Source organism: Diadema antillarum, unplaced genomic scaffold (genome assembly GCF_040938485.1).
Source record: "Diadema antillarum isolate AM-2024a unplaced genomic scaffold, OU_Dant_1.0 seq00000971_RagTag, whole genome shotgun sequence".
Classification (NCBI taxonomy): Eukaryota; Metazoa; Echinodermata; class Echinoidea; order Diadematoida; family Diadematidae; genus Diadema; species Diadema antillarum.
This window is the reverse complement of record NW_027271814.1, coordinates 10,024-154,202: the sequence shown is the minus strand read 5'-3', so window position 1 is coordinate 154,202 and position 144,179 is coordinate 10,024. Positions and strand designations below refer to the sequence as shown.

Here is a 144,179-nt window from a genome sequence, read left to right as displayed (position 1 = left end):
GTCATAGATAGAGATATCCTTCCCTTTTCCCCAAGACCTACTCTCGTAACCTTTGCATAGTTTATGCAACAATCATAGTACATTTCCAACGAGACATTTTCTAAAGTCCAGAAGCAGTTTCCAGGCATCTTCTAGACAAATGGATCATAGAAAACAAAGCAGACTACAAAACTTTCCATGAATTTTAAGTAGACCTAGCATTAAAACTACCAATACAAATATGGATCGACTTATGTTTGACTCTATCTTCATACTGGATATACAGTATGCATACGTATCATTTTGTCTAAGGTTGACAAAAAAAACTGCTTCAACTGCTTGTGACTGCTGGCTACCTTGCCAAAATCTCATCTCCTGAGAGATATTGTGGATATATACAACTTCTAATACCATCGAGTTGTAGAAACAAATCATCACATCCTTTGTGTGTGCAAATTCTTTGCATGCGTGTGTGTGTGTGTGTGCAGTTTTTCAAGCTCTATAGGGACTCTAGAGCATCGTTAAAATTTAATTCACTGAGTATCTTGGGTTCAGTGTACTACTGAGATCCCTCTGTATGCTTCATGACTGCTCACACCACTTGTTACAGAGTTATCAAAATGAAGCGCAGAAGTGACACTGGCACAGTGCTGTCCCACGACAGGATTTCACTGCTCAATATCTTCAGAGTTGACAATTCTACACCACACATCATCTTCTTGCAATCCTCTCGCACATCTACTTGCAATAACTATTCTGAAGTAGGAAAAACTTGAATTGTTCCACTCTAAGACAAGCCACTGGCTATAAGATCTAGTCAAGCACAGATGGCCAAGTGACAGAACAGTTTCAGTGCTGTATTCTGATGTGTCCCAAAGGATGCCAATTTGAGGATTTACATCCAAACTGTTGAAATGAATGGGGAGCTTTGTTCTTTCCCATTTTCAAAACCAAGGTATGTCTGCCCTTTCTGGACAGAAAATTATGGCAAGATTTTATCAGGCTTGCTACAAGGACAAATTTTGGTGACCTCATTTTCAGTATCATCCATCAGTAGTAATCATAAACATTTGAAATTATTTGGGGTTATGAATGGTGAATAACAATAATTGGAATAGATATTGCATTGCAGTTCACCTTAAAGGTATAGATCTAATCATTGATGTCACTTCGAAACTTTACCTGGGGTCTTTACAAAAGAATATTCAAGATACAAGAGTATTTTTTTTCTGTGTATGTACATGGTATCGGTTTCTACTCCCTTACCCTACGACCCTAGCCAGTGACCCTGCTGAGAGCCTAAACAGCAAAGGTGATACCTTTCTCCAGAGGTGAATGACCTCAATCTCAAAGGTTACTCACATAGGTTAGCCTTGCTTCAAGGTCAGAACAGAATGTTCGCTGTTTCCTCTGAAGTAAAAGTGGAAATGTTCGCACATTTCACGCAACCTGAATCTTATAGCACAAAAATAATAGCATGCAAATATTTTTGCTGTCTGTATGTTCTAGTAGTTGATGTCTTGTTTCCCCGGAATTAAAAACACGCGAAACTCTTCTGGTTCAGCCAAGTGCGAAAAAATTAGTCTCACGAAAATATCCACTTTTACAGCTTCTGATACGAGTCTTTAGAAAATGGGTACTGAAGAGAAAGTATGATTTGTCATGACTGAGATAATGGCTTATGATAGGAGGACCAAGACAAAAATATTAATAGACTTAAATCTACCATCCATGCTTATGTTAGCTTTGCTTTCCAAAATCTGATGGATAATGCCATCATAGATATCAAAGAGATCTCTGTAAGCCATCTAATACCCATGCGAATGCTCCTTATGGATAAACTTAACTATAAACCTCACAACTTATTTCCTTCGCAGCAAGCAAGAACCTTGTAGCAAAGAGGTATAGCTAGGTCTTGCTAACAAGAGTTTTCTCTTTAATGTTGAGAAGGGGAGGGGGGGGGGAATGCAGAGACTCCAACCCAAAGTACCTTCTGATCTGGAGATTCTCCCGCCTGAAACCCTTAGCAAACGGGAGACTCAAAGTTGATGTGTGCGAAGCGTGAAATTCCCAGGGTTCTAGATGCTCTCTCTTGCTATACAAGGCTTATTTTTTCAACATACAATAGAAATATGTAAGAAATCCTTTCCAACGGGAGACAAAGAGCCAGGGCGGGAGATATTAAATCTCAAACGGGAGAACGGGAGATTTTGCAAAAATGGTTTTCGGCGGGAGATCTCCCGTCGAAAACGGGAGAGTTGGAGTCTCTGGGAATGTAACAAGAGCTGTGAAACATTTATTTCACATTTACAAGAAAAGACATTCCATCCTTTGTCTGGTTCAAAGTATAGCACCAGACAGCCCCAACCTATGGCACAGTGAACCCACATGGGAGTAAATCACACCATGAGTGTGCGCCCCCAATGATACTCTGACTGAAACCAAAAAATGGGGCCCTTTCACATCTAAAACTTAACATGCCTCGTGAGCTTGGTGGTAAATCTCTGCCAGAATGCTCCATGTAGCAATCATCACATGTAAGGGCAGGTTCAGACTCCACAGGTTATTCATATCTGAAGACCAAGATATTCACAGTAAACTTTTCTGGCTATTGTAAAACCAACAATTTTCATGTGCACAAAATTTCTGCCAATGTCACAAGGAGCCAAGATTCGCAAAATTAAAATGCATGCAATAGTTCTTGTCTACTCTGCTGCATTGAATGCCAGTGAAAATTTGCAAAAAATTAATGCAGCTAAAAAGGTCATCGAGTCCAGTTCACGAAAATTTCATGCTGTGAATATTTCTGGTTTTACAGTATGCAGAAACATGATTTTGAAACTGTGTTTTGTGGTTTAAATTTAAATATAAATTATGGTAGTCGTGATTACAAATGAGGTTCTGAAACATGGTTTTGAAGCACACTGTGTAGGAGCAAATCAAAACCATGTTTTACTACAGTCTTATAAATGCAACCGCAATCTCAAATATGTTTTTGTTTTTGTTTTTATATCACAGTTACATGCATCCTGTTTGACCCAATTGCTCATGGACAAGCTGGACATAATGAGATGCACAATGGCACAGTCCCAGCGAGCCTAGCAAGAAACACACTGGCGAGAAACTCCATTGAATGCTTCTCTGTCAAGCCACGTTTCAAAACCACGTTTCAAAAGCCATGATTCAAAACCATGTCCCAAATCTGTCTCTTTTTTTTTCTGGTAAACAAAATTTTGCAGCTTGATGCTGGTCACACCTGGATGCATTTGATGTAGCAAAATGTTTTTTTCCTCCTCCCTTTCTTCTTTTATCTCTCCCTTCTCGCACCCCTCCCCTCTTCGCCCCATCTCTCACAATTTCTCTCAGGGTAATATCCCAATATATCCTGGTGCTATAAATCATAAAATACATCTCTCACTATCCACAATCATTTCCAGGTACTCCAATCTGTTCATGTCATTCTGCATCAGTAAACGGCTACATAAAATCAGAATTGAATTAAATATCACATTATATATCACACGACTTATTTTGAAACCACCTACAGGTAGAATTTATGAGCATATTCAGTTTCAATATGTCATTACAGTAATGTCTCCACTACCAAAATGCATTCAGCCATATTTTTTTCTTTGTTTTGCAGTTCGTACTCACAGCTCTTGCATATCTAATTTTTCATCAACCATAAATATGGTATGAAATAAGATTTATAGTATCTGTTTAAAATAACAGAAGTTAACTGTCATTTTTGCAAAATTACCTTCATACCAAAATATTGCTTTCTGAAACCATGAACAATATGCAATACCTAAATTTGTATATAATCACCAAAGTTGGAAAAAAAGCTAACTTTCCTTCTTAAAGAGAAATAAGTCCGCCTCATTACTCCGTCATCGTCTCTTATTCAACAACTTCCAGGAAACTGAATCCGTCATTTTTGCAAAATTACCTTCATACCAAAATATTGCTTTCTGAAACCATGAACAATATGCAATACCTAAATTTGTATATAATCACCAAAGTTGGAAAAAAAGCTAACTTTCCTTCTTAAAGAGAGATAAGTCCGCCTCATTACTCCGTCATCGTCTCTTACTCAACAACTTCCAGGAAACTGCCTGACAAGACCCAATTCCCGAAACGTTAGGCTCACAAAGTATGTGAGAAGTCATATCGAAAAAATACACACTTTAGTTTTCTGGGGTAGATTTTACTTCATACTAGCACATGGCAATCGCTGTGTCTATGGAGCTTATCTTCTATTTTCTGCATCCGCGAAGAAAACTGGCCTGAGATACAGTCATGGATAAGAGAAGAAAAAAACTTGTACAATTCTGTCAAAGCTATTAATTTCAAGTGGATGCAAACCACTGCTAACCCGGGTAAAATTATCACAAATGACTATCTGGGGAAGTGCCTGGAGCAAGGACATTCACAACTGTTACCACAGGACTTATACAGGACGGACAGTGTCAATTTAGACAACAAAAAGATTTCTTTTCGATTTAGAGTTAGGAGACCTCTCCAGCAAGCCCATTAGTTTTCCTTTCACATTTGGTCCATTTAAAATAATATCTATCTATTTGTATTGCTTGCAGTACTAGTGGTCAGTTGCAAGAATAGAATGAGTTACAGTTAAGTGGCTCCATGGCAATACACTCCTTTGACTTCCTACCACACATACACACAAAAAGAAAGACAAACTCATGCTCAATCATACACATAAAAGAAATCCTTGACTTAACCTTTTGAGGATGGACTGATTTTGCTTCAACCTGTATTTCCCATAGACACCTGCCCGAATATACTCGGGACTCGTCCTCAATGGGTTAAGCAGGACAAAGTCCTAAATTGACAAATTGAACCATTTTGCATATATAGCATTCATGTGGACATTGAATTTGTTGCTGCATGTATTTTTCTATGACGAAACCCTCAGAGCAGTATTTCTTCATTAATGATGACTCTCACAGCATAATTACAGAGTTCCAATTTTTGGACAAAACTTATTTCATTTATCTCAATGGTACACTATCTCAATGGTACACTTGAAGAACTGTGAGAAGTGATATATTGACCAATACCATTATTCAGTGAAACAACAGAAACTCATCCCACTTCTGACTTCCACTTGAAAAAAAAAAGAATCTCACGTAAAGAATTTCTTCTGGAAAAAAGATCAAAATACAAACAGCAAAGATAATGAATATCTAGTAGTAAGGAGGTTTGAAATACCCACTCTACCAATGAAGCCTGTAGTTTTCAAATACTGTAAAAAAATATTTCCAGCTATAAAGACTTTAAAAGCAACTGAATCACTCAGAATGAAATTGGACTCACTTTAGGGCTTTTTACACTTGTAAATTTTTGCTTAGCCCCGGACCAACGGTGGGGCTAAGGGGGGGCCTTAGCCCCACCGTTGGTACGGGACTATCCTTAGCCCACTTTCTGTTTACACTCGTTTTTGCCAAAGTGGGCTAGCCCCACCGATAGTATGGTACTATCTGGCCCTGCAAAATACCAGGGGTTAGCACCGCAATTGCGGTGCCAAGCAAGTGAGTGTAAACAGAACGAAAAAATAATCCTGGGCTAAGCGACGGAGACGAAGTCCGACCCTCACTGACCAATCAGAAACGAGGTAATCAAGTGCTGCCGGTGCGTGCGTGTACGTGCACAGTACACAGCATAATTATGAATATTCATGTGGTTTGGAAAATCCGGGGCTAAGAAATACGAGTGTAAAAAGGTCAGTTTTCTCCTTAGCCCCGGACAAGAGATAGTACGGGACTAATTGGCGAGTGTAAAAAGCTGAAAAAATTGGTACGGGACTAACGATAGTCCTGGGTCAGAGAAAGTCCGGGGTTAAGAAACACAAGTGTAAAAAGCCCTTTTGCAACTCTTGACATACATTCTTATGTCAAAACTTTTAAAAGTAGTCTTGGGGCATTAATAAAAGTTTGGAGGGTTATTCATAAAAACTATCTAATAAAAAAACTAGCAAAAAAAGGTTTGCAAAGTACAGTGGAGTGCATTCTTCCAAGTATGGGTAAGACAAATGTGCATATCATATTTCTTTCCCAATCCTGCTGAATAAAGGGGGTCAAGTTCAGTTAATACAGGTGGATCATTTCTGAGAAAGCAGTGGGCGGCAGGTGGCAAAAAGGGAAGCCAAGTGGGGATCAAGCGTTTTCGCGTGGATGGGTGGGTGATCCTATGAATAGGGTATGACTAGGCACACGCCAAATTTTGTGGTAGATTAGTGGGAATTAGTGATGTCTTCCCTCAAAAAATGACATCAGATGAACTTTACTTGGACCCTTGCATCCAAGACAACCATCCCTGGACTCTCCATACATAGCCTGTCACCACAAAAGCTTGCTAAATTCAACAGTAATCAATTTTCTGATTTTGGTACCTTTCCAAATCTCTAGCCTCAGAAATTTCCAAAAATATATGATTTCAGTCCCATCCTATTTTCTTATACATGTATCTACCACAGAAAGACAATAAAATTTATTTAAAGGAAAAGGTTCCAATTCTGAAGCATTCTTAAACTTTGAAAGTCAAACTGGAGTTTAGATAACATGTGTAAAACTTTTTGGATTGAAACAAACAACAAATATCTTACTTTTCAGTGGAAGTAACTGACTTCTACGTATTCTCGGCTTTTATTGTCTGCATGGGTTATGTGGTAGAGGGACATATGACAGAAAATGACTGCTATGGATATAGGTACCAAAGCCCTGATTTGCAAACCTCTTAGATTTCCATGCATTATATCTGTCACAGATATTGAGTTACACCAAAATCACCTTAGCCAAAACTAAATACATGACTGGAAAAAATTCCTTTGTCTTGTTTTGTTTTTTGTTTTTGTTTTTTACTTTTGTATGACATCACTAGTCTTTAAAGTTGGTACAGAAGCAGAAGAAGGAGAAGAAGAAGGAGAAAAGAACATGGTGCATTTAATTCCATTCCAATTCTACGAAGAAACATCACTAACCAATTGCTACTTTTGCAGTTTAGCTAATTTCTGGCTTATTCATAAAACCTGAATCGAATAATTGGTTGAATACAATGTCCATGGTATGTTGGGGAATGGTTCAGAAAAGGTTTAATCTGGATGAGTGTTTTAATTAGGACAAAGACCATACTCATGCATTGGCTGCACAATACTCGCACAGCGAAGGCATCAGGTGGCTTCATGTGTTGACCGACACCCCAGAAGCAGTCACTGTTCAATTTCAAGGGAGATGGGTTTTATCAGGCTGGTCTCACCTCACCTCGCCAAGCTCTCATGAATTATTCAGCAGTCAGAATCCAGTAGCATCATTGCCAAATTCAAGTTACAATGTAGGTTGTTGGCATACCTTGATGAAGCATGTGTATGCAGTTCTATTCTGGCTACTATACATATAACAATTTTCCCCACCAAACAGCAATAAAGGAAATACTTACATAATAGGTACATCTAAAAGAGAACATAAAAAGTCCTAAATTATGGATATTTTCATATTCTCTTACCTACAGACATGAAGAGATACTGAAGTTTTCAGGTTCACTGCCTGCAGCAATTAAGGGACTTCACAGCTCTGCTAGCCCTATCCCCACCTTCAGCTATCCCTATACCAGCTACCCTCCCCAACTCCGAGTTAACCCCCATTCCCAGCTAACCCTCATCCTATCTAAACCCCACCCCCAGCCATATCCCTACCCTTATCTTTCTCAAAGTCACTCATTAACAATAAACTTGGCATTTGCAGAACTGAAACTGAACACAGCATCCCTACCACGGGCCCAGGAGAGGCCATTCTGCCTACCATCAGGGCAGAGCTTTATACTTCTTGATACTTTCGAGACAAGGCAATAGGGTCACACTGCTCTCAAGTCCATAGCAGGATCCTAAACTTGGTGGGTGGGAGCTTTTGTTTTTCAAACTTTTCACCATCTTAAAACCTTCGACAAACATGTTTTTGATGAAAAATGGAGAAAAAATTAAAGCAATGAGCTCTATATTCTCTCATTATATACTACAAAATGATAGATACAAGTCTCGTGAGAACCAAGGTGTGTTCAAGTAGGGTTTGGTCATGGAAACCAAATCATGACTTGGTTACCTCATACTGACAAGACAGTTGCAACAAAAAAGCGATAGCAATAATTTTCTTTATAAACCCACACATCTCCATCGATAATGGTATCTACTACCAGTCAGTTTGCAGCACTATTTCGCACATCAACATGACCAAGACAATAAAGCAGGTATTCAGGAAAAGAGACTGCTTCTCTTTGAATGACTGTGTACTGCTTTGCAGTCTCTCATACTCTCTATTGTAAAGACGCCAATTTGAAAATGATTCATTTATGAATTCAAGGAGTTTAATAATGGATAGATGCTATGATTACTATGAAGCTACAAATTTTCTCAATTCGTTTATAGATACAAGTAATTCTCTCTCCACTTTATTAGGGACAAAAATCTTCATTTTCTTACAGTACTATTTAACTACAAACAAAAAGGAAAACATTTCTACGATACCTGAAAGAACATCATCATACAATCTTTTCAACACCACATGTACACATCTCTCTATCACCCTACCCCCCCCCCCCCCACCTCCAAAAGCCCCATCCCATCCAATGTGTGCACTCTGGAGTCTAATGCTTTCTACACCAGCTGATCAACCAGATTACTTTCATACCTTGTTTGTACTGCCAGCTTGCCTCCATGGAGATCAATGTACAGGTACATATCACACCATTGGGACAATGGAAGCTGGCACAGAACAGGTTAACCCATTGAAGATGAGTCCTGACTATACTCAGGCTGGTGTCTACGGGAAATGTGTGTTGTAGCAGTATCAGCCCGTCCTTAATGGGTTAAGGTCTCGATGTGTGATTTTTCTGTACTAACAGTACTGCAGTATTCTGAGGGTTGAAAGGTATATTTTTTCAGGAAAAATCATATTTTTACCTTTCCTGCAATAGACATGTATAGTAATACACTGTGTAAAAAACAACATTTTCCATTAAAAAATATGCCTGCAATTTTTTTGAAAAAAAAAAAAAAGTCTGCCTAAATGATACTGCAAATACTGCCTCCGGCACCACTTCGTGGCGTAGGCATACAAAAAGTAACAGCATAGATCTCTGTATTTTCACAATTTTAGTGAATGCAGAAATCATCACAGTTAAAGAAACCACATTAAAGGACAAGTTCACCTTCATAGACATGTGGGTTGAGTGAATGCAGCAATATTAGTAGAACTCATCAGTGAGAGTTTGAGGAAAATCTGACAATCCGTTCAAAAGTTATGAATTTTTAAAGTTTCTGCTCAGTCATGGCTGGATGAGAAGACTACTATAGCTTGTGATGTCACATGAGTACAACGGTATAAAGAAAGTATAAAGAAAATTCACCTTATTTTCACTTTTCTCGCATAACAAAAGAACACTCGACTTCTCTCTTTCAGAAGGCAAGGGGAATGATATTATCCTTAACATACATCAGTAACAAGTCCAAGAAATGTGCACTTTATTCAAAAAGTAAAATTTTTGTGAAATTCTCTTTTTATTTTCATTATATCGTTGTACGCATGTGACATCACACACTGTAGTAGTCTTCTCATCCAGCAGTAATTGCGCAGATACTTAAAAAATTCATACCTTTTGAACGGATTGTCGGATTTTCCTCAAACTTTCACTGATGTGTTCTACTAATATTGTTGCATTCACTCAATCCACATGTACATGAAGGTGAACTTGTCCTTTAATTTAGACTTGTAAAATATATTTGAAAAGCTTGGTTGAAAAACGAGTGAACTCCGTTTGTGTTAATTTGAGATATTTGTGATTAAAGCTGCTTAAAAACAAGGGAAATAATTTTAAAAAATAAGAGATATTTTTCAATATAACTACAAGATTATTCCTTGTTATTTAACGAAAAAGGTATCACTGGAAAGGTTTCATTTTACTCTATCCAATGATGGACAATTACTTGAAAATGTTTTAAAATGGTGCTCACCCTGTTTTGCAATCAAACTTCATTTTGTTGTTTTTTGTTATGACTTCAAATATTCATCACTATCATTTTAAAAGGTAGAGTAAAAATTTCAGAGGAAATTACAACAATCTCCATTGCATCGTAATGGTTCTACAAACTTGCAGTTTGATAGACATGATGAAACCAGTTTGTGTCTGAGAATGAAGACTATCTGCACACTTGCAACTGGAGCAAAGCCCATACTGGCCCAGTTTGCACGTGATACAAATCAAACTCTACGCGAGATCGAAATTCTGGGGTTATATTGATGTGGGATTTGCGTCAAACCCATCTAACATTTGCCATCCCACTTTTGGCGGCGGTATTGAATGTCATCATGCTCTTAGCAGCTATGGATTTGAACGATGTCCTTAGGAGGGTGCTGTGAATTTTACATAGAGCCAGATGGTATTATGTCCTCTGGGATAAGAAAACAATATCATCTGGAATTTGGTAGGAATTCCAGTATTTCCACTGAAAAACGAAAAAATGAGACACACGTGATTAACCCTTTACCTCCCCCAGCCAATCTTCTGATCAATTTACTGTACCAGCTGAGGCAGCCCTTAGTATATATGAATTGATATTAGACATTTGGGAAACTCATATCATTAACCCGTTGAAGACTAGTCCTGATTATACTTTGGCAGGTGTCTATAGGAAATGAATGCCATAGCAAAATCAGCCAAATACTTAACTGGTTAATGTATTTACAGGACATAAAAATTGAATTAACACCTTTTAAATGTGGGGTATATAACTATTATAAGTAGTTTGATTTGTTTTATAAGGCCTATGATTTGTTTGTTGTGCATTGTTCCACATTTGTATAATTTTTGATTTTCACATCTTTCTAAGTGCTCTGAACCCTTCTATAGATATAACGTGCCATACAAATAACCATTATAATTACTATCATTATATGTGCGCATGTGCATGTGCATGTGTGGGGCAACATGTGTAGAAAGAGGTTAGAATGTGTGTGTGTGTGCTTGTGTGTGTGTGAGAATGTCATTCATTTGTAATTTTTGCAAAGACTCTGCAGCGGGAATATTGGGGAATGCAAATATCATTGCATATATCCTCTGAGAAAAACAAATTTAAAGGATAAACTGATTCATATCATATCACTTCTAGCTATCAAAATCATATCTTTATCCCAATATAGGGTTTTTTACACTTGTAAATTTTTGCTTAGTCCCATACCAACGGTGGGGCTAAGGGGGGGGGGGGGGGGGCCTTAGCCCCACCATTGGTACGGGACTATCCTTAGCCCACTTTCTGTTTACACTCGTTTTTGCCAAAGTGGGCTAGCCCCACCGATAGTCCGGTACTATCTGGCCCTGCAAAATAGCAGGGTTAGCACCGCAATTGCGGTACCAAGCAAGTGAGTGTAAACAGAACGAAAAAATAATCCTGGGCTAAGCGACGGAGACGAAGTCCGACCCTCACTGACCAATCAGAAACGAGGTAATCAAGTGCTGCCGGTGCGTGCGTGTACGTGTACAGTACACAGCGTAATCATGAATATTCATGTGGTTTGGAAAGTCCGGGGCTAAGAAATACGAGTGTAAAAAGGTCAGTTTTCTCCTTAGCCCCGGACAAGAGATAGTACGGGACTAATTGGCCAGTGTAAAAAGCTGAAAAAATAGGTACGGGACTAACGATAGTCCTGGGTCAGAGAAAGTCCGGGGTTAAGAAACACAAGTGTAAAAAGGGCTTATGTCTTTGCCTTTGAAGAGGTTGATGCAAGGTGATGCAGGAATGCTAACCTTGAAACAGCAGTGCAGTACTCAGAGTGGCTGAAAAGGCATATTTTCGGTAGAAAACAGTAGGGCCTATTGCTACCTTTCCCGCAATAGACATGTGTGGTGAAGTAATTGAGACAAAAATAGTATTCTCAGAGACCTGCAGCATTTTTGGCATAAAACAGCACAAATTAGGACCCTTTATCACAATCTTTAGGACAGTCAACTGACATCAAAACTGTCATCACTGACTACACAAGTGGCATTTGTTGTGAATTCTTTTCTGATTATTGCTTCTACACCGCCAACACCATTTGAAATAGCATTCTTCTTCAGATGAAAGGTTGAGAAAATGTCAGCTGAACTATTGCTCAAGGTTTGATTCACTGTTGTCTTCTCACATGCATTATCGCAACCTGTCCCCCAATAAAGTGCAGCAGCTTTCGTAACAGCTACATATCTCTTTATCATCTTCAAATAAGTCTCCATTCTACCACAATCTCTCTCTTGCCTCAAAAGAAAGAAAAACACCAGGAGATCAAAACATATTCTAATCCCTTGAGAATGAATATCAAAGGTTGCAGCAATTCAATGACACAGCATCATTAGCAGGGGTGGAATAGTACAGAAAAGTAATGGGTGTCACTAACCCGTGCCTGTCTTCTTTAGAAATCAATCACTCACTCATGTCATTTTCAATTCTTCATTTTTTTTTTCTTCAGGAACTGTAAAAAATACAAAAAAGTGAACAGCTAACCCCTTTTGCAAAGTCTCTAGGGGTACTTCTGACTGTCAACAATGATATTTTGGCTGACAATCATTAGAGGTGTTCACACTTGGGCCAACAAGTTGTGCTTGCACCAGGGGTCAAAGATCACTCTCTGCACCAGAGCAGAAACTTTACCTTCTTTCTCAGATACACTGTACATCTCAGCAGTTAAAAAAAAAAATGACAGTGAATTTTTGGTGAAATTTGGGCTAAGCAGTTAACTTGTAGGCCTAAATGATAGAATAAGAAAGCACAGCTTGAGCACCACAAAATTGTGGTATTCACACTGATACGGATTAGCAGGATATAAATCTTGAGATTTACGTACCAATCCAGGTCTTCAGATTTTTTCCAGTGTAGACATAAAAATCCATGGAAATAAATCTAATAGTGCAATCAGCATCGCGATCTAAACCCCAAGAAATCTTGTGATTATTTCAGAATCATTGCAATAGTTCGAGATATTGCTTTGTACCTCAGTGAGTGTGTGAATGCCGGAGCAAAAAATCTCAAGATTTTCTATCCTGTCATTCAAAACACACATCATGCAAGCACACGAATACAAGGGCAAGGGTTACCATTTTAGTAGATTTCGGGCATGTGCAGTTTGGTCGACAAATCATTGCGAACAGCAATTAGTGGGATATCTTGGCTTTCTAAACAGGTGCAAAGAAACCTTGGTATTTTGATCCCAATCATTACGCCGCTTTTCTGTCTGTGTGAATGCAACTAATGTTACTTATCCCATCATGCTTTACCAGAGTACAAAGAAGTTCATCAAGTGTGATCCGCTTGGTGAACATGTGTTCTTGAGACAGTGAGCAGATTTTACCTCCTTGAGAAAGGGGAAGCTGTCAGCTTTTTCAGAAAATCTGAAGAAAAAAAACGCACACATAAACAATACACCAACATTCACTACTCTATCAGATCTCAACTTTTTGTCAGGTTTTCTTACATCGAAAGAACATGTTCTCAGGTTGAGGTTTCTATCTAAATCCAAACCATGCTTTGTTCACCACATCTAAACACGACTATATTCCGAATGAATCTCTACACTTCTGAGGATTCGTGAGGCAATTTTAGTGTAAACACGTACGGTCAACACCGATGATAAACTCCTCCCACCAAACCCATCCCCACTCCTACCCTTCCTCCCCCCCCCCCTTTCCTAATACACATTCCAAAGTCCATGTCAAATCATATTGATATCTAAATACATGCATGCCGAAAACAGATATCAAAAATATCCTGTGGATGTGGTATGTGGCAATCTCTGCGAAATGCCCTGGGTCTTTTATCCTTCTCCCGCTGGGTAAAATGTAACATGTGTTTCTCATCCCCTAGGCAAAGACATGTTCACTCCTAACATTCCCTCCTATCTGCTTGACGTTTGCTTAGTGTGACCCGAGGGTCATCTCGTTGGTATTTGCCTCATTTGAAACAAAATAAACATGGAAAAGAGTGGGTCAGCGATGTATGTTTTTCTTCCATTCTAACACCCTGAGCTGGCTCAGAAGTATGAATGCTATTAGCTTACCCATGCATGGATCATACCAATCTACATCTCACAGCTTTTCAATGTCAGGTCCAATACAGAGTACCTGGATTTTTTTTTTCATGTCCCGGCTATTCCAGACTCAAAATTTTCAAACTTGCTAAAAAGGCAAGATCTTGTGATTGGTGATAACAGCTTATTTTCATGTTTTTACAAGCATGTATTTCTGAATCCAATGTAAAGTGCATTTCAACACATGTTTGGAAAAGAATATTTGTGCTTCTGATGCTCAATACATAAAAATGAACGAATACACTTTGAAAAAATATGTGACCCGCTACAACAAAAGGATCCTAAAGTCGCTGACAGGCGAGCCAATCATGGCCCAGAAAAATGCTATTTTCAGGCCTTTCCTTTGATCATTTAGCTTCGAAATTTCGGCAGATGATAGAGGATACATTAGACTACAAAATTATGTTAAAAACAGAAATCCAAACGTTTTGACAGATTTTGGTGATCTGACTTCAAACTCGATTTTCTCGGCTCACCCGTCAGCGACTTTAGGATCCTTTTGTTGTAGCGGGTGACATATGTAAGTTTTTCAAAGATGATAATGCGATGAAGGGTTAACTTGCATTTATTTTCTATCATTAAAAGTATTCTGCAATTTGCGGCCCATGAAAAAAAAAAACTTAGAGAGATTAAAACATTGTAAAGGAAAACCTTTGCCAGAGCTTACACTGACAAGATGATTTCTTAGTAAAAATATGGATCACAGCTAAAAGAAAAAAGACAATGTCAGTAAAATTGAAAAGTGGCATCAGCAATATTATCCAATGACTATGACTCACATCAATGTGAATTTTGTGAATTTAATGATTGTCTGCTGCTCACCTGATCAGCAAACCAAATAAGTTGTAACTCATAAAGTTACTAATAACTTGTATCTCAATTAGGTTTCTAATTGCACTGTGAAGATATGCAATGATAGATTTCCAATTATCCTCATTCACTTATATTCCAATTCCATTTTTATACGCTCTTTTACTGGAGACTTAAAGACACTCAGTCGTGGCGAGTGGTTTGTGCGGCACGGAGACGAACGCAACACGCTGCCTCCCCCATTCTGTATCAAATGTAGTGACCCCCGAATGAGAATAGCGCTGGCTCAATGGGTCAGCGAAAATACGGTAGGCTACAAGAGAGCTCCCTGTGCTCATCTCCTAACCCAAAATGGCTGTCCCAGCGAGCCCCGAGAGCTTCCGAATGGACGCACACTCTCAGTGCGCATGCGCATGAAGAGAGGCCAAAAGAGCCACGCGTCTCCTGGCCTCTCTCCTCCAATCACCGCAACTCGCGGTGACAATATTTGTGTATGATGCGTACACACACACGTACACACATTCACACACACACACACACACACACACACACATTTTCTGGCCTCTCTCCTCCAATCACCGCAGCTCGCGGTGACAATGTTTGTGTATGATGCGTACACACACACGCACACACATACACTAAAATTTGTCTCAGTGGTAGCATTACACAAACTTCGGTCGTTCGGAGTTTACGTACCATTAGGGATGGCGATCGGCTGCCTTTAAGTAAATCTTTTTACAGCCATGTGTGTGGTTTTTTTTTATCTCAGTCGGTGGTGGATTGCAATTACCTCGAGGTGTGGACACACGTCGTAGTTAGGGGGCAAGAGCTAAACCTCGAGGTTTCCTAACCTTGAGGTTAGGGCCTGCCGTCTGAACGTAACTAATGTGAACGGTCAGTCGTAAAAAAGATAAGATCTCTTGTGGCTGTCCCTGTGTCGCGGGGACCAATGTGAACGCGGGGTATAACACTACAGCAATAGTAACACCACAGTATTACACTACAGCAACACTATTATTGCTTCTAACATAATTGTGCCTGCTGTTGTGTATATAATATGAACGTACGGAATTTGTGGTATGTTTATAATGCAAATTTATACGATCCATTCAATAACCAATAACACTACAACTTTGCTTTCATCTTGAACTCTCAGTTTAGCATGGACAAATGACATTCGATTTGCCACCCAACTATATAATTCATCCATTCGCATTTCTCGGACAACCATCATCTGCAGAGCTACCAAGTCTCACGCATTCTGCGTGAGACTCAAGCATTTAGGGTCTGTCTCACGATCTCACGCATGGCACCCATTTTTCTCACGCATCTGGTGAAGTCTGCAATTTGGGCCAAAAATAAGGAGCATAGCTCAAAGGATTAAAGTGATAGTTGCAATTGAAGGTATATTTCCCTTTTGCCTTTCAAAATTAGTAAAAAATAGTCACTTATGTATGCACCAGATAGCATCACTAAGAGCTTATAATTAAAAAAAGCTCTCTACCATGGGAGGGGGACACCCTCTTCTTTCTTGTGCGCATGCGCGCGAGCGCCGAGACGCCGAGTCATAAAAATCTCACTCATGAAAGTTTTTTGAACTTGGCATCTCTGCATCTGTGGTCATTTCTGCCTCCCTCATCACCTCTTCACACTCACATTTAGCACAGATTGTGCTTTTATGTAACCACTCCGGTATGCATACATTACAAAGAAGAAATGACTACGCAAACTGTGAAGCTTTCCTCAACTGTGTCTCATATCCTTCACTCATTATTGGTAGCTGGGAGACGGAGACACAAAAGCCATGTTGCAGCACAGCCTTTACACTTTGGAGGCTGATCACCATAAAAATATGGCAATATCTCTGCAAAAATCTCCCTAGATAGAGACACCTTCATTAATGCCATCCTTGACAAAAAAAAAAAAAAAAAACAATCCTCCTTAACCTGTTAAGGACGGACCGATTTTGCTACAACATGCATTTCCCATAGACACCTGCCCGAGTATACTCGGGACTCGTCCTCTACTGGTTAACTTCATAAGAGGGAATCACACAAGGAAAAACAAAAACAAAAACAAAACAAGAGCATCAACATGCTCAAATAGTGCGACCTCAATATGATTCAACAATGGATTAGTGAGAGATCTGGACCAGATTCAAAAAAGAAAAAAATCAATGCATACTCTGTTTTAAAAAAAAAAAGTGTGGAAGGTTGTGATAAAAAGAGGAGGAAAAGGACCAGAATGATGAGCCACTTGTGCATTAAACCACAACAAAGGAGAAACTCACTATCTTTGAGGTTAATGTTTCAAAAAGAAATCCTTCAAAATGCACTCAGTTCAGGTATCATTCATGCTATAGTCACATCTCATTCCTCAATCCCAGGTTATATCATAGGTGTGACTTTTGTGTGTCTCTTTTCCAATAAAGGATTATCAACATTTTCAGCATTCATTGTCAATCAAGCAAAGCCCTCAAACAAAACTGTTTGAAAAAAGATGCAACATTCAACTTCCATTGGTTATCAAATCCATCCGATTAATTCAGGTCTATGGCAGATACAAGATTATAGATAAGAAATTAATTTTGGCTATATAGTCTGGCTGAGAAAATCTCTAACTCAAAATGATGTAATGATATACATAATTGTTTAGCAAAATCACCAAGAAATTTGGAAATCAGTAACCACTATAAAACTAATCCCTTCATAAGTACTTGTTTGTTTTGTTGTTGATTTTTTTTTTTTTGGGGGGGGGGATGGAGAGAACAAGTAAATTTTGGGCAGATCTTTGAAAGAGATTTGACAAAATATTAAAGCTTTGTTATAATCCTCTGAAATATCTGTGAATTCTCCCTCTATTAAATCCTTAACTGTGCATGATAAGAACAAGAACTCTGAGGAAACATTTATGGCTGATTTTCAAAGAACATAGATTGTTTCACATATATCAATGGAATTCTGGCATAGTATTTAGGTATGAAAAATCATCACCATACTATGTATTGTTTGATAATGAATAGTTTACAATAGCACTGTCTAAGGGAAATATGAAATATTGTACATCTGATCACTTGGGTATATTTCTTTTCTAACCATCTCAATTATATTTTCAGCCCATATATTTTTCATGACTTCATATCCACATAATACGAGAAACTCTGACAGTACAAATGACCATGCAGCTAAGCTTTTCCCCAATTTGAAACATTATGAAGTGTCAAGTACACTTGGATAGGTGTCTACGGGAAACCTGTGTTATAGCAAAATCAATTTATCCTCACAAGGTTAACAGAACAAACAGAATGTTGTTTTTTTTTGCAAACTCAGGCATAAACACAGACTGATTGTAGGGGGAGGGGAATACTGTATAGGCCTATGTGCTGATATTTCTTAAGGGCTTTTTACACTTGTGTTTCTTAACCCCGGACTTTCTCTGACCCAGGACTATCGTTAGTCCCGTACCAATTTTTTCAGCTTTTTACACTCGCCAATTAGTCCCGTACTATCTCTTGTCCGGGGCTAAGGAGAAAACTGACCTTTTTACACTCGTATTTCTTAGCCCCGGACTTTCCAAACCACATGAATATTCATAATTACGCTGTGTACTGTACACGTACACGCACGCACCGGCAGCACTTGATTGCCTCGTTTCTGATTGGTCAGTGAGGGTCGGACTTCGTCTCCGTCGCTTAGCCCAGGATTATTTTTTCGTTCTGTTTACACTCACTTGCTTGGCACCGCAATTGCGGTGCTAGCACCGCAATTGCGGTGCTAACCCCTGCTATTTTGCAGGGCCAGATAGTACCGTACTATCGGTGGGGCTAGCCCACTTTGGCAAAAACGAGTGTAAACAGAAAGTGGGCTAAGGATAGTCCCGTACCAACGGTGGGGCTAAGGCCCCCCCTTAGCCCCACCGATAGTCCGGGGCTAAGCAAAAATTTACAAGTGTAAAAAGCCCTTTAGAAAAGTAGAAAAGCAGAATTTTCAAGAGGCAGAAAGCCAAGGAAATAAACAGAGAAGCTGATTATCTCAGTATTTCAGGGGCAAGGGGGCAACGTTCTTTCCTTTATCCGCCCAACGAGATAAGGCATAAAGCTCAGGAAAAATTCCTCATGAACTGGAAAATGATAAGCTAGGGTTTTTGCAGATACCTATTAAAAGCCACTGAATACTTATAGAGAACTGAGATTATGAATGTTAACAGAAACTGTCTGAAACTTTGATCTGAAAAGTCAATCGCATGGGCAATAAAAATCTAAATACAGTAACAGATTTACTGACAAGGGGACACAGGGGAAAAAATGCCTCTCACAAGTACCTTTGAAGTCATGAGTCATGTGACTTCACTATGCAATTCTTGGCAAAGTAATACTCTGCTGTAGATGTGAGATGATACAGTAAATGTAATTGGTCTTTTAAATCTAGCAAACGAACGCTACACTTGTAAATGACTTCTGTGACCTCTTTAAGAACTTGTGTGGTACAATTTGGTCTCTTTATTTTATCCCCCCCAAAAAAGACAAAACTCCCAAAACAATTATATACATGTAATCCTCTGAAAAGTTTGGAATGGAATTGGACTTCAGCAAATTGCAGAGCTGTATCCTAAATTTTACTGAATTGCAGTATATCACAGTTTTAAAGGGATTTGCATATCATGTTCAGACAAATTTGTTTCAGTTTCCCACTACAATAATAACTTTCCACTAAACCATAAGAGTCTTTAACACAATAAAAGGAACAGTACATTATACTTAAATGGTATGGGAGTATGCAAACATGCATGATGTGCTACCAAACCTGCAGATTTTTTTCTTCTTCTTCATTTTTTTTTTACTCTTAATAATGTGTGAAGCACTACAACCCACACACTGGGTTGGGTATTAGCAGTATTATTAGCCAGAAAATGTCTGAGGCAGAAAATTAGAGTGGAAATGATGGGAGATGAAGAGCAGAAAAAAATGGCACGGTTGAAGACAGACCTCCCGCTGCTGGCTGGCTGGTCTAAGAAGTCACAGAACTCTTCTCATGCTGAGATTTTTTGAACTCCTAAAACCTCTTGAAAATATTTACTCAAGAAAGTAATGATCAAGAAGAGGAGAGGGCGGTTCAAAACAGATATCTTTGAACAAGCAAGCCCTTGTATACTGTTCACAGAAATAGACATTTACCGCATACTTCCGATATGCAGCGGTTTCTAAAACGGCAAGCTCTGCCAGTGGTTTCTTGTTATGAAATGAAACAAAACTACTCTAAAAACAGATCAATTGCCTTAGGTATTAGTATTCCTACTTTCACTTCATCTATAAGATACCTTCAGATATGCATTACACAATCTTAATAGAGAACTCCATGTCAGAAACGAACACACTATAAATAGAAACTGAGAGGAGTATCTGCCTAGTTAGGTAAAGTTTGCTGAATTTCGTTAGCAAAACATGCAAAAGAGGTAATCGAAAGTACTCCAAAACCAGCATATCGCAGGATACATCAAACCATGGATACATAGTTGCCATGAAACTGTTCAGGTTAAATGAAAGAATACAGACAGGAGAATTGTGTTATACTTCCTGTGATTGGCTGGTGTATACTTTGAAGCTCTCTACCTTCAAGTTTGGTAGCTATTAATGATGGCATTTTCCATGTGATATATCAAGCATAAAGAGAGAACCCCTTTAAAGTGTACCAATACCCTGAAAATCAAATTTGTGTACAGCTAGAATACACAAAACAGCCATAATTCATCTGTTATTGCCCCTGAAAATATACATATTTTGATAAATTAGATCATATCTCTGTAATAATTTGGCACTTGTGCTCTGCTCATTGAAGTTCTGCTCCATAAGCACTGGTAGTGATGTACACCTGTAGGTATAAAATGTATGCTCTTTCTAGCCATATGCATACGTTTTCACGAATAATATCAAGATTCCATGTCGATCAGTTTCTTAATAGCTGATTGTGTGGGCGAATATTGCATACTTGTATATCACACTTATTCAGGACATAGGCCTATTTGGAAAAAAATATATATTGATAGCGGGACTATTTAATTGAAAGAACCGTGTCATCAATAAGTCTATTCAAAGCCATTTCTGTTTTTGTATACTCTTTAAAGTTTACATCTAAAGCCCAATATATAACAATCAGAGTGACAAAAAATTCCAATATTTTGCAGTGGGCATGTCTCAAGAATATTCTACAAATACAGGAAAACAATACTCAGGGTATTGGTACATTGATTGATAGTTACTTGCCATTTCAGAACAACACTTACCAACCATTCCTGGCTGCTATTCCACTTGCAAATTGCCTCAGTCCTTCTGCACACAGAGGCCTTCTACTCTCAGCAATGGAATACATCCAGAAGAAAGAAGTAAATGGCCCAGTTCACAATGGGAATTGGAGATTCCGTCTTTCTGTAACCACACATCAAGGATGGCTCGTCTCCAATGAATATCCAGTCTTAGAACAGAGTGAAGGTTGCTGTCCTTTTCACGTAGTTCTGGAAGTGGAATGGCAGAGAGGGAGAAGGATCAAAATGTTACCAGAAGCTTTGCCAAGTCTGTCTCTCCCTCTGCCTGTGTTTTTCTGACTTGTGCCGGTTACAGAAAGCATAGGAACTTGGTGACACTCTACATCAGGTATTCCTTGAACTTGATAAAAGCAACAAGGACAACTGGTTGCTCAGTTATTCAAAAGTGCAACTCTTCTAAGCCCCGTTCACGATGTATCCAGCCATTCTCAGCTCTATCCTAAGTATTTTGTTGCTGTATTGCCTGTATCAGCATGAGAAGTCCAGGTTGTTTCACCTAATGAGGTTACACTGTCATACCCAGCATTCAAGCCCAAACACAAATATAGGCAAGTTATCTACATTGGAACATTGGACTCTAATCCAGCAGACACAAGAATGACAAAGTCAGAAGGCTTATGATAAGGAAGGTTGATTTTTGTGAACCCTAACAACAAGTAAAGAAGTTGCCTCTGTGATGTGCACTGTTAGTAAGCTAGCAAAAAAAATGGACGGCATAAGTTCTTCCCCCTGGCAGGGTTATGATGGGAGTTCTTACTGGGTGTAGTGAGGTTTGTGGGAGCGCAGCAGGTACACAGGGAGATCGGGAGCCTGCCAGGCCAAATTAGGTGCAATCTTATGAACTTCTGCCCCCAGAGTTTTGATGAGGTCAAGTGTGCGATCTGCTTTCATCTGGGGGTCATCAGCATACCAAAAATCATCCTCTCCAAACTTTTGCACCGGTCTCCCATCCCCATCCCCCTCCCCTTCCCCAATCTTTGCCCCATCTCTACTCCCAGTTCTACACATATGACCTTTGCATGTCTCGGGCCTACAGATATGCCCCCACTTGTTTTTGTTTCAGTACATCTCTTAGGTCTTTGATTCTTTGATAATTTTAACTTCCAAGAATAGCCGCATTTACACCTACTAACAGCACGATATTTAAAATCGCGATATTTTGGTTTTATCGTTTACACTTGGGCAAACAGCACGCGAAGTTTGAGCTTCACGAAACATCACGATTTTTTGGTCGGTAGTGCGAATGTGTAATTTACCTCTCTTCAAAACGGTAGACAATTGGAAGCGTGGGCTATTCGTCACTGCATGCAGTGCAGTCTATTTTGCTCGCAGCTATAGCTAGCTGGTTGGAACAGGGAGGTGGGAAGAGCCAGGGCTTTTTATCAGTCCAATGCACACATAATAATTTATGTTTCTCTCGAGTGTTAACTTACAGTAAAACTATAGCTTGCTATATTTGATCACATACGTAGCACTAGCAGCTGTGTAAAACTTCAGCTTAGTATTAGTAAGTATTGGAAAGTTGATGAAAGTAGCATTCAGGAGGATCATAAAATTTTGCCGATATGACGAAAGTGAGAAGTAGCACTGGTATTTCATCAGGTGACAGCAAGAATTCACCACTGTTTTACCGACACATTTCTGGGAGAACATTAATTGGTTAAGTCGTTATGGGACGAGGATACGTGGTTGGAGAATTTCAGGTTTGATACTAGTTTTCATATACAATATAGCTTCATCAGGGAGGTGAGAAACCAGCCGAGGATCGGCCATTTACCTGTATGTACAGCATGTACCCTGTACTCTGGCCAGAGACCGACGTACTCTCTACATGTTCCACAGAGGGATCGGTAGCGCGCGTAAATGCCCGGTGCAATCCGATACCGAAAGTCATGTGATGAAAACTCGCGATATTTCTGCGGCTTGGGTTTACACTCGCCAAACTTCGCCTCAAACATCGAAATGGTTCAAAAAATCGCACTCCGACTGGTGATTTTTCTGGCGATGTTTCGAGGGCGTTTGGGTGTAGTTGCTTAGCAACTTGCACCCAAATGTCACGATTTTTCCAAGCAAGTGTAAATGGGCCTATTGTTTCAAGTGAACCATGAACACACTGCATCAGCAACAGAGCTATCAACATTTGTTGTTGTTGCTGTTGTTGTTGTTGTTGTGGTGGTGGTGTTGATATCTGCATCTAGTTTTGGTTGGTGTGATTTCCGCCATTTTGAATTTCTTGATGTGTTTACTTATCATTTATAGTAACACAATATTTTCATAGCACGGACTCAATGAAAAATAGCCTTAACTGAAAGTGTACAAGTGAATGATTTCTATGAATGTATGATGGCAACATGGGCTTGAATGGGTCTGTACACTGTAGGCCTACACTGAGAGGCAGGAGGGCTGGCGTATAGGGTGCATTGCATCTCAGGAATATATGTTCTTCTGTTTTCATTTAAGAGCATTAAAAAAAAAAATAAGAATAGCGTGACAAAATGTCATTTCACCATTTACAACCACACTTCCTGTGAGCATAGTGCTAGAAAGTATTTTGAGAGAGACACTTTCAAACCAGAATGCATATCTGGGACTACCAATGACATTATCCAAGGCTGGAGTCTTCACTCCCTGCATATTATGAAATTGAAAATGTTAATTCATTTGCTACAAACACAGGTCTACTCGTTTTCTTATTCCTTCTCTCCTCATCTCTCTTTTTGTTCTCTCTCTCTCTCTCTCTTTCTATCTGATAAATACATAAGCCTGCTGTATAAGCCATACATTTAGCGAGTCTAATATTCATGACCCAGTACTTTCCCACAATTTTGGAAGTGTTTGAATTCGACATGGTGGAATACAGTATCATCACACACCTTGTTCATTTTCTGTGTACTGCATACCAGTACATGTATGCATGCACATCAGATTCATGTCAGGATCAAAGATTAAATAATTTCTCATGTTTTTAAATTTGCTAAAAGCACTTGAATTGCAAAATTGTTGAAAATAAAAACCCTGTGAAATATATGGCAATATACAGTGTACATGCGGACACACAGGCCTACAACAAGGCACCATGCAGTCTTTTGTTATGCACCGCACATAAATACACAATTAAGCGCTCACATTCACATACACTGAACATTTTCTTTCTTTCTGCCTCTCTCTGTATCTCCCTAAGGCCAGTAGAGAGGCTGTTCAACACTAGAGTGAACCTTCTTTTCAAATCGAGACAAATCCCTTGAATCCCAGAATAGCCCATCCTCAAACATTTGAGTAAGACAACCACAGATCAAAAAGGACCTAGGTCTAGGTGTACTCTCTTATGAAGTGTGAACACAAGCTGCTATAACATTCAACAGTGGCTGCGGGGAATTGGCATACATTTTTTCTGTGCCAATGAGTGAAATGGCACAACTTTCACACACAAATCTATTTATTTTACAGATGTGGTATGTAAAGGGTTAAGTGCCAGTAAAAATCATTCTCACTCTCCACAATATCTTGAAATGACCTCAAACCTTTACAACTTAGAAGTACAAAAAAGTAGTCAAACATGGAGAATGATTTTCACTTTGAAATCCTTAAAGGACAAGTTCACCTTCATAAACATAAGGATTGAGAGAATGCAACAATATTAGTAGAACACATCAGTGAAAGTTTGAGGAAAATTGGACAATCGATGCAAAAGTTATGAATTTTTAAAATTTTTGTGTTGGAACCGCTGGATGAGGAGACTACTACAGCTTGTGAGTCATATGCGTACAACAGTATAAAGAAAATGTAAAAGAAAATTCAACATATTTTCACTTTTTTCGCATAATAAAAGAGCTCTTGACTTGCCTCTTTCTAAAGGCAGGGGGAATAATATTACCCATAACATTTGTCGGTAACGAGTCAGGGGAATGCGTACTTTTTTCAAAAGATGGCATTTTGTGAAATTCTCTTTATATTTTCCTTATATTGTTGTACGCATGTGACATCTAAGTTATTCATACACTGCAGTAGTCTTCTCATCCAGCGGTTACTGCACAAAAACTTCAAAAATTCATAACTTTTGAACGGATTGTCTGATTTTCCTCAAACTTCCAATGATGTGTTCTACTAATATTGCTACATTCTCTCAATCCTTATGTTTATGAAGGTGAACTTGTCCTTTAACTTTCACTGCTGGAACACTCTCTAAAAAAGATTGAGTGAAAATGTTCACTCTTGAAAGAGTGAATTACAGAAAAGAGTGAATTTACAGTGAAATTCATTCTCACTCATTTTAAAATGACCTCATCGATCACTCGAAGATTTTGGAGTGATCCCTGAAGGCACTCCAAAATTAGTGAAAATGAACATTTTCACTCAAAATTCACTCCAATTTCACTCTAAATTCATTCTTTTCTGTTATTCACTCCTTCAAGAGTGAACATTTTCACTCGATCTTTTTTAGAGAGTATTCAACTAACTAGCAACTGAACCGCCCTAAACCACCCATCTTATTACTCCCTAAACTGCCCAAAACTGCCAGTCAATTTTTTTTTAACCCATTGAGGACGGGCTGCTTTTGCTACAACACGCATTTCCCATAGACACTTGCCTGAGTATACTCGGGACTCATCCTCAACAGGTTAATAGTTGTATGCTTTACCTTTTTTTTTTTCATATAGAATAAAATATATATAATTATGCAATTTCAAAGAGGTCAAAAGTCAACAAAAACATGTCAGAATTACTTCTGTGACATACCATTCTCTTGGTAAAGTCTTATAGTAGGCTTTCATCATAACTCATAACACACAACAATAAACATGCAAGGAGCTATTTTGAATCATTTAGACAGTTGTCAAAATGACAGCAATATCGCTGTACCTTCTAGGGAACCATAGGCCATTATGTACAGAAAATTCAGTTGCTAAAGCGAGGTAAAAGGGTTAAAAACAAACAAACAAACACACACACACACACACACACACACACAGAAAGTTAATGTCATATATTCCACATTATCACATATTTCTCAATGTTATACTGTGAAACATGATATATTTGCGGCATGAATTTTTCGCGAATTGGAGCCGACGGCCTTTTTTGCGGCATGAAATTTTCGCGAACTGGAACTGGTATTCAGTGCATATAGTGTAGACAAGAACTTTCGAGTGCATTTTAATTTCGCGAATCTTCGCGCTCGCGAAATTCGCGAAATTAAAATGCACGCGAACATTTCTCGTTTTACAGTTTTTACAATTCTTCATCCCTTTCTGATGTACTACTTTTTTTTTTTTTTTTGCATCAGACATTCATATCTTCATTGGCTTCTCTTTATGATTGCTATAAGATACACCTGTAACTGTTGACATCTTAATATCATTTGATGAATGACCTCAGTACTTCTAATTGCATAAGTTGTCCATTTCTCATCATATCTGGCTTTAAAGGGAGTCACTGTCCTTTCTTTATACTTTATAGGTGATTGCTGGTGGTATAGTACTACAGTGCATGTACAAGTGTACATGTATGATAAGACAACCACTTAGTTGCCCTATTCATACAGGATCCTCCTATCAAAGCTCACATACCTCAGTTACCGAAATGTTGAAGATAGCACTTAAAGGGAACACAAACCCAAAAAGCAATGTGGATCGAGTAAAAGCAGAAACATCAGTCGAACACATGAGTGAAAGTTTGAGGAAAATTGGACAATCGATGCAAAAGTTATGAATTTTTAAAGTTTTGGTATTGGAACTGCTGGGTAAGGAGACTACTAGTGGTTATGACGTATGAGAGGACAACAATATAAAGAAAATATAACAGGCAATTCAATAAAAATTCATTATTCATGAAAATCACACATTCCATCAACTTGATACTGACATATGTTAGGGGTAGCAATTATTCCCCTACTTTCTGAAAGCGGTTAGTCAAGTACTCTTTCATTTTGCTAGAAAAGTGAATTTTTGTGGAATTCCCTTTATATTTTCTTTATATTATTGTCCACTCATACGTCATAACCTCTAGTAGTCTCCTCATCCAGTGGTTCCAACACCAAAACTTTAAAAATTCATAACTTTTGCATCGATTGTCCGATTTTCCTCAAACTTTCACTGATATGTTCTACTAATGTTGCTGCTTTCACTCAATCCACATTGCTCTAGGGTTTATGTTCCCTTTAATCGGATATTTTAAGCCATGATTCAACCAACGTTGCCGCTGCTGGAGTGTGTTACACACTGACCACTATAGATGGTGGAGGTCGACATAAAATCTGTGACAAAATCAGTTTCCACTTTGCGAATTTGGAGGTCCGTTGTTTCCGATCAGACTCACTTGACAAGTTATCAGTAGTGTCAGGTAGGCCTACATTTTATCTGTTGTCAGTGGTCACTACATTTTTACCACAGCCTGGCATGTGATAACTTGTATCAGTCTTTTCACGACATGCAATCAAGGTACCACCTGGACAGGAAATCAAGGCAAATGCCTTTTTTCTGTTTGTTCTCTTTTCTTATTTCAAAATTCTAATTGAAAGTTAATAGATTTGCACAATATAGGACAAGAGTATGGGCAGGCCTACATTTAAAATGAATTTCAAACAGCATGTTTGACACTTTAGTTGCACTGATGTATATTGTCCTCTATGAGGAAATATCTTTGAGAAGTTGCCTATAGGGAATGTGTTGGTACATGTATGCTCCAAGTCACATGCCCTTCAAAAGCATATTATAACTGCTTGCATGCCCTATGAGACATTCATGCTAAAACCTGGTTACCAAAAATTGCATACCACTCATGGTTAGAAGACCTGCAGTGCAGACTTCCTATGAACTATTTGTCCAAGAGACTGACCAAAAGGGGAGCTAAACATCATTACTGGTCAAGGCACTATGACTGGGGCTGACTCACTTGACAAACTAAACAAAGAAACAGTGGGGAAAATAGCTCACACCAATAAAAATTGGTCACCATACCAATATAGGGCTGGTCAATTAGAAGGCCTTTTCTCAGAATTCCCCACCATTAATAATAAGCCTTTGAACACTCAGTTGAAAAATATGTGCCTATCACCAGCTGCAGATTTCATTTTCACTTACAAGCTAACTACCTGTCTAGTAATGCATTGTTATACTAATATACTACAATCATGCGGGGAAAAAAAAAAGAATATTGCAATTGCACAGGTAGCAGTTTTAATTTTAGATAAAAATTAGTGATGATGCTAACCACAGTGCTGTGCAGACTTGAACAGCACGTTTTCCTTTTTTTACTGATACACCATTTTGACAAAAACTTGCATTATTGACCATTCCCTCCTATTCACTGCGTGTACAAAAGAACTTCTTTGAAGCTGTTTTGATTTTATGATTATACTAAGAGCCCGACTTGCTATGTCACAATATCCATTGAAAGGTGAAAAGCCCATACATTGTTTCTTTCTGTTGCTGTCAGTATAACATTCAAATACATACAAAAGAATGATTTTAAGATCCCATGTATTCAAAATTTTAAATCAAATCTTTCAGACAAATTCTGTTGAAATCTTCTTAATGCTGAAACAAAATTCTATATTTTTGGTGGAATATGAAGAACATTTATATGATTTTTGCTATCCAAGAACAGATTACTTTTAATCTTAAGCATCTTTGAAGAGTGAGATATGGGTATCAATCCCAAGAGAGGTTTTCCCCAGGAGCTCGCTGAGTATTGCTGGTCAAATGGCAGACACAACATTCCATCTCAAGATACTCTGACCAATTAGTATTGTTGGCCATATAGCACCTTGAAACCTTCCTTATTCACTGACCTCTGAACAGATTATCAGATGTATTAATCCTGAAAATGTGATGGCATTACCCATTTGAAAGGTTCACCTTCCACCAACCTTCACTTTTTCTTTTTTCTTTTTTTTTTTTTTGGCTTCGAAGAGATTAGGATTATCTTGCAGCGGCACGTTATATGATACCATTTTCTGAATCGAAGAAATCAAGTGGGTTTCAGACTTACAAAGGAACTTGTTTTTAATCGCATTTCTGAAGTACCTCTAAATGAGACTAGAATAACACAGTGTCCAAATACTCTAAAGAATCTTCTAGATTTAAACCAAAAACTGTAATACAAGATTCCATCCCACATCCGCCATTCATCAAGAGTAATACAAATGCCATGTCCCAAAACATGCAGCTCTTAAATCGCTTCTATGTAAAAAATTATACATACAAATTGAACATGCAAACACTGAGGTGGTAGTATACATGGTGAAGTATTGCTCAACCCCCTCAAGCATACTTCAACTTCAACATACTTCAACAGTCACATCATACAGACTGCAGATTCAAACTAAACTCTAGTGAAATAAAACAAAGATACAAAATAGTAACCTCTGATTGACAGTAGTCCAAATGTAATTCAGGAAACATGATTGAGAGATATGTAGTCCATTACCCTTCCACTTAGGCTACCTTCAATGACCTTACAAATAACTTGATGAGCAAATAGCCTAACTAGTTTCTACTCATGTTCATAAATGAGTTCATTTACTAGTTTATGAATCCCCCTCTAAATCTGGAGTCTATAAATACTATTCGAAAAAAAATAGTGGTAATCACACACTAGGGATAATTTCATCCACACATATAGTTCCTCTTTGTGCATATCATAACATTTTCGAAGAAGATCCCTCCTCTTGAAAAAAGATTTTAAACAGATGCAGACCAAGTGAACACACACGGATGCAATGATATGACATACAGTCTGCTATAATTTCTGTTATAGAACATGCATTCTAAAAGATCCAAAGCCAAGATATCTCAGTTGCAATGCTGTTTTCAGGTCAATATGACAAGAAAATCCAACTGACAAGCACTAAATTCAATCTGAAAGAGAGAAAATAACTATTTGTCATTAAATTCTTTACACACACATAATTTTGCAATGAATCTCAAAGGAATAATGCCTATCTTTTGCATGTTTCTATTTCATGATCGTGATTTGGCAGCACATGAAATATTTGAGCTTTTGGTTTCTTTTGCAGAAACCTACACAACCCCTTCCGCACGTGTACATTCTAAAAAAAAAATTAAAAAAATAAAAAGATGAAGCAGAAAAACTGGAGGAATTTCATTTCTAATTTTGTAGCCAAGATATGATGCCATCGACGATGCTGGAATTCACTTTTCGTCAGGCAAAGAGTGCATCCAATGTCATGGGGGATTGACAAGAGGGTGTAAACTCTGGACAGCAAGGAGGAAAACCGATCGCCACTTCTGAAACAGCTCAAACCTACTCTCCGTAATTGAATTCTATGGTAGAACCACAACATAAGAGCATTTCGCACATGCCAAAAAGGAAGCCATGTAAGGTAATCAACAGGTACTCTGGGGCGGAAAAAGTATTCCCAAGAAAATCAATGCAGCCTTTCTCTCCTCCTTGTTCGAAAATGAAAATGTTTGCACAGATTTGCGGGGCAGAGGGTGTGAAATCGTCTGCTGGTGTGTCACCCGTCGATTCAGCAGAAGAAAAGAGCGTCTTAATCGGTTGCTCCGGGGTGCAAGGTATCAATCTCTATTTCATGCTGAACTGAGCTCCCATTGTGCCGGGAAATTCCTTCACAAAGGACGGTCTAATAGAAGATCAATAACTCTAGCACTCGGGTCAAACACCAAGAGTGTTACTCCAGGAGTTACGACAAGTCATTACAGTTTAGGTTTCGTTTCCAAAGGTCTTCAACAAAATCCGTACGCCTCAATCCTGCATAATGTGCTCGTAGCTACATCTATAGCGATGATTATGGTGGGCACATTCCCCCTCCCACCCTCCCCACCAAAAAAAAAGAGAAACTATAAATTGCTTCTTATTTCAATGACCAAATAAATGGTATACACTTTGAGTGTCAAAGAGATTTATTTAAAGCGGAAATCCCCTTTACCTTTTAAGGTGAGTGTGATATAAGAAAAGAAATATTAGTGCTAGCAAAATTTTCAGTAGAATCAGATACGAGGAAACTAATATTACAGTTCAAGTCACAAGAAACAGTGATTTCAGTTAAAACTCTACAATATGTGCTAATTAGATACACGCTTCAAACTGACTTCTTTAAAAAAAAAAGAAATATGGTGAAAATTACACTTGTAAATGTGAAAACCAGCACAGAAGGGTTGTAGGGCAACAATACCAATACCATTATTTAATCTACTTGACATATAATGGAAATTGCTACCATTTCTGTTCAAAAACAAACAAACCAACAACTCTGTCATTATTTGTTTTTACTAATCTAGTCAAATCAGCCTTGTCAATTTTGTTATTGTACTTAAAGAGCAGTTTCCCCTTAACCCTTTAAAGACTACCATACTAGAATGCTTTCATCACTGTGTGTAATGCATGCATTTTATTGACAAAGAGTTATCTTGCACTAACATTCTTAGTTTGACCCTCTCCTGGAAGCCTCCAATGTTCAAACAAAGATTTAACATTTGAAAGTTCTCTTCAAACCATCTTTGCCACCTGGTTTGAAAGGGAGTTCCAGAAAATAACTATTCATGTGCAGTCATTTCTCGTAACTTGCACACCACAGAGTTAAATGGCATGATGCGCAAATGTGACGAACTAACATGTCCAAGCTAAATCTCTCTTTACACTACGGCTTCTTTCTTGCCAAAGTGTAATCATGCCTTTCACCCCTGTTTTGCCTTCTTGACTGATTGCCTTTCAAATGAAGCAGATAAAACCAATGACTAACACAATAACATCCCTAATTGCCTATGGTATACCATCAGGATTCACATTTGAAGAACTTCAGATGTCTTCCCTTCAGGAAAGTGCAACCATTCTGTGTACCACTTTTTCTCTCCTTTATATTTTTTTTCCTTTTTCTTTTGTCGGAAGGACTCCAATAACGAATGAATATTCAAGGCTTTTTTGTCATCTTTGTTTTTCCTTCATTCCTGTTGCCCATGTGGCTCTCTCTACCTTAATGTTCTTGGAAATTAGGGATGTAGGAACAGCTAATTGCTCTGGCAAGAGACACATGGGTCTAGAGCTCACGTGAACAGTGCACTTCCTCTTCTTGCCACTTCATCTGACTGTTTAAAATCTTGAGATGCGGGGGGTTCCTATACAGGCCCTTTGGGCAACCTTCCTAATACAGAATACTTGGGCCCTGTCGTAAGGGCCCTCATTTGGGGCACAACAAGAATTTGGGGTCAAAAAAATGTAATTCCTTCCCCCATTGAAGAATCCTATAAGGTTTGGTCAAAACCCTGCTGTTTGTCTTCAAGAAGATCAAAATATTTAAAATTATGAAAACTTGAGATATATGGGCTCCATCCTAGGGGCCAAATAGGGCATCACCAACATTTGTAAGACTCCGAGTCTCTCCTCAATTGATGATTTCTGCCATATCTGGTCAAAACCCAGCCATCTCTTTTCAAGAAGATGAAATTGTCATAAACTGCAGTAGTCTTCTCTCTTTGGTATGTCCAATTTGTGCATCCAACCATCCTTGTTTTTCTGATATAGTCAAGCATCACTTAGTTTTTCTCACTTAAAATACCTTCCAATGCCCCTCCTCCCCCCCCCCCCCCCCACAAACACACACAGTGCACACTCAAACAAACACACTGCAACTTCTGGCCACCATACACCCACAGCATACAATACGAATGCTTTTCTGCAAAGCACATCAGCACCAATCTCGGCAATCAACATTCTTTGCTCATTTCCGAGTCCTTTGTGATGCTTCCAATCGCCACTTCAATTGCATTTGTTGGTAGCCCCCCTTTCATCTTTTAGTTCTTGTCTCTCGATCTTTGAAAGTCAGCCCTTCCAAAAGCTGCTCGTTTAGATCACACTTCACTGCACATAGCGGTCTTGCAATTGTTTTCTAGTATCATGCGGACACGGTCCAGTCTTAACTGGACACTGACCAGTGGTCGGCGCATCGAGGGTTCTTGACTCGTTTCCATCCATGCCTGTAGGCCGCTATGAAAGGCAGGACACGTCATGTTTGGGCAGTACACTAAAGGAGTTACTGTGTACTCCCTACTTCTTTGCTCAGATTGTCATTCTTGCTCCATTGAGGGGCACATCCCGAGGATAAACATGCCAGTATTATACAGAAGCAGATGCAAAGTAAAGCCATGACTGTTCAAAGCCTGTAGGAGGGACAACACTTTCATCACACATTCATCATCAATCACTGGGCACAATGAATATTCCCCACCATATTCACCACCACCGCCAGTCACGTTCATAACTGTCACTGTATTTTTGTAATCCCAATCAAATCATACTCCAACTGGACATTTCCCAGCTAAAGTTTTTACCTCAAAATGTTTTAATCCTGCATACACTACATATGACGTTTGACATTAAAGGACTTTTTTCAAAGATCTAATCAGTGTATTTATACCACATGTAGTTGTACCATCTTTGGGCCAAATATCAAAAAATCCACCATGAATTTCTTAAAATACCCCATTGAAACTGTGTGTAGGTTTCAGAGTTCCTTTCCAATACACAGCACAGGCTTTTTAATTTCTTACATAACCACAAACTTGACTGAGCATGAAAGTGTGCAAGTTGTGCGACATACATACCAACAGCTGTGTCGCGATGGCCAGTTTGTTTATTAGCTGACAATAACTTTCGGGTTGGCAAAAAAGCCACAAAAGAAAGAGACCTGTGAGAGAATCGAACATGTTTTTCAAGAGTTTTTTTTTTGGAGACCCTTTTCAGTCTCCAGCCAGTCGCAGAGACATCTCCGTGATGTCTCCACAATGTGCTCCTCGTCACTGCCAAGTCATGGAGACTAATAATTTTGTTGCAAGGTCTCCAAGACATCTCCGCAACTTTGCGGAGACCCATTGTCGACCTTGCAGAGATGTCGCGGCGACATCTCTGCGACTCCTGGAAGAATGAATTATCATCTTATTTGGAGATGTCTCTGAAGTTGCCTTGGATTCTCCTTCTTTGTGAGAGTGCACGGCATTTTTTATTTTTTTTGCTCTTGAGTCGTATGAGTCGCGGTGATGTCTTCTCCAGTGAGATAGACCTTAACCCGCTCCATACGGGAACCTGGTGGCATGCCTATTTAGTCTATGGGCATTTCAGAATTCAGCATGGAATGGGTTAAATCTTCAAAATGTGCATTCTTAAACTATGACCGGAGCATAGCCCTCATCAAGGCTTACTTCAGCAAGACAAACTAGGGGCGGAAGAAAGAAATTAATTTCAATGCTATGTGCTGTGTACGTACACTGCCGAGGGCGAATTATTGTGAGCATTCTTTAAAAGAACAAAAAGATAAGACTGACTGATTAAATTGTGAGGCAGATCAAGACAATGTTTTTCTTTTGTGCCAACTCACAAGGATAATTATCACTTGTTTGTTTCACAGTTAAAATACAAATGCTTTATGCCACTATCATCAGGTGTGTATGAACAGGCCCATAGGAAGCAGACAACCTGAAATTCCTTCAGCACCATCTGGTGTGGAGATATCTACAAACATCTGTTGACTTCTGTCACCTACATAGTTCTGAAAGTCTGAAAATTTGTCATGCTCTGTGGAGCGTATCGACTCAGACAAAAACATTTTCAATTGAAATCAGCATAGAACTTGCCTCGCATATGACTCTACAATGGGCTTATTGTGATCGACATTGACAATAGCAAACACTGGAGGTGAGGATTTATCCCAGTTTGAGTGCCAAATATCTAGCATTGGTATCCAATTTGGCTACACCTCTTTGGTGGGTGACCAGTCTAGTGCACTTGCAAAACAGGGGAAAAACTATCCCCCCCCCCCCAAAAAAAAAAAAAAAAAAAAAATCTACTAAATGTAAGAAATCAGACATTACTGTAACATATCATTACTTTATCTGTACTTACACATAGGTATATCAGCCCATGAGATATGGCAGGGGTGCACAATATCTTTAATGGTAGCATTAAAGAGCACAAGTTTATAGTGTGTATCTACAGCCTACCACCTGTGTGTATCTTGTATAAACTTATCTACATCATTCCCTACTTTGTCCATGATTGTGGTACATTATTTGTCAATAAAAGTAAATCAAGAAATAATAAAGCTATAGTCTCTTTAGTGCCATCAGAAGATGTGGGCAGGACAACAACAAAATAAAACCAGATGTTTCATTGATAAAGGCAATAACCCTGAAAAGGGAAATTTACAACCAGAAAATGGTTAATCATAGTTAATAATATGATTCATTCTAGATACACTTTATCAATTCTGATATTAGAAACTGATGGTCACTTGCCGTCCATTTTATAGAACATGCAAACTGTATCTAAGATTTGTCCAAACAATGACAATGTTACCACAAAAAGGGGAAGGAATTTCAAAAGAGATAGGATTTATAATCTCCTCTTGTCACTTACAGTCAAGAATATCAATATCTTCAAATTCATGAAATTCTTATGTCAAGATGTTTTCATTGCAACTAATTGACAAATGAAGAGTTTGTTTGCAAAAACCGATAAGTCCATTTTTGAAGATTTTGAAGTACGGTCTCTGTGATAAAGTACAAAATAATACCTTTTAGATGATATATTGGTCACTACATGTAAAGGTACATTTTTGAAGTTATAATCGAAAGAAGCAAACATTTTCTTATTATTCTCTTTATTTTTCTTGACCTTTAATCGCAAATATCTCCATATGGCAAGTATGGACTTATCGGTTTTTGCGAACAAACCCTTCAAATGGCCCTACATCGACGTAAATAAGTATCCTCTGCATGATATAAGGAGAGCCACCACTTGGTGTCAGGCGGAAGCCCGGAGGTCTAGTGGAGATGATGCCTGTCCAGAGATCAAGAGGTCGTACAATTGTAGGTCCTGCCCGAGTATGTATGCCCATGAATTTTTTATTATGGCTACTACTAAAACACTGATCAATTCAGTGCTTATTTACGTCAATGTAGGGCAATTTGTCAATCAGTTGCAATATCAATATCTGTTAATAGTTGTGCTCAAAAGTTTCACTGAGCTGTTAATTTTGTTCAACAATGTTAATAAAACACTACCTCCCCCCGTGGCTACATGTACACTTTTCTGCAATGTACACTTTTGTACACATCTACTTCTTACTACAGTAGGAACACCACATGGGTATAATTCACAGCTACCACAACAATATACCAGTACACAATCTATGTGAACCATACTACATTACCCCTGGAATGTTTACTGCAATGGTACATATGTTGGGATTTTTAGCCTGTTGAGAAACTACAGAGTGATGAAATTCATTATCATCAAGCACTCAACATATTGCATTGCGCAGCAGATCATGACAGCTATAAGACACCAAATTGTTTGGCAAATACCACAACTGTATGCCCACGCGCATAAAAGACAATACTTTTCCAATGGCAGTTTGCACTTTGGATATTATGTGTGCTAATATTGTGTGCTTTTTCACCTTCTGCCCCCCCCCCCCCCACTCACACATACACATGCACTCCCATCCCTTTACACACACGCCATATGTTGTGCCGTTTAAAGTTCACCTGTTACGTGCGGTCGAGCATGTCTTTCAAACAAACACAGCACTTGTAACAAGAAGGCATGCTATTTGCAGTCGCAATGAATGCTGATACGTCTGTATATCAATTGCCTTCTGCAAATTAGATGACACAGAATGACACATATTACCCAGGGTCCTAACATTAGAATTTTCATACAATTACTGATAATAAACTCTGAACCTCAAGTTCAAGCCTGCAAGATGCTGTCCATATGCAGTACTAAAGACTGATCAAAAAGGCTGTTATTACATTGAGCTGTTGAATCAAAATAACACAGTCATAACTGAGTGTGGTAATGATAGGAAGTCAATCTGCATACTATATGAGTACTTGCGCTATTATAAATACAGAATTTTATGTATCACGCTGGAGATAAGCACACAAGAGTTAATATCAGATAAGAGTAAATTATGGGAGTGGGTGGAGAATATAAAGTTCATAAAAATTAGTGGATACTACAACTATAGTACTACACCTCCAGCTAAAACTTAAGCTGAGATGTTTGAGTGTAATTTCACATCGTGATCAAGCTGGCTTTAATCAGAAAGGGGATCCGAGGGGCTTAATCAAAATCAGACCAAATCTTCGAGAAAGTTTTCACAAATTTTTAGATACAATGTATTACTATATATGCTACAAATCTAGCAAGTCTAATTTATCATGAAATGAGACTTCCCAGCAATTTGGTGAGTGGTTAGATTTGAGATTGTGGAATACAGAACTGAACACTTGGAGTAATGGAAAGACGGTTTACAGCAGATGCAGTAGTGTAAAGTACAAGTAGTGATGATAGTGGGAGTAGTGGAAGTATTGATATACATGTAGTAGTAGAAATGGCAGCAGTATTTAGTACTACAAACAAAAGTGCCAGTAATCAAACTAGTAGAAACAGTCAGTCAGTAAAGGGCAGTACCATGGACTCTACCACAAAAGTCCATGGTAGTACTGTACTTATAGCATGAGTAATGGCAGATACATATTCACAGCAAAAGTAGCAAAAGAGTAGTATTGACAAGAGTGAGCAGTAATAAATGTACAGAAGAAATGATAGTATTATCAGCCATAAATTGTAAAAACTTTCATGAATCAAATTTCACATTTTATGTATGCTCTTAGCAAGTGACCATCCTTCACTTGCTGGGGTGCAAACCACAGAGAGCATTGGGCCATCATCATTAGGCCTATAGCCCCTGTCTACTTGCTTCTGAAATGCAGCCATCTCTTGAGATCGAAATGTATCTTGTGCGCTGGTGTAAAATAGTTTTTGAGAATGGATGGCTCTCCTAAGTGTACATGTAGTCCGTACTACAAGAAAGGATGGAATGATAGAAGACGGACAGGGCAGGGGAAAGAGGAGAGACAGAAGAAAAGTAGGAGAGAGAGAGAGAGAGAAGGAGAGAACAGTCTAATGCTCCTCGGAGAATACTTGCAACAAGGACCCCCCCCCCCCCTGGAAATGGAAGAGACTACAGAAAAAACCCAAATCTGTCTTTCCATATGGGGGGGGGGGGGGGGAGGGGGGTAGTATACAAATTACTGGTCAGTTGTCATGGGACTTGGATATTGAGAAGAGCATGCACAGTAGAAAATCTTCCTCCTTCTATGCATCTTGAGAAAGAGAATATATGTTACATTTATACCAACAGAAAGAAAAAGAAAAGGAGCAAAATGGAAAAGCCTGCACAATGGAGTCTTGAGAAAGGAACAGGTTTCAATGGTGCAAAATTTTGCTTATTTTGTGAATCACACACAAGCTAAAGCACGGTGTAGATAAAACTAGTATTGAATCAAAATTAGAATCTCAAATCACATACAACTACATTTAACTTTTTAATTTCATGGGATTGAACTTTTGTTTATAGTATTGCCAATTTTGTCACTATACCCATCCATACAGTTATTTCAGTGATTAAGATTTTTAAAGGTGACTCACAGCCATTAGTGCTATGATCAATTGCATACAAGTATTCTTTGATTCTCTGCAGCAACAAAATCAGTCAACATTTGATTCAATTCAATTCAGTATTCAAATAATCCCAGCAATGTAGGGGGAAAAAATCAGCCTTTTCATCATAAATCTGTATACATCTAAAAACAAATCAGTATTCTATGACACATAATGACAACAAATGGAAGTGGCAAAAAATTACTTTTCCTATGAACTAATACCCTTTGCCATTTAGACTATCTTTTACTCGTCACTCTCTAAGTCACACTCATTTTTAATCATCACCTCCAGAAATGGCCAGAGAATTTCAATAGGACTGTATACAATGTTGAGTCCAGTATAGTACCTTGAACTTGCCGAGTGTACACATTCACCCCTATATCCATCTCCATGATATTGCACCGAGATCGAGGGTTATGTGCACCCTTGCCAGCCTATATCATCTATAGCAGTCTGCACAGCTCAAAACCAATTGCATTCGATCACCCACCATTCATCACCAACTGGCACTCTGCGCTCAATGAATCGGTTTCTCCAGAGGGGAAGGCGCTGGGGGGGGGGGGGGGGGGGGGGAGGGGGGTCCCAAAACGAATTGTCACAGTGAGGGCTTGGTGATTACTTTTTGACCTGGCAATAACCAAGTTTTTGCAGAAGTCCCATTCACACACCAAAAATTAACATTGTCTGAGAATTAATTTTTGCAATGCTACGTGAAAACAGTTACTTCTTTCGTAGACATACATGTACCAACAAATAAACAAGAGACCCGCGGGTCTAGCGCTCACCTGAGTATCGCAAGTTCACCTTTTCACGCAGTCAGGCCCAATTTTTCAAGATTCCTTAATTTGGGGGAATTGGGGCCCCCTGGGGCCCTCTGGGTGGGGCATGGTGCCCAGTTTGATAAATTGAGATCCTGACCACCTAGGGATGCTACCTGCCAAGTTTGACAAAAATCCATCATGAGGTTTTCAGGAAGAAGATGAAAATGTACAATTCAGGCCTCCATTTGGACCCTTCCAACCACCCCCCCCCCCTCCCCACCCCAAGAGGGGCACCCCTGGATCTCTATGAACAAACTTGAAACTACAGTCATTACTGTACTCACTCATAGTATTATCTCAGCTCTATAACTTCTGATTCTAGAGAAGATTTTTAAAGATTCCTTCATTTGGGGGTTTGGGCCCCCTGGGGGCCCCCTGGGCGGGGCATGGTGCCCATTTTAACAAATTGAGATCCTAACCCCCTAGGGATGCTACCTGCCAAGTTTGGTGAAAATGGGTCATGGGGTTCTCAAGAAGAAGATAAAAATGTACAATTTAGGCCCCATTAGGATCCCTCCTCACCCCCACCCCCCCCCCCCCCCCCCCCCCCCGGGTCCAAAGGGGGGCACCCCTGATTCTGCCATGAACAAACTTGAAACTACAGTCATCAATGTGCTAACTCATAGTATTAACCTAGCTCTATCACTTCTGGTTCTAGAGAAGAAGATTTTGCGGATTCCTTAATTTTGGGGGGTTTGGGCCCCCTGGGGGCCCCCTGGGTGGGTCATGGTGCCCATTTTAACAAATGGAGTTCCTAACCCCCTAGGGATGCTACGTGCCAAGTTTGGTGAAAATGGGTCATGGAGTTCTCAAGAAGAAGATGAAAATGTACAATTTAGGCCCCATTAGAACCCTTCCCCACCCCCCTCCCCTGGGTCCCAAGGGGGGCACCCCTGATTCTGCCATGAACAAACTTGAAACTACAGTCATCAATGTACTAACTCATATTATTAACTTAGCTCTATCACTTCTGGTTCTAGAGAAGAAGATTTTTACAGATTCCTTAATTTTGGGGGTTTGGGCCCCCCTGGGGGCCCCCTGGGTGGGGCATGGTGCCCATTTTAACAAATTGAGTTCCTAACCCCCTAGGGATGCTACCTGCCAAGTTTGATGAAAATCGGTCTTGGGGTTTTCAAGAAGAAGATGAAAATGTAAAAAGTTTACGCACGACGCACGACGGACGACGGACGACGGACGACGGACGACGCACGACGGACGCCGGACGAAGGGCGATCGCAATAGCTCACTTGAGCCTTTGGCTCAGGTGAGCTAAAAATCAACAGTCATGATACACATCACATTGCAAAAATTGGGCCATATTTCTAGGGGTTTTTTTTGGGGGGTGTATTTTTGCTTGCATACTTGTTTGTTTAATATTTGCTTCAAAGAAAAGGGCTGATGGGATAATACATCACGGATGAAATAGAGGGTGATTCAACTCTGATGTGGTTTTTGCGGGAGACTTGACAATATCATAACACATGTTATAAATGAGGGAAGGGTGGACTCTGCATTTATCATGATATAAAAAAGATCCCTCTCACCCCCACCCCCTAAAAAAAGAAGGAAATTGCATCCAACTAGTCCAGCATTAGCGACGAGAGCAGGTGTGACAACCTCAAAAAAGATACACTCCATGGCTGTTGCACTTATCACAGGAGAAGCCATCACTTTCCTGAGCAATGCAAGGAAATATCAGGCACAAATATTGGCTTGTATTTGCCTCTAGCACTGCCAGGTCTGCCAACATTTCCACATCTTATCAGGGAGATTCCACACAGCAAACAGGGAGATATCTGTTTGTTGCATGCATTTCAATGGGCAAAAATACTTCCCGAATCAGGGAAATTTTAATATTCTCTTATTTAGACATGAACAGATTTTGACATTTTCAGGCAGACTCCTGCAGAATCAGGGAGACTTGGCAGCTCTGCACTGCAACAATCATTTTGAGATTTTATGTGACTCTGGTAAAAAAAAAATGGAATTATATGAAAGTACATCCAACATGATACTGTACTTCAAAAGAGTAAAAAAAATGATAAAAAATAAAAGATTATTAAGACTTCATGGCTGATCAATTTCGACATGTATCTTCTTCCCTTTCTAACTCTACCTCAACCTCTACCTACAGTGTACAACTGTACACTTGTACCTGCCTACCTATCTTTCTCTCACCTCCATAATTATTGTTTGTTTAATTACATTAATATGAAAATATGCATCTTCTAAACTCTGTACCTGCAATACTGTAAAACCAGAAAAGCTCCTTACAAAATTTGCAAAAGTTTTTAAAATAAAAATGTCTTGTTTTACAGTATTTTCTCTCTGCCCCTCCTAATTTGTTACTCCCACTGTGCTTCTTCTACATTATGTGCATTGTACTGATTCTCTTTCTTTCTTTCTTTTTCATAGAGAGCCCTCAACACACTAGCCCTCTTGCAGGCACATGTCATACTATGCTGGCGTAATTCATGCTGATCACATGTTAGTTTGACGTATGTTGGTAGACCCATGGCTCAAGGCTTTATTTACCCCATCACAACTATCTCAACTAATCCAGGATCAATATTTGACCATCCCATGAGGGAGGAGAATACATTCCCTCTCTTCTCAATATTCTTCGGACCACAAAGTCTCAGACTGCTGTATATGCCTTTAGGTTTGGTTTTGACTCTACATACTTGTAAGTTGTAGAATATATGTCAAATGAATCTCCTTATTTTTGTCCTTATTTTACATGTCCATCAATTTGTTCATACTCAGAATTCATATGATAACATTATGCTTCCTCCTTTTGATGTTTCTTGCTCAAGCATGATGTTTGTTAAATGCTTGAATTGTCAACATTGATAGAATCATGCTCTGATTTGAAACAAATTTCACATTTTATTGCAAAGGCACCACAATTCAGGATCTTCATCGCATGCTTCTTCAATACTAGCAAGCAAATTCCATCACCACAGCTTCATAATTCATTTGTTGCCCGATATGAGCATCTGCTTGATTTCATACCAGCATATTTTTGTACAGGAGAGATAGACTAAACTTGATAATGTTAACTTTGTATTGTTTTGTTTTTGGGGGTTTTTTTTTCTGGAGGCACACACAGTCAGTTTTTAATCATTGTATTACTGAAACACATAAACTATTTTGTTTTTCTTCTTCTTCTTTTGTGACTGTAATTTTGGTTTTGCATTGTCATAATGATATTGCGTTTTCCAGTCTTTTTGTATGAATAGCACCAGTGCGCCATGAAACATCAGTATAAAGTGCCATATAAATGCAATTATTATTGTTACTAATTGTTCTTATTCAGCAATAATAACATCAGCAACAACAAAAGACCTAGATAATCTGTCAGTAGAAAGAACACACTGTTTTGCAATTTTGAAAGATGATACAGATTGTATGCAAAACCTTCCCTGGGAATCCACAGCCAAGCCCCAAGCACAGTGCCTTTGTATAGTTTGTATTATTGTTTACTTTACACAGGTAAATTAAATTCCTTGGTTAAAGTAAGCCTCTTTAATTGATTTTCCCTAACAGAAATTCCCTAAAAGATTGTGGATTCAGGTAATGTAGAAAGATTAGTGTAACATTCAATGATGTCAGTCCTGCAGAAAGCTTGAAAAATTGTTCAAATACTGTAGGTACATGTATTGAATTTTTGAAGCTTTGATTAATTCCATATGCCACCCACTCTACACCGAAACTCATGTCAATAATTTGTGATTTCATAATAGTACAAAGATACCTACAAAACATTTAAGCAGAATTAAACAAAACAATAAAAATAATTTCTTTCCAGAATGTGGAAAGAGAATCTGACTTGTATTAGTAGCTCTTCTAGAAAGCATTGAAAATATTTGCTTTGATCTCAGTAAATTGGGTGAGGAAATGTGAACTAAGTAAAATAGACAGACCACAGTAGATCCTAACATTCCTACACATTTGTACCTTGTTTAACCCTCTTTGAGGAGAAAAAAAAATCAACGATACTCTGTATTGTGAGTTTCCTCTCATGTATGCTGTACAATGCCAACGAGCAGTTGAAGCAGACGTATAAAATTCAGATTACAGGTATGGACAGTTCGTGTTTACGATTATGACTTACGGTTGGAATGAATACTTGAAAAGAGAACAGGCAAAAAAAAAAAACTATTCGAAATGGAGACGAAAAAAAGTACCATGTCTACACTTGATGTACGGAATGTGAGATTTGAAATACAGATACATGGGCTCAGCGATTTGATGGATTGATTACAACTACAACTGCCTCCAGCTATGCTGGCAAATTTTATTGTGGAGACAGGGTTTGACAAAAGGAAAAATTTCCCACTCAATTTCGTCAATTCTGCGACACAATTCTTGAGTCAGATGTCATCATCTTTAACAGCCAAGGTTGGGAGTCATGATCAAGTCAGATAAGCAAACACATGATACTTTAAAAAGAGCGCAACCGATGGTAGTTGTAAATCTCAATGGGTTTGCCTAATCTTATAGGAAAAACATGCCACTTGTAACAAGTGGAAAACAAAATAAGCAACTGCAATGTCAGTATCCCCTTCAAAGAAAAAGAAAACAAATCGAACAAGATGTAAAGTGGGGCCCAAATAAATATTTGAGCCATGTCAAGATTAATTGTACATTGTACAAGCAACTTCAATGCTTTGCTTTTCTCAACCCTGTTAATAAATCTCTTTTTGTATTTCAGTGCATACTACAGTTGTAACTCCACTGTTCTGTATTACTATCAAACAGTGGATATGTAGGCCTACTGCCTTGAAATGACAATTTGATTGGAATGCTCACTAATTGTAAGAAAATATCTATTCAAAACACAGAACATTATTTTCACAAAAATGAATCACATCTTGACAGGTATGTTAGTAAATTTATATTCTAACAGACAATTTAGGCCTACACCTTGAATGTCCCAAAACTCACACGAATGAAAGAAGAGTAGCAATAATCCAATGACATCATTATGTGATTCCTAATGAGACAGTTTAAAAAAAAAACAAAAACATATTTATAATAAATACAGATATGTAGCACATTAAACAAAGGGAATAGGGGAATAATGGGATCAAAAGGGTGCTCAGACTTAAGTATAGGCAGCAGATTGTGATAGCAATTTTGTAAACAAAATCATTTTTTTTTTTGAACTTACAATCATTTACTATCCAAAGCAGTTCAGAAATGACCATCAAAGTTATCTGAAACTATGTACAGTGGAAATCTAACTACACCATGGATAGCAAATTCCTTGAAGAAGAGACGGTTCCCCACTTCCATAGATTGTGTACCATCCCCTTAAATAACTCTCGATGGGAAAGCAAAGTTGTCAACACAATCATTCTTGAAGAGAGAGCCTCCATATTTATAAACTCAATTTTGAGTTTATAAATACATACAAATGTACGTGTACATACAGATAAATGCAGGCATATGTCCCTATTACCACCATTTAGGCATTTTCATCTAGTTTGCTGCATCTCATGTAAATATTATGTGGACTTTGGACTAATGGGAGTCTTTCGATTTTCTCCTTTCTTTGGCCAGAGCTATAATGACATTTGACTAATCCTCGGTCACCAATTATGGTGTCCTGTTAAAACACCTTGCTCTTTCTCTATGCCCACTGGACTACTGCACTTCTGGCTTAAAAAAAAATGTCAGGGAAATATATTGACTGCAATTGCTAAGTCAACATATCTTCATGTCAAGCCCTGTCAGTAGAACAAACACTAGTTTGTCCTCAAACACTGCACAGGGGAGCCAAGTGTGCAGTTCAGAGCCTCCTCTGTGAGTTGGCCAACAGAGCCTTTATGGGCGGTGAAATGGCTTCAAAAGGCTCAACTCCACGCTTTACTGAATGTCGTGAATGGAGCCAGGGGGTTATCGGACACAAACATGAATTGCTATGGTATCTGCAAATCAGAGAGAGAGAGGGAAAGGGAAGAAAATATATGAAGATGAGCATCCAGTCATAAAACTACACTTGTAGAGACCATGTCCCTTGAAATCTGGCCCATTCTGTCATTGTTACCACGGCAATGGAAGCCACCAGTTCAGAAAATGGTGGAATACTCCAATTAAACACAGCGGCACCATGTGGAGCTTTTTTTCTTTTTCTTCTTTTTTTCTGGATGATGTCCATTATGCTTGAAATAATTATCATTGTATATCCAGCTCTAACACAACTCTCACAACTCAAAGAAAGCTTCTAACTACCTTTTGTAAGAGTAGATATAATATCAGAAGTCAGAGCAAAATGCAAGAAAGCGGTCCTTTGTTCTCACCCGCACAAAAGTTGCGGTTTTTCACTGGTCATGGTAACTCTTTTGAATCAATACTTCAGCAACTTCCGACCAGTTTCTATAAATGCAGAGAATACATATTCTGCAGGGTTTCTTTTATGGAAAAAGGTTGACCCATATAATTAGAATAGCAAAATAGGTAGAAAAATATGGAAGGCTTGCACTCTGATAATGAATTTGCCCTCTAGTGCTAAAAAGTCCTCAAAATAATGCAACCACAAGATTTATGGCAGTACAATAAATCTCCATCACAAAACCTTTCGCTTACGATACTACAGTTGTAGCTTGGCAGAAATAGCCCTTTACCTGTTCGTGGTGGTATCGCACAATGATTTACTGATTTAATCTGCAGCTTGATATTGTAGCATATATTTGATACCTAAAAGCATTTTAGATGAGCTTGAAGCCCAACAGAGATACATGTATATAGCGAGCATGTTTTAGGGGGTTATTTTTGGTTTACTTTTTTTTTTTCTCAAATACTTGTAACCATCCATCTCCAATATTTCCAATAAATATCTTATATTTTGTCTTCATGTCCCCTGTTCTCTTCTTTCTATATCCACAATATGTTTCTATATCTCTCATCATGTATTCATAACAATCACTCTCTCTGCTCCCAAAAGTGGTTGTCGTTTTTTTGTTTATTTTCAATTGAAACACTCTTGCAAGTGAAATAAATCAAGGCTCAGGTAGTTTTCTGGGACTTACCACAAGTATACACATTAAAACACCAACATGTCATTAACTCTTGTCATTAATTTCTACTAAGGAACTTTTTTTTTTTTTTTTTTTTTTTTTTGGGGGGGGGGGGGGGGGGGGGTCAAGTGAAGTACGAACAACCAGTTGACAAAAGATCTTCCAGGCTGAGCTTGGTGTATAATTTGGCACATTTACATCATCTTCAAAAATATGACAGTGGAATTATGTTTCGTTGTCCTTTCATACGGCTTCTCTGTACATGTATGTATGTTGTGTGTGTGCATACGGTGTACATATGCATCTCTCTTTTTTTTCTTCTTGGTGTTGTATCTCCCCATTACTTCATTTTTATAAAAACTTTTATCATAGTTACTGCTTCATAAGAGAAAGAGTAAACGATTCTTTGATGTGAAAATAATTGTTTACCATTCCAGTTGCAGAAAGTTTCAAAAGCCTCTCAATCGCTACATTCTCTTCTGATTCACAAATTGGCAACACATTTTAGAAGAATAAAATTCCTGTTTTTCTCTGAAATTGGCAAAATTTTTGCACAGTTTTACATCTAATTTTGTGCAGATTTTTAACAAATTCAACCATTTCCATTACATCTCTTCATAAAAATATGATACACAGTAAGATCAAACTGTGGCAATTCAATAGTGCTGCTCTCAATGCCAAAAATTATAAAATTCCGGTCACAATCACGGACGTATCTTTATGTTTCGTGTTCTCGCTTTAAAAAAAAATTGAAGAATAAAATTCCTGTTTTTCTCTGATATTGGCAAAATTTTTGCACAGTTTTACATCTAATTTTGTGCAGATTTTTAACTAATTCAACCATTTCCATTTCATCTCTTCATAAAAACATGATACACAGTAAGATCAAACTGTGGCAATTCAATAGTGCTGCTCTCAATGCCAAAAATTATAAAATTCCGGTCACAATCACGGACTATCTTTATGTTTCGTGTTCTCGCTTAAAAAAAAATTGGAGCTTTTTGGGTCATGATTATAATAATGCTAAGAGTAATGAATGGTATGCTTACTAATCTACATTGTAGGTCTACATCTTAAGGCAAATTCAATACACTGCGATGCACCACAGCGTAGTAAAAATAGGGTGGAGCAACAAGCAGGATGCATTGTGTGATAAGATATTTCAAATTTTCACGGTCACCATTTTCATGGCACATCTCTGCTTCTTCTTGCACAAAAATCACAATAAATTTGGGCGTTTTGAATCACGACCCAAATCTCACAACAACAACAAAAAATGTGTCATTTTTAACTCACTATTACAATGTTCTAACATTTTGAAATCGATCAGGATCACGACCCCTCCCCAACCCCCACCCACAAAAAGCCATGTAAATTTTGAGTGCAATGAGAACGGCTCTCTTGGTGACAAAAATTATGATTTCTGTAGCAAATATTCCCCAGGGACTTGACAATGTGTTGAAGGAAGCCAGGATAATAAGCAGCTTACCTATATCCACAGCCATTCACCACCATCAATATACAACTTCCTTGTCTGCTCACCCATGTTCACAGTTAATCCCCCTGGCAGGGATTTTGAAGCTTCTGATTAATTCTTTGTAGTGCAGTTTCAAGGCTGCTGGCTGACTTTCTTCCCTTCTTGAAGAAGAATCAATACATGAAGTAACATACTTATCACTTGCTCCCGAAATGTCAGATTAATGAGAAAATGGCTTGAAATTCATATAGGTATGATACATTCAAAGAAGCAAGATACAGGTATAGTAGGATTTGCAATTGACAGATTTTGAACCAAACAAATTGTGGTACAATTTTGGTAAGAAGGAGAAATAATAGCCAGGGGTCTGAAAGCAGGCTAGCTTGTCTGGAATAAGAAAAATAGACTCAACTATGTGATACATGAACACTTACTCACTTATGGCTAAGAACAAGCAGCATAAGTGTCATTAGTCACATGGTATTGACAACTTAATGATCACAAAGTACCTTGATAGCAAAACCATCGGTAGTCTGATGGTGCAATTAAGGGGGGGAGGGGCATTACATAAAACAAATGTAATTGTGAAATGGCATCACCAGTTGCAGTGCACATACAAAGTATTCAGCAAAGGTCTTCTCAAAAGTTTGTGGACTGATTGCAAGTTTTACTAACAGTTAAGACACAATATAAATTGAAGGGAAATATATTACCATATATATAGTGACAATTCAGTGAATGTATTGCAGTAGTAGGCCCTACAGAGTCAGTGAAAATTGAGGAAATCGGACTATCCATTTGAAAAGTTATGGATTTTTACAGTTTAGGTTAAAGCCACATGCTGCCATCACTGGATGAGAAAACTATAACAACTTGTGATGTCACAATAGGTGAAGAATATAAAAAAAAAATATAAAGAGCATTCAACCTATATTCATATTTCTAGCCATAAGAATTAAAGAGTACTTCCCATATCTTTCGGAAGGCAGGGGATATATTACCCTGAACACATGCCAGTAACGAGTTTTGGAGTTGGTACTTTTCACGAGGAAAAAATGATAAAAATATTTTTAGGTTCATTCTAACATAGTAAATCACCTGGTTTCACCAATGGCCACAATGGAAAGACATTGGTCATATAGTTTCCACTCCCCATAATGTAGATTATTCCTCACTTTGCTAAGCTATACACATTAAAAAGGCAGGCCTAGATATGGAGGCATTAGTAATGTAACACTGGCATGTCTTTGATGGATGTGGTAATACAAATGTACAGGTGTACATGGCATAAAAGTAGTACCCACATAGTTATAAAATTATACATAGGCCCTAGAGCCTTCCAAAGTGCTGCATATTGAGTACCATAAGTTCATACGTTGACAGAAGCTCACTATTGTTGGTCAGACTAGAATAGAGTAATTATCTTAGATTGCATGCCTTTTATAGGACTTACTGAACAAAGAAGAAAATCAAACAAATAGGTGAGTCACTCAGTTGATGCTTAGTGTTGACGCCAAACTCTGTAAAACTCTTTGTCTAAAGTTGTGTAGCCTGATGTAGTGATGCATCAAGTGTGACATAGTGACAAAATACTATTCATGTCAAATTACAAGCAATGAGTACTCAGACATTTACAATTCAGTGTCCATTAATCCAATCCAGTTATCCAATAAACTTCTTTCTTTCTCTCTCTCTCTTTTTTTTTTGTATGTTTATTTTTTTTTGTATGTTTATTTTATGCCAGTAGAATAATTTTTACGCTGGACCAGAACTGTGCAACAACAGGGTCCTATCTGTGAATGCTTGAAAAAAACAGATTTAACTTTCAACCCTTCCTTGCAGATCCCAGTTTGTCAGCTATCAGGAACCATGTACAGTTATCCCTGTATTTTGATTGGTCTAATTGGAATAGACAAAGGTAGATGACTTTGATTAATGGAAGTTGATTTTTTAAAATAAACACAATTCTGCAATATGAAGAGATGTACAAGCAGGAAGGCATGATGTATGTGTGTATTTACACCTATTTGAACTGTATGTCACTATACTCTCTGTCTTTTATTTCCTTTCCTCTCTTCCTCCCTCCTCTTGTTTTTTGTTTCCCACCTCAGCCCTTCATTCATTTTGCAACACACTGTCCATCACTTCCACTCATCTGCATGTAATATTTCTTTTTTGAGGGGACCTTGTTTAACAAGCTGTGCTTTCTCAAAGTCCCCCACGCAACATTCCATGTAAATATCAACCTTGTTCAATTTTTTGTAATTATACTAAGCAATGTACTTGTCCCCACAAGGGGTTTGTGACACATGAGAATGGTGTGTGAAATAAATTGAATTGAATTGAATTGAATTGAATTAAATTGAATTGAATGTAGGGTACACGTTAGCTCTTTCACACAGTGAAGTTTGGGCTGGTTGCAGTAATAATGTACACGTATGATGAATATATTGTCTATTTTACTGATAGCTGAGCTAAAGGTTTGTGTATCATATGTTACTTCTGGAAGATAAATTGACAAGGGTCATTCTTCATATGAATATCTGTTGATTAAAGTAAGAATTGCAGTCTTGACATCTGTATAACAATAATAATAGTTAGGTTTATTATTTTGATATCAGAGGTGACACTTATAAATTGTTTCCTGGCATTCGATCAGCGCATCATCTAATCAATGATATGTCAGCATCACAAATCTATGCAGGCAATGAAACGATGTAATCTTTTAAATACTTCAATGTGGTACTTTTCTTCTTCTTTTTCATTTCAGCAATTGAACACTCCTTGTCCTAGGTTAAATTCACCAAGACATGTAATAATCCAGGCTTGGGGAGGGGTGGATCCAGAAATTCCTTGGGGGGGGGGGGGAGGGGCACAAACAATATTTCTGGTGCTACTTCTGGGTTTCATCTCATTTTTTCTTTTTATTTCCTTTGTTTTAACAACAAATAAAGAGGGGGCATATCATGCGCCCGGAGCACTCCCCTCTGGATCAGCAACTGTAATCTTATTCTTTTATGTGCATGCTAGTCCAAATCAACCATGGGAAAGGAAAGTTAAAGGACAAGTTCACCTTCGTAAACATAAGGATTGAGAGAATGTAGCAATATTAGTAGAACACATCATTGAAAGTTTGAGGAAAATCAGACAATCTGTTCAAAAGTTATGAATTTTTGAAGTTTTTGTGCAGTACCCGCTGGATGAGAAGACTACTGCAGTGTATGAATAACTTAGATGTCACATGCGTACAACAATATAAGGAAAATATAAAGAGAATTTCACAAAATTCCATCTTTCGAAAAAAGTACACATTCCCCTGACTTGTTACCGACAAATGTTATGGGTAATATTATTCCCCCTGCCTTTAGAAAGAGGCAAGTCAAGTGCTCTTTTATTATGCGAAAAAAGTGAAAATATGTTGAATTTTCTTTTACATTTTCTTTATAGTGTTGTACGCGTAGGACTCACAAGCTGTAGTAGTCTCCTCATCCAGCGGTTCCAACACAAAAATTTAACAAATTCACAACTTTTGCATTGATTGTCCAATTTTCCTCAAACTTTCACTGATGTGTTCTACTAATATTGTTGCATTTTCTCAATCCTTATGTTTATGAAGGTGAACTTGTCCTTTAAATTGATGGAGCTGGGGTGTTCAGTCACAGTTGACAGGCTAAAATTGCTTTGCCGTACCCATGCAATGAATGGCATCGTCATCATCATCATCAAGCAAGACATCCATACCTAGGTTATCAAGTTTAGGGTTAGGGTTAGGGTTAGAGTTAGGGTAACATTCAATATTTATATTACCCAAGGACACCGAGATCAGTGTTACCCTAATTCTACCCCTAACCCTAACCCTAATCCTAAACTGAGGTGGGGACCACGATTATGCCGGTTACGATATACCAGCTGTTGATGCCTGGGTATTATCATCAGATTTATTCTGAAGGAAGAGGAAAATAACGTTAGGTTGAATGTAATCACACTTCTGTACCCGAGATTACAACTCACCTGTTCTTCGGCGGGCTCGGTTTCACAAACGCAGTGGAACCCCTGGACAAATGTTGCAAATCACAACAGTTTTCCCTGGGCCTCTCTCCAAGAAAATTGAATGGCAGAGAAGTTATGCCTGATGATAATCCTATCCACGCAAAAAGTGGTTGTGGAATGCACGAAATGTAACTCTCAACAGGTGGCCAAGAAATCGAAAGACACAAATTTTCGACAATTTCAATTGGAGACGCCGATGGCCGACGTAGAGTCAAGAGCTAAATTAAATATCGTTCGCGAATAGTTCAGATGTACGAGTCCACTTTCTTAACACTGGTGCAGTTACTGAGTTGGTGTCCGATATATGTAATGTCCGTTGCTTCAACTTGTTGGGGGGATCGCACAAGATCTGGAGGCCAAAATCTTTGGCCAAATCTTTCACGACTGCCGTCGTACCTATGACCTTAATTAAAGTAAGTGTTCGTATCTTGCACATGAACTTTGGACCACGCTCCACTCCACTTGCAATTTTACGGTCTGCCAAATAAATCTCCTGAACTGAAATGGCCAGTCGCCGAATTCACTTTGCGTCCACTCATGGTCACTTCATCCCTTTTCTTGACTATTCCACAGCAGGGCTTAGCCAGCCAGAAGCTCACAGTTCCGTGACGAATCGGGAAAGGCGACATTCGGTAAGCACGCGTGATGTATGGGCAGAGCGAGCCGCGGTGCTAAAGTTTACCGCCGATCAACAGACGACAGCAGACCTGGGTACTCCTCCGGAGCGCTGAATGGGGATGAAATCATGATTTATCGACCGAGCGATCGTGCAGACCAACACGTGGAACCCGGGATTAAAATGTAAACAAACGAGAAGTCGACGAGCCGGGGAAAATATCAGCGTCGAGATAATGTAGGGCGCCATCTTTTGTTGATTATCTAAACAGGATTGGTTGGTCAACACTTGGACTCTAGGCAACAAAAAAGTTTTACTTCGCTTTCCTAGGCTGAAACAAACCACAGGATTTGATAGCTATTGGACGAAAAGCAAATATTTGCGAAAAAAAAATAATCTCTCCCCTGTTTTTTTTTTTAATTGACGCCAACTAAACGTTCAACTCAAGGTTAATTGTCTGAGGACTGGCACCTCTCAGTGGACAGAGGTCCGACATGTAGGCCCTACAATAGTTTTTATAAAACAATTAACTTCTAAAAACAATATTGTACTCCCTACTCGAGTGGATTTGAAGAAATAAATTCACACCAAGGACTGGCGGAAGTGAAACTAGAAATAAGCATAATAAACGTGTGAAGACACAAAAGCCAGAGAAATAAAATGCATGCTGCCGTTTGTTCGTACCAAGGACTAGTACCTCCTTGGTTCGTACCAGAGGTGAATAAAGTAACGGGATGAATAGATTTTCAAACTTGTCTATTTTAATTTTTGAAAGTCGTTCCACTAGAAAAGTTTTAAACTTACCTCTTTTGGAGACATTAAAACTATCTAAAGGCCATGTACGGTGTTTTGTACAGCATAATGTGTTTGCTTTATTTATGTTTCAATTTTAAAATTCTGAAAACAGACGCAGTATGGCTCTTACCAAGCACAGCTGTAAGAATTAAAAACTTTTTTAAAGACGAAGTAATTTTCTCCCCCCCCCCCCCCCTCCCCAAGAGGCATCGTCCGTAGCAACCGCATGCTATTGATGACTCGGAGGATATGTTACGACCTCCTATAGCTCTAAGTACTTGTCTTTTCATGAATACAACTCTGATATTCAAAATCAGGTTTGGGTCGATATAACGTGGCAAGCTCTTCTTCTTACAAACTTGTAATCATAATGTCTCATTGCTCATTAATTCTATTTACACATCGATTTGATGTAATGGTTGTTTTCCTGAATTTCATTCTGTGAACAGAAATCTCAACAAAAAGAACGCTAATTTAGTGCGAGTGAAGGTGCACAAAAGATAAATGTAAAGTTCCGCTTGGTTTGAAGCAAATTTTATCCATCTTCAAGAAAGGATGTATAGGATTTATCCTTATTCACTGTCAACTACAACTATGTACATAGTGTTTTCGAACCTAGGATCTTCAAACATACGCATAAAAGCTCCTTGCTCGAACCGACATTCCTTATCATTATGATTTCGTTTTGTTGTTGGATTTTTTTAAATCTCTCTCTCAAGTTTGTTTTCGTATATTTAATGCTGCCGACGCATGAGGGCACGAAAAGGTCCACATTGTACTTACAGTTACGAGAAATGTACCCCATCAAGTCCCACAAGATTTATTTCTGGGTTTAGGAGGTCCAGTGGTTAAGATTTATTGTTCACCGTTGGTTAACCCTCTGTATACTTTGAATGCCGATTGGTGAAGAAAAGTCCCATATTATTATACACACTGCCCGAAGTTCCTGGCTCAGAAGGGATTAAAAAATAGAGGTTAAAATCTCTTTCATTTAAGTCACATTGCTGGTATGCTTCATAATTATAATAATTGTTTGTGTTGGTTCTCGAATTTTCAGAAGCCTCTTGATTTTTAGGTTTATTACCGAGTCTTAGATTGCCAACACACATTGGGGGATTAAAGGTCCTATTTCCCTTTCAAATTAGCAACGCTTTGTAAATCTCTTCTACATTTTGTGTCAGATTCAACCATATAATTAAGGACCGCTACTTTAAAATATCGTCGATTCTGTGTACCATAGGCCTATACTTCTTACTACATTGTATTGATAACGACGGGGCTAAGGATTTTGGCGAGTTTCAATCAAATTCAGTTCAGTCTTTTTCCATATTTCAATGCATCGAATACATCAAATGTATTCGATGCATTCGAAAATCAAAAGAATAGAATTGTATTTAATATCCAGCTTAGATATACGATGTATTGAATTATTGCTAACTTGGAGTACGGTGGTCAATTTATCAAAATTTGAATCTGTGACTGAAAATGAATCTGTATATATATGTTGAAATTATGCAAATAAATTTACTAGTAGGGGGCCCTATAAGTGATTTTTCTCTAGTGCAAGATGTGCTGTGAAATTCAGAGGACTCAACTGGTTCTGTGCGCGGGACAAGATGATACTTTCTGCAGTAAAATCCCCCGGAACTTGAAGGGTTACCAAGTGTGCGACCTATAATCCCCCTGATAATGCGGAGCAATCCATGTCATATTTGTATACATTCCGGCGAAAATTTGTCACAGTTTTGGCAATGATTTACTCGAGATATGATTCTTGCATGGCAAAGTTCAATTCATGCTTCCATGTCTGTTTATATCTATGGATAATTTTTCACATGGCGGCTCATTGGAAGATATTTCAGTAGAGACTATAAGCTCTCTCTCTCTCTCTCTCTCTCTCTGCGACTGTCTTCAGCCTCACAAACATAAACATTTATTATAGATAGATATATAGGAAGAGTTTAACAGCAAATATCAAGTTTTGAGATATTTTTTATCTAATCTCCTGAATACAAAGAAAACATTGATTTTTTTAATTCTAAAATCTGTAATAATATTTTTTGTTGTACAGAGTGCAATATCAAGAAAAAGATCTAATTTTCCAGTGTTTGATGATCTTATTTTAAAAAATAAAATGAAAATAGAGTTTATCAATTTTGCATTCAAACTCACTCTCTGTCTGTCTGTCTATCTGTCTGTCTGTCTCTGTCTCTGTCTCTGTCTCTCTTTATATATATATAAATATATATAAATATATATATATATATACTCTCTAAAAAAAATCGAGTGAAAATTTTCACTCTAAAAAGAGTGAATACAAAAAGAGTGAATTTCGAGTGAAATTGGAGTGAATTTTGAGTGAAAATGCTCATTTTCACTCATTTTGGAGTGACGTCAGGGATCACTCCAAAATCTTCGAGTGATCCCTGACGTCACTCCAAAATGAGTGAAAATGAGCATTTTAGCAGAAAAAGTACACAGTACAGAAACGTAATAAGAAAATTGGTCTGCTCGGCATCTCGAATCAGTAGAAGAAGAACGCCGTAAAAAATAATAATAAATCCTAGATCTTGAAGATCTTAAAAACGGAGCATAGCTCTCAAATACTGAAAGGCAAGGTCAACTCTTCATCAGTGCCCATGGTGTGACAAAAGATCTTAATCAAACCCGTTTCTGAAACAGACATGAAAACACGTCTGATCATATATATATATATATATATATATATATATATAAGTAACAAAGCTGCAACAAAGTTCATGCTGTATTCACCAACGGTTTATTTCTTCACACAAATTTTCGGGCGTCTCGCCGCCCTTTAATTCACTCTTTTTTGTATTCACTCTTTTTAGAGTGAAAACTTTTCACTCGATTTTTTTTTAGAGAGTATATATATTCGAGCGAAAATGTTTGTGCTGAAATAAGGCATTTGACACACTCGACCATTCGATCCTCCTGTCTAAGCTCTGTCACTATGGTGTAAGGGGTGTGGCTTATCAGTGGTTTTCTAGCTATTTGTCGATGAGAAGACAGTTTACTCACTGCAACTCTGTTAATTCTGACATTCTGTATCTGAAATGTGGTGTTCCACAGGGATCCATTCTAGGCCCACTTTTATTTCTCATTTACATAAATGACATTTGTGATGTTTCAACAATCTTGACCTACACCTTATTTGCTGTGTTTTCTTAGTGTTTTCTTATCTCATCGTGATGTTCGAACCCTTGAACTCATTATTAATTCAGAATTGCCAAAGCTAACATCATGGTTCAGAAGTAACATACTATCTCTGAATGTGCAGAAGACTAATTTCATTCACTTTAAAGGGAGGAAATGCTCAGGTGCTCAACAAATTAATGTCAATCTAGATGGTACCCGCATTGAAAGGAAAACATGTACAAAGTTCCTTGGCGTATATATTAATGATAAACTTAATTGGAGTGACCATGTGAATCATATCGCTACACCGATATCCCGCAATATTGGTATATTATATAAAGTAAAAAGTTTTGTTTCTGACAAAGTGCTTTTGATGTTATATGATACTCTTATCTTACCTTATATTTCGTATTGTAATATTCTGTGGGCAACGTCAAAGAGTTTGACAGATAATATCCTTTTGTCGCAAAAGAAAGCTGTTCGCATATGTACAGGGTCTGGTTTCCTATAGAACATGCAGACCCATTGTTCTTGAAATTAAAATGTTTAAAAGTAGATGATATACATTTCCTACAGACTGCCCTCTTCATGTTTCGTTCTAAGCAAGACCTTCTGCCTGTCTCTTTTTCGACAATGTTTCAACTTAACAGTGCAGTTCACTCGTATCCCACGAGACAAGCATCAGATATACATTTAGTGAACCCTGGTACTGCACTAGCCTATAAATCAGTCAGACATAGCGGTCCTGATGTCTGGAATGCTCTACCTCAGCATGTTCGTAATTTACAAAAAATAGTTACTTTCAAAAGGTCGATCAAACATATTCTATCATCAGCTTCACGCTGAACTCCTGGATACTATTAACTATTAAACTTGCTGTGATCATATATTTCCCTGAAATCGACATTTGAATGGGATTTATGAGAAATTTAATCAATTTAATCAGTATAATTTGCTTATAATGACTTGACACTTTAATTTTTTTCTTGCTCTCTCTTGTCAATGTCCGACAGGACAAATAGGCACCGCACATGCATTTCTTCTTTCCCCCCTCATGTTCCCATCCTCTCTTTGTAAATACCACCCCCCCCCCCCAACTCCTATCAAGTATCATTAAAGTAATTAAACTATTTGCAAGCATATAGATTGTGTGCGCGGGGGTTGCAACGATTTTCAAGCTTTAAGCTTATGTTGCAATTCCTTTGCGTGTTCGTTACCTTGAATAATGTAGCTCTCTTAGTGGAGTTGTATACTATCCTGTAACTGCTTCTTATCAATGTACAGTATACTTATTGTATATATTCTGTCTTGGCTATATGAGATGTACTTGCATACATTTGTATGCATTCCTATTTTGTGAACACGCATGAAATCTTGAATAAATAAATAAATGAATAAATAAATAAACTGTTGGTGAGTACAGCGTGAACTTCGTTCCAGTTTTGTTTTTGATATATCTGGCAGATTTGCTCAAGCAGTATCAACCCTCCTCGCAACCTTCGCTCACGCACCCAAGCGCTCTTCACACACCCAGAACCAACACGTCATATTACACGGGGGCAGATCTTTTGCAGTTGCTGGACCTAATCTTTGAAACAATCTCCCACAAAACATTCGACGACGATCGACGTACACACAATTTTGCAAATTTCAAAACCAGTCTTAAAACTCACCTCTTTCGTCTTCCTTGAATAAGATAAACATTCATTACCCCTTTTGTTACATATTGTATTTATTATGTTGATTGCTATATTTGTTAGTCATTGGTTTGTATGCTGGAGATTTTTGTCTTTATTGCACAGCGCATAGAGAAGTATGTGCTTATTATGCGCTTTATAAATGTAGTATATATATATACATATATATATATATATATATATATATATAATATATATATATATATGATATATATATGTATGATATATATACATATATATATATATATATATATATATATATATATATATATATATATATATAATACACACACACATGGTTGGACATTCAATAGTTGACCACCTGTGATTGAGTATAATTACAGTTTGCAACTTCCTTTATTCATATTTTGATAAAAAGAAACATCATTGAATTTCAAGATTGTCATAGCTGTAATGATTTCGTGCGATTTCATTCAATTTGTCTGTAGCTTGATTTGATACAGGAATATTCTATCCACTCCGAGAAAAATGTATAATACATACCCCTAAAAGTTTTTGACATGAGAATACAGAATATCTTCATGATACATATTTCTTGTAAGTTGTACATCTTTGCTTCATGATAAGTGAAACAAAATCTTCTCGTATATTCTGTACATGTAATTATCACGTTTCATCCGAATCTTCTGACGCATCCCATAATTCCTCATTTTGCAATATTACATGACACTAATTGTATTCTTTTAATCAAGGCAACTGAGGAAAGTGCAACGGGATCAAGGAATAGTCTCAACAATATATCATAAGCACACACGTTAGCTTATAAAAATACACTTGATTATCCATTTGTGAGAGTTATCATATCAATCACACAAGATACAATCTACAGGAGGAATATGTTAAATACACATGAAAAGCTTGAGTTGGAACAGAACGTCTGAAAAAACAATTTAAGTTCTGAAGGATTGTGCCCGCGAATCATGATTCTTGACGATTTCTAAAATTATGATTTATATACACATAGGGACAAAGAAATTAATCATGCATATACATTATGTAAATCACACTAGGTAAAAAAAAAAAACGGTGTTTTTTTCTACATACGTACACATAATACATAAATATCATATTTTCAGTAAAGTCATAACTTATGTTGGCACGGTAATGAACCCTGGTCTCTATAAACACTACATGAAAGACACAAGTACAATCATTATTTAAAGATAGTTAATCAATATAATGCTGTTCCCTATTAATAGCGCCTTTAACTCTTTACCACGAGTCATCTGTGTGCCAGTATTCTGAAGCAACAGGTGGATTATTCTGCCTCATAGCACTTACTTGGCAACAAGATGCGAAAAGCTGGTTTGTTTGCCTGCTTGCTTGCTTGCTTGATTTCCATTTTTCTATATAATAGATCTTCTCGGACTAGATTTTACTTATGTACTATACAGTTTGAGAGTTTGTAATATGAATATGCTAAAAAAATAGGTCAAGGTAATATCGGCTTAGAATGTTGAACATAGAGTGTGAAATTCGGGCACACGTGGTCAGTGCCGTAGCGAGATGTAATTCTTGCAACCATCGACAGGTCGGATGGTGACAGCATACGCCAAGTCCCAACTCTGACCCGGAACTAGTTCGAATCTGAACATCCGGAGGATCTTGGCCATGATGATGCGCGCTTCGATCTTCAGTGAAACAAAGAAAGAAAGAAAGAAAGAAAGAAAGAATGAATGAATGAATGAATGAATGAAAGACAGAAAGAAAGAACGAAAGAAAGAAAGGGGGAGGGATAGAAGGAGAAGGGATGGGATAGAGGTAGAACAAAAAGGAAACGACTGCGTGATTATCACTAGATCTTAATAACATAATAAATCGATTGCGACCCAATTATGCCAATCAAGCAATTTCACAATTTACCAGCGATTATTGACTTAGAAACTGAAATATAAAAAGGATGAACCAATAATTATAAGGATACTAAAACGTTAGAAAAAAACAAGAAGAAATAAACAAGGCGAAGACATGTTGCTGCTTTGATGAGGATTTCACCATAAATAGAAGATTTATAAAGGACAAAAAGTTACATACCTCTCCGAGAAACCTTTGCTTTTTAAATGCAATTGCAATGTCATTTACTTATTACAACAATGTGTGCATAACGCGTACCAACCCGGAATAGCGGAAAAGATTAGAAAAAACAACAACAAACAAACAAACAAACAAACAAACAAACAAACAAACAAACAAACAAACAAACAATGAGGTCATACTTACCAGAGCAAAGTTCTGACCGATGCATGTTCTCTGACCATATCCGAACGGGAAGAAAACACAGGGCGAAGGCGTTCTACAGAAAAAGAAAATAAAAAGAGGAACAACAGATTCCAAAATCTTCTGCTTAAAGAGCCAGGGAAGTGTTGAATAAAATATAAGCATTCCACATGCTCCTGAATAGTTTACGTTAGGGGGGGGGGAATTCTTTCTTGAGGCTCAGCAATCACAACAACTGAGAAGGAAGTTATATCCGCAGCATTATCAATAACTAAATCTATGGCTAAGACGCAATTACTTGTATCTTACTAATATCTTTCTCTGGAAAATTAGCAATTATTACAAACTACCATAATATAATGGTATATCTTAAGTAGTAAGATTGACATAATACATAATATACATGCCAATTTGGCGGGTGGAAATGACCACATGATATTTGAATGGAAGAAAGACCATTCTCTAAATGTCTTTTTTCTTCCTATTCCGACTCCTGCGGACAAACATCTACTTGTAACCAGGGAGGTGGAAGAGTCTCCACCTCCCTGTTGTAACCATCTAGTTTCTCTCGAAATGCATTATCATAATGAATTGTTACAGAAAGTTTTGAAATCACACCGTTTCAGAGGAACGATTTTGTTTACAGAATGAAGAGTGTCAAACTGCCATAGTATGCAATATGCATCATACACTGTACACAAAGTTTGTTTCTTTTTTTACACTATAGTTTGAAGAGTTATATATGAAATGAGGGAAAACGTTTTTAGGAGAGCTGGTATCTCAATCTGACTTTCTGGGGACATCAATATTGTAATTGACTGAGCTGCAAGAGGTGTGAATAATTACCGATGAATTAAGGAGCGGCGACATTATTTTGTATTGAATCCATTTTCGAGTGTGAGGACATTAAATCACAGTCTCATCTTCGCTGTATATTTTACTCAAAAAGGATCATTCGAATATGGTGCTGCATATATCTGCTCAATCTGAACGAGAACTGACACAATTTTCTCGAATGAAATACCTCTGGTCAAAGCGCTCAGGACGAAATGCTTCCGGGTCATCGAAATACTGTGGCATACGCCCCATGGCAAACGGACTCAGCTGCACCAATAGCAGAAAGAAAAAGACCACATTTGATATCGACCATGATCCATGTAGTTTAGGCAGTAATAATGGTAACGGAACGATTTTGCAAGGAATAACTATACCAGGGCTACACGAAAAGTCTGAATTTTCATTATTAAGAAGTTTGCCCAGAGGACACACAAAGGCCACAGGACGGCTATACACGATGTCGTATTAAAAGTGCGATGGTCTTACGAAGGGCAAAATGGACTCCTAGATTCAATCCAAACATGAATCTTTTCACGTTCTTCGGATGATTATTTGGCATGCCAGACACTTCCCCCATCGCTCACAAAGTTGCTCTACCGGAGATTGTGGAGCTCTATTGGTGACTGTTATAGTACGATGCTGGCATAAGATGCCCTTCCGAATGGCCCGAATTTTATACGATAAGAGCCAAATTTGAACAGTGTGACACATGCATAATCAAGGACCTCACAATATAGAATACATGCATATAATAGAGAGATTGTGGTCAGCATGGCATGATACTGTCTTTCCTTGTTATCTATTCGATTGACCCATAACAAAGTGATGATTATACCTCCCGCAGTGGTCTATTCAGTTAAGTCATTTTACTCGTGTCATTATTGCCTTAGAATTCAGCTACCATGTAAATAGGGGCATTGTGGGTACAGACGTCATGTCCAGATGTCTGTCTAAGGATGTCACCACCAGGCAGGGGTTTGAATCTAGGACCTTGTGTTTTAAAGTCCCAGAGCCTCATGCTCGACACAAAATGTTCCCCGTAATGTCACGTCTAATCGTTGCATGGAGTCAAAAGGAAAAGGTGATAAGCTATTAACCCTATCTACCAGTGGCAACCTGATTGAACACGATTTCAATACCTGGTGGGTCTCAGGGGGTTAATAGGGAAGACACCCTTGTACCCCACAAACTTACATTAACTTGACTCCCTTTAGGAATGACTATGCCAGAACTTGCTCTAACGTCACATCCGGCCACGCGCGTCACTATTGAAGCAGGAGCGTATAACCTAAGAGCTTCCTTCAAAACCTGGGAACGGACGGCAAAACAAAACAAAAACAATGACGATGACCATGCAGCCTGAAAAGCAATCAGTAATCTGACCAACTGAAAAAACAACCAGAATTCCATAGTTTAAAGTCCTGGCGTTCAATGAACTCGGCAGTCCCTATTTGTGTGAGACAAAGACAAGCAAATTATAGAATCATTGCAGTGAGTGGATTTCTCTTCTCTTTAAAGATTCGAAATTCATGTCACCCAATTCAGGTATGCATATAAGCATACGAATCTATATACGCACATTTACTGAATATACGGAATGAAACGCCTCTGATTCTGAGTTCTTTTTTTTTTTTTTTACGTACAAATAATATTGTATGCACGTAAAATCTTTTAATGCATAATGTTAATTTACTAAGAGAGAAAAAAATAATAATTATAACCTTAAATCAAGACATTCTGGACCAGACCTGCGAAGAGATTAAAAAACGACATGCTCATTACAGTCTGTCAGTGAGAGATCTCGTTCACAGGAAATTGTTCTAGGTCGAGAAGACCTTTAATCATTGCTAGCATAGACTCACAAACGATTCTACACCGCGGTGAAAATACGTGCGCTATGTAATACGAGTATTTTTGTACTTTTGTTTATAATTTTCCGTAATATTATGTAGCGTGATTTCAGTTGCTATACGAAAGATCAGTATAGGAATTTTATCACGAGCAGGTAATTGTTGTCTGCGGATGATGTGATGCGTCGTGGGCCTACACAGAAAAAGCTGCAATTATAGCATGAACTATTTTTGGAGTCCGTAAACACACGCTTTTAGCATGGTTCTGCAAACGAGGACATTACATCTTAAGGAATAAACATGAAATGGCTTCAAGTTCGTATAAATGAAGCTTTACAGTATCCTTTTGTTGTTGTTGCTGTTGTTATCCTTACCATAGATAGGTAGTCCAACTTGCTCATATCCTGAAAACTGACGAACATTTGACTGCCAAGCTTCTCCTCAAGTTCCTCTTCTACCCTAGATAGAGGGCGCAATTTCATGATTTGTGCAAAGCTCAGTCAATAATGAAATGAGAGCAATTAATGGATGCTTCTCTTTAATAGTATAAACCGATGGGCCATTTTAGTCACCTGGTCTAGTATGCAAGTATATTTGTTAAAGCATGAATTCCGTAAATTGTTACGTTGGGCAACCTTATGCGTTATGTCGCTTTAACAACGAGCAAAGTGCCTAACCAACTGAGATAAAAAAGACATCAAATTATGGACGGAAGAGGCGAGTAATCCTCCCTTTTTCCTCTGTCTCTCTCGGCGGCACTTACAGGTTTATGTAATATGACATAATTATACAAACATTCAAGGAAATAATTTAAAAGTAATCTACTCAAACTTACGCTATATTCTTGTTAAAGATCGCGGTTGATATAATCTTGTCAATTGTTTAATCTACGAACGCATTTCGTTTGTATGTTTTGTATGCCTGCATGTTTTCCTGCGTTTCATTACAGGTAGTTTCAATGTTTAGGAGTAAGAATCAGGGACAAAATCGGGCGAAAATGAGAGATTGGTTTTTCTTAGCTCAGTTTTGAAACGAAAAACAATGATCTATGCGGATCATCTGCTAACTATAATGTACTCAGAGTATATACCGTCTAGTTCACTATTTTAATTCGCTGTATTCAACGAACTTTGATAAGTAAGGTCATGAAACCTTCATTGAGTTGCGATGCCGCAGAACCCCAAAGGAACATCAACAAAATGACTTCAGCGAAATTTACAACAGGACGGCACTTATCAGCAGATAGAGATAAGCTCGTCTACACTTACCTTCATATTATCAAATATAAGTGCAATGTAACTATCTATCGATCTACTTAGGAACGCATACAAGAAAATAACATAAAATTCTCCGTTCACTTATCCGCTAAAATGATAATAATATGTGTGTCACATGTTTCAGATAACAGCGTGTGAATTGATCGTGACTTGATGAATTACATAAGACGGATCAGCTATATCATTCTTTTCCTGGCATTCATACTGACTAGGCCATCAGCGACTCCCCATAAATGATAATTCTGATACTACCAGTCTCTTTAGAAATACACTTTTGTAATGGTTATTGAGTCGATGCCTTGATTATGAACATGGAAGAGTTTTTTAGCAAAGATGTCAAATTGATGAGAACTTCGACTTACTTTGCGAGAACATCCGGGTGTTTCCCGAGCATTTCTAGAGTAAACGACATCAGGTTACTCGTTGTCTCTTGCCCTAAGGAGTAACGAGAAAGAAAAGAAAAAAAAAAGAAAGGAAGAAAGGAGATATAGAAGAATATGAGTGAACAAATAAATTCAGCGCCTTAAAGGACGTAATATTATCATGAGTCATCGCCAGTAAATAGAACGAAGATTAACCGCGTTCACGGTCTAGTCACTAAACTCCGTGTGAGTCTACTAAAAAAAAATTAAAAAAAATAAAAAAAAATATGTCGGCGTATTCGTATACCGTGACAATGACACAAAACGTGAAAAGTCTAAAAGAAACTTGTTTTGGTGATTATTTGACTTTTCATTGTGTCTTTTGGTTCATTTCCAATTCCAACTCATGCACGTGTATTAATATCTGTTATAGATATAATTGTGAGTGAGCAAAGACCAAGATTGTGTCTCGTCCAAATTGAGTCGATTTGGGAAGGGGCAAAAATGTGGGAAGGCATACGCGTGACGGTGTACTGGTGATACATTGTACAGTTAAAGGCGACAAGAGTTAATTTTGCCAGTTTCATAAGCAAAATTGCATCCATTGTATAACAAATGATGATAATCAATTACAAGAGGGAGAGGGAGTTCGAAGAAATGTCATGATGTGAATTGCAAAGACAAATGTTTCACCCAAGGTTGGTTTTAATTTGAGTAAAGGTTGCTAAGTGGTTTTTTCTCTCTCTACCTCTCTCTCTCTAAAAAAAAAACAAAAAACAAAACAAAAAAACAAAAACCTACAGGTAAGGCATTGGAGTTTCTTTGAAGTATGATTGGTAGTACTGTCTGATTTGTGTTGAGAGTCGAAGTGCCGTTCTGTTGGCAAAGATTTCTTTCAGAGTTGTCGTCGGCTATTCTGTCAAAAGAAATACTTGAATATTTTTTTTGTTGTGCGTGAAGAAAATCCTCATCGATTTCATTCTCTCCTTACGAGAATGATCATAAAACGTGTACAACAGAAGCACAGCGAAATATCTTAGCACCAGCAGAAGGTCGTTTAAAAAACTCGACCACGACGAGTAGTTTGTCTTACTCCCTCTACGTTGCTCAACTAGCAGTTGTTCGTATCGACGCAATCGTGGACGCCCAATTTGCCCTGTCTGTGACGGCCACTGTAAAGTGCTGGACGGATGGAAGTCAGGTATTAGGTTAGCGACTGAAACTAGATGAGTCAAACAATCTGTGATTTTTTTCCCCCAGAAGAAGCTTGACCAAAAGAATACTATCAGTCATACTGTATACGGAATACTTGCAGGGCGCCCTCTTGCTAATAACCCTTTATGTGCCAGGTACTTTGAGCATTGTGTACGATAGTGTGGGTTTTCTGTGCCAATTGGCACTCAAAAAGAGCAAAGCATCAAACAGTTTTTCATAAGAAGTTTGAAATGTCAAGGCATAAGCATGGCGTTCAGACTGAGGTTCTTCAAGACAGCATTCTAACCACCTCCCCCTCCCCGATAAACACATTGACAAAAACCAAAAGCTTAAGATATACTGCCTCGAAACTCACCCGCGATGAAGAAGGTGACGAATTCGTCCAGTATCTGCTCCATGCCGAACTCCTTGTCCCCGGTGAGGTTCTGGGAGGCGTCCAGGATAGACGTGAGCATGTCCGTCGGGAGATGTTCCCCGCGAGCCTTGGCCTCCAGCCGGGCGAGGATGCAGTCTCGACCGGTGCGTCGCAGCAGCTCGCAAGCTTCTTTCACCTCCCGGTGTAACTGCCGATGTTTCTTTGTCAAACCGTACTGGGCGTGGTCGGATGGAAAGGGGAGAGAAAGGGGCGAGGGGTGCAGAGAGAGAGAGGGGGGGGAGGAGATGGGGAGGAAGAGAGCAGAAAAGAAAGAGAAAAAATTGGGAGAGTTAGAGCGAGAGAATGGGAGTATGATTGCAACATAAATACATAAACGACATATTATAAAAGATTATACGTGGTTAAGGAGAAGGAGAGGTATAGAGTATGTGGTTTTTTTGTGTGCGCGAGTTACAGTCGTGCAGAAAAAAAAAACAAAGAGAGAGAAAAAAAATGTAGAAGAATCGAGGAGGTGAAGCACGGAAGATCAAAGTGGAAACATACAGGGTGAAGACGCAAAGGGTTAAATGAGATTCAAAAAGTTTCATAATCAGTTTGAGTATTGCATTTCTTTCCTCATCATTGATTATATCAACTTTCTCCATTTTTTCTTTGTTAGAGACTGCTATAACCATATATTCACAAAACCACTACCAGCTCCAACTCAAGACTCGAGGAGTACTAAATAATGCATTTCAGATGCATACTGAAATAAAAAAACCCAAACAAACCAATGCTTCCAAACAAAGTTGGGCATAGCTATATAGGAGGAAATCTGTTGAACAAGAATAAATCCCATAAGAAAGGCGCGTGGCAACAGGGAGTATTTTGTACCTTCATCCATGGGTTGTTGATGGTGTCCATGACTGCGTTCAGACACGTCATAATCGCCCTGGGGAACGGGACGTCCGGATCGTCCAGTGCGTTTAGTTCCAGGTTAAAGGTCACCTTTTGATTGAGGGGAAATGATTATAAGTGAATACGTTGCAATAAAACTTGGCCTGGAGATATCTTTGTTGCAGCTTTGTTTTCCTTTTTGTTTTCAACAGATTTTGCTACGGCGTGCCGTTGCTTCTTCCTTTTTCTCACGTACGATCGTCTGTGAGTTCGTACAACACAAACGACGAATATGCCGCAGCTAGAACACATACTTCGCCTCTTATTTCTACTTCGAAGATACGATGGCTTTTTCACCACCAGTACTGTTACAGCCAAAATATGGCAATACAAATACAGTGTAGTGAGGACAAAATGGCTACGAAGACTTTGCAAAACTATCAAACCAAGATTCTTTGACCTCGTCAAATACAACGGAAATAACGGTGCTAATGATAATACAAAGAGTAGAAGAACAACTTATTTCAATGATAACAAGGTAGAAGAAATGATATCCTCGTAACATTGATCATCTTTATCATAATCAAAATGACGAGGTCATTGGTGAACTCGACGTCCAACCGACCTTGGCAATGATGTCGAGACTAATGTTGTTAAAGGCGTCGTACATGGAGACCTCCTGGAGACCGTCAGCCTTCTTCATGAGGTGGTCGACGAGGTGATCGGCGCTCTGGTTGAACACGTCGACGAGATCCATCAGGTATCTAAGGAATTACATGAACGAGTGAAAACAAACACGTTTCAACACTGTCCTTACAGGTGGGTATATTTTTGTTTGAACAAGTCATTGATTCAGCAAACTTTCAACTACGAAATAAGAATATCTTTGGCAGTGGCTTACATTGTCAAGTTCTTACTTTATCGTCACTAGGAAATTTCAATACTAGTAGGCCTACACTGAAGTAAAAGAATATATGATTCCTAAAGCATCGCGGAACCATAAGGTGACATCAGCACATTGATATAATTTACGTATACTTGGACATGATTTTCTTTTTGATGAAACCTGCCTCATAATCATGTTTACACACACGAATGTACGCAGAAATATGTGATTTATAGACATATGAATATAAGAATATATACATTATACAGTATTTATTTATACTTTTTATAGACATACAAGCCGACAGCTGAAAAGCATAGAGCAACGTTCGCCTCAAACTTTGCTTTCTTCCAATATATATATTATTATATACACATATATACCTAGTTAAACATACGTATAAAGCAACAGATATGCTTCAATCTTTGTTGACAAGGCAACACAGACTTGCCTGCGATGGAAAGCAGGATTTAGCATGGAGCGATGGACCTTCCAGCGGGAGTGGTCGGCCTCGGTGATCAGTCCGTTGCCCATGAAGCGGTGACCGAGCACCGTGCCCATGATACCATACGGCCGATGAGGCTTCCAGTGTATGCTCCGACCAAGCATCTCCTGAAAATATCGGAATTTGTGATAAACAACAATTGATTCCAATATGAATGATATCAAAATGAAACTAAAATGTACTTTACATGAAATCACAAGGGTTTTAGCACATACGGACATATTATCGCCATTTGTATGTGTGATGTATTATGTCTGTTTATATAAGTATGCCCGCCCATCAAATGTAATATTTACAGTTCATTGAATGATTTATACTTCATTGAATGAAAGGTTGGTAAGCAATGTCTATCCCCGGTGGAGTACTCTTACAATTCAACAGAATTCGTCTTCGAAATTCATCAACGCTGCTGTGTCGACACTGACTTGTCTCCTTCGTCTATATCATAATCCAGTATTTAGAGCCTTCTTCCAGTAACATGTAATGTTAAGTTCAGCATGCAGAGAAATAGTGTCTCTTTTTTAATTTTCTCCATTGTAGGCGTACTGATTTGCGTGTGTAAGGAGGCATTATGATTATGCATGTATGTATGTCTTCATAAATCCTGTCTTTCTCTGCATGACTTTTAAAGACGAGAATTTCGTTACCTTGACAACATCAGGGTCCAAACCTGCGATGATATACCGATGGAGAAGCGAGTATTTGAAGACTGTTCCGTATTCGCTCTGCCTGTGGGTAACGTTCATAAGAGAAAGTAAAATATAGAGATTGAGAAAAATATCGTGAAGAAACATGTATATTATTTCTTTAAACCCCTGTCTGTTTGCTCCATGCACAGTTAGCCACGTCTTGCTGAAAATAATCGTCGATGACATGCATAACATGATTTGGCATACAGAGGTGCATGGGACTCAGTGGATAAGGCGAGGGATTATCACCCACAATGTCCATAGTTCGAGCCCCCTGCATGGCTGCTGCCCTTTGTGCCCCGTGTTATATGCAAGGCACGTTATCCTCATTTCCTATAGTCGTTCGGAGGGATTTTATAGGTCGTAGGGCCTATATACTTTTGCAAATCCCTTTTCTTGTCACCAAATTTTGCACGGTTAAAAAGTAATGTGTCCCAACATTGTGTATGGAATCTTACGGCAATACACCTCGGAGTTTTTAAAACAGAAATGAAAAACTAACTCATGCCACTCGAGTATATGATCCGTTTTATCAGAATAAAATTCACTGGAAATCTACAGTATTGCTTTACCCCTCCGTCACGAAGAAAGTGTACAGTTTTATTATTTTGAGGAAAGGTCTAAATTTTTATACCTACATATCTGCGATACACCTGCTTATGACGAGAATCCAATTTCAGAGTTGCAAAATGAACACACGAAATTCAAAGCACTTGGTCCCGGCCTTGATTTCTTGTTCACATGCATCAAGGAGCTTCGAAGCTCCTTGCATGCATTCATTGTTTCCTCAGTGGTCACGTAAAATGCAAGCCAAATCAATATTCAGTATTTTGATAGAAAGGGACTGATTGCTTTATTCAATCGATTTATCCATTGATTGAATTAGTGGCTGATTGATGTCCGTTCAAATGTTGAGGTATGCAACAAATTGATATTGTACGTGAGGTTGTGTAAATAATGATAATAAAGATGATGATAATAATAATAATAATAATAACAACAATAATAATAATGATAATGATAATAATAATGATAATAATCATAATGGAAAATCTCAATTTTAATGTATTTTCTCGCGACAAAGAGCAAGTCCACCATACTCTAAATTCGTTGGATTAAAAAGTTATCTATAATAGTCTAATAGTAATAGACCATGAGGAGGGACAAATCCAAATAAGATTATTAATTTCAAATCTAATGGATTCAATTTCTAAATCAATTAGACTAAGAATCGTAATCTTATGTGGATTTGTCCCTCCTCATGGTCTTATTACATTACTTTTTAATCCAACAATTTTAGAGTGTAGAGAAACAAGTCAAAATTAGTATATCATCTAAAAACTCCTACATATTCATCATCAACTTATATACGACTATTACGAATCATAATCATAAACGCAAACAGAAGAAAACTGACCAGAGATGTCTAGGATTTATTAGTAGAAAAGTGAGCAAAAAGTGAGATTCTTATCGTATTTTCTTTGCTCACTTTTCCACTAATGAATCACAATTAAGTAAAGGTCCATGGATATGAGGTGAGATGTGTTTAGATGTATGCCGATTTATATTCTGTCATTTTGCTGCAAATCGGGTTATAAGAGAAAAATCTGAGAAACATAACCACACATGTAAGAATAAACGCACAACAAACATATAAAACATAAACAAAATTCTCGGAATAATACTACAGTTTTTTATACGTCACAATGAGCATGTTCACGTATAATGATACTCAGGAAAGGTACGCGATCAGCAAGAATAACAATGTCGCAAGTATCCTGTTAATTACATTATGAAAACCGAGAGCAAAGAGAATTTTCTTACCATTTCATCAACAGATCCAACTTTGTTTTACCCGCTTTCAAGAACTGACGAACCTCATGTAAGCTCCCATAGACCACGCTGCACGTGAACAACCACATACTTATCAATTAATTCATTAATATTAAGTTTAGAACGTGGTAATAAAATGTGAACTATTGTTCAAACGGCAACTTAGTATAGAACTTAAAGATTCAGTTTTTCAAGTTGTCATCAATTGCATTGTATGCCTGTGGTTGTAAAATGAAGGGTGTTGTCGTCTCACAACTTTCAAATTGATTGTTTTTGCTTTATGCAGATATATATTCAATTCCGTTCAATTCAATTCAAAATGATTTTAATATTCGTTAATTTTCTACTATTTATATGTCCCCCTTCAAATTGCATTACTCTTTAGCAATAACTACTCTGGAATTAAGAGGTTTGTATTTACTTGTTTTACAGTTCTGCGAAAACAGAAAGGTACCACAGTGCTATATAATGACAGTTTAAATAGAGATACATGTATATTGTATGGCGGTTTTGTACTACATTGTATATCTGTTTAAAATTTGAAACTTAATTCTGAACTCTAAAAACTCTATCATTACAATAATATAGCATCGATTTCTCCTCCTGCCAATAGTAATATTACAAGTTGTGCTGTTGTGTTGTGCTTTAACCAGGGTTGCTGGTTTGAATTTTCTACCATCCATAATTGGCTGTTTCATTTTACTCTTGATACAGGATATATAGCAAGACGATAAACACAATTGATAACGAAAACAGTTAAAGCATAAATTAATCTTAGTAAAGGTATCATTTTATATCAATGAATTATATATCTATCACATCGCAATAATGATGAACTCCTATTAGCATTGGACGGAATGTGAGGCATGGGGAATACAGAACTCGGCCACTTGCCTGGTACGCTTTGGACCTGGTATGTGCTTGTACTTCCGGTCCTGGACTTGGACGTAGGCAACGAAGGCTACGAACAGACTTGAAATCAGGGCCACTGTTGCTGCCAGGGCGTAGCCCAGGACGACGGAGGGGCTGACATCTAGCGATTGCAGCACCATTTTGAGATCGATGAAAAGCTCGCCACGATAGATCGAAGTCACAAAACGGACGAGGGGAGATCCGGCGCTGAGTGGAAAAGGCACGAAAACGGCGTGGTGTGGCTTGAATACATGTACAACCTACCCATGACTAAACAGAAATTCTCGCGTGGAGTATTAAACTCTACATGCATGTGGGCCAGTAGAGGAAAAGCAGTGCGGAGCTTCCTTTGTTTGAACATCCATTCAAGCGCGTCCGCCCTTGCTTTCATCCCATACTGCGGGTGACGCAATTGTGTTTGCTCTTTGCTGGCATCATCCCTATTTCGGGAATCACAGCTCTGCTCTAGCTTCCCTGTTCGTGGTTAAGTCGTCGAATGTACAGATTCAGTAGGTACCCATTTGCATAAGAAGGATGTCTAAGCACAACGAACAACAAATTTTAATCTTGTAGCTTCATCTCGACACATGATATATGTTTTTTCTCCCTCTCCCAGACACACACGTAGGAAGATTCCTGCTGCCTTTGTAACCAGAGAGAGAGGCACCAGACAAGACAAGGATTGACAATAGAATGGGAGGATCATCTCACTTGACAGACAGGTCTATGGAAAAGATGTCCACGGACACCTGTTTTTTGTTTTTTTCTTTTGGTCATGTGATGGGCTTTCAACAATTGCATCAACATGATAAACGATCGAAGAGCATCCTTTCTGTCGTTTTATACTGCATTTACTACAGCAAATATGTTTTTGTAATTTGTTCTCTACGATAAAGGTGGAGTAATGCTCAATCTGCAAAGGGAGAATCAGCATTTAGAAACGCTGATCCAAAACGCCGTTCAATTAAGGGAGCTTATGCTCAAATTTTCCGAGCTTTGTGCTTTGTTTAAAATCTATAAACCTCTTTTGCAGCAGGGAGGTGAGGTTTCACTGATTCTAATGAGCTGTTCAACATTTTTCAGGATTTTCGGTTTATGCTTCTTCAATAAACGTATGATATAGAGAGAATCGCTGGTCGTAAGCGCACCTTTCTGTGCGTTTTGAATAAGCGTTTTGAAACGGCGTTTATAATGCTATTAGGTGCATGTTAATTTTCACTTTCAGAATGTCTCTTCGTCTCCCTCTTGGAACGTACAATAAGTCCTGATTGCAAGTCTAATACAGGCATATCCTCTTCCACGATGTTCGTATAAGTTGTTCATAGTTGGATTTATTCACTTCATTTTTAATAGTTTTCTTAATTTCCTAAACAAGATTATGATCCTTTCATGAATCATTATGGTCAAGTTTGTCAATTGATTACGTAATATGTACTGTGGCGACCAAGCATTTCTTCTTCTTCTTCTTCTTCTTCTTCTTCTTTTGTATACTTATTATAACTGGTGGGATCAACAATACACAAGCTTCGCTTTTTTGTGTGTGTGGGTAGTCTTCAGCCATCCCCTTAATTGATTATCAATCAAAAAATATCTCACTTCTTAAATTCTCATCTACTAGGTGAGATGTACCGTATTTTTTAAGTACTTCTTGTGGCATCTCTTTCCATTGATTTTATTTACATTGTACATAATTATGTGCTTTTTGATTATTTTGGAGATGGAGAAAAATCGGGTTGAACTTGAATTTAAACTTAGTAGGCATATATTACGTTTGCACAAACATTCAGTGATATAAATGAAAAATATAAAATGTTCATATTTCATAAAGTTTTAGCTGCTGCTGAACGTACGGCATGTATACAGTGTACTGAATGACCCTCCCAATATTCAAACTGCAATTCGTTTTATGCATGGCATGAATGGGACCATTCTATTGGATAGTTTCATTCACCCACGTGGATTATTGTTAAGAAACACTAAATGAAACAGAGAATACGTCATCTGTTTAATCTCGTTTTGTTCCTTTTGAAAACTCATCGAACTTTCTGGTCATCTTGAATCAGAGATTTTAGTTGACCCATCTCAAAACAAATCGTCTTGCTCGATACGTTATGTTTAATAAGTAGTGAGCATGGTAGGTAATCATTCTAAATTGAAACACACACACACACACACATAGGCGCCGGAAGTGGGGGGGCAGGGGGGGCGGCCGCCCCCCCAATCCAAAAAGTGGGGGGGCAAAACGCATTTTTGCCCCCCCAAAAAGCCCCCCCCCAAAAAAAAAAAAATAATAATGATAATAAAATAATAATAATAAAAATAAATGAATAAACAAAGAAAATAAAATAAATAAATAAATATGTATATATGGGAATAAAAGGGAAAAAATATGGCTGCAAACGGCAGCTTTTGGACTGTAAAATGTCAAAATTTTCAAAAGCTCGCTCGCTTCGCTCGCTCGCATCCAGCAGTTGAGCCCGGTGCGCCTCCCCCTTAATTTCTAAAGCGAAAAACATAGCTACGACGGCAGTTGTTGGACTCTAGAATGTCAAAATTTTCAAGCTCGCTCGCTTCGCTCGCTCGCATTGAATCGTTATGCCATTCTCCTAATGTTGCTGACCGTAATTGCCAGTAGTTGCGCCCGATGCCCCTACCCCTTAATTTCCAAAGCGAAAGATAAATATAGCTACAAACGTGAGTTTGGGGACTGTAAAATGTCAAAATTTTCAAGCTCGCTCGCTTCGATCGCTCGCATTGAATCGTTATGCCACTCTCCTAACGTTGCTGCCAGTAATTGCCAGCAGTTGCGCCCGATGCCCCCCCCCTTAATTTCCAAAGCGAAAGATATAGCTACAAACGGGAGCTTTTGGACTGTAAAATGTCAAAATTCTCAAGCTCGCTCACTTTGCTCGCTCGCATTGAATCGTTATGCCATTCTCCTAATGTTGCTGCCAGTAATTGCCAGCAGTTGCGCCCGATGCGCCGCCCCATTAATTTCCAAAGTGAAAGATATAGCTACAAACCCCAGTTTTGGGACTGTAGAATGTCAAAATTTTCAAGCTTGCTCGCTTCGCTCGCTCGCATTGAATCGTTATGCCATTCTCCTAATGTTGCTGCCAATAATTGCCAGCAGTTGCGCCCGATGCGCCCCCATTTATTTCCAAAGCGAAATATATAGCTACAATTAAAACTCCAGTTTTGGAACTGCAGAATATAAAAATTTTAAAGCTCGCTCGCTTCGCTCGCTCGCATTTTATTGTTATGCCATTCACCTTATGTTGCTGACAGTATATAATTTGTCGATTGTTTCACACCGTCATTCCATAATCCATGTAAGGAAAACTTACAATGTCCCTCAATGACAATGATTGTTGAATGTATCACATTCCGTAATGTATTGTAGTCCCATTATTGCTCACGCACACACGCACAAGCATACAGACCGTCAAAATTACTTTATGGTTCCCCCATGTTTCGACCCACCGTACTCCACTTTATATATAAATATATATATATATATATATATATATATATATATATATATATATATATATTAGATGTGTGTGTGTGTGTGTGTGTGTGTGTGTGTGTGTGTGTCTATATTGTGTAACATATGCATGGTCTAATCTTGAGCCCCCTCCAATGTTTGCCCCCCCAATCCAAAACTGCTTCCGGCGCGCCTGCACACACACACACACACAATGTAAAAACACTTCAACATCGTAGTGTCCTCGAATTCACTTATATCGAACCTGTCGGATAATGATTAAAAAAAATGAGGAAAAGGAGTGCAATTACGTGGTCTTCTCAAGTTCAAAGTATAAGTGACGAATTCTATGACAGCGCCATGCCGCACCATGTAACATATGTAGTGCGTGCAAGTTTCTTGCTCAATATGAGCGAGGAGATGCACACACACACACACGCAATGCAAAAAAAAAAAAAAAAAAAACTTCAACATCGTTGTGTCCTCGAATTCACTTATATCGAACCTGTCGGATAATGATTAAAAAAAAATGAGGAAAAGGAGTGCAATTACGTGGTCTTCTCAAGTTCAAAGTATAAGTGACGAATTCTATGACAGCGCCATGCCGCACCTTGTAACATAATGTAGTGCGTACAAGTTTCTATACGTTTTATCTAATTTTGCTCAATATGAGGAGATGCGCGCACACACACACACACACACACACACTCCTTTCTACCTCCCTGCACAAACACATTCACACATAATACACACACTTGGAACATGCAATGCATTTTCATGTCATGAAAATAACCATCATAATAATGCTCTCTCAGCAGACACTGTCATTAGTCTTGTCATTGTGTGTGTGTAGACTGTGTACATACTGACATTTTCACGTTCACATTCCTTTTTATTTCTTTATTTCAGTGCCCAATATCACAAAGGTAAAGTATAAATATTTGACAACGCACTGTGATTTTTTTTTTTAATAAAGTACAAGTATCAGATGAAAGACTGTTTACAAAATAAGGAGCAGCACTGTGCTGGGGAAGTTACAGGTGTTTGCACAGAACAATGTTTGTTGATTTAATACATAGGGGCAATACAACCACATGTCATACTGGCTTCATAGAAGCAACCTCAGTAGCTATGCAGCAGTTGCAGGGGCAGCAGTTAGACTGCAGGGTCTGCTGGAAAAGGCTTGAACCTACTATATGAGGTTAATAATCATATACGAATACACCTATGATTATTCTTCTACATGTCCATTATATAACATTTTGTATGTCACTAATAATACATATTATACATGTATACATTTGTTTATTTTATAATTGTAGTAAAAAAAAAGAAGCTGCTGAAAACTGCTTATCCAATAGTGGCGAGTCAATGGAGTAAAATGGAGTATATGTGTAATTGTATAAGGCCTGTTACTGTTTTAGATGTAAAGTGCAAAATATAGATTAGCTTGTACAAAAATAAACTATCCAAATTGATTATTACAATGACAGGCCTATACATTGCGAGGTGATATGCATGATATACATTTAGTATTGTTACGTAAAACACTCATACCATGCGCGAATGATACAGGGTTGTCTGGAGCCCTTTTCACACACACACACACACACACACACACACATACAAAAGATCGTAAGATTGATCTTACGATTGATGCGATTCAAAAAAGTCACGCCCTGTCTGCTGTGAAATATGTGCTTTAAATCAAGTGCAAGTATCTTTATGAAACAGACTTAAAGGGACGCAGTCCTCACGACATTTAAAAAAATATGTTGTTGTTGGTACCTCCAATGAACTACTTTCATCAAAAACAAACTTTCAAATCACCAAATAGGCTCGTACATTTCGGTTAAAAAAGTGTGACTCTGCAAATGAGCAAGTCTTGGCGGAGAGTCATACGTCATCGATGCACAACTCTTTCCAGCGGTGTTCTGCTCGTCATCCCTAGTTATTTATATATACATGTTTACTATTTATTTTTATACTAATTGTATATATAAATAAGCTTGAAATATTTTGTTTGAAATAATAAAACCACATATTGTCACATTTCATGAAAAAATCAGATATGATCATTTTGAACACTTAAATTGGTTTTCTGAGTCACGGCTGTCAACTTGAGAGTAGGGCATCAATGACGTTGCACCTTTTGGCAGGCTCTTACACGATCGCTTGCAGGAATTATTTTTTAAAAATCGCGTACGGAGACAATTTTTGATGTCCACGCGTATAAATTGGTGAAAGGTTATATTTTTTACTCTTCTTAATTATCAGTACAGTGAAAATCTCAGGACTGCTTCCCTTTAAGATCAGGATTGATCTCACGCTCGATTCGCAGAGCTATTGTCACAAGTATAAGCTTGGAAGTTGTCAGTTATCTTATTTCCCAATTTTCTTCCATCCTTCTCCACTAAATTTAAACGGTGTCCAAATTTGTTTTATTTTTACTTCGCGAGTAAAAGAAGGCACAGGTGCGATCACTGGAACCTATTCCCTTTTAAACTATCTGCCATTGAGTCTTCAAGTTCGTCAGCGACATTGGGGACTCGTCGCAAGGACGGCGGCATTATAATCGCCAAGTTCGTCATTATTTCACCTCCGCACCGACGCAGAAATCATCGTCGTGTACCTTCATTCTCCAGCTCGCGTGTGTTAGCTGTAAGTGTAACAGGGCGGAAACCGCGAACTGTCAGGTTTTTCATTTGTGTGTCTTTGCGTGACTCCGTATGTTTGCGTGTGTGATTTCATTAGTCGAAAATTAATAATCAATTTCCACAACTGCTTTCCTATATAATTCAGAAGTTGCGGATATAGTTTTGTCATAGAGATATTGTGTATTATTTACCCTGTAATTCAGAATTTATCAAACTTTGACAGAATTACTCTAAACTTAAAGTCATTTGTCTTAGTCAGTTTGATGTGTTAACTGTCCTCAATAAGTTTTCTCCCTCTGTGATTTACTGTCGGTCCTTAACCGAACCATGACAGTTACACTCGTCGAGCGAAAGATCAATCGATCATAATGCCTCTGTCACACTTTGCCGGATAAGGCAAACGCATGAGAAACGAATGTCAATTTTTGGTATCCAATGATATCCGTAAAAAATTTGTTTCATGTCCTTTTTATCCTTTGCATGGACGTTTATCTTCCGGTGATTTCCGTCAGAGCATGCACAAAGTTGTTGTTGGTTTGTTTGTTGTGTGTTTTTTTTGCCAAAAACGCATAGCGCGATCTGACCCATGTCCAATAGTTGTACGCTTTCTCCTGTATCTGTACTGTACTTTGTCGTTTTCCACGCGTTTCCTTTCGCTAGGTCTCCTGCAAGAAATGGGACGGATTAAACGGCTATGTACAGCACAACAAACTCATACACACAATTCTCTGATGTGCGATGTACGTCTAATGCGTCACCAATTTGTTCCGCGTGCGATTCGTCACGTTGGCATTCGGTTCATATTCGTTTCTCATGCGTTTGCGCACCTTCCACTTAGTACTGGTTCCGTACACAATCGCTCCAGGTGTATTTTGGCCCCTAGACAGTGCATGTAGGCCCTAGCTACGCTTCTCTAAAACGGAAGCTTGAAACTTTGTCCACTGGATTGACGATTAGAACAACGGATGAGCAAAATATTGCCCGTTTCTTGTACGGTGGGCCTATCCGGCAAAGTGTGAAAGGGGCTACCTCTTTATGAAGCAGCATCCTGCCTTTATGCTCGATAAAAACGTGCATTCGTGGCAAAACGTTGATTGAGATGATTCTTTTTAATTCGACAAGATGGAAAGAAAATTGATCTTTATGTGAATTAACGGCGATATATAAAATTATGTAAATACAATCTTATCTATGTACTACATTTTGAAGAGATTTCTTTTTACCGTTAATGAAAAAAAAATAGTATAAAAAATAAAAATAAAGCAGTAAATGTGGACATAGAGTTTCAGTCATGTCCTTAATAATTAAAGAGACTGATTCCATCTTGGTCGGTCACATTATTAATCGATTTCCATCTATAAGTTTTTCAAGTAATAGAGACATGCAAGATTGTCAAACGACTGTAACAAAGTAAAAAGACATTTCGAATCTTCAATTGCACTGGTTATGACATATTGTGGTTCATCCGCGGATTAGATGGACTTTTCCATTTTTGTAGTGCCGAGGGGACAGTCGTTAAGCTCCATCCAGTTGTACACCCTATTCTCATCGTGGCTCTTGGCGCTCATAGCACTGCCCACCCCTCCACTGAAGAGATCGAACACACCCCCTGTAAACGAATGGAATAATCACAAACAATTGCAAATTGATGCGTACTGATATTTGAACTACCTGCATGATGGATATGCTATTGGAATTCTTTTTTTTTTATGACTCGCTAGCACACTCGTACGGTTCAATTCAGTTTAATTCATTTTTGTTTTCATTCTTAAACGGTTATATCTTGACGGATACAGCCATGCACATGCCAATTTTACTGGGTTATAAAGGAATTATTCGAGGATTGTTAACAGGTTAACGTGGTTCGTTTTGTTTTGCTTGTTTTGATGTCATAAATCTTTGACTGCCATAATTTTTACGCCTTTTTCTCGAAAAAAGATTTATATAAGAATGAGTAACGTTGTATATCAAGCTGATCTTTACACGAGACATCTGTATCGGGGCCATTCTGACCTATTCATGAAGGATGGTCAAATTTAAACCATGATTAAAAGCTATCTGGACAATAGGGGCTCTTGTTAACTCCGGGTTACATTGCTAAAATTTAGAGCATGACTTTTATGAAATAATGAAAAGCACATCGAAAAAAAGAAAGCGAACGAAAACAAGCACGATTGAACTTTGAGCTGTCGTCCATGGAGAATACGGTCCTACATTACCTAACAGCCTTTCGTTCACTCCTCCAGAAAGATCAGTTGCTTTGGCTTAAGCAAAGCGGTATAATATCCACGTTATCAAAAGTACGAGGAACCCGAACCGCATAATTGACCGACTTTAATAGATCGTGTGAGAATGGACCCTCCTGCGTGAATGGACTCGCCCATGTCAATGGGCTCTCCCGTGTGAATGGACTCATCCGTGTGAATGGACTTACCCGTGTGAATGAAGAGGATCTTCTTCCCCTTGAACACCCCGGGAGTTTCCCTCATCTTTTTGATAAGGTGGTATGTTGCCTTTCCGGAGTAGACTGGGTCCACCAGTATTCCGGTGTTCATTGCCACCTTCTCTATGCAATCTGTGGACAGAATGCGTGATACCCTATAGAATCAGACAGTTTCAAGAAAAAACAAAAACAAAACACCAACCAAGCAGGGTCCCGGTTCCGGGACGGGGAGGCTGGTGCAATTTTAAAAGTTTTCACGTAAAAGCACACGCACACACAAACACACACACACACACGCGGGGGATGCTGTAACGGGGGTGGGAAGGGCTGGGGACCTCTACAAAAAATACACAGAATTACACAGAAAATGAATACGAAAGATAGAAAGAGCGAATGAGAGAGAGAGAGAGAGAGAGAAAGCCAGGAAAGAAAAAAAAAAAAAGATTGGGGGGAGGAGGGGGGGGGGGGGGGGGAGAGACCGACAGAAAAACCTAGGGCAAAAATACCCATACATTAACTAGAATGAAAGGTGATGGGGGATGAGAGAAATCAAATAAACCAAATTCTCGTACCGAGCTCCTCGATCGTGTTCTTCGCATAACCATTCCCGACCACCTCTTCGTAAATGCTAACGATGTCGACTGCTTTCACGCCTGTCGTACCGTCTTGCCCCTGGAGGCCGAGTGACCGCAGGATCTTGTCGATCTCGGTGTGGAAGAACTTCTGGTCCATGCACGCAGCCATCCCGTGGATCCTACATTTATAGCGGGGAAGTGAACGGGTAACGATGTACCATGTTCAATCATTATAATCCGCGTCGATGTGAATGATCGCCGCAATAGCGGGCGCTATTCACTACTTTCTGTTGTTTCTGTCTTGCGCTGCAGAATGGTGGATACAATGTTTTGAAAGAATGCTGGAATTCATTGTAACACGAGACACATCGAACTGCCATAGCCTTCCTATTATACAGCCTATACGTTCGATTTTAGTAGTTTGCGGGGTTTTTTTTTTAACAGTTTAAGGACTTCAATATTTTTCTCACTGATCATTAAAGTCAATTTGAAAATGGGACGGCATTGTAGACCTACTTGTGAGTCTAGACCAGGGTCCCATTTCATAATGTCTTGTCATCAGTAACAACTGCCACATTTCTATGACAAATTTGCTCTCAGCCAATCAGATGCAAGAATTTCAGTAGTTTATAACCATTTGATTATCGTGACTTGTGATTGATAACAAGTTTTATGAAGGGGGCCCAGAATATGCTATGGTAATTCCAAAAGCAGTGATATCACGTGAAGATGTTATTTAGAGTATCAAAATCAATGTAAAACTCAAAACTAAGTGTTTCAACACGTTGACTCACTTCAGTTTTCCACCGGTGAGATGGTTACCGATGGCCAGGCCCGCTACCGACCCGCTGCTTCCCGCTGCTATGACGACGTCGGTGAATCGGTCGTGGAGTCCCTGGGGGTTGGTCATGAAAAGAATACCAAATCGTCCAAACTGAGACTGGGATCACAATGTTTAAACATGAAGCTAACTGTTGTAGCACCATGACTTAAACTATAACACCCGGAAAGCAGGCTTGAATATAATATGAACGTAACCAGGTACTTAGCACAGCTGCTGCCTCATTTCCCTTTGACCACTGAAGTAAATCGGATGGGGCTTTCTGTATAGATCTGGGTAATAAGTTATAGTTTCCATACCCTATATTCTTATTTGGATGAACTCACTCGTTTTAAAGTTATGGTTGCAGGTGGTCCCGTTATATTTATTTTGTTTTGTTTTGTTTTGTTTTGTTTTGTTTTGTTTTGTTTTGTTTTGTTTTTTTTTGGGGGGGGGGGGCATACGATATTTTGAAGAGTGAAGTGAGAGAGAGAGAGAGTGAGAGAAGGGGCCACAGGAGGGATCAAACCAATGGGCCCCATTTCATAAAAGATGTTAGGATAGCAACTCTTTTGGATGACAACTTCCAATAGCAACAGCCAATCAGGAGGCTGGACTCTTGTCGTTACCATGACCATTGCCATTCCAGCAGGAGTTGCTATCATAATAGACTTTTTATGAAATCGGGCCGCTGTACAAACAAGTGAAGCCGCCGCGCCGCCATGTTACCAGGCACACTCTATGGAGACTTGCACGCTTTTTCAAACAGAGACTGACACCAAGATCACGTGATGTCGTGAGCACCGTATACAAGTGTATGGGCGACGTGCGTGGTAAAATGGCGGCGCAGTGGCTTCAAAGCGATTGGCCAATAAGTATCTAGATCTACTTTCTATACAGATCATTGGATCAAACTGCCGTAGGCCTACCTGACTCATAAGTTCCCGAAAGCAGTCGATGTAGCCCCACACCCCGACCTCGTTCGATCCGCCGAAGGGAATCGTGTACGCCTTCTTTCCCTTCGTCTCACTATAAGCCAAACATGCCATCAAAGCCATGGTTACTACACATGTTCATTACACAATATTGGGTAACGACACAGCCTTACAGATGAAAGATAGCTTGCTGTATTAGAGAGGTCTCCATGTCTACTAGTATATCATTTGTTTGATATGAATGATACTTACCAATGAGAACAGTCAGCGAGCATGACTTGACATAAATCTTTGCTTTGTGTTGCCAAGTTTGTTGCCAAGTTTATACCTTGAATCATTACAGATTTGTTATTCATTTTGCGAAGAAAATGAAGTACACTGTACTTTTCTGATTCTTCTATTTTGCCCAATTTATATCTTTAATCTTAAGTATTCATAAAACAAACAAACAAAAAATACAGCGACTGAAAACTGCCTATATCGATCTTTCTAGAAAAAACACATCAAAGTACAAAATGGCAGGATGATCAAGTTGTTACGCGTTACATAAAAGGAAGACAATCGGACCGAAAAAATGCACGCGCTCTGTTTTTGTCGCATCCATTTACATTATAGAATAATACTGATGAATGTGGCATCGCATGCATTTTGTAAGAGCTCATAAAGAGATGCCACACTGTATTTTCACAGCAAATTTTCTCATGTGTTGGTATTCAAGTACGGATACCTGAGGTGCTCTTTCAGCTTCATCATTCTCGGGAAGACGTCTGTGGAGTACGGGCAGTCGAGAGGGATGAGGTAGAAGTGGCAGCCAACGAGTCGGTCAAGGAGAGTATTTCCCGTGAAGGGTAGATCCTGTACACCCACAAAGCAACAAACCATGACTTACTTGTATATGGGGCTCATGTCGGGCTTGCCAGTGTATGCATATAGTTTCTTTCTTTCTTTTTCTTTCTTTCTTTCTTTCTTTCTTTCTTTCTTTCTTTCTTTCTTTCTTCCTTCCTTCCCTCCTTCCTTCCTTCCTTCCTTCCTTCCGTATACCTTCCCTCATTCATCCTTCCGTCCCTTTCTTTCTCCTTTTTTATATTTTGAGAGATAGTCATGGATCTCCTCTTCATTTAATTTCATTTCATTTTTATTTCCTCTTTTATCATCATATTCAGTTGTATTTTATATATTCTTTCACCAAGAAATATGAAAAAAATTGAAGTTGAAGTTGAAGTTCTCAAACGTCATTTGCATGATATCACAGGTCTTATATGTCATTTCTGGCTGCACTGCTTTTTTGTACTTAAATTTTCTTTGGTGAAAATGAAATTGCTAAGATTGTCGTGAAGATCTGAAGTGATCTATGAACTACATTATGAAAACCTTCTTATTTGTATGGATTTTTTTGGTCTTTTTTTTTAGAACAAGGAATGGTGCAGGATGAGTGTGAGGTATTTGTTCTCCGTAATTATCATTTTCATTTACTGAATACTTAATCTTTTTTATTTCTATACTGTGAAATTTTGTCATCGCCATAGAGAATAAATGAGGAACATTTTCTGTCGTTACTTTAATGATACTCAATATTCACCAATTGACTCCTGTTGTATAGTTATTTCCGCAGCTTGCAGGAACTGATGAAAATATAAAAAAATACAGCCCGCCGAAGGAATGTGTTTAACCCTTCGTGTGCTGTGAGTGCGGATTGACACATTAAACCCTACAGCGCTACACACACACAGTCCAAGTCCCTGGCATGAGAAGAATTAATTGACTATACATCGATCAAGGTAAGGAAGCTGCAGGTAAAGGCTCACCATTCCGCTGGACCAAAGAAACAGGTGGCTGTCCAGCCCGAGTTGTCGGGCAGCTATGGCGGCGGCGCGACACGAGTTTGAGAAGACGCCCCCACACGCCATGATGGCGTCACAGCCCTGTGACACAGCGTCGGCCATCAGGAACTCTAGCTTGCGTACCTATGGCAACGGGATGATGTAGAGAATGGAGATGGAGGATGGAGATGAAGGATTTAGAGAAACGAATGAATAAAAAAACACAGCAACAACAATCTGAGAAAGGGATGAGACTGTTACTTTGAAATCACTTCATTCAAAATATCCATGTAATTCCATCCAGTAATGTGCAAAGAAACTTCAATACTTTATGCTTTATCAATCTCGTAAATCTAATTTTTATGATTATCACATCAGTATTCAATTGGGAAAAAACGTTAAGACACGAGAAGAAGAAGAAAAGGAGTGAAAATACCCCAAACCAATGCAGTGAGTACAAAACTGTTGATGTGAAATCGAACAATGGCAACGTGGACTTTAATTGCATTTGCAGTTTCGCAGTTCGTAGTTCCTCCTTCCTGAGCCACAAACATTCATCTTCACAATCCGAATTGCTAGGTGGAAGCTAAAGATAATATTGTAAACTTTGGCTTTAGAATCTCTGCAATCTGATTGGTCAGTTGTTATGCAGTGATTTTTACTGATCCACACTGAGCCATGCGTCCAGTAAAATCCGAACGCATGGCTCAAGTCTTGTGCAGTGTTGTAGGTGTACCGGATATGCATGATGGGGAAAATGGTTGTATTTCATGAATCTACGGGCCCATTTTATAACACAAATGGTGCACAGGCCTATTTCGTGGATCAATGAGAATTTGATGATCTCGTTTAACTTTGGAACAGTCTAAAACCCACTCGCTGCGCTCGTGAGTTTAAACAGTTCCAAAGTTTAACTCGCGCATCCAATTCTCACCGATCCACTCTGTCCTGTGCATCATTGTTTTTGTATACTAAGACATGACTTACGCCTGAGGCGAGAAACAAAGCAAGGAATGTCTCCAGTAAGTATGCTCTACTCCCTCCCATCTTTCATTTATTAATTCTAAAAGGGGAGGGCTTATGTGTGGCGTGATGCAGGGCCTTTACTGCCTCGACTTGTACCTTGTTCCCGGAAAGAACACTCCCGGTCATGTCGTCCCTCTTGATGTGCACCTCGAAGTCCTCGGGAGCCCCCGGTAAACGCCAGCGTTGGATCGGGGTGCCGAGAGTGCCCAGCTAAAGAATGAATAAGTAAATAAACAAATAAATGAATAAATAAATAAATGAATGAATAAATGAATAAATCGATCGATCAATCAATCAATCACAAAAATAGATATATAAAATAAAATGAAGATAAAAGATAGCAATAGTAACAACAAATGCATAGATAAAAAGATAAATAAAGACAGAAACAGACAAAAATTATAACAAAAAATGAGAAAAAGTATATACTTTGTAAATTCATATGTGACAGCTCGAAATCATGTATACATTTCCAGTTCTACATGTCACAAAACAGTAGATTATGTAGCATGCATTTACTTTGCAGTATATTCTTCAATCACGTCTGTACTTCAGGTACATTCATTTGTTGCGTGTCAAAGTTGTGCTGTGCTTTCTATATAGAACTATAATTGTTATTCTCACACTTATTCTCTGTTCATTAGGGTGGGCAGAACGTTTAATACGTGTTTTGACAGTATATCCTTGACCTTTCCCTACTCCCTGAAAAGTCAGGGACGGACACTAAAGGAATTCCTTCAATGAAATTTTCAATGTTTTTTTTTTGTTATCATCATTTCACGTTCCAAATCTTCGCAGCGATTCTCTTTCTCATCCAAATTTCAATGTCAGCCATGAGCATCGATTTTTTTCCCCCATGCCTTGCCACACTCCGTATTCACTCTATACTCTCTAAAAAAAAAATCGAGTGAAAATATTCACTCTTAAAAGAGTGAATACAAAAAAGAGTTGATTTAGAGTGAAATTGGAGTGAATTTTGAGTGAAAATGTTCAATTTCACTCATTTTGGAGTGACCTCAAGGATCACTCGAAGATTTTGGAGTGATCCCTGAGGTCACTCTAAAACGAGTGAAAATGAACATTTTCACTCAAAATTCACTCCAATTTCACTCTAAATCCACTCTTTTTTTATTCACTCTTTTAAGAGTAAATATTTCCACTCGACTTTTTTTAGAGAGTAGTTCAGTTGGTAATGTACTAAGTATATTCCCATTGAAATAATCTCATTACTTCATACAATGGCTGACTTCTAGAATGCACCCTTTCGTTCCGTACAAAATGATCTTTTGTTTTTAAACCTGTTTAGGTGTACCGTATCCCCCCCCCCCCCCCGAAAAAAATACAACGGTACTCTCTGCAACGATAGCTCTAAAAAATTAATAGTGGATCAATCCAAATAAAAGTCCAGGGTATGAAACTGTAACTCATTGCCCACACATTACAAGCGCGGGCGGCCTAGATCATTCAATCAGAATGGTAAATGGCGCTATAGAAATTGTACGTGTCATTTTTATTACAGCAACCCCCATTCGATTTGCTTCAGTGGTCAAAGAGAAATGAGGCAGTAATTTTGTAGAGCATGTCAGGAATCTCTTCCCTCCAAGTTCTGTCTATTGTGTTCACACATGAATAGTTATGCATTACCAAGAGCATCAAAGTGCTAAACTTGGAAGAATCAAACTCATAACATGCTACTTCTGTGACTGCTTTAACAAAATTGAATGGGGCTTTCTGCAAAATAGAGCAAAGATGTTTTATCTTAAGACCCTGAAGTAGCATCTAGACGGTTTAATCATATTGGGTATTATCAATGCGATAAGTGGATTGTATTATTATTTTTTTTTTTTGGGGGGGGAGACATACTGCTCACCATTGACAAAATTGTTGTGGTCCCAAGTACACAAACAACTCTTTATGAATAGTAGCTCATGGTTTGATGCCATTAGCAAACAAACTCCTTTCTTCGAGGGGGCGACAAGACCTGGTTGTATCTACAAAATGTTAAATGTTCACGAGAGCAAAAAGACAAAGAAACAAAACACAAAACAAAAACATGGCAGCCAAAGCGCATTATCAAATTGGAATTCTTTTCTTTTGACATACCACGATGATTTCATTTTTTGGGTACGACAGCTAGGATTTAGGCAGGATGATTATCTCACCAAAAAGTCATTTTCACCGAAATTTCAGATACAAGGTCTTGTCACCCCAGCGACACTATGATTATATACTGTGTAACAAAAACGTTAGCAATTGAATTCTAACTGTTAAATCTGCTGTTAATTGATGTATATTCAATAAAGCTTTTCTATTAAAAGACACGTTTTCTTCGTTGCACTGAAACATAAGGAGTACGAATAAGCATTTCGATAAGTTTGGTTTTTTTCATATTAGAATTTGTTAACAATCGGTCAAAAGTTACCATGCAATAATATTGACGGACGATTATGATGAAGATTGTCAATAGTAGACCTAGATAATATGAGAGGTGGTGGTGTTGCATTTCATCATATTATACTTATCTTGTATTTCAAATGTATTGTTCATGATATTTGTAGAATGGGTATAATTGTGGAATCTCTTTTCTTACTTAGAAATTTGTATCCCAGGATTGTGAGGTACTCCTGTGCGGTACTGCTGTTTGGTATAGTCCTGTGGTAGTCCTGTGGTATATGTGACATACTACTCCAGGAATATCCTATGATATTTTCTCTTACGATCGTGTGATACTTTTATGTGATACTGCTGTGTGAAACTATGTGGTTTTGCTGTAGGCCCTATGGTATATTCCTGTGTGGTACTGAAGAGCGGTATATATTGTCCTGTGATATGTGTCTCAAAATACCACATAAATATCCCGTGTCCCATGTAAATTGTGAATGAATGTTTTTCCCAGCCAAACAATTATTATAACTAAAACGTACATTATACCACCTCCCAAATCACCTTTGGGTCGGTCTGCTGTGACAAATCTGCAACACTACATTCTGTGGTCATTATATGGTAAGCTGTGGTAACTGTGATATCTATGAGATTAGCATGAGGTGTATGTCACATATAGTCTTTAATACATACTGTGCACTTACGTGAACACATCTTCCCCACAGACTGAAACATGAAGCACACTGTGACTGTATTATGTGGTACCTGTGATAACTGTATACTACTATGTGACAAGTGGGAGATAAACTACATAGTCCATCGTTTCACACTGTGATATCTCTGTGGAGGCACTATTCCCATAGACTGCGATATGTGACACACTGTGGCTGCATGTCACCATATGATAAGTATGCGGTTAACCACATATAGTCTGAAAATTCATACGATGACAGCTCTATGAACACACCATGCCCACATACTCCAGCATGTGACACACTATGACCATTATGTGGTAACCTGTGGTAACTGTGTATGACTATACACTATAGGTTGTAGTGTGGTGAACCAACTTAGTTTGTAATTTCACATTGTGACAACACTATGAACACAGTATATTCACACATTTTACACATAGTTCATTGTAGTGAACACAGTGTGGTAACACTGTGTTTTTTCCATAAGGGTATTTATACACCTCCCAACTTAGATATGAAAGACTTTTTGATTTATCCCTCAGATTTGGTTTAAAAAAACAACAAATTCTTCGAAATAAGGATCGGATTTTACTCGTCAATTTTGATATTGAAAAAATACTGAAAAAACACTCCTTCATTTAATTCATGTAAACAGACTCATGATTCTCCCGTGAAAAGTGAATTATCTATAGTCTTGTTGCGGTTGTTCATAATACTGATTCGTCACGAATGTTTTGAAATGATGATGTTACTTTGCCGTTTGATTGTTTTACGGAAATCTGTAATCATTTCCCCCCTTTTTTTTTGCATAATGCACCCCCCCCCCTAAAAAAAAAAAAATAGATGAGTATAAAAACACTCTGTGGTTACCGTGGATTTCAAAATAAGGTCTTCGTTCAATTTTGTAGAAAAAAATAAATTTTATTGTAATCATAGAATTGAAAAAATAAGCAGTCAGAAAAATATCGTATAAAATTGTTTAAAGGCATTGTTTACCATTTACAGATGAAACAAAAACCTAGCTTTAGTGCTTCAAAATGGTTCTGGAATGTGAGTTAGGGATAGAAACAACCAGTGTAAAAGTTTTAATTAGTGTAATCAATGTTAAGTATTGGTAAATATACAAAATGTGAAAAATAGTTTTAATAAAATGGTATCGAGACCGAACCGTCTACAGTTGTGGTTTAGTGAGAAAAATAGTAACATCTCCTTGTATGTTATGTAGGCTTTATTGCAAAACTTTTATATGGCAGGATTTTTTTTTTATATATAATATACAAATTATATAACAAAACAAATTATATCAATATGATATGTATATAATACAACTGACCTACACAATAAGATGCATCAATGTGATAACTCGAACATTTTCAAACATCACTTACAGCTCTCAAAGGTAAACAGTATACGGGGTCATCCACGAGTCATACGGTCCACGAGACCGACATCAAAGATAGGTCCATGAGTCGTACAGCCCAAAAATGATACGGATCACTAGTCATACAGCCCATGAGTTCGGCACTACGCAGAAAAGGCCCATGTGAGACCGACACTACGCAAACAAAACCCATGAGACCGACAGTACGCAAAAGAGGCTCACGAGACCGACACTATTTAGGCAAAGAAAGCCTTCGAGACTGACACAAGGCAAAGAACGCTCAAGAGACCGACACGAGGCAATCCATTAGAACCAACTTTAAACACAATACACTTGCTTTCGCAGGACCAAAATATTGGAATTCTTTAGCCTATTCTCTTCAACAAACCACAAGCCTCATAACATTCAAATACAAGTTGAATATTGGAATTCTTTAGCCTATTCTCTTCAACAAACCACAAGCCTCATAACATTCAAATACAAATAAAACTAAGTCTTCTGAGTAAATATGTCGCAATGTAATTAGTTGGTTTTTTTGTAATCTTATACCAGATATCTGGACACTTTTACCCTATAAGGTAATCTTATATCAATTTTTACATGGTTTATTGTTCATGTGAAATTCCTATTCATTTTAATTCCACTGTTTATTTTTTCTCTTTCTTTCTTTCTTTCTTTCTTTTTCTTTCCCCTCTCTCCCCCTTTGGTTCTCACTTTATTTCCTCTATTTCTCTCGTTCTCTCCTTCTCTCTCTCTCTTTCTCATTCATGTTTACTATCTTTAAGATGTAAATATGTAAAAGTTATGTAAATATGTTTCAGGAGTCTGTATGTTATGGTATATTCTCAATTACTCTGTACATAATTATGAATATTACTCGTCATGGTGACCTACAAATTTTACAAGCTATGCTTTTAGTTGGGTCACCCCATTTCCGTTTGTATAAGTACCCTATACATTCTGTCAATTCATGCCGATATGTTACTGTAATATTATGTGTCAATACGTACAAAACCATGCAATGTAAATGTAAAAATGGAAATGAAATGAATAAATTCAAATTCAAAGTCAAAGTCAAATTCAAATAAGAAAGCCCACGAGACCGACACTACGCAAAGAAGGCTCACGAGACCGACAGGATGAACAGCGTCATATCCATGTCAATTACAAGCATGTTCCTGTACAGAGTGTTCCATCGAAGGGGAAGATAACACACTTGCGAGTGCAACTTTGTCATACGCTATGAGCGGGAGATTGTAACTAATTGAACAGCACCATCTGCATAATATGAACGACATCAGGTATGTATTTCTACACGTATGGCTTTTAGGGGGCAGTCCTGTCACGACGGGGAGCGACATTGTTACCGATTAATAAAAATAAAATAAAATTGTACTCTTCATGGGAACCCACATCCCCCCCCCAAAAAAAAAACCAAACAAAAAACCAAACATGCATAAATAAAAGAGGAAAAGAATGATGTATGGTCTAATTTTATATCTCTGATAAATTGCCATCGCGCTATTTTTTAATACGCTTTCCAATTTCTAGCTAGAAGACGGACAGGATGTAATTTTCCCCCTTTCTTTCTCACTTCAGTAGTGTAGGCCTTATAGATATCCTACCCGCCTGCTAAGACGTTTTGGAGTTCATTTTGAAATTATCTCTGTAACTATAACGTATGATATTCGACGGATAAAAACATTTTATATCGCAGCAATTGACCTTGACTTGTGACGTGTGTATGTAAAATTATTCTCCTCAAAACGGTGCATTTTTCCTGAAATAGAATATCTGTTTTCATAGATGATGCTTCTTTTTACGAATCCTTAACGCTACCTTCACAGACGATTACGTTATTTGCTCTGAATTTATACTAAATCAACACCTTCACAAATGACTACGCCCCTCCAGATCATGTAAAGCAGGTGTACACTGTAACATTGACCATTTTGTGAAATATTTCCTTGTAAACTTCATTTCACAGCTGGGTATTTTTCTAGTTGGTTGATCTGAATGTTCACATAATTCTATTTATTTATTTATTTTTTCTAAGTAAATATATGTCTTTTTACTGAAAGGGAAACAATTCAATTCAATATCAATTCAATTCAACTCAATTTATTCCATACTTCTCGTAATATATTACATAGAAAAACTAACATCACTAGTTATTTTACCTTGTCAGCAATTATAAAAAAAAATAACACATATATTATAATAACACAGTAATTATAATGATAAGTGGTTAAAAATTGATATGGGGTTGTACAAAGAGAAGCATAACGGGACCTACATGAGAACAAGGTTGTTTGGCTGTAAGCCCCGGATAATAAGTGTTTGTGAAAGTGAAACGGAGAACGGATATTCGAAGTTCAGACCAGGTGATTTAATAGGTACCAAATAAGGGAAGCGGGGTATGCCTACATCATTATGATATAAAAGAAAAAGAAAACTATACTAAAATGCATTTGTTTCCGAAATAGGACATGATTTATATATAGGGCCTACATAATAATATACGCTTAGCTGTTACTGCATTAAAACTATCACAAGGTTGTGTTCAGCAGAAGACAAAAAGTGACGTATACAGCTATAAAGTCATTTGTTGCTCGTGGGCTTATTTTCCTTGATGTCGAACTCCTGGGCTTTATTTACTTAGTGTCGAATTCGTGGGCTGTATAACTAGAGGGCTGTATGACTTGTAAACTGTATAACTCGTGAGCTGTATAACTCGTGGGTGTCGGGTCTCCCAGTCGTGATGTGCACCCAAGACTATATTTAACTACTAGTATGATTTCACGATTGGAAAAGTAATTATTATTCAATTCAAGCGATTATGGAGATGTAAGTTTAATGTAAAAAAAAAATGTACCACTTGGAAGACTTTAAAGTAGACCTTGAATATTTCGAGTAAAAAATCACGAGACTGATAAAATAAAGTTGAATGATGAAATACTATTTCTTGAGTATGTACATGTGAGGGTGCACCTCCCTGGATGAACAGATGACAGATATCGGGCGGCTACCAGCCTTCGATCCGATTACCCCGATCAACGTCAGATCTTTGTTGGATTTGCTAGAAATCAGGGCCCCCAAATTCCGCTTGTCGGCTCGGATTTCATCGGAACTCATCGGAACACCGAAATTTTGGCATTCGGGAATCGGATGAGCCTCCGATGGCCAGTGGAATGGAGCCTGAAAGGGGGCATTATTATTTACTCGCAGAATCAGCAATACCAAGTACTGGCTATCACCACTATTGCTCGAACATAGTAACGGGGGTGGGGGTGAGGATCAAAGTCACTTCGATGTCATTTCGGCAATTACTCTATTTTTTATTCTCCCCTTTATACGTCACAATATGTTCGGTATCGGTCTCTGTCTCTGTTGTATTTTCTTGTCTGTCCTGTTGTCAGTTGTCACGATAGTCTCGTCTTCCTTCATCCGAGTGTCATGATGTAGTCTTGTTGTTGTCCCAGTCTCGTTCCATCATGTTGTTGTTTTAGTTGTTTTGTGTCTACTATTTTGACTTTTTAGTGGGCTTCCAAACCTGTTATATTCGTGTTCACCTGTTTATCGTCCACTCCACTTTGAATACCTCAGTATTCATTGCAAACTATTCAATTCAATTCAATTCAATTCAATTATTTTCATACTTCTCGTACATGAATATCACATCAGAAATAATAATACAGGTTCTTTTAACTTGTAAACAATGTACAAAAACAAACAATATACATGGTAATAACACAACAATTGTAATGATAACTGGTCGAAATAGAATGGGGTTAAACAAAGAGAAGTATGATGGGACCTACATGAAAGCAAGCTTGTTTGGCTGTAAGCCTCGAGTAATCAGTGTTTGTGCAAAAGAAACGGAGAACGGATAGAAGATAAGACCAGGCAAGTTAATGGTACCAAATAAGAAAAGCGGGGTGTGCCTCTGTGATTAAAAAAAGAAGAAGAAGAAAAAGAAACTATACTAAAATATGAACCATTATTGTGACCGTGCTATCATTTGTTTCCGGGGTAGAACATGATTTGCTTATATTAATCTTTCATAAACGAGAGACGGTATACGCTGCAAGAAAATCGAACAAGCTCGATTCCCACTTTGCTATACTATATTCGCAGCTATTCGGTACTTTCGAATAGTGCCCTCTTAATATGTGAACCGGTGTGAGGAAATCCTATCGTTCGATTCACGCTATTCGCGTGCCCTAGAAAACGAGCCCCGAACACCCGAATAGTATACTTCTATGTGAACGCAGCCTGAAGGAATATAAAGACGAGCAGCTTGTTATTTCGGGGGAGAGGTCATGCAGTATCTGGGGCCCGTATACATTATCGGTTTTTTTTTTTAAATCGAAAATTGTTCGAGTGCGTGGAAGGTGAAATGCGTCACTTTGGTGGGTAGGATAATTATGAATCAAATAGTTTTTCCTGAACATACGAGTAAAAGCATCCGGTAACTCCTTGGCAGAAAATTTATACATAAATATGCCGACGTTATAACTGAACAGATCTGATGTTTTCAGTATTTTATCTTTAAAGAATAAGTTATTCGTGTGGGACAAATGTGTATATCCGACATGGTTGATTATGGCGCGTTTTTGAATACGGAATAGTACATCAAGAAGATTTCTAGTTGCATTCCCCCACACAAGAATACCATGATTAGGTACGGAGTAATCAAAGTAGAATAAAGATTTTCGAAAAGCAAGATTTGACTAGGAAAAACACTCTTAAGTTTATTAAGAACTACCCGTGTTTTTAGAAAGAATATTAGTTAAATAACTAACGTGGGATTTTCAAGATAAATCACTATCAATAAAAAGCCCTAAAAATTTTATGCTACTAACTTGATTTAATTCAATTTCATTAAACTTGATATGAAGGGGAAGGGTTTTAAGACTGTTGCTAAAAAGCATACAATGAGTTTTATCTATATTAAGTGACAATCTATTGGCGTATATCCAAGACTGCACAGATTTAAGTTCTTTATTCATTGTGTTAACAAGAGTATACGGATCTCTGTGCGTAAAAAAACAAATTGGAGTCATCAGCAAAACATACAAAGGAAAGAGTTGGTGAGGAACTAGGAAGATCGTTAATGCACAAAATGAATAATAATGGACCTAGTAAAGAGCCCTGTGGAACCCCACATGAAATCAACTTCAACTGAGAATCACGGCCATTTATAGTCACAAATTGTTTTCTGTTTGATAAATAATCTCGAAACCAGTCCAAAGCCTCCCAACGTATACCATAATGTCGTAGTTTATAAATCAAAATATCGTGGTCGATTGTGTCGAATGTCTTAAAAAAAGAATAACTCCAATAGTGTGGGAGACGTCATCTATATAGCATGAGCAACTTTATGGATAAAAGTGAGTAAGGCATGGGTTGTGCTGTGGTTTTTCCTAAAGCCAATATGGGAGTTACAAAAAACTTCACACTTTTCGAGAAATTTGTGTGTGCGCGTATATACCAACCTTTCAACAAGTTTTGAAAATGAAGTTAGCAAAGAAATAGGGCGATAATTTGTATTGGATTCTTTCTGTCCTTTTTTGAAAATTGGTACTACTTTAGCTATTTTCATTTTTTTGAGGAACTATGCCAGTAGATATAAAACGATAAATTACAAATGCGAGTTAACTATTATCACTATAAAGTTTATTTTGTATATATCCGTTCATTTCATATTTCCCTTCTTTACAATATTCTCTAAACAAACGAAAGTGATGGGTATTCTGTTTTGTTTTTTCGAAATATGAAAATAGATTGAAATTTACCTGAATTGAAATTGAACAAATATCAGCTTATCCGGGAAAGCTTATTCTAAGCATTTAGTGTTTAAAAAAATCATATAAGATTGATGGTTTCCTCACCTGAAGTTTATACTTGGGCACCATGTTCAATTTTAAGGTCCAGTCTGGCTGGTCGTACGGCAAGAGAGGGTAATCCGGGTCGGTTTGCATGGTCACAGGATTTGTCTGTCTGTAATAATAATAATAATAATAATAATAATAATAATAATAATAATAAGGCGGATGGCATTCTACTGGTTGCTTTTGAAAACATGGATGATCCGTTATCAAGCGCGACCAAGAATGTGATAAAAACTGAGAGGAAGAAAGCACGGCGCAAATCAAAGGCATAATTTACCATTTGCAGATGAAACAAAAACCCAGCATTGGTGCTTTAAAATAGTTCTAAAATGAGAGCTGGGGATAGAAATAACCAATGTAAGATTTTGAACCAGTATAATCGACGTTCAGTATTGTTAAATATACAAAATGTGAACAATAGTTATAATAAAAATGTTTCCAGACTAAACCGTCTATACAGCAGTTATGGTTTAATGAGAGATATAGTGGTATCTCCTTATATTTTAGGCTTTATTGAAAAAAAAATTATGGTAGGATACTTTGCGATACATAGTAGGCCTACACATATGCATCAAAAGTGATATCTTGACAAACTTTAAGATCACTGCTACCAAAGGTAAACAGGACCTTTAATACATTTTAGTACAAGGATTGTTGTGTAAATTTAGCGCTATCCAACAACGGTTACTGTGACAAATACCCAGACATTCTATCAATTCTTTTTGCCAAACCAAGCGGGACGTCGAAATATGAATTCACACAACTCCCTTGCACTAGAAAATTGATATTAATAATAATCTACTTGGGGTATAATCTCATATAATTATAGTGATAGTACCCGCGGTGAGGCACTTATGAGCACTTCGCTGTTCTCACATAACTTTGTTATTCTTTCCTCTTAAACCTATTATTTCCTGGTGACGAGGTTGAAACTAGACAATGAGAACATTATTCTTACCTTAGTAGAGTGCTCGTTTTATGCCACACCTCCTCACAGATGTTGTGACATTTGTATAGATGTTTGCTTCCTGTCTTGTTTACTGCGTAGACTATTAGTGCTGTATCAGACCGTGCGGTGCAATGTTTTGTATGGACAGCGCGCGCGAATATGACTGTATGATAACGACGACGCGTGGACGTCATAATCATTAGTTACAATAAACACGCGCGCAGTTGACTTTTATGATAGAACATGCAGAGACTGTACTAGTATCATGTCTCTTCTGTCCCTCAACGAAGAATATGACGTCTTCAATTATTTTCCGTTTTGGGGTGGTGTCATTAAAGCCAGTCATCCATGCCTCGTGTTTTTAACTGGGGATCCGGCCTATACCGGATTTGAAGCAACGATCAATGCCGATCGCAGATGCTTCATGAAGGTCTTCATGTCAACTTCAACAGACAATGTGCCCCAACGATGACAAGGGCAATTTGTTTTAACCGGGTGTCAGAGGCGGGGGGGGGGGGGGGGAAGGGGGGGGGAACTCTTGCTCGCAAGGAAACCAATTTTAAGGTGCATGGGTATACAAACTACATCGTACCGTATAACGAATCTTTCCTCGATGTGGCAAATGTGGCCAGGAGGAGGCTTCAAAGTGGTTAAAAAATGAGCTAGAGTAGCTGGAAAGGAAACCGAATGAAACTCATACGAAAAAAATTAGGCACAGTCTCACGATACATGAATGGTCAACGTCAGAGATTTTTTTGAAGTAATGGGGGGGGGTGCCTGCAAGACGTCCTCAAGGGGGAGGGGTTAAAAGTGGACTAGACTAGCTGGAAAAGAAACCTAAAGGCCCTGTCACACCTTTCCGGGCAAGCCTTGCGTGTGATTTGCGGAGAGCAATCATTTCTACCCGGAGATCCCCGCAGATGGTCCGCACATGACATTACCTAGCATGTATCTCGCCCGTAGTCGCCCGGAAGTTCGCACGCAAATCCTATTTACCCCCCCCCCCCCCCCCCCCCCGGCGCAGCCATGTTTAGGCCCTGTCACACCTTTCCGGGTAAGCTACGTGGGCTTGTTGCGTGCAGTGGGCGAACAAGGATTTGGGCGCCATTTTTGAATGCGTCTTACCTGCTGGACGCGTGCTACTTAAGTTCTATTTGCGTGTGTTCCGTGTGACCTGCGTGTCATCAGGCGCGTGGGGGCTGACAACTCAGTGAAGGAATTCCTATTTGTTTGGCAGAGGTCCCAGAGAATGCCGCAGCCGACTCTCAACTAACAGCAGAAAGGCAGTAACTGACTCTCAGCATGTACGCCGGTTAACTGCATGTGACTTGCGGCAGCTACGGGCCTCCTACTGGTGTTTTGCGTGGACCTAGCCCTGCTGGCAATCCCCGCGAGTCGGCCGGAAAACATGCTCAAAACTTGCCGCGGGTGAATGAGAATTGCGTGCGCAACTATTAAAACGGGCGACTACGTGCTAGGTACTTTCATATAGGCCAATTTCCCTGCTGCCCTGTTCCTCGAAAATACTCGAGAGTATAAATATAGTTTTGTTGCTATTAATCACACCATCTCAATGTGAACAACGTCTTAACACCGGTTCAATCTGGATTCAGGAAAAATCATTCCACTGTGACGGCCCTTGTAAAGGTAACTGATGAGTGGTTTCGGTGGCCATGGATGAAGTTAAGGTAAATACACGGGGGCGATATTCGTCGACCTACGGAAAGCGTTTGACACTGTCGATAACATTGTGATACTATACAAGTTGTCGAGTATTGGCATAAATGGAGGTACACTTCAGTGGTTCAAGATTTATCTGACGGGCAGGAGGATAGTGACTATGTTCAACAACGCATTGTCTGATGAAATTTATATTAACCCATGGCGTGCCCCAGGGCTCTCTTCTTGGCCCTTTACTGTTTTGTGTTTTCATTAATGACCTGGCTCGCATTTTCCAGTCATGTCGTGTTCATCTTGTATGCGGATGATACAGTTATTTACTACTCCAACAAAGATGTTAAAGTCTTGGAGTCCATTTCAAACAAAGAAATGCAAGTTTTGGATCAATGAATATCACAGATATCCCACGCAACTTGCCCGTAACTAGAACGTGAGTAGAACCTGACTAGCACACGTGCAGCAAGTAAGACGCACACGAAACTCGCCCAAAGCCTTATGTCCGCCCGCAGAAAATTACCCTGCGTGCTGGAAAATCCATATATTGTACACGCAACAAGCCCGCGTAGCTTGCGAGGAAAGGTGTTATGGACCAACGGGATAATCTTCGGCAGAGTCCAGAGATACATGAGTGGGCACGCCAGACGTGCCAGACATAACTATAATACCCTACGTAGGCCCTACATTAGCTGACAGGGAAGCTCTGTGAAACTCATTATGATGATAAGATTCGCCATCGTCCCAATGTACTAGTATATGAATGATTACAAGGCTAGATGATTATTTTCACTGATTTCATATTTTTTATGACATAAACACATTTTTGAGTGGACTGGAAAACGGATATCGTTCGACAGAGTCTAACGATACACAGATAGACATCACTGATATAGATAGATAACACGGCCACACCATAGAAATGGGTGTGATGGCAGCCAAAATACGCAAGTATGCAGAAATATGCATCAGTGCGTATCAAAAAAAAAAAAAAAAATCCAAAATTTGGAGGGCTACTATTTTGTAATTGTTAGCTATATATGGAGAGCGTAATGTTGGTGTATAGGGAAAGGTGGACTCTTCCTCTTTCCATTGATACCTAATTATGTTGACAATTAAACGTCATGTGTGACTGAGGACATGCATTTTAAAGACAACATTGACAAAATAACTAAATTGCACTTTTTCCAAGTATGCCTGTTTTTGTTAAGGCATGTCTGACCGCATGGATGAGATCTGTTATTGAAAGTGGTCAAAATCATCAGGCCAGCGTGCGAGACTGCATATTGGTGTTTGGGTTTCTTCTAACCTTTTATGGTTCTTAAACTTCAACATGGCCACGTTGTCGATAACTTGGTCCTTAGTACCGTAAAGATTAAACCACTATCCATTTTTCTCACTTCATATTCAAGACGTGGTTTGTCACTGGGAGCTATGTGTTGAATATGAACAGAGAAAAATGGACTGTGTGGGTTGGCCTCTGTGGGAGCCACCAAGCTATCGGCCAGACGGCCATGTTAAAGGTTATCGACCATAAAAAATGTTAGAAGAAACCCGAAACACAAACCCTAACACAAACCTACATTCGTATACAGCCGGGCCTATTTGGCCACTTTCATTGACAGATCTCATCCATGCAGTGAGACATGCATTGTTACTTCACAATAACACGCAAACTTGGGAAAAGTGCAAATTTCACTTTTGAAATTCGTAAACGCTTGTGTCACATAAATGAAAACACCAAATGCTTCATACAACAACAGTATTGGTTTAATTCTTAACGGAAAATCACACACAAGGATTTATCAACACCAATTAAAGAATTAACAGAGATAACCATGACCATTAAATATTACAAACAGCTTGTACAGAGACATTGTAGGCCTATCTATAATTTGAGTGGGATCAAACATGGTACATATGCAATAATGTAGGCCTACTCACGTTTGAAAACGTTACAGAGTGTTTACACAAGTCCGCTTGGAAGAAAAAAAAACCCTGCTGATTTACTGTAGGCCTTTGTAGTGTGCAGATTTCATTTCATTTATTTGTTTCCATACGTAAATAATACAAAATAATTGCTAAGTAGCATAATCGATTTGTACAAGGTGAAATATTATGAAGCACTGATACAAATGCAAATACAACAGTAGGCCTATATATAATACACATATACTTACAAACACATGTAAATACACGTGATTTACATAGTTGATCATCATGAATTCACTGCGAGTTTGAATAGCCCTCCCTAGTAAGGCATATGGGGGAGGATATGGTACGAATCTGCACAAAAAGCAGACCTTGTACAATTAGCAAGTTCCCGAGTAAGAAAAAAGAAAAGAAAGAAAGATAATAATAAGTCTTTGCATTCGTGCGTTCATGAACGAGTAGGCATTCAGAAGGGATAAGAGGAAATAGGACAAGTAAATCAATTTGACAATGACAGACAGACACACACACACATTCAAACAAACATACATGCTCGGTCACAGACACAGAAAATCCGTGCAAACTCCAGCAAATAAACGCAGGGCAAACGGGTCATATGAGAAGTCGACGTACATTCAGAATGTCACAACAGCTATGTGATATACTCATTCAGTGATTTTATTCATTATTTATTCATCATTCAGCATTCATGCATTCCTAACTTTTTTCATTAGCATTCCCTTCATTGGAAGGGTATAATTGACAATATTGAGTGAATTACTTAATCCCATGTCACATTACTTTCAAAGTTGGTCGTATATACTGTATTATATGACTTCGTATCTATTGCAATGATGTACTAGAACTTTGGCAAAACTTAGGGCCTCAATATCTATACAAGTTTTTTTTATCATTTAAAGGAACAGTCTTGATCACTTTAGAAATGAATGTTGAAGATTGAATGCACTCTAAATTATGTTGCATGGCGTTTGTGTAATATGTAAAGTAAAGAAAAAAACCTCACAATGTATTCTGTGATACTCGAAACAAACGTTCTACGCAATGAAAACTCGTGTAACCTTATATAGTATAAGATGTTATTTCTTATTCTATTTTTGTTGCTTTTTTCATCTTTAATAACGCTGGACTACATTCACTGGTGACACTATTTTTTTTTTACAGTAACGCATGCAGAGACACGTACAATTCTTACGTGAATTGGTGGCATGATTGACTTTTTTTTCAGTTTTCTGTAATTACACTTTTACAATGGTTCAAATGTCAATGCCAGAACATACTAATGAGGAAATCAGCTGCATATCCACAGTATGGCATTTAGATGCAACCCAAACCTACCTCTGTTTACACCAGCGTTAAAATTGTCAATGCAGGAAAATTGTTCACATTTCCCATTCCCGACATTCAAGTTCAAGTTCAAGTTCAAAGTTATTTCCATTTTTCAGTAACGTAGCAAACGTCCTACTTTCTTTAGTGACAAAAGCAATGAACTATGTGAACTCGGTCAAATCCTTGTCCACCCTCAGAAATTGTCAGGTGTACTGGAAAATCCCCACACGCAAACAATAATTGAAACCTTACAGTAACGATTTGCATTTAAGCTGAGGTAATCAAGTTGAGTGAAATTCCAATATGCACCGTGTGAAAAACGGGAGGGACCCACTGAAAAGACAACGATTGTAGAGTGTGAGCCCCTCTTGGAAAAAAAAAAACACACCAGAAGGCCGATTACAAAAAAAAAAAAAAAAAAATGATTGAAATAGCAGCAAAAGCAAGGACAAGTTTGGCAGCCCATCAAGAGATAGACGGACAAACAGATACACAACAACAACAAACCAACAAATGAACACACATAAATCGAGCCTGGGATGGCAATAAGACTATTCTTATAGGGAAAAAGCTTACTTGATGACACGGGTGGAACAAGACTGGCATAACAACGAGATATTACAAGATAAACAGGAATATGCAACAGACACAATGATCCTCGAAGGTTTACCAAAAAAAAAAAAGAAGTAAAAAACCGTCCAATTCTTCCTTATATCCCAAGTGGATCGGGGTATTAATCTCAGAAACAAACTAAGTTAAAGAAACATCAGCTGCAATCAGGTGATTGTAGCGATGATAAAGACGACAATGTAGATTTTACAAACGGGTAACAAAATAAGTGTCTAAACTGATGCGATTCCGGGGATCGTCATTATAGCTAAGATTGTAAAAATAAAACCTTCAATCTGCTTTTAAATGAGTATATAGGAGGAGCAGATTTTATGTCATGATACAAGGCATTCCAGTGATTTGGATCAGTATGAATGAAATAATGAGTTCTTAGCTAAAATTGCTCGAAGAAGTGGTAAGTGAAACTCATTGAACTGTCGAGTGGGGCAACTATGGAATGATTGATTTTTGATTGCACCATGCATGCACGTTGGTACGTCATAAACATGACGTTGACCCAATATCATTTTGGCAGTAGGGCCATAAACATCAGCTCAACGGTGAAAGCTTGACATTGAACCGACATTGGCATAACATAGACCAACGTTATATCAACCATTTTTTTATCTCTTTGAATGCTGGGCTTGCCCCAATGTTGACCCAACGTCACGCGTGTATATTATGCTGGCACAACATCACAAACACGAGGTTGGCCCAACGTCATTTTGACCCTTGGACCATCATTTGCCCAACAGTGAGAGTATTACGTTGGACCGTCGCGACGTTGGTACCATGTCAGACCAACATTATATCAACTATTTTCCACTCTGAGTGCCGAGTTGGCCCAATATTTGTCAAACATGTAAATAGCCTATCACATTTGTCAGGCATGTAAGTGTGTTTGCTCAACGTTAGAAACATGACGTTGGCCCAACGCCATTTTACCCGTTTGGGCTAACATTGGCCCAACAGTGAAAGCCTGACGTTGGTACATAGTAAGATTAATAGTAAGATTAATGTTTAATCAACCATTTTTCCTGTTTGAATACTGCGCTGGCCTAACTGTCGTGTACTCGCGCTGGCAAAACGTCAGAAATATGACGTTGGGCCAACCATGTCAACCTTGGTCCGGCAGTGGAAGCCTGACCTTGGACCAAGGTTGGTCCAATGTCAGACTTTCTTTTCAACTTGAATGCTGCGTTGACCCAACATTGGTTCAACGTCGTGCGTGTATGTTCGCACTTCAGGTACATGATGTTGGCCGAACGTCGTTTTATGTCATCCACTTCTTCATCTTGTCATCACGTTATCCCAAATTTATACCAACCACTTTCCACTGTCACTGTAATGATATTACAAATGTAAACTATCCACTTTTTGACTTTAGAATGACGTTATTCCAGTCAACGTTTAAATTAACTACGCTTTCTTCTTTGTTATGACGTTTTATCAATGTTCGACCAAGAATGACGTCATCCCAATAGTAGACCAGTATTTTCCCGACCACTTTCAAATTGTGTTATAATGGTACCCCAACGTTAGACCAACATTGTATCAACCACTTTTCCACCATACTATGACACTATCCCAGCGATATACCTAACAATTTTCAAAGGTGTTATAGTGCTATTCCAGCCTTAGATCAAACATTTTTCTACCTTGAATGTTCCCTTGGCCCAATTCAAGAGAGATGACGTTGGTCCAATATTATCTTGGCCGTTGGGCCATGGCCCAACAACGAAAGTTTTACTTTCCACCTTGTTATGATGTTATCCAAACATTATACCGATTACTTTTCCCTTCGAAGGCTGCATTGGCCCATTGTTGGTCCAATGCTGTGCATGTACGTTGGTACAACATCAGAAACATATGAGGTTGGCCCAACGTCATTTTGATCCTCCGGCCAACATTGGCTCAGGACTCGAAGTATGTAAACCACATTTCCACCTTATTGCATTATCTCAACGTTACACCAACCACTTTTTCACTTTTTTTTTTTTTTAAATATGACATTATCACAAGGGTAAACACCCACTTTTCGACTTTGTAATGATGCTATCCGAGTTTTTGGCCAGCGTTGTACCGACCACTTGTCCAAACAACATTTCAGCCATTGTTAGGCCCAGCGTATAAGAAACATGACATTTGCCCGTCATTCTGACATTGATGCAATTTAAGACCAATTCAATAATACTGATTCCATGTGAATAATGTTGGCTAAACAATGGACCACCTTCGTACTATTTTTTTTTCTTCAATGAGGCACGGAAGATAGTGATTGGCTTATAGTGGGGGCGCAAGGGACTTTTTGTTTCAAATTCCTCCAAAAGCAAGAAATTTATAGCCCAGACCTCCAGTCTTGACGAAGATTGTGTACCTAAGCGATTATTAAGGGCAATATCCAGTCCGCCTTCATATATGTGGATTGAGTGAATGCAGCAATATTAGTAAAACACATCAGCGAAAGGTTGTTGGAAATCGGACAATGCGTTCAAAAGTTATGAATCTTGGTATCTGGGCAGTCACTGCTGGATGAGAAAACTACTGCTACAGTGTTAGATGCCACATGCGTAGAACGATATAAAGAAAATAAAAGATAATTTCACAAATTTATGTTGTTGTTTTTTCTTAAAGTGCACATTTCCCCGACTTATCACTGGCATATGTTAAGGGTATTATCCCCCTGCCTTCTGAAAGAAGCATGTCAAGCGTTCTTTTATTATGCGAGAAAACTGAAAATATGTGGACTTTTCTTTGTTTTCTTTATATCGTTCTACACGTGCATATTGTGATATCTCAAGCTTTAGCAGTCTTCTAATCCAGCAGAGACTGAGCGGAAACTTCGATAATTCATAACTTTAGAACGAATTGTCGAATTTTCCTCAAACTCTCACTGATGTGTTAAACTAATACATGTATTGTTGCATTCACCCAATCCACATGTTTCTGAAAAAAAAGCACAACAGTGAATATATGATAAAAGTCGGATGAGAAGTACAAAGGAACGTTATGAACCTTTGAAGTTTTGCCAATTTTCACAAAACACTAGGGCCTACTTGAACAATTGAATCGATACTCATGTCAACTGTTTGGCAAAAATTAGCGGAACTTAACAATTTCATAACTTCTCCAATTTTTATCCGATGTTGATCTCATCTCGCTGTTGTGCTTTGAAAAGTGTACTCATTCATTTCAGACTAGCTTTTATCTGGTCCAGAATTGCCATTTAGAAATACGTTCATTTCCACTTTTGATCATTAATAGTTCAAAAAGTTTTCATCCGATAAAACTGTCATTGATATGAGTAATAGCTGAATAGTGTACAATTTTGTAGAAGGTAATTTGGATGTGAAAGCATAAATCAGTTTCATTAAATCTAAGATTGATTTTGAAGGAAGGTTTCAGATTTTGGTCAAATTTTAACCCTCTGTAAAAATAAACTTTGCACAGGAACCAATGATGTGTATGTGAGTGTGTGCTGACAATGGCCCTGAACAATGGACATGCCTGAACCACCTGTTGACTAGGTGTCAGTCTCGCGCTCCCAGGTGTCATGTGGATTGCCCTGGGCACTGCTAGTCTGAATTCATGCACGGTAAAGGGTGAAAATTAATGCATGCATATGGAAAAAGTAAGAACATGTTTCCATGTGCTTCCAAACACCACATTCATTCCAGCTGACAATTATTTTCAAATTTTGCTTCACACATCACTAAATCTGGGATATAAATAAGCATAAATGATCTAAAGTTCTTCATTTTAATACAACTGTCTACTGACTAATAGTCTGACAAATTCGTCGCTTTTACGATAAAAAGAGATCATATCTGGTAAAAAGTTCAGCAGCATTTTTCATTGGGGCGATTTGTTTCACAGTAGATTTATTTCAGGCTTCATAAACACAAGTGTATACTATAATTGATTTTCTTTGCTTCCTGTCACCGTGTTTACGACAGAACAGAAGGTATTCATTGTAATTTCGTTTTTCCAAAGTAGGGAGAGCACTGTCGCCACTCAACGACAGTATCGGCAGGCGTTTGACTTTACACAGATACTGCCAGAGGCTGAATAAAGACTAGTTGTGATAGTGGAATTTTTCATGAATAAATAATGAAGCATTCAAATCCTGGCCATTGTTCACGACCATTGTCAGGGTGTTAACCACACACTAACATACACACCCATTGACCCCTGTGCAAAGTACAAGTTTTGTACAGAGGGTTGAAAATAGAGCAAAATCTGGAACCTAACTGTGAAATTAATCATGGATTTCATGAAACTGATTTTTGCTTTCATATTTAAACCACCTTCAACAAAATTGTACATTATTCAGCTATCACTCATATCAACGACAGTGTTATCTAATATATAGGGGTTTTTTATTATTAAGAATCAAAAGTGGAAAATGTTTTTTGAAACACCTAGTACATACAAACCATTGAACAAACACTTTTTTTTTCAAATGATTTTATTAACTTTCATTCAAATGATACTATAAACATCAATTCACTTCGGTGTCACTGTACAACATCACAGAATAATTTCTCAAATAAAGGTGACAACTGAGATGAACATTTTAAGTTTTTTACATAACAAGTAAAATACCAATGATACTGCAATTACCCCCCCCCCAAAAAAAAAATAAATAAATAAAAATGAATCCTCCTTAACCTAACACTCCTCCAACACACCCACCCACACACACACGCACACACACTTAACAAACACACGCGCTCGCGCTCACACACACACACACACACACACACACGCTAAAACCGATTCCGAGTCTATCAATGGCCAGGGAGCTGCAGACACCATTACTGAGAGCTGAAGTTCAGAGACCTGATGTTTATGCACAAGAGTCTCATGAGAGCAGCGAAAAATGTCTTCAGACGATTTTGTTTATATGCCTATTTACAGCTGATAGTGAACGGGATGTCCTTCTTGTACTTGATAAAGTTTACTGTTACATCTTTCGCGGGTTGGGTTTTATCTTATTTACAACTTGGCGGTGCATTGTGGGCAACAGCCAACTTGTGCAATGATATTACGGAAACGTTTCCTCTATTCATTTTTTAAATTAATTTCTTTAATTTGAATTTAAATTATTGCATACTGAGAACATTATTGCATTCATTCATTTACTTATCTGTTTAATAATATATTTTATTGATTTATTTAATTCTAATCTTTTGTCATGTTGGCCGATTTACCGATAACAAGTGGTCTTCCATGGGGCCCTGAATAACAGTAATAAACACAATTATATACATTTTGTACATCAAATAGCAAAACTTATCTACAGAAGTAATCAGATATACACATTGCAAATTAACGCAAAACAAATGTCAATATGCCATGACACGAGTTCATATACAATTGTGATAGAAAAATGAGAAATATCAGTTAAATCGACATTATGCGCATGAATGAGTAAATTTTCACAGAATACCCACTTTTTAGGCGATGATTGTTTGTGTTATTTACAAATTACAACTTTGTTTAAACAATCTTTTAAATGAGTAGATGGAAGAAGCTGATCTGATTGAATGATCTAGCTTTGTTGTATTCCATTCAAATATAGAAATGCAATTGGGCTACACTAATTATAACTATCAGTGCGAAATCTTAGCACACATAGACTTCCACTGTCTATATGCCTTGTGTGGTGTCCATGTACATTATTAAGTTCGACTAAAATTACCTGAAAGCAAGAAGATGCCAAGTTATGAACGCATTTATATACACGTATCATCATGACGCGACTAAACTCAAAACGTTTGTCCGGTGTCATCCATTCAAGACTTTTGAACAAATCAGCCGATGGTGTGTCATACACTTTGCTCAGTATTATTTTTGCGGCCCGGCCCTCCTTTTCATTTTTTTTTTCCAGCTTAGTTGTATGGGACCGAAATCCATTCGACCAAACAACAGAACAGTAGTAAAATCGTGGTAACACTTGACTGTTATAAAAGCAACTCTAATGATGGCTGCGGTAAATTAAACACCACCACCAACAACAGCAACAAAACTCTTCTCTCTCTTTATCATACAAACACTTTTCTGGGTAATTTACTTACACTTTCAGTTTGTTTAGACCATTTCTGTTCTTAAAGCTCCTAAACATCAGGTGAACTGAACTATTTTAATCAAACTACCATTCAATAAGATACTGAATGTTTCGATCTTTCTGGGACTAGCACGGGTACCGACAATCAAGACACAAGTTTTATCAGTGCTAAGGACAAGACAATTTTTCCTTAATCCCATGTCATAACTCTGTATCAGGTTGCTTTCGTCAAATATCCAGTCAATGACATTATATTATGTTTACATCTTTTCAGGTTGATTGATAATAGTTACATCCGGGGTCTACCTCGAAATTTCCGGGCGCACTGTCTTGCGTACGGCTGTTCAGCTCGCATACGCCCGCTTTTAAGTTAAAAGACAAACAGCTGGGATTTTCCGAGCATGCTCCTGCGCACTGAATCAGACTGCTCTCCACTGTTATGGCCGCCACCACACTTCCCCGTAGGCATCTATCCTTCACTGGTGCACCAAACTCGTCCTTAACCAACGAATAAAGACTGGATCTCCTTCGGCTTGGAGGTGGGGCACCGGGCGGGGCACCGGGCGGGGCACCGGGCGGGGCAACTGGATCAGCTGCAAAGAGGAAAGGTCTTCTTAAACATACTGATTTTACTTTATGCAAATCAAATTTACTGGATCTCGATCCCTGCCCCCAAAAGAAGAGGAGAATATGTGGATAGCATCTGCAAGCGTAAATCGCATTGTCTTTTTTTCTTTTCTTGTGCTGCTCGATATTAAACTGTGATGAATTTTCCGTTGTGTTAAATTCGTATACCTTTTTTGAAAAATACGTTTATCAAGTCATTTTGGTCGTTTTGCACCTCTTAAACTATAATACCTATCATATTCGAAATCTGTAGACATGAACCACAGCATGAGTAAAATATCATGATTTTCTCCTGATATCCATTAAGAAATTAATGTCTTCAGTAACATAAAGCACACAATGTCATATAGGCCTATACGAGTAACAATGCTGAATTGAATGCACTAGTATGAACGCAAAAGCCCCGTGGAGAACTTCTGTGATAACATGAATGCCTAGCAATTAGGTATAAATAACTTTTGTTTTATTCGTTATTGCTCTACAGCTAAATTTGAATGCCTTTATTCGGTTTTGGCTGCCACATGGCAAATTGACTATTTGATTTGTTCTTATGTCCTCTGACAAAATATAATGGCCTATCTACACCCTTCACCAGAGGGTACGTGCATGTTTAAGTGTGAAATCGGACAGGAATACCTATATTGGTTGATATTTTCCTACAGCATTACTATAGGACGTGGAATCTTTAATACACTGTACATGACGATATTTTCGGTAATGTTAGACGTAGTTCTTCCCTTGTATTGATTTAACATGATTTACTTATTCTTTTCCGTTTTATGCAAACTTGTTTATGAATATAATCTTATTGACATTATTATGAACCGAATAGGATGACAACAGGGAAGCGAATGATAAAAGAATGACACTCGTCATTATGGGCCACTGTATAACATGTGCAAATTGATTTGGGAGAAAAAGTACAGATGGCCCTTTTTTCAGCCCTCTTCCGCGTAATGATTACCTTATAATGATACCAGCAGCCGGTCTATTCGAGTATCGAACAGGATGGAATGGAATGGAATACAAATGTATTGCCGAACAAATCTACTGCTTTACAGAATAAAACTACTATGAATCTTTTTTGTGTGTGCATGAATTGAAACTTCTCAAGACTCAATCTAGTTTTGTGATAAATAAAGAAAAAGAAATCGTTGAGCAAATGTGGTGGTGTGTTTAATGACGTAGAGATAAAACGTTCATTGCAGATAGAGAATCACTTTATAAATGAATCAGGGCTTTGAAGTTCAACTCTTCAAGTACATGCATTACGATAACAAAATTATAAGGCATTGTCACACTGCGTGTTTCATACATAGCACGATAGTTTTTATTTTTCCCATTTCGCCGTGGTGCCAAAGTGAAGTTGCAAAGGGCAAAGGGGTTGAATGGGAATCATCTCTCTACACCTTCTGGCGACAGTTTTGGGACCTGGTGCAGCTCAAGTGTAACTTCGGTCCCGACATCATGGTACATGGTTGGATTATTATGAATGTTGCATTGCCACAAGCATAGAGAGCCTTTTTTAAGCTCAGAAAACAACAACAACAACAACAGAATACCCCTATGACCTCTAGTTGAGGTGTACGATGGATTGCAGTTTGGGGGAATTATCTATCAGTAATCACTAAACAGTGTCATCTGGTTATCATCTATTCTTGGTCCTGTTACTGTTTTTTACTTCATTCTTATTTTAGTTGAATTATCATTATCATCAGTTTATCCTTATCATAATTAGCACCTATTATCATTATCATTATTATTATTAGTATAGTAGTAGTAGTAATAATAGTAGTAAATTCATTGTTGTTATATCGTTATCATCGTCATATAATGTTGATACTACTCTAGTTCAATTCAGTTGCAAGCTCTGCTTTTAATAGTAGATCGGGGGCCACTGATGGAGCGTTCACGTCGCGGTCCCTGTCAGGTGTTTTACACTTGCGAATCCTTCAACCACACTTATACGCTATCAACAATTATCCCACATCATTATCATGACTCAACTAGACCTTAGAACTGTTGATGATGCCCAAGGTCGCAAGCATGGGCCCTTGTCAGGGCCGGCCTTGAGTATAATATCATCGAACATCGAAGGTCTAGCTGGCGCCAAACAAGATCTTTTGGCAAATCTATACACCAAGCATAGTTGTGATATCCTCTGTCCCCAAGAGACGCATTGCGGACCTTCACGGGTACGTCCTCACATCTCGGGTACGACCCTCATTGCTGAGAGGCCACATGACCAGTATGGAAGTGTAGTATTCTTACGCAATGGGCTGTCTGCTGACAAGATATCTATTTCTGATACGGATGACACTGAAATCATTACCATCAACACCAAGGGAGTATCTGTCAGTTCGGTGTATAAACCTTCCATCATATTTGACATTCCCCCTGATGTCACCAGCGGTCGCATCAATGTTGTCATCGGAGACTAAATAACAGCCATCATGTCAATTGGGGTTATGCTGAAACTAATGAAGATGGTGAGCAAGTCGAGAGCTGGGCAGACTCCAACCAACTGTCTCTCATTCATGATGCCAAGCTCCCTCCTTCTTTCAACAGCTCACGATCGAGACGGAGGTACAACCCAGACCTGATTTTCACATCCAGTATTGTTGCCAATCAGTGTGAGAAGATTGTTCTGGATCCCATTCCCCACACACAACATCGGCCAATAGGTCTCAAGATCACCGCAGTCATCTCTCCCCGTGCTGTTCCCTTCAGGCGACGTTTCAATCTCAAGAAAGCCGACTGGAAGGGCTTCTCTGATGACCTAGACTCTGCTATTCTAGATCTTCCCGCTACCCCTGACAATTATGATGCTTTTGTAGAATCAGTTAAATCATCATCGCGCCATAACATTCCTCGTGGCTGCCGCACAAGGTACATCCAGGGCTTGACTGATGACTCTAAGGCATTATATGATGACTACATCTTGGGTTTTGAGGATGACCCTTTTAGTGATGACACCATTGAGCTTGGTGAAGCCTTAGCTGATTCCATCACAGAAGAAAGGCGGAAGAAATGGCAAGAGCTCATTGAAAGCACAGATATGACTCATAGTAGCAGGAAAGCCTGGAAGACCATCCGCATCGTAGGAAATGACTACACAAAGCCGCAGCCAAGGCTGCAAGTCACCGCTGACCAGGTTGCCCACCAACTCCTCTTGAATAGCCGGGGAAATCCAAATCACCGTCCTCAGAGGGCTAAACTTCCCAGAGCTGCTAATGCATCCTCACAAGACGCCACAAGTTTCACAAGGCCATTCACAATGAGTGAACTGGAATCTGAAATGAAGTCTATGAAAAACAACAAGGCTGCAGGTCTTGATGATGTCATAGTGGAACAGATCAAACACTTCGGGCCAGGTGCACGCAGATGGCTTCTTGATATGGTCAACGAATGTGTTAAGTCCAACAAGATCCCAAAGATGTGGAGGAAAGCAAAAGTCATTGCTCTACTGAAACCTGGTAAAGGCCCTGCCATCCCTAAGAGCAATAAGACGATATCCCTACTCTGCCACATGTACAAGCTGTTTGAACACCTCCTCCTGAACCGCATAGCATTGTTCGTTGATGATCACCTTATCCCGGAGCAGGCGGGCTTCAGACCGGGAAAATCATGTACAGGACAACTACTGAACCTCACGCAGTACATCGAGGATGGTTATGAGAACAGCAAAATCACTGGTGCTGCCTTTGTCGATCTTTCAGCAGCATACGACACAGTCAATCACCGCATCCTTGCCAAGAAACTGTATGAGATGACCTCAGATGTTAGACTCACAAAGTTGATCTGCAACATGCTATCAAACCGCAGATTCTTCGTAGACCTCGGTGGTAGAAAGAGTAGATGGAGGACACAAAAGAACGGACTTCCTCAAGGGAGTGTGCTTGCCCCTTTGTTGTTTTGTTTGTTCATTTCCATCTGAGAAGATGGCTTGATAGCCCATATTCAGCTACGTTAAGCTGGTATTCCATGGGGTCCAGTTGGGTGTGAGGTGGGACCGCTTCACCGGGTTAAACACCCTGCTCTTTGCGATGAATGAATGAAGCGGGATCTTTTACGTGCATGAGTTGTTACTCTCTCATACACGGGACCTCCATTATGTCCTATCCGAGGAACAGAGTGTTTTGCCTCTTGCTAGAGGGGACGGTATGCTTACACACATCATTGCTCAGTCCAGACTCGGGTTCGAACCCGGGCCGCGTGATCGTGATCGAGGCAGACGCGCTACCGACTGAGCCAACTCACCGCCCATTAATAACATCTACACAAATGATCAACCTACTCAACCAGACACAAGACGCGTTCTCTATGCTGATGACCTTTGCATTGCATCTCAAATGGACACCTTCGAAGAAGTAGAGGACTCCCTCTCCAGTGCACTGGACTTACTCATCACCTACTATGCCAACAACCATCTAAGAGCTAACCCAGACAAAACACAAATCAGTGTGATTCATCTTAAGAATAGGGAAGCCAGCCGTCAACTACGGATTAGTTGGTATGGAAAACGCCTGCAACATGTATCCAAGCCAGTCTACCTAGGGGTGACACTTGACAGGTCCCTCACTTTCAAGGATCACATCATTAAGACCAAGGCAAAGGTGGCATCAAGGAATAGTATCCTCCGAAAGCTCACTAATACGAAGTGGGGTGCTGATGCGAAGACAGTACGTACAACAGCACTGGCTTTATGCTAGCTACTGTACAGCTGAGTATGCGTCACCTGTCTGGAGTAGATCAGCTCAAGCCACTAAGATTGACACTGTTCTAAATTATTCATGTCGTGCTATTACTGGTTGCCTAAAGCCCACAAAGGTTGAAGACCTCTACCTACTGAGTGGGATTGCTCCTCCGAGCATCCGTAGGACCGTTGCATCCCAGAAGGAAAAGCTGAAGTAAGAAAACGACCCTCGCCACCCTCTCTTCAATCATGATCATTCAAGAAAGAGGCTAAAATCCAGGCGCAGCTTCATGCATTCTGTTAAGGCTCTAAACAAAAGCCCTGACAAGCAGCGTGTATCCATGTGGATTGAACGTCTTACCCATACACCGCATACAGTGCCTACTACCGGCCCTCAGGAAACTACACCATCAGGCGCCAGTGAGGCATGGCCTTTCTGGTCTTGCTGCAATCGCCTAAGAAGTGCTGTCGGCCGCTGCAAATCTAACCTAGCAAAGTGGGGGTATAGTGAGAATGATGACACCACCTGCCTGTGTGGAGAGGAGCAGACTATGCAACATCTCCTGGTCTGCACTTCTACCAGAGCCTTGCACAAAAGAGGATCTGGCAGCTCTAACGCCCTGTGCCAGGCAGTGCATCCAACATTGGATTGGACGAATCTAACGTTCCATTCTGCGTAGTGACTCAAGAAGAAGAAGAATAGTAGACCACTTTTTTTTCCATCGATATATTTATTTAATTTACTACAGTTGCAAAGTGTAGGTCCTACATTGTACTTTTTTTTTCGTTACATCATCCGCTTATAGAAACATATTTTGTACAATGTCTGATGATTTATTCTTTCAAATTGTTTAACAGTTGGATTGTTAACTGTACCACTTTATGATAATATATATTTCATATATGATTGAATTGAATTGAAATATTTCATTGTCATAAATTGATATTCTTATTTACATAAGGAATATGATTACTGGTATCGTCATATTCATTGTCAATTTAATTGTCATTGTCATTATCATAATCGTTATCGTTACCGATTATCATCACAATTGTGACATGTGTGTGATAGTATAAAGAACTAGGAAAAAAGTATGAAAGTAAGTGCAACGTGTCCTTGTGCTGTATCTAAACCAATCACTTCCATCACTTCTGCACTTACTTTCACAGATAGCGTAGGAAGACGTTTTGGTACACCTAACGTAGTGACGTAGATCACGTCGATCAGGGTACAGCACAACGCAGTTTCCTTCTGAGGATTCTGAGCTCCCGGCACTCCCACCAGTTGTCAAGGAGAGAGAGTCATGAGAAAAAGGTTAGGATGAAACATATAGTCAAAATTACAGACAAAGAAAACACGGACAAAATAGCGTACTTTTTATGTGTGAGTGCATTCAAATTCCTCTTAATTATCAAAATCTGCAAAAACCAACTTAAAGGTTCTCTGAGATACAAATGCATGTTGATTTGTGTTGATTTGTGATACCCGCAACATCACTTTTGCGATGAAAAGAATAATTGGAAACATATTTTAAATTAGTTTTATTCTATTTTCTTCAGATTACTTGGATACGTCCAAAAAAAAAAAATCCTTCCAAACAAATATTCTTGTTGTGACCTCATCTGTCAATCATTGCTAAAAGTACTGATATGTTTAACAAAAGACATTGGAATGCATGCACCTTCCCCTCGACTTAGCATAACTTGCATGTTTCTGTGATATTAATGTGACTAACAAAAGACATGGCGAGGGAAAAAGAATCACCGCAAAGTGGTGTTGAGGCTATCATAAATCAACACAAATCAACATGCATTTGTATTTCAGGGAACAATTCACTTCACACCTCGCGCAGATACAAGGTTATATACTATGCACTCAAGTAGCAAAATAAAATTTTCGCACACTACATATTCCTGCAAAAGTGATGCGCTACTAATAGTGTGTGGATGAATTTACGCACTATGGAAGTCAACGCTATGACACTTTCCCCTCGCTTAAATACAACGATGTTTCTAAGCAACGACGGCTCAACAAAATACAAACAGACATTTTTTTTTTCATTCTTACTGTCAGCTCTTTCATAAGACGTTCCATCTGCACACTTGAAAGTTCCTGCTACCTCTCTGTCTGTACAGCCAATCCAGATGGATTTGGATTCTTCCGATTCGGATGCATAATGTGAATTTGACCATTGACCCGCTACTGCTGAGCTCTCCTCGTCGTTGTTGTTCACCCACGGGTAACCCCCTATGGCACGACAGGATATCACGGCTTCATCATAAGTCATCCTGGGAATATCGGCACAATACATGTAGCATCCCGCGTCTGTGCTTTCCCATCCATCGGGACACTCAGCACCTGCGGATTAATATACCCCAAAACAGTGACATACAGCTCTGTACTGTGGCAAAATTAATTGTCTTCTCTGTAGTAACTGATCACGTGGATATAGGCCCATCTGGATCAAGGAGGTTCGGGAGTCACAACAGTCGAACACAATGTTCGATGGGGATCATCGCACGAGCTCGACACCCACGAGTTACAAAGCCCACAAGCTCGACATTGAAAAAAGGTCCATGAGTTGAACAGTCCACGAGTCATGCAGCCGACGAGCTTAACACTAGGCAAAAAAAAAAAAAAAAAATCCACCAGCTCGATACTATGCAAAAGAGGTCCACCAGCTTGACACTATGGGCAAATGAGGCTCACGAAACCGACACCCCCGTGATGTAATTTCGGTCTCGTGGGCCTTTTTTACCTACTGTCGGACACATGATACCTTAGTTGCCTAATGTCGAGTTGGTGGACCGTATAGCTCGCGGGCCCATTTCACTTGATGTCGAGCTCCTATAGGCGTTGATCACACAGTGTCTAGCTCGTGGGCTGTGTGTCTCGTGGGCTGTATGACTCATGGGTTGTATGACGTGACTCATGGGCTGTATGACTTGTGGGCTGTATAACCCGTGGGTTGTATTCAATTCGATTCAATTCATTTTATTTTCATACTTCTCATTTATGAACATTACAACAGAAACCAGACAAGTTCTTTTACCTTGTGAACAATGTGCAGAAAACAAACAATATACATGGTGATAACACAGTAATTACATGTAATGATAACTGGTGAAAATCGAAATCGAAATGGGGTTGATCAAAGAGAAGTATGACGGGACCTACATGAAAGCAAGCTTGTTTGGCTGTAAGCCCCGAGTAATCAGTGTTTGTGAAAAAGAAACGGAGAACGGATAGAAGATAAGACCAGAATGATGATGTAAGGTTGCCAAATTTTATGTAATAAAAAAGAAGAAGAAAAGGAAGAAGAAGAAAAACAAACAAACTATACATTAATATGAACTTACTGTGACCGAGCCATCATTATTATACAGCCTACTTTGGTATATATACTATAAACTATTGTTGCATTAAAACTTTCACAGGATATGATCAGTAAGACACAAAAAGTAACATGTACAACTATTAAGCCATTTGGTGCCTGCCGTCAAGCTCTGCATAGAAGGTTAGAGAGGGGCAGAGGGAAAGAGGAAGAGAGGGAAACGAAGTAGAATGTGGAATTGCTAATGATGAATTCAGAGAGCCCGATGGCAAGACCCTAAATGGAATCTGCAACGTGTTGACAAAATGTTTGATTGGACAATAACATACCACAGTATTACATAAGACATTACGACTGTTCAGTGTCTGCAAAATATGCACTCAATAAAAACTCTTTTAATTTACGTTTAAAGGAATATAAAGACGAGCAGCTTGTTATTTCGGGGGAGAGGTCATTCCAGTATCTAGGGCCCGTATACATTATCGTTTTTTAGCGAAAATTGTTCGAGAACGTGGAAGGTGAAATGCGTCACTTTGGCGGGTAGGATAATTATGAATCAAATAGTTTTTTCTGAACATGCTAGTAAAAACATCCGGTAACTCGTTGGCAGAAAATTTGTACATAAATATGCCGACGTTGTAACTGAACAGATCTGATATTTTCAGTATTTTATTTTTCAAAAATAAATCATTCGTGTGGGACAAATATCCGACATGGTTGATATTTCTGATGGCACGTTTTTGAATACTCGAGAGTGACTCGAGAGTGTCGAGCTTATGACGTAATGTCGGTCTCGCTGGCCTTGTTTGCCTAGTGTCGAGCTCATGCATATATGGGCCTTATTTGCCTATAGTGCCGAGCTGGTGGACCTTATAGCTCGTTGGCCTATTTCACTTGATCTCGAGCTCATGGACCTTTTTCACTCAGTGTCTAACTCATGGGCTGTATAACTCGTGAGTGTCCAGCTCGTGACAAAATGTCGGTCTCGGGGACCTTGTTTGCCTATTTGTGTCGGGCTCATGAGCCTTACTTGCCTATAGTTGTCGAGCTCATGCATATGTTTACATTTGTTCCTATAACCCAAGGACTGTGTAAGGAAGTAGTATCTACGAGATAGATATTAATAAATCTACGTTGTGTATAATTCCCATGAGCACGAAGTGTCTTATGTCATATACTGTAACTTTGGGCTTACAGGTCAAGGAACCACGAGGGTGGGTCACAAAGAATTAAGTCGATCTTAAATGTTAAAATCTACTTCAAATCATGGTATGCTGTTTGTGTCTTTGATGTTTTCTAACTTCATATTGAAAATGAACATTTGGTAGCCTTTCGTTTTCTCCTGCAGCTGTTCATATGCGAGATGAAACTAGTGACAAAGGAATGTTCTGTTAAGATAAAGAACAACCTGGAGTGGATGCTGAAAGCAGGGAGGTGAGAAAAGAAGGTTGATAAAACTGAACAGGGAAACCAGTGGCATACCATGATTTTAAGTCGATATCAAATAGAATTCTACGATAGACTTTATGGCCAGTGCCACGTTTTCAAAAGTGTGTGTGTGTGGGGGGGGGGGGGGGACCCACTTCAGACTTCTGGTGCTTTCAGCTATTTCAGCGCAAAAACAAAGGCCTTACTTCGCTCACATTTCAAGGTTTCTATCTATCGCACATCCGGGGTAAAAAGTGGAGGGGGGGGGGGGGCAAAGTGGTGACTTCTTATGTATTCCTCTGTATGATGCAAAAAGAAAGTGGGGGAGGCCCGAGCCCTCGAGTCCCCCGCCCCCCCCCCCCCCCCCCCCCCCCCCCCGTTCCGTCGGCCGACCCTCGGACTTGCATGGCTTCTGAAACACCCCCCAGGTTTTTCATGACAGATGTTACTAGGCATTGTGGGAGTTCCTTTCTTACTTTTTTTTATTTGCTTATAATTGCTGTTCAGCGTGTAGCCTATAACATTACGAGAAAGTGAGTATGAAAAGTATCACGAGGATCTAAACATGAGTAGGGCCTAGTAGGCCTGCTTACTATTTATGACTTTTACTGTTCTCCCAGACAACGTGATGAAGCGTGATAGTCAATACAATAAAGGCCGTGTCACACCAGCCTTGCGTGCGACTTGCAAAGAACAATTTTGACTACCCGGGGGTCCCCGTAGATGATCCGCACATGACAGAACCTAGCATGTATCTCAAAGTAGTCGCCCGAGGTGCGCACACATATTTTTTTTTTTTTTACCCGCAACCGTGTTTAGGCCCTGTCACACCTTTCCGGGCAAGCTACTCGGGCTTGTTACGTGTAGGGATTTTCTGGCATACCGGACATTCCTGAGGGCGGAAAAGGATTTGTGCGAGTCAGCGCATGTGTCTTACTTGCTGGACGCGTTATACTTGCGAGTATACTGTGTGACCTTTGTACCAGTCGCGTGGGGGCTGACAACTCAGTGAAGGAATTCCTCTAGTGGAATGGCTGAAATCTCACAGAATTTCATTATCTTGGCTGCGTACGGGACTGCGAAGTACCTGCGTGGGAATTGCCTGGGAAGTACTGCCGCTAAGGGTCTCCTACTAGCGTTCTGCGTGGAACTCTACGGGCATTCCCGCGACTCACCCGGATAAAGTTTTGGTCATGCTCAAAACTTGGCTGCGGTTAAATCGGACTTGCGTGAGCACCCCCGGGCAACTACACGCTAGATACTGTCAGGTGCGGACCAACTGCGGAGAGCTCCGGGAAGTAAATTTGTTTCCCCGCAAGTCAAGCCGCAGAAGTTCCCCCGTACGGTATGACAAGGCATGAATGAAAATTGCAAAACATTCTTGTTCGCCCGCTTAAAATCTTCTACGTGCTGGAAACTACCTCCTCGCCACAAGCCCGCGTAGCTTGCCCGGAATGGTGTGACACAGGCCCCTGGGGAGCAACTTTTTTCACAAGGGTGCTGAACCCCTGACCCACCGGTTCGTTGCCGGACCAGCGTTTCAGTATATGGGGGGGGGGGGGGGGGGGGGGGCAGAGGGAGGTGAAGGGGGGGGGGGGGCATCCGAACGAGGGTGAGAAAGCCCTCTATCAAACAAGGAAACTTTTGCATGTTAAATGAAATTAAACACACTATGTGGTAAATGGTGAAATTTTTCAATCAAAAAAAAAAAATGAATACTCATGGACTATGTGTTCATGAATGAAATGTTGTTGAACGAGATATGTTATCTCTTGATCCTTGTGTGGGTCTTAACTTTGTATAAGTCCATGGAAGGGGACCTAAAGGGGGAGGGCGTGGGAGGGGGTATCCCTCTCCCACACTGGAGAGATTTTGAATTTTCATACCTGAAATTCAGCGATCTGGTACACACTTTTGGTGAAATTCTTAAAAACTATTAAAAAAATATTCACAGAAATGTGAATGGCGTCAAATCGGGTTACAATCAACTCTTGTTCCGTGTGTGCGTCATCACCGTGAGGGGATATCCCCTCCCACACTGGAGAGATTTTGAATTTTCATACCTGAAATTCAGCAATCTTGTGCACACTTTTGGTGATTTTTTTTTTAAAGTATGAAAATAAAATATGCACAGAAATGTGAATGCCCGATAAATCAGGTTGCAATCAACTCTTGTTTCCGTGTGTGCATCAAATCACTGTGAAATAACTGTATGGAAGTTGATGAGGTGGGGATGGGAGGTGCGAAGGCTACCATGCGACAGAGCTTTTGCATTTGTAGAAGTTAATTACAATGATTAAATGATGCACACTCTTGGTGGACTATGCCAATATTTGTATCAGAGAATTTGTGTGTTGGTCTTTACTTTGTATTTATATAAGTCCGTGGAAGGGGGACCTAAGGGGGAGGGTGTGGGAGGGGGTATCCCCCCTCCCACACAAGGGAGATTTTTGATTTTCAGACCTGAAATTCAGCGATCTGGTGCACAATTTTGGTGACATTTAAAAAAAAAAATGAAAGATAAATATTCACAGAAATGTGAATGTCTATTAAATCAGGTTATGATCAGCTCCTGTTTCTGCGTGTGCGTCATCACCGTGTAATAATTGTATGGAAGTTGATGAGGGGGGGATGGGAGGGGTAGCCAGGCCCCTTCCACACGATTGAGCTTTTGCATTTTTAAGAATTTAAATACAATGATCTGATGCACACTCTTGGTGAAATGTCTCGAAAGTTGTATCAGAGTTTGTGTGTGTGAATCTTCACTTTGTGTAAGTTCATGGAAGGGGACATAAAGGGGAGGGTGTGTGGTATCCCCCTCCCACATGAGAGAGATTTTGAAATTTCAGACCTGAAATTCAGTGATCGGTGCACACTTTTGGTCAAATTTCTAAAAAAGTATGAAAAAGTAAATATTCACAGAAATGTGAATGACCATTAAATCGGGGTATAATCAGCTCTTGTTCTGCGTGTGCATCATCACCATGTAACAAATGTATGGAAGTTGAGGAGGCGGGATGGGAGGGGTAGCCCCCTCCCACATGATGGAGCTTTTGCATTTTGAGAACAGAAATACAATGTGCAATGATCTGATGCAAAATCTAGGTGGAATATCTTGGAATTTGTATCAGACAAGTGTAGTAAGTCATCTATGGAGGGAGACCAAGCGGGGGAAGGATGTGGGAGGATGTATCCCCCTCCTTCTATACTTGAGAGAGCTTTTGCATCTTTATGATTGTGATTCAAAGATGTGGAATTTCTGGCGCACACTTTTGATTTATATGTAATGTAATGTAGCTATAATCAATGCAAGGGTGGAGGCTATCTAGCAAGGGGGGGGGGGTGGTTTGGAAGGGGGTGTCCCCTAACCCCTCCCATTCGAGAGAGCCTTTGTATTCTAAGGATTGATATGAAAATATATTGTCCCTACACAATTATAGTAATTTATGATGGAGTATTTGAAAGACTGTAGTGTCAAACAAAGAAGTATAAGCCTACTAAATGTAGTAGGGGAATAAAGGTAAACTGAAAGAGAATATCCCCTTCCCACATTATGGAATTTTTATATTTGTTAAAATTGAAGTGACAGATCTGGTGCGCACTTTTTGATGAAATATTCAGAAAGTGTCAAGCTCAAAAGTCTACTAAGTGTATGGAAGTTGGCCTAATGGGGGAGGGTGTGAGAGGAGCTATCCCTCCCACACTAGGGCATACTCCATTTTCAGAATTGAAATTAAATGATCTTTTGCACTTTTGGTGAAATATCTGGACAGTCTCTATTTTTTTTTTTTTTTAAGCAAGAAATTGTGGGGATTATTATTATTTTTTTTTTTTTTGGGGGGGGGATGGGGAAGGTGGGGGCCATGTGTTAGCATAGCTCACATCCAATATTTTTATTCCAGGATTAACGCTATTTAATTGAAGGAAACTGTGGCATTTTTAGAATCCAACTGACGTTATCTCGCAAACACATTTTGGTGGAATTTGTGAAATTATCAATCCACAAAGTGTAGTACATTACTACATGTACGTCTATGGAGGGGGAACTATACAAAGCGGGGAAATGGTTAGGGCCTAAACAAAAGGAGCTATAGGAGGATATTATATTCCCACACGAGGGTACTTTTGCATTTTTTGAACTGAAATGACAGACCTTTTGATGAAGGAATCATTCGGAGATAATATGTCAATCTTACGGGAAAGGACCAAAGGGGGAGGATGTGGAAGGGGGTATAAACCCATTATAATATTCAGAATTGAACGGCAAAAATACCTTGCACAGTTTCAGTAAAATATTTGGACAGTTTTCCATCAAAAACAAAACAAAACTAAACTAAACACACACACACAAGAAAATCTCCGACATCCCGAAAATCATCGGGAAGGGGGGGGGGGGGGGGTGTGGATGAATTATCATGACAACTGCCCAGCACCCCTGCATACGAGGAAGCTTTTACATTACTCTAGAATACAAAGGAAAATATCGTGAGAGGGGGTATAATTTCCCTCCATTACAAGGGAAATTTTGCATTTCAGAATTGACTGGTGCACACTCTGTGAAAGATTGGGACAGTGTCGAATAAAAAAATCCACATCTTGGAAATTACGGGGGGGGGGGGCAAAATGATATGCTGCCCCCTCCATCGACGCTCCTCTGAAGGGGGAAAAGTCCCCATTAATGAGGAAACTTCTGCGTTTTTAGAATTGAAATTCAGCAATCTAGTATTAAGCTCTTCAGGTAGCATATTTAAAAAAGATCAATAGAAAAGTAGGAAAAGTAAAATATCCAGGGACAATGGAGATGTTTTATTATAGTGCTGTCTGCACTTATAAGCTTGTTCTGTGTGGGAGGGGGATACCCCTCCCACGCTATGGAGATTTCGCATTGTCAGAAGTGAAATTCAGCAATCTGATGCACACTTTGGTTGGGATATTTGGACAATTTTCTATCAAAAAACAAGCAATTTTCCCTGTAAAAAAGATAAACAATGGGAGTGCAGAAGCACCCCCAACTTTTATTTTTCACAGGGGTGCTATGCCCCCCTGCTCAAAAAGTCAGGGGTGCTGCAGCACCCCCAGCACCCCCGGCTCCCAGGGGCTTGGTGTGACACGTCCTTAGAGAGAGCATCAAGAGTTAGAAGTTATGACGGTGAAACCAAAGCTTATAACCTGAACACTTTTCTGTCAATACAGTGTAAAACCCTTGCAGACGTTAACTGACACTGAAGTGTCTCAACCTACCACAGCTGTCTGCTGTAGTAACTGATTAAACAAAAACATAACCGAAACGAGAAAGAAAAGCAAAGAACAAAAGGAACACACGAAACAAACTCAAGCAAACAGACCAAAAAAAAAAAAAATCAAACACTGCCGTTTTTACTGCATGACGAAAAGAGATAGAAAATAACTGCAATGCTATAGCATCCTACCTGTCTGCTTCAGCAGGTGTATTAGAAGAAGCACGGTCAGAAGCAGTTCTGTAGGCATAATTTTTGTCAACCCCAACAATCACCGTGTCGGAATATCAAATGATAAGCTACCTCAATGAAGACGGAAAAAAAAGTTTAGCTCCTGCACTCAGTAACATAAAGCTATCCTCTCGCTGCGACAGACAGAGTCAGTAAAGATGTTCTAGCCGCCGACTGAAATGTGGTGGGGTTTTATATCATTCACGATTATAGCGCAATACTGGCAGTGCACAGCGACATTCCCGCAGTTTCAAATTAACATCGTCAGAATTATGTTAGACATCATCATGACCAATGCGGATAAGTATACGATTATGATTAATCAAAAAGTAATTTTGCACGCGCGTCCATATTCGCCTGCATGCTTGTTCACATAATACGGAAAATGTACGATCTGGTACCAGAGTTCCATTGAGGCCGAAGGACGAATGAATTATGGCACCAGACAGGATGATTCCGTATTACTGAGAACAAATAGGGGACACCCAGGTAACAATGGGACATTTTCTGAACGTTCTTGAAACATCCCATGTTCGTTATTTCGACCAATGCGCATAACATGATTGTATACAATAATTATGTGCGGGTAATAAAAAAGTGATTTTGCACGCGCGTCCATACTAGCCTTCATTGTTCACGTAATACGGGAAATATCTACGCTCTGGTACCAGAGTTCCAGGAGGCCGAAGGCCGAACGAATAGCATGGCACCGAGACAGGATGATTCCATATTACTGAGAACAAAATGATTGGGGACACCCAGGTAACAATGAGACATTCTCTGAACATTCTTGAAACATCTATTTGTGGAAGGTTTTCGACGTATTTGAAACGTTTCAAATTGACTTTAAAAAGTTTTTGAACGTTAAAAAAAACAATAACAATTTTTTCTATTTCAGGACCTTTCCAAAACCGTTTGGACATAATAGTCGTCAGAAAACCTTCCTTTTTTTTCAACGTTCTGTGGACGTTCTGGTGACGTCCAGAAAACCTTTAAAAAACGTTTTAAGAATGTATAAAAATAGTCTTATGACCCTTTCCAGAACGTTTAGAGAACCTCTCATATGTGCCTATAGAACGTCCAGATTTTTTTTTTTTTTGAAAACGTTTAATGTGTAAAACACTTTAAGAATTTTTGAATAACTTGCAAAACGTTGAGAACTTTTCGGGAATGTCTACAATTTCCGATTATAAACGTTTTATGAACGTCCAGAAAACCTTAAAAAAAAAAACCTTTAAAACCCTTAAGAACGTAATGGGTAAAAATAAGGGTTGCATTGGCCCCTAATGTACCCAAATCTCAATCATGTATAATCCCATACCAGTTCCTATAATGTCCTACCACTCATACCTCCTACATCCTAATTCCTAGCCGATGTATCTGTGTCACATTCTTTTTTATATACCGGCAAAAATGTTGTAATGCGTGACAACATTGTTACTAGAACTAAATAACACTTACTTTAATTAGGCACATTAGAATATGAAAATACCACTTTAAAACACAATTTAAAATTGTGAATAACTGAACAATAACTGAAGTACAATTTTAACAGTTAAAAAGTTTGAACCCAGCGTAAATATTGTAGATCTGAATGTCTTCTACTGTCTAGTTTTCATATTCTAGATTTTCTTGCTTGAATATTGATAATTTACGTTAGGTACAGGACATTTAATTTTGTAACGCCCGGTAACGTTTAAAAACGTTTTGTAAAGGTAGTTTCATTTTGTAACGTCGATTAACTTTTTAAAAACTTTTTTTTTTGCAAAAAACCTGTGCTTTGCGGTAAATGCTAAAAGTCCAAACTTTGAGGTTTAAAAACGTCCGTTTAAGACGAAGACGTATGGAACCTAAAAGAAAACACAAAACAAAACCAAAACAAAACACACACCAAAAAACAAAAAACAAAAAACCAACAACGTTGAGAAAACCTAGAAACGTTATATGTCTTTGCTGGGCAACGATTTTATCGATTAGTGTTAATATGGAAACATAATAGACGCTGATTCATATTTCAGAAACTTTGGTCTACCCACCACTTGTGCAGTCTTGTCTTTCTGCCATATAAACCAACTGCTGCAGTAGCACAGTGCTGGTAGCTATATAGTATTAATAGAAAGTTGTAACAGTTCAAGCTGTTCAAGAACAGTGTGCTGTAATGCAGCACATGGACAACACGATTACACGAACAATGCACGGAACAGTCTCACTCACTTGCTGATAAGGTATCAGTATTTTGATGTAGATTATTATTTAACAATTTGCCTATAAAATGTAATCACTGAAATAAATTTCTTGTATTAATTCTTACAATGAATATCATTAACGCTGTCTTTTAAGTAATCAATCAGAAAAAGCACGAAAACGAGGGTGTAGGAGAGGGGTATTTCTCCTCCCACACAAGGGTGATTTTACATTTTCGGACCTGAAATTCAGATTCAGATTCAGATTCAGATTCAGATTCAGATTTAGATTCAGATTCAGATTCAGATTCATTTATCAAATTCCGCGATCTGGTGTAAACTTTTGGTTAAATACTTAAAAGTAAGTAAATAGATAGATAGATAGATAAATAAATAAATAAATGAATAAATAGTGGAAATAAACAAGTTTTTTTTTTCAGGGAAGTGTTAATAGCTAAATCAGGGAATTTAGCTCATATTCCGCGCGTGCATCATCACTCCTGTGCATGTATATAAGGTCTAATGAGGTAGATGGGGAGGGTGTGGGAGATGGGATGCCACTTTCCGCTCGACGGAGCTTTTGCGCTGTTAGAATTGAAATAAAGCGATCTGAAGCACACTTTTTCGTGGAAAATTAGGAAATTGTCTTTCCCCAAAGTGTACTAAGTCCATAGAGGGGGCCAAGCAATGGGAGGGTGGCAAGATACCTCTCTTATATTCGAGGAAGCTTGTTCATTTTTAGAACTGAAATTCAACAATCTGGCGCGCACTTTTGTCGGAATATCTGGACATTTTTCAATCAGAGAAGTGTAGCGCAAATCTGCGGAAGAGGACAAAGCAGGAGGATGTGGGAGGGAATAAGCCCTATTCCCCCTCTTGCACAATGGAGATTCTTTTTTTCATGATTGCAGTTAAACGTTCTGGTGCAGACATTTTATGGCAGATTAATTGGAAAACTGTCTACATTCAAAGTGTATAGCCATAATAGTCTACTAGGTGGGGGCGAGCAGGGAGATGGCGTGGGAGAGTCAGCTATCCAAGACCATCCCTTACGACGGAGCTTTTGCACTTTTAAAGTTGAAATTGAGATATCTCGCATACGCATACAATATTTGGAAATTGTCCAAAAAGTACTAAATCTGATATGGGGGATCTGAGCGAGGAAAGGGTTGGTTAAAATGAGATATTACTCTTGTAGGCCTACATGAGGGATTTGAGTTTTTGGAATTTAAGTGATAAGTCGTGTGCACTCAGAATTATTCAGAATTTGTTGTGAATCTGAAAAGTGTATATACTCAGGCTAGGGAAAGGGGCAGGGGTGGGTGGTGGGAGGGGTTGAACGTACATTAATCGCCTTTCTTGGCCGCAATATATAAACATGTCAGATCATCTCTTTTGGCCCCAAATTTTAATACCTCAAGGTCTAATTTGAGGACTGAATGCTAAAAGAACAGGGCCTAGCCCCCCCCCTCCCCTCCCCCTCCCCCCCCCCCCCCCGGGGGTGGGGGGGGGGGGGGTCTTTACGAGACAGGCTACACGAGGTCTTCACTCTAAAGACATCCGGGTCAGAACTGACCCGGAAAGGGTCCGTTGTGGTCACACCCCGCTTCGGGTAAAAAAATGACTGGGATTGGAATTTGATGATGGAGACCCGGAATGGGGTCACCCTGACCCAATTCATGACTCTGTATGGGGTCATATCTGACCCCATTCCTAGTAATTTCCGACCCGGAACGGAGTGTGACCCCATGCAACGGACCCTTTCCGGGTCAGTTCTGACCCGGATGTTTTTAGAGTGTTTGTTGATGAGTTGTTGTTTATTAAGACGTTTTCTTAGTAGTTGTTTTTTTTTACGATTTCATAACTAGAGGCAGACTAATGTAGTACAGCTGATTTAAAAGCAAAAATTCTTTATAGTAATTATCAAGTCGATACTGTTGCGTGATTATCTATTATCAAAGTTTTCAATACAATTGACTGATTAGCACGTCTATCTCAATCGATCAGATTTATCAATGGATCGGATTCACTCTATAGCGCGTTGAACTCGCTAAATAGGCCTACATTATGTATACCGCCTATTACTAGAAGTAACGGCAGGCCATACTGGTGTAAAATATAAAGATGGATCAGGGAGGTATAGCAAAACCACCTCTCACCGATCCTGCTTCATCTCCAACGTTAGCACTGTCTTAGTCGCCCTTGATTAGAGATGAGTTTTGGTTCAAAACAGAAAAGAAAAAACAAGACAAAACAGAACTCGAAAGAAAAACAAATAGGCTTATCAAGGATTTTTTTTTCATCGTCCTCAAATTAAAAAGACCCTCTTTGAGTAGACATGGGTGTGAATAATAATGCCTTGCACCATATCGGAAATATACAAATTTCGGCTCACTCGCTCGTACTGATTTAGAGTATTTTTTTAAAGTCCTCAGTTGGTTGGTATAAATCGTTATCTATAAGGCCGTCACTATATATAGAATTGTAAGATTTAATAACCAAAAAATGACAAAGGGGGCGGAAATATACAAATTTCGGCTCACTCGCTCGTACTGATTTAGAGTATTTTTTCAAGTCCTCAGTTTGTTGGTATAAATCGTTATCTAAAACAAAGGCCGTCACTATATAGAATTGTAAGATTTAATAACCAAAAAATGACAAGAATTTCATGTTTTGTATGAGCTGAAATACAACAATTTTCGGCTCGCTCGCTGCTCTCGCTCGCCAAAATCTATATAAAAAAAGAAGATAAGATATAAAAAAAGAAGAAGATAAGATAACTAAAAATGACAAGAATTCCACGTTTTGTAAGCTGAAATACAAAAATGTTCGGCTCGCTCGCTGCGCTCGCTCGCCAAAATTTACCAAAAAATATTACATTTATATCACCCTCAAGGGACACCTTTTAAGTGCTTGAAAAAGCATATCATGTGGACTTTTTTTTTAAAGTCCCTACGGGGATGTGGTTGGGGTTGAACACTTTTTCAGAAATTAGGGGCGCAATTTTCGCGCTTGCCCCGGGCGCCGTTTTCCCTAGATACGCCACTGACCAAACATCACCGACAACACCAGCACCCAACCCCCACACCAGCTCACCACCATGATGAAAAATATCATCAGGCACCGACTGAAATCCAATACACAAACATTCACAGATATTCTAAGAGAAATCAATCAGTCAGAAAGATGAATGAAATCTAATTAACCATGCATGTTACTGCAGATTTAACAGGAATAGCGCCACCTTGTGGTCGAATCTGAAAATGCATACAGTATCTTACCAGTATAATAGGCAGTACATATAAAGAGAAGAGAGGATTTGGCTGACAGAAACGGGTGAGGGATGCTGTGATTGTGACCCGGGGGAGGCGCACAATCTTTCAACCTGCTTCTTCTGCTTTTCCCACTTTGTACCGCTTTTCCACCTTTTCACCTTTTCTGCTCGGTAATCATGTAAGGATGTAGAACAGACAGGCAGTGAAGAATTCATCGTGTTGACCTTCATTGATGCTCGATCGTGTCTCAAGTGTCCAAGTGTAGAAAATAGTGAGTCAGACGTGAAACGGTGCATTAAAGAACACAGTGGACAATACCACAGCACAGTTACTTGGTTGTGATTCGCTGCAAGTTTGTGAGTACCGTACCGTGCCAGATAGTGGGGTGGCTTAGTGACAAATAAACTGATAATCGTGACACGCCGGACAAAAGTGTCATCTTTTCCTCAGACATTTGTATATATATGAGGATCAAAATTAGGGGGTGCTCCAAGAAATCCGCCAACAGAAAAAATGAGAAAATACCCTTAATTTGTCTATAACAATAATGTCTGAATTCAAAGACTATACACAGGGCATTCGCCAGGTTTCTGTACAATGCAATGCAATGTACATGGTTGCTAGTCTTGAAATTCAGACCCTTAATACGACATATTATGTGCATGTTTACAATAATACACCGTTTTTACTACTTTTCCTATAGTAACAGGTGGTTTAGTCTGTGTTGGAGACCTGAGGGAGGTGTGTTGGAACAGTCCAGTTTTCTTAAGCACCTTTTCATTAAATGATTTGATATTATTTCTGGTAAAGGATTTTTTTAGTACTGTCTACCTCCTGTAGAGAAATGGCGAAGAGTGAAGTATGACTCTGGCTCAGATACTTCAAATCTTGGGCAATGACTGAACCAGGTGTAGGACATATGTCACAGCTCATTTTTTCTCCCAGTACCACTAGTTTACCAGTAGAAGAGCTGCATATTCCATTGAGAACTGAAGGTTTTGGGTATTGCCCTACATATTTCCAAACAAATTTAACCCGTTTCCTCCAAGATTGTGTGAATTCCATATTAGCGCAGGGATTACCCGGTTCCCGCAAGCAATTTTTATAGTCCGCACTTCCCCTCTCTATATATTTCTTATTTCTTATGGGGGTTATTCAAATGTTCAAAAAGGGTAAAAGTTTGTTTTCACAGATGAAGTTGAATTTAGACAATTTGAATATTTTTAAATATATATTTTATTTGTAATTTCACTCATAAAGACTGAAAGCGGTTTGAATATTTTTGGTCTGATAGCTATGTATAGACATGTTATTCAAAAGTAAAAGCAATGTTTAATTGGTTCACATTATCCAAAGGGGGTGGGATGTAGTTGGCTTGTGAACAAAGTCTATGGGGAAGTTTACAAAGTTGATAAAAATAAAACAGAATCGGCATAGAGCAGAATCTAAATCACAATAAGCATTATAATATGACAAAATTCCCGACCCCAAAGGTGGTTGATTCTATGACGCTTTATGTCAAAGTACAATGTACATTCCACCCAAAATACATGTGATTGATAGGAGGAAAAAGTATGGTACATTAAAAACAACAATAGTTCAACTAACCCCTAATGGTCCAGCAGCATATGATTGTTAAGTTTTATGGCCTTGTCAATTGAAGATGATGTTACATTATCAAAGTCAGCTAGATCTACTTGTATATCAAGAAACCAAAAAGAAGGGGTGGGATGGGGTGGGGAGAGGAGAATGAAGTAAGTTATCGGTATCCGTAGTTTTGGTTTTCAGTATATTCACTTTAATTTCCTTAATTCCCGTTAGGTCACCATGGATTGGAGAGTTTGTGTACTAGTACTCTGCCAGGAACAAACACAAGAAAAACTTAAAGGTCCTATATGTATACTTTTGGGAGAGTGACTTGAAAGAAATTTTCAGGATATCACATTTCATGCATAATATGTGTAGGTCTGGGGGCATTTCATGAAGCATTTTGTCCGACGAGTTGTCAGACAAATTTGCTCTCTGCCAATCAGATGCAAGGATTTCTGTAGCTTGTAACAGTTTGTCTGAAAAATATCCGACCAAACTGCTTCATGAAATTCCCCCCTGTTGTATCACAAGACATCCTACCATACAGTTTTTGCAATCAAAGCAAACATATAAGGAGATATCAGTATTTTTCTCATTAAAATGTAAATTTCGGACGGTTTTGTCTGGAAACATTTTATTATAAAAATATTGTTCACATTTTGTGTTATTAACAATACTTAACATTGATGTTTATACAGATTCATTTTTTTTTAACAGAGGTTCTTTCTATCCGTAACTCACACTTAAGAATAATACTATTTTCAAGCACTAATTCTGGGTTTTTGCCTTTAATTGTCCACAAAAAGGAGGACTCAATGCATAAAAGGTGTGTGCTTTATTTTTGGAAAAATGTTGAGGAGATCAGGAAAATTATATATATTGATGTAGATTTTGGACCTGAAGGAGCAGTTGAAGCATTTTTACGAAACAATGCCTTGTGGCATCGTTCTTATCATCAAAAATTTATAATGACAAACTCAAATGAAAATTTGAGGGGGGAAGAAAAGACAAACATTGTGACATGAGACAGCTTGGTAAAGATTAAACGCTAAAATAGACAATGCAGCCTCTTTTCTCAGTTCATACTTATCCAGAGTGTGTGCTTTCTTTCCAGTACCGGTATTATTATTCAGATAGGTTAGGGTAATCCATTTGAATTGAGTGATACATCATTTTAAAACTTAGAGTCTGCTCTTTCAGAAGCTGTCCTTCAAGGACAAGTCCACCTTCATGCGCACGTGGATTGAGTGAATACAACAATATTAGTAGAACACATCACAGAAACTTGGAAAAATCGTACAATCCGTTCAAAAGTTATGATTTTTAAAAATGTCTGCACAGTCGCGGCTGGATGAAAAGACTACCACAGTGTATGATGTCACATGCGCACATTGTAAAGAAAATAAAAAGAGAATTTCACAAAACCATACTTTTTGAGTAAAGTTCACATTTCTTTGACTTGCTACTGACGTATGTTAAGGGTAATATTATTCCCCCTGCCTTCTGAAAGAGAAGTCGAGTCTCCTTTTGTAAGTGAAAACATGTTGAATTTTCTTTATTCATTCTTTATATCGTTGTACACATGTGACGTTACAAAGTACAGTAGTCTTCTCATCCAGCCTCGACTGAGCAGAAACTTCAAAAATTCATAACTTTAGAACGGATTGTCCAATTTTCCTTAAAGTTCACATAAGAAGCCGATCGCCAAAAACTGGACTGTTTGTGTTTTTGAAAGGCTTATTAACCATACTTTCCTATCTCACATCTTTCAAACCCCTAAAAAGGTTGGTTTTTGAGGAATATGCGTTCAAATTTCGTCAAAATATCGAAGCCTTATTCCCCGTTGAGTCAAGACCCCTAGATTATGATGTCACGTAAGGGTATTCCCTCTTATGTCCACGCAAATGCAGTGCTGTCAAAGCTTTAAAATTGCGTCATATCGCTCTCTTATGATGGATTTTATGTTCTAATTTGTTTAAGAATTATTAGAAAAAAATGTTCTAGTGAACGATTTTTTGATACATCACATAATATTCAGAAAATTTAGAATTTTGAGAGGACTTTTTTAGTTTTATTTTGGTTGGAAAAATAACGTCCCGCGTAAAAGATTAATCCGCGAGTGATGCGACTCTGTACGTGCCAGCGCGCGGTACGGTGCGGACGCCAGATGCTGCCAGCAAAGAGCTACCTCTGTGTGTGTGTGTCACTACGTGTGTGTGTGTATGTGTTGTGTATGATGTGCATATCGAGGCAGGAAACTGGGCTGGTGTCGCTTGCGATAGCTCCTATAGGCCTACAACACGCATCACAGCATAGCACGCACCCTGTACTGTACATATCGGATACAGTCACGCTCACAAATCACGTACGTCTTGCAAAACAACCAGACTAAATTTCTGTCTACTATTATTAGTTTACTTGTGGATTGGTTATGATCTTATCGTTGTTCATTTATATGGCATTTATATTTCGAAAGTGCACTCGCGATGCTCGAGTCACTGGCACTATAAAGCCGAGAAGTCGGTTGTGAATACAATCATGTCCGCTTAGCCAAAGTGCGAACGTAACCATGCTCGCCATGCCGGCTGCCCTGGCTTGCAATCGCGATGCTCTCTCGTCCGCTCGGCTCCCCGAATTTTACCGGCGGGGCTGCCTAGCTGCTGCTAGCTAGCTGCGCCTGCATACATACGCGGGGTTCGTACGTGTTGTAGGGCGCTCAATACGGTACATGTGAATCGAATGTAAACTGAATACCGAGCACGTACGTACGCACGCAGCGCACACAGGGTATGACAACACATAGGGGGAGTGGCTTCTGCGCTTGTTACGCGTATTTTCTAACCGCTGTACGCTCATTATCTGATCGCTGGAGATCCACACGCGAATGCAGCTTTTCGGCGTTGTTTGCAAACATGATTTGGGTCACATTTTCATGCGTGCTCGTAAAAAAATGGGGTGATATTGCTGTGATTTCAAAGTTAAATTTCTCAAGATAGAAACATCATTTCGCCATGAAATTTGAAATATGTCTTAATGAATATGTCTAAAATCGAGACGAGGAGCATCCCCGTCGTTTGCCATTCCATCTCCATCGAAAGGCAGCGGCTCATAGGGTTGCGGCACCCGTGGCCCTGCCGCTGCTTCCCCGGCTGGATTGACGTCGACAGCACCTTGCTCTCCCACTTCTCCATCGTCCTCTCCCCAGCTTACATCTTCCCAACTTCCATCGTCCTCGTCTATATTCTCGTCCCCTTCTCTGCTTTTGTCGCTTCATTCCTCTTCACTAACGTACTCCTCAAAGTCCATAAAAAGATCACTCTGATAACTCACTGTTCTCGGCCATTTTCGGAAGGAGTGAAAGCTCAAAATTGATCGACGCGAAATTTCGAAACGAACCGCTATGAAAAAGTTACGATGATACAAATGTGAACCGCACGTACGTACGTACAATGCATACGATACGAGCTGCGAGGTGATACGTCATACCGACCGACGGCCGACCGGATCTACTTTCGCACCAAAACTATGAGGAGAAAATTGTGATAATTGTGTGAAATTTGGGCTTGTTGCAGATCATAGTAATACAAAATAATTGTTTGAGAAGAAGCAGTTCATGATAATACTATTAAGTGTAGACAAACAGTAAAGAGTTGGTGTCAAAAGTATAAATAGCAGAGATTTCAGACTTTGAAAAAAAATTGACAGAAATTCTTTCCCGATGCCAAATGCTTTTCTACAGAGCATCCGGGGCCCGTGGCTCTAACTACCCTGGCGTGACGTCACAACTTTTGGAGTCCCGTACTGTGGCTGGTTTTCGAGGGGGAGGGAGGGGGATGTTTGGGACTTGCAAATAGCGGATATCTAGATGCTTGCGGGGATTTGAGCCAAACTTTTTGCATAATTGGTCAATTACCAACATATATTTCATCTACAAACGAATTTTACGAACATTTATTCCCTTCATATAGGATCTTTAAAACTCTCACTGATGTGTTCTACTATTGTTGCTGCATTCACTCAACCCACATGCTATGAAGGTGAAAAATCTTTGTCTGGCGACTTTTTGTTGATCAATCATACCAACCCTGATGGAAATCTCTTCAAATTCATGGACGTTCTAAAGTCTCCTTTAAGTTTAACCAAAATCTATATATGTAGTTGGCATGGCAACGTACCACTTAACACTAATCAAAAGTATTTCAAACCTCTATACATCCCGTCGATCAGTTGTACCTATTCAAATGGAATCTCTTCCAAACTGAAAAATAGCCTCCTATAACTAACTTCAACTAAAAACCCTAGTTTTGGGTTACCATGGCAACGTACAAATCAACAATTATATTTGACCCCTGCTTTATACTCTTGGTACCTTCTATATAACGTTCATATCAAATTTTGTGAAAATTGAATCTTCCTACCTGGAGAAATAAACAAAAACATGATTTTTAGAAAAAAAGGTCATTGACCTTTGACCTTTGACCTTTGGAAAATTCACTCCAAATTCAATCAAAATATTTTACTTGTTCTCAATATTCTTCCTGCCTAGTTTTATCCAGATTGGATATTCCTGACCTGAGAAATAGCCAAAAAACCCATTTCACAAATAAAGGTCATTGACCTTTGACCTCTGACCTCCTTCCCAGCATCAATTTTTTTGGAGCACCCTATTTTTTGAGAAGGTACATCATGAAGTACCTTTGGTGAAAAAATCATGCTTTTGTCCGCCGTGTCACGATAATTTCACTAAGCTACCCCACTAAGAGCAGCGCAAGTGTGTACAGAGCATCAGTTAGTGTGTGATGATCGGATGATGAAGTGTGAATGGTAGTGGAAATCGGGAGACGGATCGGCGGAAGAGTGGCGTGATAAGAAAGAGCCAACCCAAGATTACACAAGGTGCCCGGGTATCATACATTACAGCATATAAGAGTCAGTAGCAATAACCAGCAGCTACATTTCAGTTGAAAGATTGCCTCGTTTGGAGAATGAGACTGTGTAGTGACAGAACTGATTGGGTGGAAACAGTGAGTCTCAACATGAACTGGAACAGAGGCGACTTCAGTGGATACAGTGAAGTAATTAAACCAGTCCTACCAAGTACAAGTATGGCTAGTTAGACATCTAGATTTAGTCTTGGAATATGAATGATGAAAGGAAAGAAAGTCTAACTCTTTCAATGTAAGGCCAGGACTAGATCTAAGAGTACTTGCAATCGGTACTAACGTTAAAGTGACAGTGTCTTGGAACAGATCTGCAATGAAGGCCAGGACTAAGTATTAAAGTGAAGTTGAAGGAGTCTTGGAACGGATCTGCAAGAAAGGCCAGGACTAAGTACTCTAACGTTAGTCTCTACGAAGGAGTCTTGGAACAGATCTGCTACTGCTAGTACTTAAGGCCAGGACTAGATCTAAGTACTTAAAGTACAATAAGTCTTGGAACAGATCCGCAAGTATACAGGCCAGGACTAAATGCTAAAGTGGAGGAGTCTTGGAACAGATCTGAGTAAACACAAGGCCAGGACTTTACTGAGTATAGTCGTGGAACAGATGATCTGCAAGTAAGGCCAGGACTAGAAACCACTAAGTACTAAAGCAAAGGAGTCTTGGAACAGATCTGCTACTGCTAACTAGTACTTGAGGCTAGGACTAGATCTAAGTACTTAAAGTGCAAGGAGTCTTGGAACAGTTCTGCAAGTATACAGGCCAGGACTAAATGCTAAAGTGAAGGAGTCTTGGAACTGATCTGAGTAAACACAAGGCCAGGACTTTACTGAGTATAGTCGTGGAACAGATCTGCAAGTAGGGCCAGGACTAGAAACCACTAAGTACTAAAGCGAAGGAGTCTTGGAACAGATCTAAGTAAACACAAGGCCAGGATTCTACTGAGGATAGTCGTGGAACTGATGATCTTCAACTAAGGCCAGGACTAAGTACTAAAGTTAAGAACTCTTGGAACAGATCTGCAGGTAGGGCCAGGACTAGAAACCAGTAAGTACTAAAGAAGTGAAGGAGTCTTGGAACAGATGATCATCAACTAAGGCCAGGACCAAGTACTAAAGTTAATGAGTCTTGGAACAGATCTGCAGGTATAAAGGCCAAGACTATATTAGCGAATAGATATTATGTCGACACAAGGCCACATTGACTAGCACCTAGTCTATGGTGGAAGAGTCTTGGACCTGAAGACTAGGAATAGGATAAAGGAGAAAAGGTCTGGAAATAGATCTTATATTGATGTGAGAGTACTGTTATACCCAGTCCGAACTGGATATTGACTGCAATTGGATAGAAAGTGGTCTTACTCTTACAACTCCATGGTAGTATGGACTTTGGACTGTCTAGTTCTCAGTGTTGGAGGACCAATTAGCTGCGGAGCCTTGTAGTATCAAAGGATCTAGAAGTAGAACTCTACAGCTTACGAGTAGTCACAAGCAAGGATAGGACTAATACAGTACACAAATTGCTTTGGTACCAGTACAGCTGGAAGCCAGCTTGGACTAGACCTACAGTTGACAGTCTAGTATTGAAGGTAGTAGGAGGACCAAAGCAGTGTTGTCTTGGATGAAGCAGTACCAGGACTAAGAGAGAAACAGGCTGGAAGACGGCGCAGCAAGTTTCGAGGTTTAGTAGTCCACTTATTTGGGAGTATAGTGACTTTAGACAGCCATTTGTAAAGATGGATGAGCAGACGTCGGATGACTATCCAATGTATCATCAAGACCCATACATGCCTCAACCATCAAGTCCACTCAGGACACCAGAGAGCTTAGATATAGGCTTTTCAAGAATGCAACCGCCTAATATGCATGCAAATGGAAACACACGTGAGGAAATGTCAGCACCAGCTGGTGCTGCAGGAATGGAAAATGCAGCAATGTTGTCATTTCTACAGCAACAGAATCAGCTGATGAGGATGCTCGTTGAGCAAAACATGAAGGCCTCTCTACCACAAAAGCAGGTGAAACCATTCACAGGAGACCCACTACATTACCACTCCTTCGTGCGAGCATTCGAACATACCATCGAAGCTAAGACTTACAGTGACTCTGATCGGCTGTATTATTTGGACCAATACACATTGGGGGAAGCCAATGCCATCGTGAAAAGCTGCATGTATGGTCAAGACCAGACTGCGGCCTACAGAAAGGCGAAGGACTTGCTACGAAGGAAATTTGGCAATAGGCAGCTCATCGTAGAGACAATGATGATGAAAGCAGTGCAATGGCCTGACATCAAACCAGAAGATGGAGAAGAACTCCATCGCTTCTCGATTTTCGTAACCGAGCTGCACAATCTTGCAAGGGACCTCAACATGGAGTCAGAGGTCAACCACTCTCACAACATAAGGCTGATCATTGGAAAGCTCCCATACAAGCTGAGGGATAAATGGAGAAATCGAGCAGATGACATCCAAGAGGAGAAGCAAGGCAACATAACCTTCGATGATGTGGTGTCATTCATCGCCAAGCAAGCAAGGATTGCAACGAATCCGGTGTATGGGAATCTGAAGTACCAGGCTAAACCACCAGCAAAATTCGTAGGCACAGGCAAGGTGTCTGCAAGTGCAGGCAAATCAAGTTTCAGCACATCGGCGATGCCTGCAGCAAAAGCAGAGAGCAAGAAGGAAGTGTGCTTGTTCTGCAGCAGAGGGACACATACTCTGGCTGATTGCACAGTGCTCGCATCCAAGCCATATGAAGACCGCCTGTCATTCTGCAGAAAAGAAGGTCTGTGCTTCAGCTGTCTTCAGAGTTCTGCCCACTTTGCAAGAAACTGCAAGAGGAGATTGAAGTGCAGCATTTGTAGCAAACAACACCCAACAGTGCTGCATAGGGAGTTGAAGGCGAATCAACCTAAAAGGGAGAACAACTCGGCTGGCACTCAGCAGCAAGTTACAGAACCAGAGGCTTCTGCTACTATTACGCAGCAGCCACAACAGAATAGTGAGAACAAAAATCAAGCGGTGGCATCAAACACAATTAAGTGCAGCTTAAACACAAGTTCACCAGGAAATGACACCTTGCCAGGCATTGTGCCTGTCAGAGTACGCTCACGAAGGACAGGTGTGTGCACAGAGACATACGCATTCATCGACTCTGGCAGTAACGCGGTCTTCTGCACAGAAAAGCTGGCAACAACATTGAATGTGCAAGGCAAGACGATCAACCTCCACGTGTCTACCATGACAGACGAAAAGATTATAACCAGCCAAGTGTTGAGAGACTTAGAGGTTATGGATGTGCAGGGACACAACATCATACGACTGCCAGAAGTTTACTCACAACAGTACATACCAGTAGACAAGGAAGACATTCCTAGGCAAGAGGATGTGCAGAAATGGCGCTATCTGCAGAACATCGAAATGCCTTCCTTAGCAGAAGAGGCGCACGTTGGATTGCTAATAGGAAGCAATGTTCCGAGGGCAATGGAGCCAGTAGAGGTGATAAGCAGTGAAGTTCCAAATGGGCCCTTTGCATGCAGAACAGTTCTTGGATGGCTGGTGTACGGTGTATCAAGGGATGGAGCTAAAGGAAACAAAATCCAGTCTCACAAAGTGAAGGCTAAGGCCGACATTGACCAGCAGTTTGAAAGGCTGTTCAATCAAGATTTCAATGAAAGGATCATTGATGACAAGGAAGAGAAGTCACAGGAAGACTTGATCTTCATCAAGAAGGTAGAGCAGTCGATGAAGCTGGAAGATGGTCATTATGAAATAGCTCTTCCCTTCCGTAGAGATGATGTGAAGTTGCCGAATAACAAACTTCAAGCAATGCAGCGAGCAGGCCATTTGAAGAGAAGGTTTGAACGACAAGCAGACTTCAAAAGGGAATACACTGACTTTGTAGACTCCATGATGAAGAAAGAGTACATGGAGAAAGTACCTGAGGAAGAAATACACAGAAATGATGGAAGAGTGTGGTATCTTCCCCATCATGGTGTGGTACATCCTCAAAAAGGGAAGCTGCGGGTCGTCTTTGATTGCTCAGCTGAGTATGGAGACTTCTCTCTCAATAGGGAGCTGCTACAGGGGCCGGATCTTGCAAACAAGTTGTTTGGAGTATTGACCAGATTTCGTCAAGACAGAGTGGCAATGCAAGCAGACATAGAGGGCATGTTCTCACAGATCCGTGTACCTAAAAGAGACAGAGACATGTTGAGATTTCTGTGGTGGGAGAACGGCGACATTGAGCGACCTTTGACAGAGCACAGAATGAAGGTACACGTCTTCGGTGCTGTATCATCACCATCATGTGCCAACTTTGCATTGAAAAGAGCAGCACAGGACCAGACAGGTAGCTTCTCAGATGAGGTCATTCGTACTGTGCATCGAAACTTCTACGTCGATGACTGTTTGTGCTCAACGCAGAGTGTACAGGAGGCTGAGAAATTGGTGTCAGACTTGACAGAGATCTGCAGAGGAAGGGGATTTCGTCTGACGAAGTGGCTATGCAATGAGCCAGAGGTGCTAGCCAAGATCCCAGTGGAGGAAAGAGCAAAGAGTGTACAAGACTTGAGCTTAGATGTCAAGAATGAGATCACTGAGAAGGCGCTGGGTATTGTGTGGTCTACAAATGAAGATACGCTGGGTGTGACGATCAATCTGAAGGACAAACCTGAAACAAGAAGAGGGATTTTATCCACTGTGAGCTCTGTGTATGATCCCATAGGATGTGTAGCACCAGTTGTGTTGCCAGCCAAACAGTTGCTCCAAGTGCTGTGTAGATCTCGGTTAGGCTGGGATGCCAAGATTCCACCGGACTTGCTGAGGAAATGGCACACCTGGAAGACCAAACTACCAAGGCTGATGGAGTTCAAGATGGCAAGATGCTTGAAACCACCAGATTTTGAGCCAGAGTCAGTCACCCTGCATCATTTCTGTGATGCCAGTGAAAAAGGCTATGGCAGCGTCACATATCTGCGATGGAAAAATGCAGAAAGAGTACAAATGAAGTTTGTGACGAGCAAAGCTAGAGTTGCACCACTGAAGGAGGTATCTATTCCTAGAATGGAATTGACAGCAGCAACTGTAGCGGTCAGGGTTGACCACATGATCAAGCAAGAGCTCGACATCTTGGTAGATGAGACCTTCTTCTGGACTGACAGTATGACTGTTCTTGGCTACATAAATAACGACACGTCACGATTCAAGACATTCGTAGCGAACAGGGTGGCAGTGATTCGAGATGGATCCAAACCAAACCAGTGGAGGTATGTGGAGTCTTCACTTAATCCTGCCGACATGTGTTCAAGAGGAATCGAAGCGGATAAGTTTCTGCAGTCAGACGTCTGGAAGGAAGGCCCAGAGTTCCTCCAAACACCAGATGAGGAGTGGCTGACAAGAAGTGAAGTCTCGCCAAGCAATCTGCATGTTGAACTGGAATTGAAGAAAACATGCCTTGCCACGGAAGTGACCAAAGAGGAAACTTCAAATCCCACAAGCAAACTTATCCATCACTACTCAGACTGGATGAGACTGAAAAGGGCAGTGTGCTGGTTGAGGCGATTTGTGAAATGGATGAGTCAGAAGAAGGAGCAGACCACTTCCCAAGATGAATCCCTGAAAGGGAGACTGACACTTCAGGAAATGCAAGCTGCAGAAGCAAAGATTGTGGGTTTTGCCCAGAGTGAAGCATTCCCATGTGAAATTGAGGGACTACAGAACGAAGGCTCAATCCAAACAGCAAGTAAAGGAGAACGGAAAACACGAGTGAAAAGAACAAGTCCTATCTATAGACTTGACCCAGAGCTGGATGAGGGCCTGCTGAGAGTTGGAGGAAGGCTGAGTCGAGGTTCACTTCCCATGAATGTGAAACATCCTGTAATTCTCCCTAAGAAGAGTCATGTGTCAAAGTTGATCCTAGAACACATACACAAGATGTCAGGGCACAGTGGGAGAAACTACGTACTAGCTCGACTTCACCAGAACTACTGGATGCCAAGTGCAAATTCTGCCGTCCGGAAGATAACGGGGAGCTGTATCCAATGCAGACGTAACCGAGCAAAGGTTCTTCAGCAGAAGATGGCAGACTTACCAGCTGACAGAATCAAGCCCGATGATCCTCCATTCACAAGGGTAGGAGTCGATTTCTTTGGCCCACTGGATGTGAAGAGAGGACGTTCAGTTGTGAAAAGATATGGTGTGATGTTCACATGCCTTGCAGTCAGAGCAGTGCATATCGAGAAGGCTGACAGTCTCAGTACAGATTCATGCATCGCAGCCATTAGAAGGTTCATTGCACGGAGAGGTGCAGTGCAAGTAATGAGATCTGACAATGGCACTAATCTGGTAGGAGCAAAAAGAGAACTGAAACGAGAGATAGATGCATGGAATCAAGCACAGATCAACGATGCACTGCTGCAACACAACATACAGTGGAGCTGCAATCCTCCCGGGGGCTCACATCATGGCGGCGTCTGGGAACGACAGATACGCACGGTGAGAGAGTTGCTGTTTAACCTTGTAAAACAGCAAACACTAGATGACGAAGGTTTGCAGACACTCCTTTGCGAAGCAGAAGCCATCATTAATGGGAGACCCATTACCAAGGTGTCAGATGATCCGACTGATTTAGAAGCATTAACTCCAAACCATCTGCTTCTAATGAAGTCACAACCACAACTACCACCAACGGTGACCCGAGAGACTGATGTGTATGCCAGACGAAGATGGCGTCAGGTGCAGTACATGTCAGATCTGTTCTGGCGCAGATGGACGAAAGAATATCTTCCCCAGTTGCAGCAGAGGCAGAAGTGGGTGGAGCCACAACGCAATCTCCAGGTTGGTGACTTGGTGCTGCTGGTGGACCAGACATTGCCACGAAACACCTGGTTGCTGGGGAGAGTGACGCGCACACTACCAGATGCTGAGGGCTACGTTCGCAGCGTAGAAGTGAAGACAAAGTTGGGTGCTTATATGCGGCCTATCAGCAAGTTGTGCCTTTTGTTGGAAGGAGATGTGTAGTCAGTTGTGGGATCCTGAATTCTGTGAATTATTTTGTGCTTATGATGTGGTGCGAGCCAAGCGCCGCCACAAATAGATTTGATATTGAATTTGGACCACAGCTGTATGTTTTTGGAGCATCAAGCAGAATGGCATGACGTTGACATGGAGCGTGTATGCAGCAGGATCAGTTATGCAGCAATACAACAATTTGCAAATCGCGTCTTGAAATAGTGTGAACATGGTAGCTTGCTTCAAATGTATTAGCAAATGTGTAGTAGCTGTGGTGCGAGCCAAGCGCCGCCACATTTTTAGTTCACCATGATTTTGTGATCACCGGATATGTGCCATCTCGCATTCAACAAAGTTTGCTCAAGTGCATGATGAGGACACTCCAAACCGTTTGATGCACACTGGACATATGTGAAAACAACAAATTAATGTAACTCAAAGAAAATTGGACATGTTAGATATACAGACAGAGACTGTAACAAGCTGACTGTATAAGCTTCAAGCGATATTGGACTTCATGGCCGCAGTTGCATGAAGAGTATGAATATAAATGGTTGCATTTGTTGTGTTTAAGCTGAAATAACAGTGGTCAGACATACAATGATTCATTTATAACAGAGAAAATTCTGGTGTGTAACACAAGGTAAAGGCAGTTGTGTTATTTGTTACACATTTGTATTGCATTTTGAGTCACAAGGTGATTATGAAAAGGAGTG

At 39.2% G+C, this 144,179-nt stretch overlaps 5 protein-coding genes across 5 annotated transcripts in view; 2 read left to right on the top strand and 3 right to left on the bottom strand.

Moving 5' to 3' along the window:
• LOC139741978 (uncharacterized) overlaps positions 1–52,806 on the bottom strand; it is a 55,471-nt gene extending 2,665 nt beyond the window's left edge. Inside the window, exons 1-2 of the mRNA XM_071652542.1 lie at positions 52,052–52,806; positions 21,192–21,419 (exon numbers count right to left, since the gene is read on the bottom strand). Coding sequence (XP_071508643.1) covers positions 21,192–21,198 — 7 coding nt within the window. The 5' untranslated portion in view covers positions 21,199–21,419; positions 52,052–52,806. The remainder of the gene's footprint in view (positions 1–21,191; positions 21,420–52,051) is intronic.
• A 7,062-nt stretch (positions 52,807–59,868) lies between these two features.
• LOC139741984 (cholesterol 24-hydroxylase-like) lies at positions 59,869–72,353 on the bottom strand. The gene is made up of 13 exons (XM_071652549.1): positions 72,196–72,353; positions 71,293–71,370; positions 69,427–69,508; positions 68,726–68,886; positions 68,014–68,152; positions 67,386–67,499; positions 66,492–66,726; positions 64,922–64,994; positions 63,657–63,741; positions 62,627–62,740; positions 61,620–61,699; positions 60,599–60,671; positions 59,869–60,009 (listed from the first exon to the last, which is right to left on the bottom strand). Exons 1-13 carry the CDS (start codon positions 72,351–72,353, stop codon positions 59,869–59,871), a joined length of 1,533 nt encoding a protein of 510 aa, XP_071508650.1.
• A 7,476-nt stretch (positions 72,354–79,829) lies between these two features.
• On the bottom strand, positions 79,830–96,418 carry LOC139741983 (uncharacterized). Its single transcript, XM_071652548.1, has 9 exons — positions 96,329–96,418; positions 86,073–86,186; positions 84,936–85,094; positions 83,858–83,985; positions 83,125–83,224; positions 82,170–82,270; positions 81,373–81,554; positions 80,792–80,932; positions 79,830–79,966 (listed from the first exon to the last, which is right to left on the bottom strand). The coding sequence occupies exons 1-9, from the start codon at positions 96,416–96,418 to the stop codon at positions 79,830–79,832; spliced, it is 1,152 nt and encodes a 383-aa protein (XP_071508649.1).
• A 7,535-nt stretch (positions 96,419–103,953) lies between these two features.
• On the top strand, positions 103,954–114,450 carry LOC139741982 (uncharacterized). The gene is made up of 5 exons (XM_071652547.1): positions 103,954–103,997; positions 110,898–111,006; positions 111,947–113,381; positions 113,842–114,218; positions 114,358–114,450. Exons 1-5 carry the CDS (start codon positions 103,954–103,956, stop codon positions 114,448–114,450), a joined length of 2,058 nt encoding a protein of 685 aa, XP_071508648.1.
• Positions 114,451–138,186: 23,736 nt separating this feature from the next.
• LOC139741981 (uncharacterized) overlaps positions 138,187–144,179 on the top strand; it is a gene marked incomplete at its 3' end in the record, with an annotated part of 15,028 nt that continues 9,035 nt past the window's right edge. The window contains exon 1 of the mRNA XM_071652546.1: positions 138,187–143,416. Within this exon, the coding sequence (XP_071508647.1) occupies positions 138,187–143,416 (5,230 nt within the window). The remainder of the gene's footprint in view (positions 143,417–144,179) is intronic.

Excerpts from the sequence above, each read along its gene's own strand:
- LOC139741984 (XM_071652549.1), bottom strand. The coding sequence starts at position 72,353 with ATGGTGCTGCAATCGCTAGATGTCAGCCCCTCCGTCGTCCTGGGCTAC. Across the intron at positions 62,741-63,656 it reads AGTTGGACTACCTATCTATG|GTTTTGAAGGAAGCTCTTAG; the intron begins GTAAGGATAACA and ends GTCCGTTCCCAG. Across the intron at positions 60,672-61,619 it reads CCTGAGCGCTTTGACCAGAG|AACGCCTTCGCCCTGTGTTT; the intron begins GTATTTCATTCG and ends CTTTTTCTGTAG.
- LOC139741983 (XM_071652548.1), bottom strand. The coding sequence starts at position 96,418 with ATGCAAACCGACCCGGATTACCCTCTCTTGCCGTACGACCAGCCAGAC. Across the intron at positions 83,986-84,935 it reads TTCTTTGGTCCAGCGGAATG|GATCTACCCTTCACGGGAAA; the intron begins GTGAGCCTTTAC and ends GTGGGTGTACAG. Across the intron at positions 79,967-80,791 it reads GATCCTCTTCATTCACACGG|GGGGTGTGTTCGATCTCTTC; the intron begins GTAAGTCCATTC and ends ATTCGTTTACAG.
- LOC139741982 (XM_071652547.1), top strand. The coding sequence starts at position 103,954 with ATGTCAACCTTGGTCCGGCAGTGGAAGCCTGACCTTGGACCAAG. Across the intron at positions 113,382-113,841 it reads ATTCTTCGTAGACCTCGGTG|ACACAAGACGCGTTCTCTAT; the intron begins GTAGAAAGAGTA and ends CTACTCAACCAG. Across the intron at positions 114,219-114,357 it reads GGGGTGCTGATGCGAAGACA|CCCACAAAGGTTGAAGACCT; the intron begins GTACGTACAACA and ends GGTTGCCTAAAG.